The sequence below is a fragment of the Hippopotamus amphibius genome, chromosome 3 (assembly GCF_030028045.1).
Source record: "Hippopotamus amphibius kiboko isolate mHipAmp2 chromosome 3, mHipAmp2.hap2, whole genome shotgun sequence".
Classification (NCBI taxonomy): domain Eukaryota; kingdom Metazoa; phylum Chordata; class Mammalia; order Artiodactyla; family Hippopotamidae; genus Hippopotamus; species Hippopotamus amphibius.
The window spans coordinates 53,806,619-53,924,861 of record NC_080188.1 but is presented as its reverse complement, the minus strand read 5'-3'; the positions used below and the strand labels follow the sequence as shown (position 1 = coordinate 53,924,861).

At 38.2% G+C, this 118,243-nt stretch overlaps 4 protein-coding genes across 19 annotated transcripts; 3 read left to right on the top strand and 1 right to left on the bottom strand.

Moving 5' to 3' along the window:
- Window positions 1-19,280: 19,280 nt before the first annotated feature.
- Window positions 19,281-51,386, bottom strand: MRPS18C (mitochondrial ribosomal protein S18C). 9 transcript variants are annotated; one of them, XR_009052872.1, is made up of 6 exons: window positions 51,183-51,375; window positions 50,364-50,416; window positions 48,954-49,037; window positions 47,255-47,314; window positions 25,563-25,675; window positions 19,281-20,579 (listed from the first exon to the last, which is right to left on the bottom strand). XR_009052872.1 is itself a non-coding variant. In XM_057729870.1 (6 exons), the coding sequence occupies exons 1-6, from the start codon at window positions 51,280-51,282 to the stop codon at window positions 45,034-45,036; spliced, it is 369 nt and encodes a 122-aa protein (XP_057585853.1). In that variant the 5' UTR covers window positions 51,283-51,372; the 3' UTR covers window positions 45,016-45,033. The 9 variants fall into 9 exon arrangements, 8 of the variants coding, with proteins under 8 accessions (XP_057585856.1, XP_057585855.1, XP_057585859.1 ...); XM_057729870.1 differs by lacking the exons at window positions 19,281-20,579; window positions 25,563-25,675 and adding exons at window positions 45,016-45,047; window positions 47,849-47,906 and having other exon boundaries at window positions 51,183-51,372; XM_057729869.1 differs by lacking the exons at window positions 19,281-20,579; window positions 25,563-25,675 and adding exons at window positions 47,052-47,170; window positions 47,849-47,906 and having other exon boundaries at window positions 50,385-50,416; window positions 51,183-51,378.
- Window positions 28,036-45,473, top strand: ABRAXAS1 (abraxas 1, BRCA1 A complex subunit). The gene is made up of 9 exons (XM_057729867.1): window positions 28,036-28,140; window positions 30,141-30,231; window positions 34,667-34,703; window positions 37,451-37,517; window positions 38,822-39,015; window positions 39,772-39,891; window positions 41,439-41,523; window positions 44,264-44,375; window positions 44,758-45,473. Exons 1-9 carry the CDS (start codon window positions 28,054-28,056, stop codon window positions 45,192-45,194), a joined length of 1,230 nt encoding a protein of 409 aa, XP_057585850.1. The 5' UTR covers window positions 28,036-28,053; the 3' UTR covers window positions 45,195-45,473.
- A 181-nt stretch (window positions 51,387-51,567) lies between the features above and the next one.
- On the top strand, window positions 51,568-103,649 carry HELQ (helicase, POLQ like). Of its 8 annotated transcripts, XM_057729857.1 has the most exons (18): window positions 51,568-51,897; window positions 52,921-53,638; window positions 57,728-57,906; window positions 58,468-58,668; window positions 59,092-59,164; window positions 61,107-61,204; window positions 62,295-62,393; window positions 63,675-63,820; window positions 69,104-69,343; window positions 79,327-79,468; window positions 79,821-79,925; window positions 86,477-86,735; window positions 87,628-87,785; window positions 88,839-88,937; window positions 91,704-91,877; window positions 95,705-95,818; window positions 96,812-96,946; window positions 99,907-103,649. In XM_057729857.1, exons 1-18 carry the CDS (start codon window positions 51,715-51,717, stop codon window positions 100,012-100,014), a joined length of 3,231 nt encoding a protein of 1,076 aa, XP_057585840.1. In that variant the 5' UTR covers window positions 51,568-51,714; the 3' UTR covers window positions 100,015-103,649. The 8 variants fall into 8 exon arrangements, 7 of the variants coding, with proteins under 7 accessions (XP_057585840.1, XP_057585841.1, XP_057585842.1 ...); XM_057729858.1 differs by lacking the exon at window positions 57,728-57,906 and having other exon boundaries at window positions 51,590-51,897; window positions 52,921-53,592; XM_057729861.1 differs by lacking the exons at window positions 51,568-51,897; window positions 52,921-53,638; window positions 57,728-57,906; window positions 58,468-58,668; window positions 61,107-61,204 and having other exon boundaries at window positions 59,150-59,164.
- On the top strand, window positions 92,255-93,695 carry LOC130847970 (protein kish-A-like). Its single transcript, XM_057725746.1, has 2 exons — window positions 92,255-92,281; window positions 93,402-93,695. Exons 1-2 carry the CDS (start codon window positions 92,255-92,257, stop codon window positions 93,627-93,629), a joined length of 255 nt encoding a protein of 84 aa, XP_057581729.1. The 3' UTR covers window positions 93,630-93,695.
- Window positions 103,650-118,243: the final 14,594 nt, after the last annotated feature.

Genomic DNA, 118,243 nt, shown 5'->3' with positions numbered 1-118,243 from the left:
GCTGGAATCCATCTTGGCTGAGTGATGTGTGCGCCACCAGAAAGGACCCTGAGTCAGAATGATTGGCCAGACACAACCTGGAAACTAATCCCATCCCCATAAAACCCGAGACTGCGAGCTGCGTGGCAGAGCAGTCCTCCTGGGTTCCCTCACCCTTCTGCTCTCCACCCGGGTGCCCCTTCCCAATAAAGTCTCTTGCTTTGTCAGCACGTGTGTCTCCTCGGACAATTCATTTCCGAGCGTTAGACGAGAGCCCGCTCTTGGACCCTGGAAGGGGTCCCCCTCCCTGCAACAAATCTGTCCTTGCTTCTTCCAGCTTCCTGGCGGGCTCCCAGCGTTCCTTGGCTTGTAGCAGCACACTCACTGCCTCATTCTTCACATGGCCTTCTTTTATAAAGACACATCACCCTGGATTTAGGGCCCACTCTAATGCAGGATGATTTCACCTTGAGATTCTTCACTTAATTATATTTAATCTGCAAAGAACTTTTTTTTCCAAATGAGGTCACAGTCACATCTTTTGGGAGGCTGCAGTTCAACCCACTACTCTTGCCATATCTGTAAACTGGGGATAATAACTCCTACCTGGAGAGGTTGTTATTGGGATTTGAGATTATACATTTAAACGTTAGCTGATAGTAAATACTCAGTAATGAGGTTGTTCAGGACAGTCCTCTTTTTCACCTGTTGTCCTGACATATTTTCAATGACATTTCCTTTCACTCTCAAAAATGTCCTGGTTTGAGTGATAAATCACATGGTTCCCTTATTCTTACATAATTTCTAAGATCCCTTCCAGTCCTAAAATATTAGACTTTTTGATGAAACTGTCAAGTCCATGCATGAAGTTGTGCAGGAGAATGAAGAAAAGGGATTAGCAACTAATCCAGAGCTTCTCAAACTTTAAAGTGGGTAGGAATCTCTGGGGTTTCCAGGACTGAAGATTCTTTCTCAGGCTGGGATGAGGCCTGAGATTCTGCATTTCTAGGACCTCCCAGGTGATGCTGATGTTGTTGGTGTACAGACACCCTTGAGTAGCAAGCCCTTAGAGTGTGGACAGAGAGGGGAGTTTTGTATTTAACTGACGAGAAAAGGCCATGGAGAAAGCAAACATGCAGTTACCAAAGGGGAATGGTGGAAGGAGGGATAAATTAGGAGTTTGGGATTAACAGATACACACTACTATATATAAAATAGATAAACAACAAGGCTTATTGTATACTACAGGGAACTATATTCAATATCGTATAATAACCTATAACAGAGAAGAATCTGAAAAGAATATGTATATACATATATATGTATAGTGAAATCACTTTGCTCTACACCTGAAACTAACACATTGTTAGTTACTTCATAAATAATACTAAACAAATTAATTAATTAAAATAAAACAGGAGAAGGCCATGGGAGTCCAGGTAAGTCTCCAGGCGCCAACACAAGAAGAATTGATTCTGAAGAGCTCCTCCTTACCTGAGGACTTGTATTAGCTGCATCTTTTTCATACCCCTGCTTTGACAGCAATTGTGGGCAATTGTGAACAGAGGAGTTTAGGCTAAAAAGCTTTGGGCAAATGTCAATCCTCTCCTGAATAGACGGCTATGGCAAATAAGATGTCATAGTTGGAGCCAAATGGCAAATATTGATTTAATTTAAGAGAAAGGAATCCACGCTGGCAAAGGAGAAATCTGGAGGTGTAGCAGATTGCCAAAGCATTTTATTAAACAGACAACTCTTGCATTTCTTGTCTCCAGTCTCCGTGTGAGACCTCTCTTTTCTCCAACTCCACACCTCTCTTGGGCCTTCCTCATGCCTCACCTTGATCTGTGTGCTTGCTCCATCATCCCACTGTAAATTGTGCAATACCAGGAAATGCGTCCTTTATCTGTAGCTTCCTCCCACTATTCCATCTCTTTCACCTGCACAGAATTTTACTTCATGCCACATTATTGTTCAAAGCCAGCAGTGACTCCCTAACGGTCACAAATTAAAGTCCAAATATATCGGATATCTTAGGCTAGGTCTTAAAACACTCCAACTTTAACTCCCTTACATTCCAACAAAACCTTTCTCACCTTCCCCTGGTTTCTGCAGAACTTCTTCTTCTCTGGGTGCTTGATCACATCACAATGCCCCCCCCCACTCTCATCCTCCCACCCCGCTGCCCTTTGCACACCACTCTCCTGACCGCTCATCCAAGTCTCTCACTCCACAAGTTAGGGATCCAACATGGGGATCCTGCCAGTTACTGAGTATATCTATTCCAATTATGCGTCCCAGAACTGGGGAAATAGCCACAGGATGGATTCGGGAACTCACTGGGCCCAGTGTTAGATGGACCTGAGCTAAAACCCCATTGCTCACCTGACATCCACAAGCTCCTATTTTCACTGATAGAGCAGAATGACATTTTGAGTCTCTAGGAGTTAGTGTCATTTCAGAAGTAGTGTCCAGTAGTCCCTGAAAAGTATGATTATTTCCCTCTCTTCAGTGAACAGTCACCCTGATAAATGGCCATAGGTCCCTGTGCAGAAGGCTGGGAAACAGAATAACAGTATAAAACTTTGGCAATTTTCAAGGGGACCTGGCCTGCCCTTCTTTCAAGGGGTTCTGGGTCTGTAAACTGGCTAAAGGGTTTGGGAATTAATCGAGAGATTGTGATTGTTCTGTGACTCGAGTTAGACATCTGTTGACTAACCTAGAACTTTTCCACTTACACAACTGAGAATTTAGTTGACTGCCCATCTACTTCTTTTGATCAATTATTCAACGCCACAGGTTTCTTCGAGTTAGACTATCCTGATCACTATATACTTTGACTCTGCTCTCCGTTACAATCATTGTCCTCATTTTGTCTTTGGTAATTAAATGCAGCCTCTGGGCACCTGGCTTCCTAGAGTCCCGTTATCTTCATGGCGTTCAGGGATCCTAGTTGAATGGCAGCAGTTCCCACTGTAAATTCTGATCTACAGAGAAGAGAACCACAGAGCTCTTCAAAGATTCTGGAGCTCCTCTCACAAATCTGTGTTTCACAGCTGAGGTAAAAGGTATGCCTTTGGACCTTCCCAGCGTGTATGATCAGGTCTTATATGATAAATCCGCTCTAACATTCCATCTCCCTAAGCCTTTGGATGCTTTCCTCTACAGTGTACCAACGCAGTTCGGGCATTTGAACTTATTCGGTGTAGACCACCTATGGATTTGTTTCAGACAACAAATCAAACTGTTAGAGTTCTTTCTAACTCCTTGAGCCAAGATACGAAATCTAGAATTTCTGCTTAGTGGGCCCCTCTGAATAAATTCCACCTGATTCAACTTTCTGTTCCTTCCACCATGCTCTCACACCCTTAATATCCATTCCCGAGATTTCTGCCTGTATAATGCATATTCCCGAGATTTCTGCCTGTATACATTGGAAAAATCATGCAGTTCTTTTGGAGCACAGCCCATCTTCTCATGGAGGTACCTCACACTTCGTACCTCGCCTTTCGGGGCCTGCCGGGACGGGAGTTAGTTCTAGTACTAGAAGCAAAGAGTGACGGAGGCAGGTCCTGAGGAGGGTCAGCAGTGTCTTGCAGGGGAGGCCATTACAGGTTCTTTGGACAGAGGCAGAAAGCTGCTTCTACTGGCAAAGATGACTCAGCAGAACTTAGGGGTTCAGTGTTCCTAGCTTTGTCAAGATCTGCCCATAGGGACGTCCCTGGTGGTCCGGTGGTAAACAATCCACCTTCCAATGCAGGGGATACGGGTTCGATCCCTGGTTGAGGAACAGAGATCCCACGTGCTGTGGGGCAACTAAGCCTGCAAGCCGCAACTACTGAGCCTGCACGCTAGTGAGACTGCGTGCTGCAAAGTACAGAGTCCATGCACTTTGGAGCCCATACGTCACAACTAGAGAGAGAAAATCCCCATGCCACGACTAGAGAGAAGCCCGCAAGCCACAACTAGAGAGAAGTGCTCGCACTGCAAAGAAGATCCCGCGTGCCACACCTAAAACTTGACGCAGCCAAAAAAAAAAAAAAAACTTCCCATCTATGTCCCCATGCGAATTTTCAGGATCCTATTTCTTCCCAATGTCCTTACTTTTGTGTTGTAGTTCAGCCACTGAAGGATGAGACTCTAGGTTTGGTTTTCAGAAATCTTGGCCCATAGCTATAGGATATAAGGATTTCCCTCTGGGCAGATATAAAAGCCTTCAGACCATTTAGGTAATGCTTTACCTGAGAATTTGAAGCCTTTTTCTTTTCCCTACTGCTGGAGGGCAGTTAGGAGCAACTAGCCAATTTCATTATATTCCTCAATTTGACTAAAATGTTCTAAAATAGCAAATACATGGTCACCCAGAATCTTGCCTTCTCCTGCTACTGATTAGAAGTATCCAATGGCCATATTTTGGGTATCTCTGACATATTATGAAATGGACTACCAGTGCCTTCTCTGGCACTGAAAACAGAGGCATTAGTGTCTTTAAGTCTAGTTGAATTAGAAAACCAACTCCAGAAAACTCATCCTTAAGATTCTGTTCTTCTTTAACCATTTCTGCTACCAAAATCTCTGCCAAGGTTAAACCACAGAAGCAGAATAGAGAGAGAGATATATTAAGAGATTTACTGCAAGGAATTACTTAACACAATTATGAGGGTTTGCTAGGCAAATCTGAAACCCATAGGACAGGCTATCAGGAAGGGCAGGCTAAAATCCTCAGATGCAAGAAGCTGCAGTCCACAGGTGGAATTTCTTCTTCAGAGAAGCCTCAGTTCTGCTTTTAAGGCTTTTGGACTGATTGACTCAGGCCCACACAGGTTATCTAGGATAAACTCCCCTACTTAAAGTCAAATATGTACTTTAATCACTTACACAAAATAACATCACAGCAGCACCTGGATTAGTGTTTGATTGAGTAACAAGGAGCCTGGCCAGGTGTACACGTAAAAAAGACCATCAATCACATGTGTGAGAAAATGAGTTAAAAAAGGAAAATAACCTCTAAATATTACTGTAAAAGCAGTTGTGACTTCATGCACCCCCTGAAAGGGCTTCAGGGACTTCCAGGAGTCCCTGGGCTATCCTTTGAGAACTACTGACCTACGTAAAAGTATTTTTCCAACGAAAACATGATAGTTCACGGAGACACGTTACTTACAGTGGAGCTGCCTAATACCTCGTGCCGTACTTCATGTCTCATTTAATTTATTTGAACGAAATTCTATGAATAAAATAATGAAAGGAGCCAAAATTGAATAGCAGGTAGCGTGTTCAGGTGAGAAACAGCAATCTGGTTTTCCTTCTGAAGGTCTCAGTTCCTGGGAGGTCTCTCAAAGTGTGACTATTTCCTGCACTGAATGTGATTCTGGTGTTTAATGCTAGAGTGCACGTTTTTAAGAGCTTAGCCCTGAAAGTCAGGCAGCTAGTTCATCTGCGCTCATCCAGAAAACAATGAATCTATTCCAATACTGAAGGGAAAGCTGGCATGGTGGTAGAGTCTATCACTCTCCATGATGGAGCATTCCCAGGGAACTAAGGATAATTTTGACACACCCAACTTTTTCTTTATGGATGGGCTTTGAACCTAATTCTTGGATCCAGGATGTGACCCCCTAAATTCTAATATACAGTCTGACTGGGAACCACTATGACAGGACGTGATATCTGAACCTACTATATCAAGTCTCCAAAGTAGTAGTAAGAACTAATGATGAAAAATTTTCATCCCAGGGTACACTGTTATGACATAGTGCACACTTCAATGCACACTTGCTAAATTGAATGGAATGCCCCAAACGGGCAAGAATGCAGCTTCAAGGATTATGTACATTGCGTGGAAAATGTCTCTGACCAGAAAGCCCAGCTCTCCTCTTCCCAATCCATTTATTCACTGGTTGTATATAAATCAGCAGTCAGAAACCAGAGGGCCTTTACAACGATCTATACAATGCTTTTTAGAAAATTTGAGTTGATTGCCTACATATTAAAATATTCACACGAAGAATAGAATTTCTGGATTCTCTTAGAATCAGGAAGCACTGAGCTCCCATTCCTATAGGACATAACCTCTCCTGTGTACTCTATGTCCATTCCCCTCATGGTCCTTTGTCATCATCATGGCATTGATGTATTTCTTACAGTAGAATAGACTTAAGGAGAAAATGACATGTACTTTGTACTTAAGTACTTGTCAAAATTTTTCTTAACCCCAGGCTACTTCCTCATTTTCATTACCTACCCAGCTTCTTTCAGAAGGTATTTGAATTTGAATATAGATAAATTTCAAGTAGTCCTGGTTAGTCAGAATTTCTTCCACCAGGAATTCTATTACCCCATCACTACCAAAGCTTTAGATTCCATTATTCAGATTTCAGTATCATCATTACTTAGATTTCTTTTTTTTTCTTTTCTCTTCTTTCTTCCTTTCTTTCTAATTTTATTTTTTGTTAGAAAGATTAGAGAATGAGTCTGATGGCCAAGTGTCCTGTGTCTACAGAACAATGTTAAGACGGAAGACCCCCCCATAGAGTTTGGCACCTCTGGGGAAGGGGAGAGAGATGATAACAAAAGAAAATAAAATTGGAGGGTAATAAGAATGTTGGCAAAAGTTTCCATTAAGAAATGGCTCACTTAGGGAGGGTCTTCTTCCTCAGGAAGTTGTAATTATTTTTATCCCCAATAGTATCTATAACTTATCAATCTTCCCAAAATATCTCTCTGATTTTGAAAGAATCATTACATTATTATAATAATCACTAAAACCTTTAACAGATTTTTTTTTAACAGGGTTATAGTCTTTTACAATGTTGTGTTAGTTTCTACTGTACAGCAAATTGAAGCCCCCTGTGCTATACAGGAGGTTCTCATTAGTTATCTGTTTTATACATATTAGTGTATATATGTCAATCCCAATCTCCCAATTCATCCCACCCCAACCCCCTTTTCCCCCTTCGTGTCTATACGTTTGTTCTTTTTTTTTTTCCTTTACAATGTGGTGGGGTTTTTTTTAATAAATTTATGTATGCGTGTATGTATGTATGTATTGGCTGTGTTGGGTGGTGTTGCTGCACACAGGCTTTCTCTAGTTGCAGAGAGTGGGGCTACTCTTCGTTGCAGCGTGCGGGTTTCTCATTGCAGTGGCTTCTCTTGTTGTAAAGCATGGGCTCTAGGTGCTTGGGCTTCCGTAGCCACAGCACACAGGCTCAATTGTTGTGGCTCACAGGCTCTAGAGCTCAGGCTCAATTGTTGTGGCGCACAGGCTTTGTTGCTCTGTGGCATGTGGGATCTTCCTGGAGCAGGGATTGAACCCATGTCACCTGCATTGGCAGGCAGATTCTTAACCACTGTGCCACCTAGGAAGTCCCAGGAAGCTTTCCTTTAATTAACGGATTGCTGTCACCACCCTGTAATATATAGTGCTAAAGTTCACTTTTGCATTTTGAGCAGAGAGCAATTGGCTGACAACAACAATTAAAAAGAAAACAACCTGCTGACTAATTAATAGCTTCAGTGCACTCTGGCCTCTGTTAAAAATAAAATCTCTTCAACTACCATGATGACTGTTATAAAACAGTCTGATTATTTATAATGCTTCACCCATTAATCTTTATTTGTCCCCTCCCTGGAGACCTGAGGAAAAACACCCCCCTTATCAAAGCAGAGTTCAGTTGAGCCAAGTTTGAAAGAAATAATGGTGCCAAACACTTCCTGACTGATTTCTAGGCTTCAATTATTTCCACGATTCTTATCGTTATTTTAACAAAAACTTTTTTTTTCAAAATTCTAATATTTTATTTGAGTTAGTACAGGGGTAGCTCTAAGTACATTATGATAAGTAAATAATTTATATTATAATACTCAGAGCGAACTATAAAAATAATGCAAAGAGCTATAGCTGAAAAGCCAATGGAATAAATAAAGTTTGGGATAAACTCCACCAAAAAGCAAAAAAAGGATAAATAGAACAAAAATTGATTATACAAATGGAAAAAAAACTCTATAATTATTGATTTAAATCAAATCATATCATTAATTACATTAACTATAAATATAATAAACACTACAATTAAAAGGCAGAGAACAAACTTTTTTTAAAATTTACATTTTAGTCCATCACGTATTGTTCTTGTTAAAAGAGTAACAACATATTGGGCAGAACCTCAATCTAAATGTAAAGAAAACTAGTAATCCAACCTTGTCCATGAGTAAACAATCAGGTGAAAACCATCGTCTCCCCAGTGCTTCTCAAAATGGAGTCCCTGGAACCCACAGGGGACACAGACATATTCTTGGGGGTCTGTAAGTCCTCTGGGAGTAAGTAGTGGCTATCCACTCTTCTGTTCAATATTTCTTAAGTTAGCATAAGCAAACATGTTAGAGATTGGAGAATTCTCTGGTTTGAGTACCCCAGGAAGATGGTGATATTGTTCTGAATCTGACGAACCTAAAGCCAGAGAAAGAATTCTTTGGAACCAGGGAAAGCCCAGCCTATGAATCTGTCACTAAAGACCTAAAAAAGCACATGGTTTATCTACATGTGTGTTCAATGAATTAAAGAGAACGTCAGATTGCTGACGGTTGACTGAAGCTTCAGCCTCTTAGATTTTCCTATTGACCCACCTCTACAAAAGTGCATCTGGGGAACATTTTTTTCCATGACTCCTACCTGGAAAATACCATGACCCAGTCTCCCCAGCCCTCCTAAAGCAAAAGCCACACCAATGACTCCACAGCAGAGATTCTGCAAGAGTGTCTGGGAATGAGCTACCCTGAGGAGGCAGGTTCCTCCCATAGGACTCCAGTGGGGTTTGAGAGGATGAGACAGAATATCAAAAATGGGGACCCACCACCACCTTAGTGTGATCATCTCCTTTTGAGATAGATAAAATGGCCCTTGGTTGTAAAGTCAAGAGCTTGACTTGGTCAGGCTTTTGTGGTCAGTTCATAATAATCAAATTCACAGGAGACTAAGCTATGAATCAGAATGCCATGTGCCATATATGGTCCTGTGTATATTTTTCTAGTAGCCAGAACATTTTCAAAATATGGTGCCTCTTCCTTCACTGTGTCAAAGGGATGGAAGGCCAAACTCACAAGAAAAAGAAAGAAAGAAAGAAAGAAAAAGAAAGAAAGAAAGAAAGGAAGGAAGGAAGGAAGGAAGGAAGGAAGGAAGGAAGGAAGGAAGAAGGAAAGAAAGAAAAATGAGAGCAAGACAGCAGTATAATGTAGTCCCTCCTCTGGTCAAGCTATGTGATGACACCCAAGTCATCCTCTCTGGTTTCTTTCCTTTTCCTGATTCCACCTGGACTCCCTGCCTTCCTTCTTTAAACAGGTTTCTCAATAGTCAGTGAGGTCACAGGTTCCTTTCACATTAGTCGTTTTCTGGTCATTCTTCCAGGAAATTTATTCTAGTCACCTTCATGGATGTTCCTCACATCTTGTTGGCAATACACTGACCAGTTTGTTTTGTTTTATTTTGTTTTCTGATTGTTTTTTCACCACCAATGACTCATTATGCATAATTTCATTCATCCCCTCAAATCATTTTTGGAAAAAAGTGAGAATAAGTAATCAAGGAAAAAAATGATGACCAAAGAAATGTGTGTGTGTATATATATATATATATATATATATATACACACATACTATTTTCATTCTCGAAGAATGTTCTTGTTTCCAAATTCTGGTGATCTGAGGATGTCTTACTCCATACTCTACATAATGACTTTTAAAATAATCTTCTAATGAAAAAGTCCATTCATTCAATAAGCAACTTTGAAGGGCATACTATATCTATGCCAGGTATTATGATAAACCTGGAAGTCTGAAGAGGAATAACATGGTCCAGTGCATGTGAAGAAATTAATTAAAAAGATCCATAAATACAAAATGATCCAGAATGAATCCACTTTGCCCCTCCCCATCCATTTTCCACTCTGCTATTGGAGCAGTCATTTTGAAAGCATGCATCAGCATACTTGGTGTTATGCAGTCTTAGAGTCATGTGTAGGGTATCAACATTCCAGCATAGATTGGGTTGTGCCAAGTCCAATCCTATTCCTCATTACTTCCTCTTCTGGCATAAGGTGATGACTCTGGCTCCTTGGCCCTGGAGCAAAAGCTCTGAATCTCCTGCAAGCAATTCTTGAATAAGCCCACACCTACCTTCCCAAGGGTAAGCACCCTTTGCTGTAACCATGAACTCCAGGTATAAATAAAATCAAGAAACATTTCTCACCACAGAAGCAAGTGAGTCTCAGTATGAAGTAATGATTCAATTATCTACAACTATTTAGGGTCCAAGCACTGATTAAGATATATCTGAAATATCTATGTCCTTGTTTTTCTTTTTTCTTTTTCTTTTTTTTATTGGTTGTGATAGAATGTAGTTTATTTGATGCCATGGGCTGAGAGTATGGGGTTTCTCTTTCAGGTGATGAAAATATTCTGAAATTCGATAGTGATGATGCTTGCACAACTCTGTACATCCTTGTTTTTCTTTCAGTTTTCTCCTAAAAACAAAGGGTAAGTACTTGCTTTACATCTGTGTAATCAAAGAGTTCATTCAGGTGATTTCCCAGAATAAACATTTCACAGTTGAGTCAAAATAAGTTTCCAAAATACATATTAGTTTTCTCTCTCAGCTCAGGTAACCCTTTCCCCCGGTTTTGTTCAGGGCTTCCACCCCTGATATTCCTTTGCCTGGGCACTGATTCTTTCCCTGCCCCCTTTCCTCCCATTTGGGTCCTTGAGAAGAATTTTCCTGATCCCAGCGCTAGGGGGGAGTAGGTACCTTAGCTATCCTTGCTTCTAGCTTTCCATATTTTTCCTACAAAGTGTTGATCAGAATTGTAATTACGTCATCATGTAAGAGATTATGTCTTTAATGTTTCTGACTCCAAGTAGATTATAAATTCCATTGGAGCAGACACTCTCTTTTATTATTCAATGTACCTTAAGTAGCTAGCATGGTGCCTGATTTAGAGCAGGTATTCAATAGGAGTGAGTTCATGAATACAAGGAAAGTATAAGGCAAGAGTCTTGCCCTCCAAGAACTTAGAATCTTACTGAGGGAAGAAAGAAAAAAATCCAAGAAATATCTAATTAGCCCAACAGTCAATAACTAAGAACCAAAATGTATTCATTCCACAAATATTTATTCAGTGTCAGCATCTATTCTAGGGATTGAAAGTTAAGTGGAGGTTTGGGGGAGAGAGAATCTCTATTTCTATGACGCTCACATTTTAGCAAAATGGTTGATATTGATTTAAAAAAATTGTACAGGACCAAAAATAACTTTCTACAATAGAGAAAGAGTCAAGGAGAAACTAGAACTCTAATAGGCGGATTGTCGGTTTGTAGAAAAGAGAGGAGACATGAAAAGGATTGCTGTGGTCTGAATGTTTGTGTGTGCGCCCCTCCCCCCCATTCATATTTTCAGTCCTAATCCCCTGGAAGGGGTAGTAAGAGATACCTGGGAGCTGACTGAGTCAGGAGAGCAGAACCCTCAAGACTGAGATTAGTGCCCTTACAAAAGAGACCCCAGAGGGACTTCCATGGTGGTGCAGTGGTTAAGAATCCGCCTGCCAATGCAGGGGACACGGGTTCAATCCCTGGTCTGGGAATATCCCACATGCCACGGAGCAACTAAGCCTGTGAGCCACAGCTACTGAAGCCCTCGAGCCTAGAGCCCATGCTCTGCAACAAGAGAAGCCACAGCAATGAGAAGCCCATGTACCACAAAGAAGAGTAGTCCCTGCTCATCACAACCAGAGAAAGCCCTGCATAGCAACAAAGACCCAACGCAGTCAAAAATAAATAAATAAATAAATAAAAGAGACCCCAGAAAGCCAGCTCATCTCTTCTGCCATGTGACGTTACTGTGAGAAGCCCTCGGCAACCACCAAATCTGCCGGCACTATGATCTTGGACTTTCCAGCCTCCAGAACTGTGAGAAATAAATGTTTATTGTTAAAAACCACCTAGCTTATGGTATTTTTGTCATAGCAGCCTGAACAGACTAAAGCTGGGATATAAGAAAATAAAATTTCATAGAGAAAGAGCCTGATCTTGGTGGAGAGTAGAGAAAAGATTGTGGTTTAGGGAAGTAGAAGATTAGGTGGATGACACAGTGAGGCTTTTAAACAGCAGAGTAATCTTCTGCTTTAGGAGATGTATTAGTATGCTGGGACTGCCTTAACAGATTACCTCAAACCAGTAGGTTTAAATAACAGAAACTCATTGTCTCACTGTTCGGGAGGCTAAAAGTGCAAACTCAGTGGGGCAGGGCTGGTTCCTTCTGAAAGCCAGGAGGGAGAACTTGTTCTGTGCCTCTTGCCTAGTTTCTGGTTGTTTGCCTGCGATCTGACATTCTTTGGCTTGTGTTCGCATCACCCCATTCCTGCCTTCATGATCACATGGCATTCTACCCATGTGCCTATCTGTCTCTTTACATGGCATTCTTTTGACAAGAACACCAGTCCTACTTGAAGTAGGGTCCCACTCTCTGAGGTAACTTCAGTTTCCTTCTCTCTAAAATTTGGATGATAAAAGCACTTATAATCTCCTGTAAAACAGCGGTTTACCAACTTGAAGACAATCAGAACCACCTTTTCAAAAATGCCAATGCCTGGGCCTCATCTCTGATGATTTTGACTCATTAGCTCTGTCCTGAGACCTAGGAACCAATTTCTAAAAGATGCTCAAGGGATGCAGGGGGTCTTGGGAATACAGAAATGGTAAGAAGACGTATCACTGCATACCTACATGGTCAAATTTATATCAAATGGTGGTATTCATTTTTTAAAGTAACAAACTCTAAATGAAATACATATAAATCTTAGGTGATTCTTAAGTGATTTCAAAACGACTGATGTGGGAACCTGTTAGCAGTATGCCTCACACATAAGTGCTTTAAAACATCTTCTGTGGTTATGAATTACATATTGTATTTAGTTAATTCATGTTTATATTATTTATCTATTTATTTATGTATTTATTGGCTGCTTTGGGTTTTCGTCACTGTGCACAGGCTTTCTCTAGTTGTGGTGAGTGGGGGCTCCTCTTGATTGCTGTGCGTGAGCTTCTCACGGCAGTGGCTTCTCTTGTGGTGGAGCACAGGCTTGAGGCGTGTGGGCTTCAGTAGTTGTGGCATGTGGGCTCAGTGGTTGTGGCACACGGGCTCAGTTGCTCCATGGCTTGTGGGATCTTCCCGGACCAGGATTGAACCCGTGTCCCCTGCACTGGCGGGCAGAGACTTAACTACTGTACCACCTGGGAAGTCCCTTAATTCATGTTTATAAAAGCAAAGATTTGCATTTGTTTTCTCCCTACTTCATTTCTTCATCGGTTCTGATATATTTGTAGTATAAAACAGGTTCCCAGGAATGAAATTCCAATTTACGACATTGCATCTCTAGGAAATAAGAACTTGGTTGACTAAAACCTTTGAGACCTGCAAAAACTCTTGGCCTGAACATTCCACTCAAACCCCTGAAGTAGGAAACTCCACTAAACATTTACACAGCTTCTAGCAACCTAAACCCACTCCCTGATGTAATCCAGCCCCCATGAGTTATTGTCTAAAAAAGTTCAAGGCTGCCAAAAGATTTACTGTTTGTTCCAACACCTGATGATAGACCTCTGACCTCCCTTTCTTAGCGCAATTACTGAAAATGGTTTTCAATTGTAAATCTTTCCTCTGTCCCTTTGATATGTATTTGTATTTCCTACAACTCAAGTATGTCTTCCTCTAGGACCTAAAAGCCATTCCTTTGAAATGTAATTACCAGGAGGGATAAAACTATCTCCTAGTCTCTGTGGAAAGGTAGAATCCAACTTCAGATAATTCCAAGCTAACAGACACAGCTTGCCTAATCACATTAACACTGACTAATCCTTCATAATTTTTCACTTTCCTGACTCTACTTGAGCCTCCTGGTCACTACCCCCTGTACTCTCTTGTTCTCCTTTTAAAACGCCCAGTTGAAACCAAGCAGGACCCTTCAGATGCCTTCCAGGAGACAGACTCCTCCTCCCTCCTTCTCCCCTGCCTCGTTTGCAGAAAAGCTATAGTCTCCTATACCTACACCTTCCCCAAATCCAAAGAGCAAATTTAATCAGAGAAATGAGAAAATGCAGAAGCAAAGGAAAGTAGTCAAGCAATACAAAATAATAATAGTTTAGCCACAAAAAAAAGTCAAGGGACTTTAGTTCTTCCGCAAGGGCGATAGATGATATCCTGAGCCGTATCCTTGAGTTGTTCTGCAGATACTAAAATCCCCACCAGGTGGAGGAAGTCGACTGCATGCTGACCACCAGCACATAGAACCCAGACAGGTTGGGGCCAGAAAATTGATCACTGAGATTCCGGTAATACCACCCTGTTACCTCAGAAGAACGTCCATGAGCTGATCACACACCCTACAACCAGCGCCCTTAATGTTGCCTTTAAAAACTCTTCCCTAAAAACCATCAGGGAGCTCAGGTCTTTAGAGCATGGGCTGCGCATTCTCCTCGCTTGGCGCTGCAAACAAACGCTGTCATTTCCTTCATCGCAACCCGGTGTTAGCAGGTTGGCTTTGCTACTCAACAGACAAACGGACTCAGATTTGGCCCAGTTATTACAGTCACTTCTAAGCAAGTCAGAATGGAGCTCAGCTCTTACTCTCAATCGTTACTGAATAAAATCTGTTTTCTCTGCTTTAATTAATGTCTGGCTTTGTTTATCTCGGACAGTTTGACTATGAAGTACTACCTAAGTCAGAAGTCAAAGATCATCAGTAAATGAAGAATTAAAAGAACTAGTGTTACTAATGTAAAATACGATAGATTCTCACTAAAGCCTGATTCATCCCTACCTACTTAGGCTACCCAGGATTACACTTGAGGTCCAAATTCCCGGGGTAGATCTCTGTTCTGACAAGCCTTCCTAGCATTTCAAAGGAGTTCCTTTCAAAGCCTAGTGGCATCCATGAAATAAAAATGTTTTCTGATTTCACCTTTTAGATATTTTATAACTATTTTTATATTGTATTCTATGTAGTTACCTTAAGAATGACTTCATTTTTTAAAAAATGTGGTACATATACAATGGAATACGATTCAGCCATAAAAAGCAGGAAATCCTGCCATTTCCAACAATATGGATGAAACTTGAGGGCATTATGTTAAGTGAACTAAGACAGAGAGGGACAAATACAGTATCATTTCACTAATATGTAGAATCTAAAAAAGTTGAACTCAGAGAAGCAGTAGAATGGTGGTTTTCAAGGGTTGAGGGGTGGGGGAAATGGGGAGATGTTTGTCAAAGGGTACAAATTTTGAGTTATAAGATGAATAAGTGTGAGGATCTAATGTACAACACGGTAAATATAGCTAATGATATTGTATACTTGAAATTGCTAGGAGAGAAAACCTTACAGTTTCTCACCACATACACACACACAAAATGACAACTATGTGAGGTGACAGATATGTTAAATAACTTCATTGTGGTAATCATTTCACAATATATATGTATATGAAATACTCATATTGTACACCTTAAATGTATACAATTTTATTTTTAAATTACACCTCAATAAAGCTGGAGGAAAAAAGCCGAATGACTTTGTTTTGAGCTGTATAACAACGATCAGCGTGAATCTTCATGTTGAATCAATGACTGGAGATTTTTTTAAAGATTGGCACAAATTTGAAGCTTGATCTTTATGGTTCAGAAAGACCTTCATAGGTAAATGAAAACACAGGCAGTCTGTCCACGTGGGTCCCTCCACTGAGAAGCAGATACAAATATAGGATTAAATGTGCAAGAGACACATCAGGGAAAATGCCTGTGAAAGATAGACGGAGAGAGAGTGAGAGTAAGCCGGCAGAGGCTTCTGAATGCCACACGCTCTGACACCTGGGAAAGAAAAAGGGAAGGAAGGAGGACAGTGGAGGAGGAGTCTCAGACTGCAGGGCAAGCGAAGAAAATCTCCACCAGGCTGATGGGGAGTCCTTGAGCCACAATCCCCTGTTGAAGGACGGGTATCTCATAAGAACGGGCCTGCCTGCATTAGTTCCTCCAACATCTCATGGATTGATTGGAAGCAGCCAGGATGGGGGGCGGGGGCAGTATGGCCACAGCATCCACAGGGGCTGCAGGTGGAGGCTTTCCACCAACCGTGCTCCCCCAGTGGGTTCTCTTGAAGGAGACCTGACTGGAGCACATGTATGCCCGTCACACATTCCATTCATTTTGAAGAAAGTATATAAATAATGATATGCTGTTAAGATAACTTATTTTTTCATTTATGATATTTATTCTTACGCAGATTTGTTCAAAATTTGATGCAATAAGTGCAATCATTGCTTTCCATATTCCTGCTATGATCCTTTTTATGAGAAAAATAGATATCTAAAAATGCAAATAGAAAGGTAAAAAATGCAGTTTTTCCTTGAAATGGTTTGAGTTTGCATTAACTCATCTATTTAAAATGCCAGAAATATTTAACAGAGGTGAATATTATTGGATCCCAATTCAAGCAAGCAACAACATGCCTCTGAAGCATCAAATCTATAACTAACATGATTCTAATAACGCAGCTAAAGTGTCTCCCTATTTTTATTTTATTTTTAATTTTTAAAAATTTTTTTTAAAAATTTATTTATTGGCTGTATTGGGTCTTAGTTGCTGCACACGGGCTTTCTCTAGTTGCAGTGAGCAGGAGCCAGTCTGCTTTGTGGTACGTGGGCTTCTCATTGCTGTGGCCTCTCCTGTTGTGGAGCACAGGCTCTAGGCACTCAGGCTTCAGTAGCTGTGGCACGTGGACTCAGTAGTTGTGGCTCTTGGGCTCTAGAGCACAGGATCAGTAGTTGTGGTGCACCAGCTTAGTTGCTCCACGGCATGTGGGATCTTCCCGGAGCAGGGCTCGAACCCATGTCCCCCGCACTGGCAAGCGGATTCTTAACCACTGCACCACCAGGGAAGCCCCTCCCTATTTTTATTGTTATTCTTTATTCTGGCTTTATTTGACTGCTAGGTCAATAACGTATTATTCCTAAAATTGTTCTATTGTAGTGAGCATAAATCCTTTTCTCTTATTCAGGTAAGACACCTACTGGCTTTCACAGGAATTCCAAACAGAATGAGATTATACCTCATTACTTATGTCCCTGGTGGAAAACTATAATGCTACTACTGTTGGTTACTACATATCTACAATGTGTAGAGATGAGTTTCTCCCATTTCCAAAAAAAAAAATACATCAATGGAATTAAAAATATTAATCTATTATGTTTGTCTTTTCCTATACTCTAATATTTATTTCATTTTTAATTTGATATTTATTTACTTATTTTTCCTGGCATAATTATACATACAGTTCAATTAAAAAAGAAGTTTCAATGTCTGCATTTCTTTTCTGGCCTTTATAATTATTTATTTCATTTTGTGATTATTACTGAAAATAATTTTATTGTATAGAGGAAGAAATGTTAAAAAAACAACATACTTGCTCCAGGTGTCAATTACGCTAGACTCACCGTTAGAAGCTTGCGTGCTGTGTTATATCATTAGACTGGCAATGCCAGTTTTGCTCCCGCAGGCTCAAAATGGTAATTTCAGAAAAATTAATAAATAATTGGCTTTTGTTGGGACTAATTCAGAGACTTTTCACTTAGGTAGCACATTAGGAGTTTACTCTTGGTTACATTTAAACAAAGGTAAAAGAGAATATATAAAGGAGGAGACAAGATGGGAGGAAAAAAGAATAGTCTAGGAATAGTGGGCTCTATTTTCTTTCCCTTAAGTCATCTGATTTACTGGAAAGCATCCCTGAGGGCCTACCCAGGAGCCCACCCTGGGTCATGTTGACTGAGTCCTGAGGGAAAACAATTTCAGTTACCTGTACATTGTCTTTAATAACAGTTCTCTGATGTTAGTGCAGGCACTTGGAGAGATTGTTAAGATACTGTGTGCTGTGCTTCACCACCTGAATTTCTGATTTCTTAGGTTTGGGGTGGGGCTGGAAAGTTTGCACACCTAGCAGCTTCCCAGATGCTGCTGCTCCAGGAACCACGTTTGGAGAACCATTGCTCTGAAAAGCCATAAGAGCTTCATCTGTAGTGTGTAATGTCTGCCTTTGTTCTGTTGGCACCTCAGTTAAACCAGGATTGTACCCCTTTCCTCATCAGAAATTCTCAGTTCCACCCTTTCGTTCAATGTCAGCTCCTAAAGGAACCAAGTTATCCATAAGGGCTGCTTTTTGACACAGTATTTTTAGTTGGAGTTGCCTTGGGATAATGACTCTGTCGACTTAAAAAAAAGTTGCACAACATGAGAGTTGCGAGTTGAGTTTATTTGGGGCAAAACTGCAGCCCAGGAGACAGCATCCCAGAAAGCTCTGAGAGACTGTTCCAAAGAGGCACAGGGGAAGATTAGTATTTGTGTATTCTTGGTAAAGGAAGAGTACGTGCAATCAAACACATATCTTTGTAGGGGGTTTCAGCTAGTCATGAGGAGCAGACGTCACCATGTAGGGATTCAGTGCTTTTCTAGATACGAGGAGATGCAAGGGTTGGGCTCACAAAATCAGCTCCTGAAAACATCTATCTGAAGACCTGTTTTGCCCATCCTCCACAACGCAGAGTGCCTCACTCCTGGTCTCCACCCTGAATGCCCTCCAGGGGATGTGGAAGGTCAGCAGCAGTAGCAGCACGATGTGATTTAGTCCTTGTGCAGGCAGATGGCGAGTTCCAGTTTATAGTTGACAACTTCATAGCAACATTAAGTGCCTGTATGTCAGACAATGGAGAAAGACAAAAAGTACAAAGACAATCACAAATATAAGGAATATCTTGAACCTATTTTTACATCCAATTCTTTAGTCAGCCTAGGACTAGCCAATTTGGATCGTAGTCAGGGTTGAATTATGTATCACAGATTTTTGTTCAAGAACTTGCAGTCAGGTCAAAAACACTTGCACAAACCAGTGACATGCAGTGTCTCTCTTGGTAATTTATCATCTTAATAAAATGCAAGCTACTGATGGGTTTGTTTTAAATATTTGGAAAATCTAACTGACCACCGATGCATGTTGTGTTCTTTAAAAGCCACACTGAGATGGAATTTTGCCTGTAGGGCATTTATTAGAGGCCAATGAAACGGAGCATGACCCTGCAGGGTCTTCTTGAGTACAAAAGCCCCTCTGTGTCCTCTGCTTCTTATTTGTAGGAAACATGTAGCCTCCTAGGCCTTCCCCAAGTTCCAAAGAGCAGATTCAACCAGTTAATAATTAGAGAAGCCAGGAAATACAGAAACAGAAGAAAAGCAGTCAAGAAACAACAGTTCAGTCATAAGGCAGAGTCACAGGACTCCCAGCTCCTCCTGGAGGGATATAGATAATAATCTAAGGCATATCTTTGAATTGTTCTGCAGAGACTAAGACCCCCCTCCGTGGAGGATGGTGATTACAAGCTAACCACAAGCATGTAGACCCCAGACTGATTGAAAGCAGAAGACTCATGATTGAGATCCCCCTGGGACTTCCGTGGTGGCACAGTGGTTAAGAATCTGCCTGCCATTGCAGGGGACACGGGTTCGATCCCTGGTCTGGGAAGATCCCACAGGCTGCAGAGCAACTAACTCCGTGCACCACAACTACTGGGCCTGCGCTCCAGAGCCTACAAGCCACAACTACTGAAGCCTAGAGCCTGTGCTCTGCAATAAGAGAAGCCACCTCAATGAGAAGCCAGCACACCACAAAGAAGAGTAGCCCCCACTCTCCGCAACTAGAGAAAGCCCATGCCAGAGAAAGCCCACGCACAGCAATGAAGACCCAAAGTAACCAACAAATAAATTAATTTAAAAAAACAAAGTTTCCCAAAACATCACCCTGTTACTTCATCACCAATTAATCAGAAGAATGCCCACAAGCTGATCAGATACCCTGTGACCCTCACCCCTAGAAATCCTTTAAAAATTGTTACCGTTAAAAATCCTTTCCTTGAGTCTTTTGAACCCTAGCTTTTCAATTATCTCTGCTTGGTGTCCTGCAAAAAATGCTGCACTTTCTTTCACCACAACCCACTGCCAGTAGGTTGACTTTGCTGCATGTTAGATGAGTGGACCCAAGTTTGGTTCAGTGACACCAACACCTGGGAGGCTGAGGGGTGGTGTGGGGGAGTAAGATTAGGCAGAAGGTGCAATCCAACAGCCATGCAAGCCTGGCAAAGCCTCAGCCAAACCAAATCTACAGGGAGCCCTGGGGCATTTATGACCCACAAGAGTTGTCCCTCATTGGGCCAAAATGGCCAGGCCTTTATAGCCGTGCCCGATCAGTTAGATGTCAACCACCCTAGAAAGGTGGCTTCCTGGAGCCAAGAGAAACCTTGGCAGCTGAAACAGTAAGTCTTTCGTTTTTTGTTTTATTTTGTTTTGTCTTGTTATGTTTTGCTTTTGCCTGTGAAGGGTGGCAGAATATGCCACTCCAAAATATGCCATCTTGGCATACGGATTATTCTGAGTTAAAAGGACGTGAAAAATATCAGATCCTGTTCCCTTCTTTTCCATAAAAGCAGGAGATGAAATTCTCATGTGAATGATGTTCTCTCTGTAATAGAAGAAAAGTAACATTCTTATCATCAAGGACAAGAAGAAGAGACCCAGAGAATTCTACACAAATAAACCTTCTATAATAATTCTTATCTTCCTTTAGCCTCTGCACATAATTCAGTTACTTCTCCATAACTGTCTCTTTTTGTTTAGCCAACTATAAAAAAACATGTAGATTTTGCCTTTCTTTGAGTCTTCATTCCTTATGAGGGTTCCTGTGTAACATAAAATTTATGTACATTTGTATACAGTTAGTTGTCCCTCAGTATCGGAGGGGAATTTGTTCCAGAACCCCCCTCAGATTCCAAAATCCAGGGATGCTCAAGTCCCTTGTACAAGATGGTGCAGTGCAGTTGGCCCTCCATATCTGGGGCTTCTGTCTCCATTGATATGGAGGGCCATCTCTACTATTCTCTGGTTAATCAGTTTACATCAGTTTACTTTTCAGGCCCATGAAACAGTAAGTCTTGTTCACCAGAATCATGTCTAAATTACAAGTTGCAATGCAATGAGGTAATTGCAGGAAGAAATGCCCCAGAGAGTCTCACTAAGGAGACAAAAATGTACAGTTTAAGATATCAGTTGCAGTCTGAAGTTAGTTGGTCTGATTGTGGAGGACAAATGACCTGAATGGTGTTAAATGTTGATAAATCACATAATGGTTTCTATATGACTTTATGAGAAAATAATTAGATAATAGCTTCCCTTATTAGTCCCTTGTCTCTTTCTATTCTTGATGTCTCTTTGATTTCTTTAAGGCTGTGGAAGATAACAGTAACAGCAGCTGATTATTGGAGGCCTAGAGCACACTTGAGCATGTAGATGTGTTGCAGTTGATAATATTCCAGAGGGTTCCAGCATCAGTTAATCCAATAGTTGCAAAATTCAATCATTAGAAAGATTTGCAGTCATTTTGATTGTCTGAGAATGACATTTAGGGATTTTAAAGTCCATTGTCGGATCATGGATCTTGATCCAAAGGTTGTGGGAGAAAGATGTTTATACTGTACTGAGAACGGCAAAAACTCTTAGCACAAAAGACTCCATCCAAACGCCTGCACTAAGAGACTTGATCAAACTGTATGGCTTCTAGCACGTTAAGGTCATGTCCCTGGGATGACCCTGCTGCCCACCGAATTTCTGTCTTGAAAACCTGAAGACTGCCAAAAGAATTTGTTGTTTGTTCCAGCCAATACCTGATGATATGCCCCGGACCGCCCTTTCTTAGAGCATTTACTAAAAAGGGCTTACAATTATAAATCCTTCCTTTGTCCCTTTAGATGTATTTGTATCTCCTACAATCCAAGAGTGTTTTTCTCAAGGACCTGAAAACTTTCCTTTGAAACATCATCAGGAAGGAGAGGGTCTCTGTCTCCGTCTCTTTGGAAGGGTAAAAATATATATATATTTGGCTGCATCGGGTTTTAGTTGCGACATGCGGGATCTTTCATTGTGGCATGTGGGATCTTTCATTGCGGCGAATGGGCTTCTCCTTAGTTGTGGCACTGGGGCTCTAGGGCGCATGGGCTCAGTAGTTGTGGCATGAGGGTTTAGTTGCTCCACGGCATGTGGGATCTTAGTTCCCCGACTAGGGTTCCCGGACCAGGGATGGAACCTGTGTCCATTGCATTGGAAGGCAGATTCTTTACCACTGGACCACTAGGGGAGTCCCCAACTTTGTTTATCTTTGACAATACCCAATGCCATCTTCTTGATACATAAAGTGTTTGGCATGTAGACCTGAAACAAATAGAGTGCCAGGTATTTCTCCAGCAAAGATGGGTTTATTTGGGATCAGCAGAGAATTACAATTCGGGGTCTGCAGCCATGGCAAGCCACATGCAAGTTCCAACACGGCGAGGGAAGAACACTTTTATAGAGAGGAAATGGCAGTTGGGAGGGCAATAGTAAACAAAGCATCCATGACTTTTCATTTGCTGAGTCCTTGCCGGGAAAGAAGAGGAGTCTTTCTTCTTGTTGGGCTCTGCTATTGTCGAAGGGTGTGAGAGCTCCCCCTTCTGGTCTCCCAACTTTATTTGAGGTTTCTGCTTACTAATTTTTTTTTTAAAGATTTATTTTATTATTTATTTATTTTATTTTTGGCTCACTGGGTCTTCGTTGCTGCGCGTGGGCTTTCTCTAGTTGTGGAGTGGGGGCTACTCTTTGTTGTGGTGCACAGGTTTCTCATTGTGGTGGCTTCTCTTGTTGTGGAGCACAGGCTCTAGGTGCATGGGCTTCAGTAGCTGCAGTGCATGGGCTCAGCAGTTGTGGCACACGGCTTATAAAGCTTGGCATGACTCTGACTCTGATTGACTCCTCCTAGGTACATTCCAATCTTATCAAGTATTTTCAAAGTATTGTTTCCACAGTGTATGTCCAACAGGTACAAGATAAGTTTCCAAAAAGAGCATTACCAGATATACCCTTCCTTCATGTACCACCAGGAGATATAAGAAAAGACACCAACAGAAGTCAGCCTTAGAACATACATGTTTTTTATAGTTGGCTAAACAAAGAGGCAATTATGGAGAAGTAACTGAATTATGTGTGGAGTCTAAAGGAAGATAAGAATTATTATAGAAGGTTTATTTGTGTGGAATTCTCTGGGTCTCATCTTCTTATCCTTGATGATAAGAATGTTACTTTTCTTCTATTACAGAGAGAACATCATTCACATGAGAATTTCATCTCCTGCTTTTAAGAAAAAGAAGGGAACAGGATTTGATATTTTTCAAGTCCTTTTAACTCAAAATAACCCTTATGCCAAGATGGCATACGGGCTTTGTTGCTCCTCGGCATGTGGGGCCTTCCTGGCCCAGGGCTGAAACCCGTGTCCCTGCATGGCAAGCGGATTCTTAACCACTGCACCACCAGGGAAGCCCTGTTTACTAATTTGTTACAGGAGAAAGCTTTCTACTTCTGGAAGTCATCTGCTTATGGAGACCATTTAATAAGCCTCAGGATCAGATCTTCAGTGGACTAGATATCTGGGATTCTAAATGCACCAGGCTGGTGGTATGGAATGAAATATGTCCCCCCAAATGTTTACGTTGAAGCCCAAACCAACAGTACCTCAAATTATGACTATATTTGGAGGTAGAGTCTTTAAAGTAATGATTGAGTTAAAATGAGTTCATTATGGTGGGCCCTCATCTAAATGATGATGTCCTTACAAGAAAAAGTTTGGATACACAAAAGACACCAGGGATGATCATGTACAGAAGGACCATGAGAAGACACAGCAAGAAGGCCTCCATCTGGAAGCTAAGGAGAGAGACTTCAGAAAAAAAAATCCCACTGACACCTTGATCTTGTACTTCTAGCCTCCAGAACTGGAAATAATTTCTGTTGTTTAAGCCACCAAGTCTGTGGTATTTTGTTGCGGTTGCCCTAGCAAACTAATACAGCTGGGAAGCATATTCCCACAAGAGTATACGTTGGTGCTGGGAAACATAATTAGGATCTAAAATGTTCTTTTTTAGTATGATCTAGGGCTGACTTCTGTTGGTGTCTTTTCTTATATCTCCTGGTGGTACATCAAGGAAGGGTATGTCTGGTAATGTTCTTTTTGGAAACATATCTTGTACCTGTTGGACATACACTGTGGAAACAATACTTTGAAAATACTTGATAAGATTGGAATGTACCTAGGAGGAGTCAATCAGAGTCAGAGTCATGCCAAGCTTTATGAGCCTTTCTATAAGAATTTCATATGGTGGGACTTTATGGGGATTTTGAGGCAAAGACTGTATTATCATTATGCTGGGGTAAAATTTAAGCTAAAGGAAGATTATGCTTTCTAGAAACTTTAAACTCTTCTGATTTTATAATAGATTATCTCACCTTATCAGGTGATGACTCAGAATGATATGGATAATGACATTTCTGATTCATGAAAGTATCTTGTATAGTTCTTTAAGTATTTCACCTGTAAAATGAGGTTTCTTTTAAATTAACAGAATATATTAAAGGAATCCCCAGAATGGAAAAATAAAATCCATGCTTTTTTTGTTTGTTTTTTAAGCAAAATTTCGAGTCTGGCAGGGAAAGTTTCAATCCCACCAGAAAATTTACAAACTATTATTCAAACATATTCAAAGCTAAGCAATTTGGGTAACTGGAGGAAATCTATTTGTAAATTTTAAAAATAGTTCTTGAAGTGGAGATTTCAGAGTTGCTTTATTACTCAGGTTTTCCTGAGTTAATCATATGCTAATTATAGAGAAGACAAAATAAAATGAGATAAAATTCTTTTCACCAATAATTCAATATTGTTTGAACCAATTTGTCCCTGTCATTTTGGGTTATTCCTTGCAGTATTTGGTTGCCCGTTTCTTTGGTTTTCTTTAATCTAGAACATTTTCTCAGTCTTTGTGTTTCATGCCATTGACATTTAAAAAGAGTACAGGTCAGTTATTTTATAAAAATGTCCTTCAATTTGAGTTTGATGATTCCTTATGAGAAAATTCACTTTTAGCAAAAATATGGCCAAACTGATGTTGTCTTCTCAGAGCTTCATACCAAGGAGGCATCTGATGTTGATTTGCCTCTTTACTGGTGCTGTTAACTTTCATTATTCGATTCTGGTGGTGTTTGTAAAGTTATTTTTCCTCCTGTTATTCATAAATATCTTTTGCGGAAATACTTGGACACTACATAAATAGTCCATCACTCAAAACTTTACCCTTTAGTTTTAGTACCTGTTGCCTGTATCAATTATGATGATGATGATGGTTGACAAAAGGGATTTTCTAATTTTGTGATTCCTTCAACATTTATTAATTGGTATTCAACTGTAAGGAAGAGCTTTCTCTTACCCCATTTATTTATTCATCCACTCATTTGTATCAGTATGGACTCAAAGATTCTTATTTTATTCAATGGGAAAATTTATTACTGTTATTTATTTTAATATTTTGCCTCAGATTTGATCAGTATCAGTCCTTTCCACCTGACTCCTATGTCAGGTTGACCTGTTTACCTCATTCTTTGAGTCCATCTTTATTTTCCAGCACCAAATAAATGTTTCAGCCTCATCTTGTATTTTCTCTTGCTCCAGCTTTCGAAATCAGCCTTTTCTCTGAGTACTGGTTCCTTTCAGGGAAGAAAGAAACAAATTACTGTTAAAAAAACATCCTTTTAAAGCAATTCTATTGTTTGTATGGATCCAGTGTTTAGACTTTCGGTAAATGATCTCTGTTAGGGTTCCATTCCCCAAATGGCATTAGTCATAATTAGTAATTGCCTCTTATTCAAGAATAATGGTTAGGACTTCCCTGGTGGTGCAGTGGACCTACAGACTGTCACACAGAGTGAAGTGAGTCAGAAAGAGAAAAACAAATATTGTATATTAACACATATATGTGGACTATAGAAAAATGGTACAAATCAACAGGTTTGCAAGGCAGAAATAGAGACAGAGATGTAGAGGACAAACATATGGACACCAAGTGGGGAAAGCGGGGAGGGTTGGGGGAGGGAATGAATTGGGAGATTGGGATACCAAATTGTACACTCTAAATATATGCAGTTTATTGTAAAAAAAGAAAAGAAATTACATGGGATACAGTTGTAGACAGGGAAAAAAAAAAAAAAAGAATCCACCTGCCAATTCAGAGGACATGGGTTCGAGCCCTGGTCTGGGAAGATCCCACGTGCCACGGAGAAACTAAGCCCATGCACCACAATTACTGAGCCCATGCTCCACAACTACCGAAGCCAGTGTGCCTAGAGCCTGTGCTCCGCCACAAGAGAACACCACAATGAGAAGCCCACGCACCACATTGAAAAGGAGCCCCTGCTCACCACAACTAGAGAAAGCCCATCAACAGCAACAAAGACACAATGCAGCCAAAAATAAATAAATAAATAAATAAATAAAAATTTAAAAACAATAATGGTTATTAATCATAAGACAGAGAAGTCGTCCCAAACACGATATCTTAGAAAGATTAAGGGCACAAATAAAAGCTTTAAATATAAAATTTTAAAGCTTTTGTATTAAAAGCAATTTACCTTAAATGCAGGTAAAAGCTAAAAGCTACCTGGGGAAAAAAATTTCACACTTTGACAGACCTAAGGTCAATACATTTAATATATAAGCACTTTTAAATCAATAAGATATAAACAAGATATCAACTCTTCCATTTGTATCCAGTATTCTCTCAACGTAGTTGTAGCCCATGTTGTCAAAAATGGCAAGATTTCACCTTTTTTATGAGTAATATTCCATTGTAAAATTTGTCTATTTTTTTCTTTGTCTTTGCCTTGGGTGTCACATGCAAGAAATCACTGCCAAATCCAATGTCATGAAGTTTTCCCCCATGTTTTCTGCTAAGAATGTTACAGTTTTAGGTCTTACATTTAGATCTTTCCTCCATTTTGAGCTGATCGTTGTATATGGCATAAGATAAGGCTCTGACCTCATTCTTTTGCATTTGTTGAAAAGCCTGTCCTTCCCCCAATGAATTGTCTTGGCATCCATGTCAAAAATCATTTGACCTTATATGTGAGGGTTTACTTCCACTCTCTTGGAGTAAAGGTTTTTTTTTATCCGTTAGGTGTTACTATCCATAAAACACGTTACATGAAAATCTTTTCGTATTAACAGTGATTTTGCTGAAACAACGGCAAGAAACAATTTTAGGGAACACATAATTTTTAACTCTATACACCTACCTTCAATGCGTTAGTCAAATATGGCTGCTACACAACAAAATCCAGAAATACGCAATACTAACTGAATTCAGTAGTCTGATATTTTGCTGGCTTTCATTTAAAAACTATAGCTTTACATAGTGCGTGTGGAAAACTAGCAAGCCCTGGTCTTCCTACTCCCTTTACTTTTATACCAAACCATCCATCACAGTTTGTTTATACCTATCATTAAACTGTCAGAACAATGTTAAAAAGTCTGTATATTCTTTGAACTGAGTCCTCAATTTTCTAAAAGCAAGCAGACACTCAAAGAAACCCAGTCCCTTCCCCCCACTCCATGGGATGCAACATCGCTGGAGAGTCCTAGAAAAGACATTCTCTGAACCGGTCAATAGTATTCTAGAAATTTCAATGGGTAAAGGGCAGCATCTGACATTTTGAAAACCCCAAACGTGGCATTTCCTTTGTGATATTATGTCCCTAGTCAATGCTGCTATTCTGTCAGAAGCGTCCATTTATTACAGCTTTGTATATATGCCTGGGTCCATCAGCAGCAGGAAGCCACCGAAGCGCTGTCCGTGGCGCTCTGCAGAGGTGTCCAACACCGAGACGGACGGACGCCGAGCGCTCGCCACAGCCGCCTCGCCGCGCCCTCCCACCAGAGGGCGCCCGCGACTTTCCCTCCCGCCCCTCGGTGGACGGCGCCGCGGCCAGTGCGCCGGCGCAGACCCCGCCTCCTCGTTCGGTCCCGCCTCTCCGCCGCTCCGCCCAGGATTCGGCCCGGCGCGCCCCGCCCCCTCCCCGACGCCGGAAGCATGGAGGGCGAGAGCAGTTCGGCGGTCCTCTCTGGCTTTGTGCTGGGCGCGCTCGCCTTCCAGCACCTCAACACCGACTCGGACACGGTGAGCCGCGCGGGCCGGGGCGGGATCTAGCGTGGCTTCGGGAAAGGACCCGCGCGCGCGCGCGTGGGCCCCCTCCCGGCCGCCGCTGCCCCGGCCCCGCCCGCGGGCTCCCGACGCCGCCTCGCCGGCTGTCTGCCGTCAAGGCTGCCTTCTCCCGCTCCCGGGCGGTCCCGGAGGTGCCTCCGGGTGCTGAGCCTTTTCCAGGATCAGCCCTCCCTCTCTCAACCCGCGTTTATTCCCGCGCCCGCCCGGAGTGTCCCGCACGCCCCACTCCTCTTTCAGCAGTCGCCCTTTCTGGTTAAACTTGGCTCTGAAGGCATAGGAGGCTCACAGAGCGCTCTCCACTACAGCTGGGAAGGTTGCCGGTTAACTTTCTCCCGTCTGCCGACAGTGGTTTTGGCAGACAACTCGATTTTCCCCTGCAGAGCAGCTACTGTGCACGTCTGTTGAAATGGAAGGGTTTGGGGGGCAATCTTGGTAGACGAAAAAGATTAATTTCATATATTGGATATCTGACTTTTGTTTGCATTGGTATCAAATTTATTAAGTTGTAAATTCTGAGCTAGTTCCTTGTCGGATGCTTTCGGCTAGGTTTAAACATTTAAGTTTATCTTCAAATGGTAGATACTTAAATGCTTATTTCACACTTTTGCCTAGCTTCACAACGTCTAGGTGAAGTTAAGTAGTTTTTAAAGTACAGTGCCTATTTTTAAAACTTTTATTTTTATGAAATTAAAAAACACTGTAGAATTTTGAGCCTGAGTAGTAGTGCCCTAGAGTAAGTGCTTAGTAACTTGCTAATACAGTTTAGCGAATATCATGTTGAACAAAGTCTAGTGATTTCTGCTAAATTTTGTGCCCTTCATTTTATGATAAAGGTTTGCCTTATCCAGAATAGTTTTTTGGTGCAGTCCTAATAAGGTTGGAATTGGTATCTTTCATGTATGCAATTTTAAATACCTTTGTAGATTAACACCTTGCAAAGAGCAAATGTATGACGATTTAAAATGTGTGTGGCTGTGGAAATTGTTTTGGAATATTTTAGTGTAAGTATAAACAGATTGGCAAAGTCCTCTGTAGCTTAGAGGATTAGTGCTTTCAGAGTACCATAGTGTTAGGTCTTTGTTTCTTAGATCTTTCTCCTAAAATCTTTAAAAGGTGATTTTCTAGATAGTTGTACTTGCTTTGTCTCTTTTCCAGGGGTTTGTCTGGAACACTACAGTGTGGAGTTCTGGATTGTTCCCCTTTGATTCCAGGAAAGACTCACATTGTGGAAGCATTGCTTTTGTGTTCTTTTAATGAAAAAAAAATTTTTTAAGCATTTTTAACTAATTATAAAGAACATTAAAAATTCATCATCCAGCACATTGGGTCTCTAAATGTGCCAAGAGAAATAATTGAATTCTCTGAAATTCAAAGAAATCACTGCTGTTGTGGCAAAATGCCTGCATTTTAAAAAGAACCAGGGCTCACAGCTCTTTTGTAAAGCAGACTTTATTATTGAATTTGAAATCTTTAATATTGTGCACATTTTTAATCTGAAAGCCCATCCTGTGTCATTTCATAGCTCAGAAGCCTCCACTGACTCCCAGAAGCATGTGCCATTAATCCGGAGTGCTTGGCCAGTCATTCAGGATGGCCCATTATTGGTGCTATTCGTATCTACCTATGGTTTCCTTACACATGGGAGGCTTCTATTCTAAGGCTAACTGCTCTGCTCCTCCTCCCTTGAACTTTGTGTTCTCATTTCTGATTTTAAGCCTTTTATACTTCCAAGAGTGCTGAAGTCGCAGTGGTATGTACAGTCTCTTCTTCTGTTTTTTGAACTGGTTATGTTTCCCAGGTAAACTGGAACGCACCCGGTCTTTCTTTTGTGTGTGCTCCAGCTGGTGGCACACACTTGTCCCTGTAAAATTCTTGGGAAATACTGGTTAGTTAAGTAACGGAAATTGGTAATTCTATCAGTGTATTCCATATACTGCTTATTTTTATTCTCATAGGAAGGTTTTCTCCTTGGGGAAGTGAAAGGTGAAGCAAAGAACAGCATAACTGATTCCCAAATGGATGATGTTGAAGTTATTTATACAACTGGTGAGTCACTTATTTCTGTGTCTCCTGTTTTGATCGTTTATGCTGAAAGGGATCAGTATAAATTACTTTTTTAAAAAAATATTATTTTTTATTTTTTTATTTTTGGCTGCTTGGGTCTTACTGCGAGAGGGCCTTCTCTAGTTGTGGAGAGCAGGGCTACTCTTTGTTGTGGTTGGTGTGTGGGCTCCTCATTGTGGTAGCTTCTCTTGTTGCAGAGCATGGGCTCTAGGCATGCGGGCTTCAGTAGTTGTGGCGCACGGGCTTAGTTGCTCCATGGCATGTGGCATCTTTCCAGACCAGGGGTCAAACCCATGTCCCCTGCATCAGTGCGCGGATTCTGAACCATTGTGCCACCAGGGAAGTCCCATAAATTACTTTTTAAATTGTTAAGAAATAGATATTGGGACTTCTCTGGCAGTCCAGTGGTTAAGACTCCACACTTACACTGCAGGGGGTACAGGTTTGATCCCTGCTCAGAGAACTAAGATCCTGCATGATGTATGATGTGGCCAAAAAGTAAAAAACAAAACAAAACAACAACAAAAACAGAAATAGATATGAATTTTTAAAAGCAAATTTTAAAAGACTGTATTGCACTTGTATCTCAGTTAAAGTTATGGCTATACCCTAGTTTAAAGCAAGAAACAATAAGAGACATAGGAAGCGGATTAAGATTACTGTGGGGAAACAAGGATGAAATGTAGCTCCTGTGTATATTTAAGTGGCAGGAAGATGGTTCAGCAAAAGGAGGAACCGATAAGCAAGACCAAGAAAAAAGATAAAACAGGTCAGACAAAAATGAAAATGCTGCAGAAAAGTTGGAAGACAAGAACTGGAAAAAGTCAGTGATTAAATAATTGGAAACCTTACATAATTTCAGAAGTGTAATGAGGAAAAGGCCAGACTCCAGAGGATTTGAGGAGTGGGTGGTGAAGCAGCTTTAGCTGGTGGCAGCTGTTCTTTCAGGAAAAAAGGGAAATGGAGCTGTAAAATACACACGGAGTTTTCTGATTCCCTAATGTATGCACTTTTTTTCTAAGCATACAAAATTGGTGGTATACTTTATAAAAAATTTGGCGTCAAGACCATTTTCTCGTAGTAAATAATCTATTATTTTTTATAACTGTTATATTCTCTGTGGCCTTACTCTTAACGACTATATGTGATTTCAGTTCTCCTTTAAGTAAATTATAATTAGAGTTGTTTTCAGTTTTTCATTATCATAGCTTATACTATAGGAAACATCTTGGTACATAAATATTTTTCTGTACCTATTATAGGTAGATTCCAGGGAATGGTGTTACAGTGTCAAAGGCTATGAACATTTTTAAGGTTCTTGATCTGTAGTAGCAAATTGCTTTCCAGAAAGATTATATCAGTTTATACTCATACTGTACTTTTTGTTCGCCACTTTAAAAAGGTAAATATGGAAGTATATATGTAAATTTATGTATGTATATAAATTTATATACTTATGTATGTAAATGTAGTATATGTAAACATATAAATTTAAACTCTCTCATTTAAAGTCACCTCTATGGCCATGACTATTGGTTTCATGAGTATTTTTTTCACTCATTAACACTACACATAATACACACATGTATGTGTGTTTTTATTTTTATAAATGGGGTCATACTATATACATGGATAAATATCTCCAAGATGTCATTAGTGCAGAGTAGTATGAATGTGTATAGTTTGTCATTCTTTCTGATGTCTTCAAATGCCCATTGTATGACTGTACCTTATTTAACCAGCTATGAAAGACTTTCTGTTTTTTTATTAATACAAAACAGTGTAACAATGAACATTTTATGGTGCATATATCTTTGTGCCTTTAAGTATATCTGAAAGCAAAATTCCTAGAGGTAGACCATTGCCTTTTGGAAGAGTCATGTCATCTTAGACTCCTCCACAATATATGAAAGTGCCAGGGTCCCCCTAGCCTTGTCATCATTAGGTATTATCAAATCTTTTAATCTTTGCCAATTTGACAAGGGAAAAAAAAAACCATTTTAATTTGCATTTCTTTTTTTTTGAAGTGTAGTTGATTTACAGTATTCTATTAGTTTCAAGTATACAACATGGTAATTCAATATTTTTATAGATTATACTTTATTTAAAGTTATAAAATATTGACTATATTCCCTGTGCTGTACAATATATCCTTGTAGCTTATTTATTTTATATATAGTAGTTTCTACATTTTAATTCCCTGCCCCATCTTGCCCCTCCCCCTTTCCAGTTTGCATTTTAAAAATAAATTTATTTATTTATTTATTTATTGGCTGCATTGGGTCTTTGTTGCTGCACACGGGCTTTCTCTAGTTGCGGCCAGCAGGGGCTACTCTTCATTGTGGTGCGAGGGCTCCTCGTTGCCATGACTTCGCTTGTTATGGAGCACAGGCTCTAAGCGCGTGGGCTTCAGCCGTTGTGGCTCACGGGCTCTAGAGCACAGGCTCAGTAGTCGTGACGCATGGGTTTAGTTGCTCCACAGCATCTTCCTGGAGCAGGGATTGAACCCGTGTCCCCTGGATTGGCAGGTGAATTCTTAACCACTGGGCCACCTAGGAAGTCCCTGATTTGCATTTTTAATTACAAATGAGATTGGTTTTGTGTTTGACTTTTGGGGAGACCTTTTTATTTGAAAAGAACAGAGCTGTTCCATGCTTTGATTGTATTTCTGCTGGGGTATTTTGCTTTTTCTTATTGATTTGTAATGCCATATCATGACTTCAGGAAATTGGCCTTTTGTCATGTGTTACATGTTTATACTCTTTGTAATTTTATTTTATTAATGTTTTTCTTTCTGCTCAGGATGAGCTTTAAAAGAAAGCCCTTAGGAAGTCTTTTTTCCCTAATCATAATTGGCGTGCTGCCCAAAGTATCTAACATATTTTAGGAGTTTAATTAAGCAACCATTTATTGAGCAACTCCATAATGCTAGGAGCAGTGCTAAGCTTCAAGATATCTGGCAAGTGCTGTAGTTGCACTTAAGTATTTGCTTAAATTATTTTATTTTATTTTATTTTATTTTTTTTAAATTATTTTAAAATGTTGGCTTACTTTAAAACAAGTAGCAAGATCTACAAATTACTACATGGCTTTGGTTAATGAGATTTTCATCATTTTTATACTTTGCCTTATCTATACCAGAGTATGTTTGGACAGTTATCAGTTAAAGACTGTTTCTGTTCAGTGTTTTTTCAGACAGAGGGATTTATCTGAGGGTAACATATATTTGCTAGAAGAAAAATATCTAAAGAGGATGACCACTTCCAATTTTTTTAATAGACTGAATTACTTTTATAATAGTATAATATCAATAACTTTATACATATCAAGTTATTAAAATGGTGACTTCATGTAGTTTTCTCCTTAAAGATGGCCTTTCCAGGTACAAAGATGCAAAGATGTCTACAGCCTTTGGATGTTTACTTGAAAAGATTCTTCAACAGCATTTTTTTTTTCTTTTTTTTTCAACAGCATTTTGATATTGGGTTTCCTCATCTAGATAAAGATTCACAAATCCTCCATAATCAAACTGATGTCTTTGATTTAGGTGACAAATGAAATTTCTAGTAGTCTGGGTAGATCTCCCCAAGGAAGAGACACATCACAGTCACAGGAACTGTCTGAAATAGGCGATTACTGTTACATGGATCCTGTAAATGCTATCTGACAAAATATGATTCTTGACACAAGGGACACATAAAGATGGGATGCCTAGAAGAACTTGTATTGTTTTGATGACTTTCTGTGTGATCATATGTGTGTCTCTGCTGAATCTTGAGAGATCTAAAAGTTTGAAATGATAGAAGAAACATCATATTCCTCTTGATAATTACATGATTCGTAATGATGTCTCATGACAGAATTTAATCTGTTTGCACAGCATGTGCAGCTACCAGAATTTAGATGTATTTAGATGTAGTATTTCTATTGACAGGAGAATAACTCACCTCTTAAGAGATGTTGGACTTTTTTTCTTTAGTCTACAATTAACACTGACAAATCCTTTATGAAACAACCAGTTGGAATAACAAAAGATAATTCCTTTAGCAGCTATTTTTTAATCAGTAGGGTAAAATTAGAGAATAATCATTTCAGAACTCAATGACTATAGCAACTGTGACTTTATGTTTTGTGTGGCCATTATTAAACCTATTTAGAAGGCGTACAGCATTCTGTCAATAGTTACGAGTGAGGCTCTGGGTTTGAATTTTGGCTTCACCACTGGCTTGGGTGAGCCACTTAACCTCTCTGCCTATTACCTCACCTGTAAAATGGAAGGAATGATAACATCTGTCATATAGGTTTCTTGTGAGGAGTAAATGAGATAATGGTAAAGTCTATCCTGGCACAAAGTGCTCCATGTGTGTTATTCAAATGATAATTAATGTAATCGTAACTAAAAATTCTTTTTTTCCAGACATTCAGAAGTATATTCCTTGCTATCAGCTTTTTAGGTGAGTAGTAAGAGCAAGTAAATGATCCATTGTGAAAATTATTCTCTGCAAGTGGATTTTTGAAACTAACAAAGTATCTTAGTTATAAGTTATACCTGGTGGTACAGATTAAAATGAAAAAACTTTTTTTAAATGCCTGAAAATTCACCTGTTCATTTCAACCCTGTCTAATAGTTCTTTCTCTGTATTTATCTGCTTTCTTTAGCTGGTCTTCACTGCCTCTCCCAGGTACCAGTTTACCTTGAGGATTGCTTTTCCTTCTCCCACCCAGTCACCTCATCACATATTATAAACTCAGCGACACGTTCTTATACATCAACAACAGCCCTTTTTTCTATCTTTTTATTCCAGTTTATCATCTGTTTCCTCACTTATATTTTTTAATGTTATCTTTTGTCTATTAACTGATTAAGTTCTTTATCTAATCTGCTTCCTGTTGCTTTTTCAGGGTAGAAACTTGCACTCTTAGTCCTACAGATAGTAGTAGTAGTAGTATTAGCCCCGATAGGCTATAATATAGTTAAAAACTTTTGAGGTGTTTGCACAGAAAAGTACACATCAGTGATCTTTCATAAAGCAAACAACTGTAAGCATAAACAAAATGGTGTAGTTTTGGTGAAATACTTCTATAATTTATATAAACCATACATGAAAAATCAGCATTACTGTCTTACAGTCACACTGTGTGTACCATTTCTACGGTTGTATAAGAGTTGCAGTGGAGCATAGTGTTAAGGTGAGAAACACCATTGGCAGGCGTGACAGAAGGCTTAGTGTGGTCTTAAACTACTGTACCAGAAAAAGGCACAACTTCTATATTGCCTGATAGACAGTGGGTATAAAAAACATCTGTTGAATGAGGGATTCTTGGTGGAGACTCATAAAAAGTACTTTCTTGAGGGACTCTAGGCCAGCAATGGATTAAGGAGGGAAAGTAAAAAAAAAAAAAGTGATTCAATACCTTCTAGAGACTACCTAAAATAATTAGACCAACTTAATAGAGTCTTAGAGCTGAGGGAGCCATCTGATCCAGAGAAACCCACGCCTCAGCCTTGTAGCTTTACAAAATTGAGGGACGAGGGGAAGAACTGGTTAGTGGTAGGGCAAAACTAGAAGAATCCAGATTTCTTGAGTTCTAATCCAACAGCATACTATGCTGCTTCTTTCTTGTTTAAATGACATAGGTGAACTTGTTAAAGACAGAGTCTTCTGATACTGTACTTCATGGGGTCTGAGCTGGATAAGCTTTAATACCCAGTTTTATGTTTCTAATACACAGGGTAGCAAAGTACAGCCCCATGGCCTGTTTTTATGTGACCCTCTATGAATAGTTAATATATTTTTTAAGAGTTAAAAAAAAAAAAGAACAGTGGAGGAATATGTAACAGACTGTCTGGCAAAGCCAAAGATATTTGCTCTCTGGCCCTTTACAGAAAAAGTTTGTCAAGGCTGCTCTGATACATTGTTTTCAAAGTTATCCACTGAAATACACTGATTCCCTTACCTCAGAAATCTGGGGGGAATCTGGAAAACAGCCCATTGAAGCCTAAAACTTAAAGTTGCTTAAAAAAAAGTATGCAATTTAACATGAATTCTACTGCACAGTATATCTATTTCTACAAAAAAAAAAAAAAAAAAACCTTCCTTTCCAGAAACTTCACATAAAAATCAGTGCTTGCACAGAAAATGTACATTTATCCTATTGTTTCTTATACACCCTGGTGTATTGCCTTATGCCCCAGTTTGAGAAGCTCAGAAGTGGCCATGCTAGAGAAACACAGATAAACTTTTGTATTTAGATTTTTCATGTTGGAATAAATAGGTAAGATGGAAGGATCTGTTCGATGAGTTGAATTATCCCCCTTTGGTAGGGGGAACACTTTGTTTTGTCTATTTTGTAAGTTAAAAAGAAAAAATGTATTGCCTATTAGGATATATTTTTTTCAGTTTTATGTATCTAAATTTTTTCAGTGTGTAGATTAGAATTAACAGTAAAAGCCTATTACAATGAATAGTATTTGTCAAAGATTTTGCATAATGGATATTTCATCATAGAAAAGAATATTGTTGATCTTGATGAATGTTAAAAAGAGGAAAATATTATTTGCAGTCCCAGGAGGGGGAAGAAAACTGAGAGTAAATGCTTTAGAATCTCTTAGAATTATTTTTCAATACTCCCTACATCTTGGACATTCCAACCACAGAACAGAGGTAACTAAACTAAACCAATACCTATCTTCTAGCCCCATCCCCCTCAAAAAACCCCCAAAAAACAACCAGCTCCTAAAGCATTTCTCTTAATTTAAGAATAGCTTTTGGAATTAGCAATGAATAAATTGTCTTTTTGTTATTGTGCTTCATTACATTACACATTTTGTATGTATCATTGTAAAAAAAAAGTTTTAATAAGTAAATTGTGAACTAGCTATGTGAACTTACACATACCTGTATTTAATGGATAGTTTTTTTTATTTTAGGTTAAAAAAAAAAAGTGGTACCCAAACTTATCCTTTGAAGTTCCTCCACTCCTTTTCCTTTTTCATTGCTTATGGACTATATATTTCTACCTCTTTAAGTCTGTTAGTTTGAGATCCTTCTCTCCTATTTTAGAATTTCATCTAAAAGGCAAGTTAAGTATATGGATTTTAGTTGGGTAGTTGGGCTCAGTGTAACTACATTTAGAGATGCTAATAAAATCATTCATAGTTTTAGCTTATTTGAAATGCCTTTAATTTTGGCTTTTACAGCTTTTATAATTCTTCTGGTGAAGTACATGAGCAAGCACTGAAGAAAATATTATCAAGCGTCAAAAAGGTATTCCCTGATTTACCTTTCTTTTTTTGTATTATATGTATTATTTTCAGCTCCTAAAAATGTGTAATACTTTGACAGAACTTTTAAGCAGCATTTGTCTTCAGTGTCCCGTGTAAAGCAGGTGAGGAAAGGCTTGTTCTTTCCAGAGATTCAAAGGGGTTTTCCTGAAAGCAATGCTAGTCATTAAAAATCTTCATCTTGTTCTCACCCTCTTGACTATTCTGATTTATATTGATCTTGTCATCTTCTACCTTCTCACCATAACCCTTCCCAGTACCACTTACTTTAGGACTTAATTCATTGCTATTATTTTACATAGCTACAGTTACTATTTTTTCTAGTGCAGGGATGATTTCCTATACAGCACCTAATTTGGATCCATCTAATTTGGTATTCAATTAAAACTTGATAAATGATCAAAATAGATTTTTTTTTCCAAATACATTTTTTCTTGGTACTTTTCTTCTCTTAAAGCTTTTTGATCTCTTAGTTGAGAATAAAAGTGGATTTAGTAAAAAGAAGTTTCTCTTAAAAAACATCCTTTGTTGACAATATTTGGGCTTTTCCTCCAATTTTATTTGGGTATTTTAAAATGTACCTGTAAAAATGTTTTTGTCTTGAAGAGAAGTAATTTTAATTTCCTCAATTTAAATATGCAGATATAAAAGTTGCTGGAACTGTTAGAGATCTCTAAACAAAGTGGTTGTTTCTGTTACAATTAGTACTAAGTTTTCAGTAAATGAGATTTATTTTGCCAGTTTAAAAAAGAAGGTTTAGTAATATTAACAACACATTTGTTTAGCATGTTATAGTTTATTTTCATATGATCTTAATCTTGCCACCAACTCTCTGGGGTACGTGATAACATTCCCATATAAATTTCAATTAAAAGTCATTGGGTTCAGTTTACTTACTTAGCAAACCAAGTATCCATACAGAAAGTTAACTAGTTTTCATTGACATTTTCTTCATTTAAATTTTGACAAAAGATTAAAATGTTAAGATAGTAAATGCCATAACAGAAATTAGAAGTTAAAATATTTTTTTCTTTAATCTATACTGAGTAAAATTGTAGCCCTGTAACTGAATGGAAAGTAATTTAACTGCAAGTCAGTTTGCATACTTTATAAAAGGTAAAGTGTATTCTTAAGTGTATGTTTTGTTTATAGAAGCCCCAAATCCTGCTAAATATTAAAGAAGCCATTTTTAAGGTTGCCAGCTTTATTGCTTGGTTATGACAGTAAGACACATAATTATTGTAACCATTAAGGTATACACTTGACATTTTCTATATTTTCTTTCAGGATGTGGTTGGTTGGTATAAATTCCGACGTCATTCAGACCAGATCATGACATTTAGAGAGAGACTGCTTCACAAAAACTTACAGCAGCATCTTTCAAGCCGGGAACTTGTTTTTCTGTTATTAACACCGAGTATAATAACAGAAAGCTGTTCTACTCATCGGTTGGAGCATGCCTTATATAAACCTCAGAAAGGGTAAATGTTGGCCAGTCACTGGCTATTTTCAGCTAATAGAAAAATGTACTCAATATTTTTATTGTACTTTTTATGGCTAAACAGCTATTTTTGTATATCGTTATGTTAGATTGTCACAGTAATCCTGCTTAGCCTGTTTTACCATCAGTTCTTTATATGGGAAAATGAAGATCCAATAAGGAAATTAGAAGCCCAGTATGCAATGATGACTTGTGTTTCTGGCACTGAGGATTTGCTCTTATTTACCATAAGGTGTAAAAAAATATGCATGTTTTAGATATCGGTTGCTAAGGAATATACTGTAGAATTCAAACCTGCGTACCTGGGCAGCTTTTTTCTAACCTCTGCCAGGAAGCAGGGTGGTTCTTGATGATCCACCAAAATGAGTTAATAGGACTCCCCACAGGTTACATAGATAACATTTTCATGGAGTATGAGAATGAAGTTAAAAGAGTACCAACAAAGAGTAATTTTATCATTTGTGGAAGATAGGATGAATCGCAACAATACTGCCTTATTTTTACATGAGGTGATCAGTTAAAACAGCCATTAAAGTATTTTTCCACACAATTATACTATGCACATTTCACAATTTTTAAAAGCTGTTTGCCTCAAGTCAGTAAATTTTGTCATGGATAAGCAGTAAGGAATGGGGTTTTTGTTCTTTAATCTTGTAGGGGAGAAGTAGTCTGCACTAATTAGATGCTAATCTTTCACTTTATTTTAAATTTATTTTTAAAAATTCTATTTCTTCAGACTTTTTCATAGGATACCTTTGGTGGTGGCCAATCTGGGCATGTCTGAACAACTGGGTTATAAAACTGTATCTGATTCCTGTATGTCCGCTGGTTTTAGTCGAGCAGTAAAAACACACAGGTGAGATTCCTCAACTGCTTCCCCACTAAACTTAACTCGTATTCATTTTTTAAAATTCATCAATTAATTTATTTATTGGCTGCATTGGGTCTTAATTGCTGTGCGAGGGCTTTCTGTCGTTTTGACAAGCGGGGGCTACTCTTTACTGCAGAGCACGAGCTCTAGGTATACGACCTTCAGTAGTTGTGGCACGTAGGCTCAATAGTTGTGGTTTGTGGGCTCTAGAGTACAGGCTCAGAAGTTGTGGCACACAGGCTTAGTTGCTCCGCAGCATGTGGGGACTTCTTGGACCAAGGATTGAACCCATGTCCCTGCACTGGCAGGCAGATTCTTAACCACTGCCAATGGTTTTGGAAGTCCCCTATTTATTTTTTGAAGTTAATGTTTTTTATTACATGAGACTAAAAATGAAAGGAAAACTGACTAATGACCACATTACTCAAATAAACCAGACTTTTACTTTCTCTGTATTTCCTTCTAGCACCTGTCCATTTATAAAATACAAAAGAGAAGGGTGTTGTTGTATAGCCTACATTTTTTTTTATTGGAATATAATTTCTTTACACTCCTGTACCAGTTTTTGAGGTACACCAAAGTCAATCAGCTGTATTTATACACATATCCCCATATAGCCTACATATTTTAACATGTTTATTCTAAGAATAAGGAGCTAGCCTCAAAGTAATAATTTCTAAGGCAGCAGTTCAGATTAAGGTAAGAAATTAGATTGGATATTAAATAAAGACAGAAAATGAGGCTTTAGCCGAGACGCACTCACACTGTAGACTGCTGAGCTATAACTTTTTTGTGGGCAATAAGGAAGTAATTAATGTCAGAAATAACAACACTGGTACTACAGGATACTTGCTAAGTGCAAACTTTATGAGAATAATGGACTAGACTTTTTTTTAATTTAATTTTTTTAATTTTATGTTTTTTTAGAACTTTATTGAGATACAGTTAACATACAATAAACTGCACATAGAGTGTACAATTTGGTATCCTAATCTCCCAGATCATTCCCCGCCATGGACTAGACTTTATTTTTGTGTTCCCACAGTGCTTAACAGTGTCTTATAGAAACTGAATACCACATTTCATTGATTCTAAGATGCACAGTTTTACATTTATCTCAAATTAGGATTTTTACAAAACATGCCTTAGAACTGTTTTTCTTTTTCTTCATGGTATGTAAAATAATGTTGCCTATTTCAATCAATGATGACTTAAACTCACTAAAATAACTGACTGATCCTGTTGCCAAGAAAGAACCACCCCCCCCCCCCCTTTAGCCTTTATCTGTTTTCACTTAACCTCTTTTTTGAGTCCTAGAAATAGTACTTACGAGGCTAAAATATTTGCTGAGGTGAAGACAGATGAACTAGGTTTTCTGGTTGGTTTTGCTGTATACAAGGTTGAAAAAATTATGGTCCCTACAAAGCCAATAAAAAGAATCTTCTGTTGTTCCTCAACTACAAATAAATTTTTCATTGTATCATTAAAATGAATTCTGTACATTTGCCTGAGGAAATGGTAATTTTTTACAGCTCTGAATTTTTTCAAGATGATGGATCTTTAAAGGATGTACATAAGATAAATGAAATGTATGCTTCTTTACAAAAGGAATTAAAGGTAAGTTAACAAATATTTAAAGAGGGGCAAAGGGGAAGTTGGGATGAGGTGAGAAAGTAGCATAGACATATTTACACTACCAGCTGTAAAACAGATAGCTAGTGGGAAGTTGCTGTATAACAAAAGGAGATCAACTGCATGGGAGATGCCTTGGAGGGCCAGGACGGGGAGGGGCGGGGGGGAGTCGCGGGAGGGAAGGGATATGGGGATATATGTGTAGATGCAGCTGATTCACTTTGGTGTACCTCAGAGACAGGTACAAGAGTATAAAGCAAATATATTCCAATAAAGAGTTTAAAAAAAAAAAGATCAGACTGTAGAGTTCATATCACATTGATCAATGAATGAATATATGTTTAGGGATAACCTGACAGTTGATTAGACGTAAATTTGTATTAGTTTAGCTTCAGTAACAAAGACCTCCACCTCAGTGGCCTACAAAAGCAAAAGTTTTGTCTCACTCACATTATATCTTGGCTGCAGCTCTGCTCCTCTTCTAAATGTCATCCTCCTCTAGGAGCCAGCTCTTATGTGGGACACGCTCTTCTCATGATAAAGGGAAAAGAGCAAGAAAGCTGGTGGAAATTCACAACAGCTTTTAGAACTTCTGCTCAGAGCTGGCATGTCACTTCCACTGACATTTCATTGCCCAGAGGATGTCATGGCAATAGGCAGGGATATATAACCCTTTTACAGGGTAAAAAAGGGAGCAAGTATTTGGGAACAAAACAGTCTACCACAGTACTAAGTTCTGCCTCATTGTGTCCATTCGGGTCCCTTGAGAAATAGATATCAAGATGGTATTAGACATGCAAGAGGTTTGTTAGGCCTGTGAAGAATAAAGGGGAGGGAGCAAGAGTGGCGGGGAGACTTGCAGTGCAGGTCTGACACCTGAAGAAGCAGATGGAAAGGAGGATGATTGGGTAGGAAGAGCTTTAGACTGCAAGGCCAGAAAAATTTCAGCCAGGCTGATGGGGAGTCTTTCAGCAAAGGCATCCTATAGGAGTAGACCTATACTAGTATTCCCACTGTGCTCAGTCAGTGGTTAAGAGCAGCCTAGAGGAAGCATGACCTAAACACACAGTGGTGGACCCAAAAAGATGGCAGCTGGAGCTGTCTGTCAACTCTGCTTCCTGCAAATGGAGATCTGAGTAGTATATTGCATGGCCACCATACTCATCAATAGAGCACACTAAGAGCAATGGGGTTAATACATTTACACAGTAATAATATTGCACATTATTTTTTAATATGATAATACAGGAATTTTAGAAAATCCAAAAACATCCAGAATCCTACCATTGTAACTTGTTTTCACTTTGCCATTTTCTCTAGTTTTCCCCTAATGTATACACACATGCTTTTACATTGTTGACAGTGATGGGGACATAGAACTTTGTCATAATTTTTATTTGACATATCATTAAACATTTTCTATATTTTAGTTTTTTTTAATAGCAGTATATTTCTTAGGGCAGTATATTAAAACTCTTAACGTTAAAAAAGTGTACCAACTTGGGCTAAATTAGGGAATGTAGAGGTATGTGAGAGGACTGCAGGCAGAAGGCCACTGAGCTCTAGGAAGGAATTACAACCAAGAGCTTGAATGCCATTGGAACTTGCTCTCCCAGGAGTTCCCTGGTGGTCTGGTGGTTAAAATTGGCACTTTCACTATCGTGGCCTGAGTTCTCTCCCTGGTTAGGGAACTGAGATCCCACAAGCTGCTGGTGTGGCCAAAAAAACAAACTTTTGTGTGTGCACATTGGTTTCCTTCACAGTATCTACAGACCTGGCTGTTTATTCACCCACTGGCTGACCAAAGAGCAGCTAGCCTATAGCTTCTGCATTTAGATCTCGTCTTATTCAAGGGATTAGGATTTGCCAATTGGCTATTGTAATATCTCTGCTTGGGTCAGCTCAGGTGAAGGTTGGTTACTGGTGAGCTCTTACGGCAGGATGGACAAGTTCATGAGAAATAGGCTGGGCAGACGTGCCATAAAGCATCCACTGAGACTGGCTCTAACAACCCATTACGCTATAATGGGAAATAAGTTACTTTTGATTTGATACTATTCTAAGAAACATCATCTTATATAATAATTTTTGTTATTTATTTAAGATACATTCCCAAAATAAAGTCACTGAGTCAAAGGGTATTAATACTTAAAAACTGATGATGCATAAGGCCATTCTGCTTTTAAGTACTGGGTTGGCCAGAAAGTTTGTTTGGTTATTGAACACATTCAATAAAGTTCTTTGTGAAAGTGAAAAATATCGTCCTTTATTTTTACTTAAAACCAAAGTAACTTCTTGACCAACCCAACAGTTTTACAGGAATTAAAATTTTCAGTAGTTTTCTTTTGTAATAGTGAAACAAAGTCACTTTTCTTTTTTATTGGCAATTTCTTAATGTTAAATGTTTGCAGTAACTACGCATCTCAAAATAGCATAGTATTTTTTGTTTCACAGTAAGTTAAATATTTTTTATTTCTGTGTATTATCTAGGTAATAACTTGAATGATAAAGATTTGTGTAAATGGAAAGTTAATACATCTGGAAAGCATTTTATAACCTATAAAACACCATAGAAATGCTTGTTGTTGATTTCCTCCAGAAAATAGCAAAACAAAATTTTTATAAAAGAAAATATTTGATACTATATACCATGAAGAATTTTATATTATTTGTGAACCTAGACAGTAGTACACAATTTGGGGCTTTAAATTATTTTATTTTCCAGAGTATATGCAAAAAAGTAGAACAAAGCGAGAGAGCAGTAGAGAAACTACTAATGGATGTAAACAGATTAAAACAAGAAATTAAAAAAAAACAAGCACAGATTCAAGCAACACGTAAGTAAAACGTTCACATATCACTATTCTCTGTGCTTTGAAGAAAAATTCTCACTGTTGGGATTATGGATGCACTGGTTGCACTAACTGATCAATTTGTTCACCTCAGAATTAAAAATAACTGTTTTATTAATAGTTTTAAATCCCACTGAACAAAGAACATGGTACTACTGTAGCTATACTATCTTGACATTAAAAAATATAACAACTTTAAAATTTTCTCTTAGGATATTGTGGCATATAAATTGATGATCACTTTTCTTAATTTAGATAATTTGATATATTATTCTTTAAAGTCTCTTTGACTTTACTAACAAATAGATAACTATAAAAGCTTTGTAGTATAAATACTATATGTTGAACTGTTTGTTTGTTTGTTTAGGAGAGAAGAATGTCCAGAAAGACCCTCAGGAGAACATTTTTCTTTGTCAAGCTTTACGGACTTTTTTTCCAGACTGTGAATTTCTTCATTCATGTGTTATCTCCTTGAAGAATAGGCATATTTCTAAAAGTAGTTGTAATACCACCCACCATCTCAATGTGGCAGACAACCTGACCCTGATGGTGGAATACACTGACATTCCAGAAGGTAGTCCAGCTGGTAGTGCGCTGCAAATGATTAAGCGTAAAGCTTCAGATACAGATGATGGATGGCAATTCAAGAAGTCACGGCTGTTAGAGATACAGAACAAACCATCTAAAACAGATACTGATAGTAGTAACCAAGAAAAAGCATCCACAGTGAGCAGCCCAGAAACAGATGAAGAGATTGAGAAAATGAAGGGTTCTGGTGAATACCCACAGTCTCCTACCTTTTGATTCTTTTAGGCCAAAAGGAGATTTTTGACCAGCTGAAGGGTAAAGCCAAACATATGTATTGTTTTTACTATGTTCAGCTTTTTACAGTAACACATAGGTACATTCTAGTGCATTTATTTTATAAAGTACTTTAAACTGAGTCAGTTCAGAATGCGAGTACAGAAGCCAGGTAATGCAGCATGTTTGGGATCAGCAGTTGGTCAGTTAAGTGGGACTCAGATGATACATATATACATACATGTACGGTGTCTATTACAGAGATTTCATTTTAACATAAAACAGAAGTGTATATTCATTTGTCTAACTTTTGTTGTAGGGCCAGGGACTTTTTTACAAATGTATTAGAGTTCCTATGTAAATCAAACCCATTACTTACCCTGTATAATTCCCAATTTTAGTTTCTTTAAAGAAATTTGCAAAGCAACCTAAGTACAAAATGCTACTAGGTTTTCATTTCCCATTCCCAATCTTATTTAATTGTTCTAACCACACCTAATTTGACAACTATTTTTTTTTAAAGCTAGTTATCTTTATCAAATCTTCTCAAAGCATGTACTTGGTTTTCATTGCTACAGTAACTTTCTTTTTAATGCTCATATTCATCAATACAAAAATACAGCTGACACAGGTCTGGGAACAAAATAGCTGACTCTTGGTGATATAGAACTCAACAGGTTAAGAGTCATGTGATTTTTAAGAAGATGTAAAGCCCCTGTTTAATCTAGTGAGTTGGTTAAGTGGAGGCTGGTTAAGAGAGCTTTTACTGTTTTGTTTTTTCTATTTGTCTTTTCTATAACAGAATTTCCCATGAAGCATACACATCACATGAAGCCTTCATGTTTTACTCACTGGGTGAAATGCTAAACCCACACATTGACCACTGCTCTTCTATCTGTTACTTCCTAAATAGTAGAGCAAATCCATAGCTGCTATTAAAAACTATCATTTTTTATCTATGTGTTAACATGCATTAGTTACCATGGGGTGCTTATGAAGCCCACATAATACCAGGGATGATTTGTGCAAATAATGAGTTGCTGTTGGGATTGCTTTACTAGTTACATAAGAAGCACAGGGCAGGCAAGGAAATGGGGTTCAGTCTGAACCCTAATTTTAAAATAATTAAGTTTGATGTCCCAACTTTCAGGGTGTTCAATGAAAAGGAGGAAATGAATCCTTGTAGGACATTTTTTCTGTTATTCTCCATCTTTTGGCAATCACTGGAGTAAGAGAAATATGATACAACAGATAGCCTATGGATCGGTTTATTTATAGGACACTACAAGTTCATGATAGACTAGTCCAGGAGTAAATATTAGGTCCTATTACAGATAGCACCACTGATAATCCCCATGTAACATCTCTACAGAGGGAAGACTCACAGTCCTAGCCAGGCATAATTATTGACTTGTTAGACAATCTTCCTTAGCAATTTCAAATCCACACCCTGTCATGTGGGATTTGTACATTATGTCAGCATTCCACTTTCCTGCACCCATATCCCTACAATCCTATTTACAACAAAGAATCTGGGCCTAAAGTAAAATTCCCATATAAGTTATCCCTTCCATGTTTAACATCTCATTATCAGTGGTATGCTGTGTCAGCTATTTGGGGGCCAGAAATAGCTCAGTGCCTTTTTTTTTTAATTCATGTGTAACAAGTATCAACATTTTAAATAATGTGATTCACTGATACAGAGCTGAAGTCACTCCTGAAACACTTTTTCCTCATATAACTTCAAATTATTAAGAATTAAAAGCTTAATACTTTATAGTTTAAGATTTAGCCTATTAGTTTTCTACTCAAAGGTTATTAAATCTTACAGTTTAAGCCAGTATTACCAACATACAACCATTTATTGTAAAATAAATTTATTGATTGGTAACTTTATATAATTTACTCCCTGTATTTGATGTTACAGACTTTAGGGTCTTTGAGATATGCTGGGTCCTTGTATGTGACTGGCATAAACCCTGTAAAGAGACAGTGAAAGTTCTTCACAAAAGGTAATGAGTAAAATTTTGGTTAGCATAATTCAGGTTTTCAGATGCTCTTACCCATTATTTGAGCTCTCTTAATTGCTTTTGTGATTTCTTTTTGTTTCTTCCCACAGAGACCTATAAAAGAAAATGCTTTCTTATTCATAAAAAATGTCAGTTTTCAGAATGCATAACCATTGTCTATGTCATGGAAGGATTGGAAAACCTGTAAAGAGCCAAACAGTAAATATCTTAAGCTTTGTGGGCCATACAGTCTCTGTTGTCATTACTCAGTTCTGCTGTTGTAGCTCAGACACTATGGAAACTAAGCTCTTTACAAAAACAAGTGGCAGATCCCATTTGGCCTATAGGCAATAGGCCCCTGGTTCAAATAATAGCCTAGGGATGATTATAGTATACTCCCAAACAGCAAAACAATTTTTTTTAAGCCCAAGTTTTCTATGTGTTGTCAGCCTATAGTTGAGTGAGTATAAGAAGACATGTAAAATAATTACCCTTTGGCCCAAGGACAGGTTTTCTCAAAGTACCCATAGTGTCTGGTGTAACAGTAATTTGTAGCAGTATATGAAAATCTGCCAGTTTCCTTAAATAACATAAGCAGATTTATATGTCTTATCTACATTTAAGTTGCTATAATAGAAAACAAAATACCTGTTATGTGCCTTCCATAAATGCATCCAGTAAATGGAGAAACAAACTGGGATAAAAGCTGTTTTGAGTTATATTTGGGAAGGAAAAAAATTTATATTAATTTTTTATTCAATCTTGTGTGAATTTCAAAAAACAAACCTTATGCCATACCTTCAAATTATATTTATTAACACATTTCAGACAAACTTCAAAAATATGAATAAAAACACTGAATTATGTTCCTTCTATGACTAGGTCATCTTTTAAAATAACTAATCACTATAAAGTTGACATCTCTTATCCACTGTGTCAAAAAAGTCTATTCAACAGATTAATAAGCATATTCTTTCAGTGCTAAAGCTGTTTTCTTGACTTTTCCACAGATAACTTTTCTAAAATACTGTTGCTTTTAACTAGGTACAAAACATTTCATCTATCATGATAGGCTATCACATAATATCAGTCGACAGTGAGGTCTTCAAGATGTACAGGTATATTTGCAGGTACATCAGGCCATTTGCTGTTATTTATGTTTTATTAATTTAAACTCTTTAGCACTTTTAGGTACCAGGCATCATTCTAGGCGCTGTGCATAATCCTAATACGTTGCATTTTAAAATCTCTTGGGTCTTCTCCCACCAAGGCAGCTATCACTTGATACTGTTGTCAATATACTTAACTCCAGAACCATTCTCTCCCCCAAATTTGCCACTTTTAATTTGCTGAGTGTTGACAAAAGACAAAATTATATTTGAAATAGTGAGTGATAATGGTGGTGAGGTATAGAGGTCAGCTTCACCACAGGATCTTTTACCAAACTACTGAACTCCGCCAACTGAGAATCACTGCTACAGCGAGCTACTGTTAAGACATTTTGGGCAAAGAAAAAAGAGGAACACTGAGCTGAATTAACAGTAAATGAAGGACAGCCAAGGGGCTCTTATCTGAATAAAACAGAAGCCTTATATTGATACATAAAAGTATAACCAGATTTGAAACTATGAAGTTGCTAAAAGTCACAACTACACAAAGCCTATTATAAAAACTGACTTGCTCCTCTATTGTAAGTATTAATAAAGAAGCAAAATCCCAAAATCAAGTATCATAGTGTAAAACCAGATCTCACCTGTACATTCTTATAATCTACACGTTTTCCACACAAGATACATTTTTTCAGAGGCTCCTTATAAGGATTTTCCATTGGAACAGGCTAGGATAAAGGAAAAAAAAAATCTGATAATATAGTTTGTGTTAACTTTGAATCAAAACTACTTAAATCTTAGGTTACCACATTTAAATCTCTCCAAGGGATTAGTTGTACCTTTCTTACTGTGAAAAAAAATAAATACAACATTTGGCTTGTAAGAGAAAAATCAAATATTTCTGAAAAAGATTCACCATTTTAAAGGTTTCAGTGTACTCAAACATATTTTGTACAAGTATCTTGTTTAAGTTTGGCTAAGGAGGGATTAAGTCATTGGAAGAGGATTCTGGGATAAAATACAATCTTTAGAGAAAAAGTCTTATGGGAGGAAAAAAAATTCAAATCCTTGATAAGTGATTCTCTCCTCAAACGCTTGCCCAGATTGTAGGTGACTAAAAATTCTCAGATTTAAATTAAGAAAAACTTACAGCACAACAGATATCATATGCAATTCTTAAATTATTATAATCCCTAAAGCCATCCCCTTATTTCTCTAGATGTTTTAACCACTATTTTTGTTACAAGAAGCCAATGCCCCCATGGCTTACTGTAATACTATCAGGTTCTCTGACTACAATTTTATGGCCCCACACTGTTTTGTAAGTTTGTGTTAGCCTTTTTGGTTTGTTTTTGGTCACTACTGCCTCTAATGCTTCCATCACAAGGCCTCCCTCCTAAAATCAGTTTAGGTGTCTCCAGTATACAGATTCTTAATCTAGAAATGGCTTTGAAGTCCTTGAACCCCTGTAGTTGTATGCAAAACTTAAAATAAGTGGCACTGTGTGCCTTTTTCTAGGAGAGCCCATAGCTTTCACTAGAGTCTCAGTGGGGTTTAATGACCTGAGAGGAGCTCTAGTAATTTCCTTTACTCTCTCCACTAAGGAATGAATTAGATAACCAAGATGGACGCTCAAAGTGTTGTTCTGTTTTTTTTTTTCCAACTCCTCAAATGTTCTTTTTTTCTCCCCCTCAAAGGTTCTTAATCCAATTTACATTCAGCTCACATGTAATGACTGTGTTCCTTCTCTACATTGTGCTAAGTGCTTTATATGGTCTGATTATTGTCAAATTATCTTTGCATGTAGCAAGAAAGCACATATCTAGGAAGCAAAATACGGTGTTACAGAAGCCATGTTTCTTGCTAGGAATCGAGATTCTCTTTAAAGTTCACTTAAGTGACTATTCATCAATAAATTATAATTTTCCAACTCAGACTAATGATTATCATCTCAATTGTTTTCATCCTTCAGCTGAACTGTATTCAAATAGCTAAGACATAAGAACTTGGTCGTATTTGCAAATGCCTTATTAAAAGGAAGAAAAAATTCTTACCAGGTCCTCATTGCTGGTTACCTGTTTATATTGTGAACAACTTCTCCACAGCACTGAAATTAAACAAACAACAACGAATAATTATTTCTGTTAGCTGAGCAGCTAAGGAAAGATTTTACTTCTATGGAGGCAAGATGAATTAAGAAACACAACAGAAAAGAAAGGTTTTATATTCATTATACCGACAAGGTTAAATGAAGGTTAAAAGCCTTTAGATTTGAGGCAGAATTAGACTTAGATAAATGTGCTTTCTGGGGCTTTGGGAAAAGGGCATGTATATCCCCACACGTACAACCTCTCACCTATTCCTGAAGTTTATCTCCCCTTCTCTCCATGGGTAAGAGACAGATTTTAATGCAAACTGAAAGGCACTGTCATACCAAAAGGGAAATGAAAAGACTCTTTACAGAGAAGCACAAAGTAGATAAAAGTGCAAAAATGATAGGATTCCAGGGCCCACGTCACAATTTCGCCCTGGTCTGGGCCCTCGGACACTGGAATTTGCTGCTAGGTGACTCAAAATGCTCCTTCCTTACCAAGTCTACCCGAAGATCTTGGGCAAGTCCCTGCCTTTTTTTGAGAATCACCCCATCACTCTCCTCGTACGTTAAAAAAAAAAAAAAGTACAGACAATATCTCACGCTCTCTCTCTTGTGCTTTAAAATACTAGTCACAGGCCGTTAGAGAGTCCCACTTATCTCGGAGAAAACTGCCTAAACATCGGAGTCCTGCAGCTAACAGTGACGACTCCACCGACCGAATTAGGGCTAAGCTAACGGCTGCAGTGATACAAAGGAGCCTAGAATATGGAGACTTTACCTGAATGAGTTCCAGAATCTGTGAGGCAGACAGCAGCCGTCACGAAGTGCTTCAACTTTCTCCTCCCTAGACCACCACAAAAAGCTACCATAGCTGCCATGGTTCATTGCTCCGCCTCTTCCTTTCCTCTTTCCAAATCGTCCTGACAAGTCCCTTCCGGTGTGCTTCCCCGTTGGCCCCAGTACTCGGTTCAAAGGTTCCGCAAGCGAACGCTGGGAACCCAAGAAAAGAAGCACGTGGGGTTCTCAATGCGCCTGCGCAGCACCGTCCCGTTCTCCTCCTCCCCCGCTTGCGGCGCCGCAAGCCGGGGACACTTACGATTGGACGAGGAGAGGGCGGGGTCCTACGCTTGTGCCTCCGCTTCCGGTCCCAAAGCCCAGACTAGTGGTTTGTGGTCCTTCCCAAAGGTGGATGGAGAAGCAAGCGCGGTTTCCACCTGTTGCTACCCTTCCCCTGTTGCTGCACTCACCCCGCCACTGGGGTTTGACGGCTGGGTCACGGGGAACGACGGGCAGGGACCTCAACCCCTGCCATGGATGAAGGTGGCTCCCGCATCCGCCGGCGGGTGTTGGTCCGCAAAAGGAACCGTCCTAGCCTAGAGAATGTTGTAGCCACCCCCACCGCGGCCGAGCTTAAGCCCAGCGATGAGGGGGAGGACGAGGAGATGGTGGCTGGGAGCCGGCGGCGGAAAACTGTGGACGTGCAGCCGGTCGAGGTACAGCCCCGTCACCTCTCTCCTTCCCCTGAGTTCCATGTTCCATTTCCCACCTTTGGGGGGCGGTGGGCGGGTGCTGCGTTAAATCCAGGTCTCCCACTGCGCATGCTCCCTGAAAGACGCGTGGAGACCAGCTGCAGAAGGCGTGGAGCTTGAAACTCCAATGTCAGGCCGTTCCCTTCTCAGGTGCAAACAATTGACCAATTACTAGCCTTCATGTGCTTACCTCGTCTTTGTTATCGCTGTTAATCCTCACCTGTGCCCCATTTTATAGCGACATGAAACATAGACCCCGAGACATGCAGGTTGTACACGCAGCAAGTGAGTGGCACGACCAAGACCCAAACCTAGACTTGCAAGTTTCTGCTGCGCCTTATACTAAAAATCTACCATTTACTGCAGACCTGTTATGTGCTGGTTACTTTGTTAAACTGTTCACGTTATCTAGATTTTACAACAGAAATCAGGCCCTGAGAAGATAAACTACACTTTCTACTCCAAGTCTTGTGTTCATAATCACTTCACTATATTGCTACCTCCTAATTACATCTCCTCTGTTTATAGACCATCCCAGGTCAGACTCTGCCTTTCAATTCCAGATTTCTAACAACAGCCTCTTTGGAGTGTCCAGTGGTACAAGCATGATTTTACAACAGGCCAGTCTCTGCAGATTGGAGTGGGGGGAGGAGGGAGGGGACGGTACTGCCGTTATCAGAAACTTCTAGTGAGATGATATCCCTCCCTGTAGAATGGCTGTTGGTCTTGCTACCATTTTAAGGATTTAGTAGTAGCTTAAGAATTAGAATCTCATCATCACTAGGAGTACAGTTTATGCCAGTCACTTAACCTCTCTGGGCCTCCATTTCTTCATGTGTAAAATGGGATGATAGTATCTATTTTACAGGATGATTTACATTTAGGTCTGTGATCCGTAAGTGACCTTATATACCTGATAGACCCCTCTGCTGAAACTTTTATTCTTAATGAAGCTAGAATTGACCATAAATCTTTTTTTCTTTCCAGAATATTGACAGTGAAGAGGACATGTTTGGTGACCATGATAGCTTTGCTGAAAACTCTTTTTTAGCTCAAGTTGATGACCTGGAACAAAAATATTTGCAACTTCCTGAACATAGGAAACATGCTACAGACCATGCCACTGAGGATCTTTGTTCAGAAAGCATTACACCCAACACACTCAGCATTGCTACTGTAGGCGGCTGTACTGAATTAAAAATAGATGAGCACACAAAGAACCAGAGCGGGCATGAAGATGTCCCTATTGAACCTGAAGCTGATATTTTGTACAGTGTACCTTCTTCACAAGTTTTATTCTTTAAAAATTTACACAGCTCTTCAGATGATTTGGTTGATCCATCTACTGAAGAGAGGAATGGGAACTCATCCTCTCACGAGACTGTGAATCAGGAATTGCCCATTAATAGCATAGAGCAACCCCAGCAAACTGATAAATCCTCTTCTAAAGTCAGAACTAGTTCAGGTGTGAACAGAAGAAAAAGTCTTAAAGATCATCTAAAAAGTGCCATGACTGGAAATGCCAAGGCCCAAACACCAATATTTTCTAGGACTAAACAGCTCAAAGAGACTCTCTTATCTGAAGAAATTAATGTTGCTAAGAAAACAATTGAGTCATCATCAGATGACATTGGTCCTTTTTATTCATTACCCAGCAAAGTGAGAGACCTTTATGTTCAGTTCAAGGGAATTGAAAAATTATATGGTAATGTTTTTTGCTGGAATGAAAACAATTTACCATCATTGCCATAATATTGATGCAAATCCATAGAAGACTGATGCTTCCATGCTCATATTTCTCACCTTAAAACAAATCAAAACATAAATTCTCCCTGAGCCTTCCATCCCTATCCTGCTACTATTGAACTTCTTTTCTTCCCTTCATGGTCACACGTCTCTAATGTGTTATCCTTGCTGCCTCCCTATTCTCACTTGGGATAATTCCCAGCCCACTGCAACTCTGGGTTCTGTGCTGTCACTTAAGATATAATGACTGGGGGCGGGGAGGTGTCTCATTGTTACTTTTAGTTCTTACCTTTGACGGTTGCTTGCCTGATGAAATTGACCAGACCCTTCTTTTTTTTTTTTTAATATTTATTTAAGTTTTGGCTGTATCAGGTCTTAATTGCAGCATGTCGGCTCTCTAGTTGTGGCTCATGTGCTCAGTCTCAGTAGTTGCAGCACACGGGCTTAGTTGCCTGACCAGGGATTAAACCCTGTCCCCCACATTGGAAGGTGGATTCTCAACCACTGGACCACCAGAGAAGCCCCCGACCAGACCCAAGCCCTCTTGAAACACCGATTTCTCCCCCCCCCTCGGCTGCATCGGGTCTTAGTTGTGGCATGCAGGATCTTCGCTGAATCATGCAGATCTTTCATTTTGGCATGCAGGCTTCTCTCTAGTTGTGGCGTGCAGGCTCCAGGGAGAGTGGGCTCTGTAGTTTGTGGCATGCAGGCTCTCTAGTTGAGGTGTGCGAGCTCAGTAGTTGTGGTTCATGGGCTTAGTTGCGCCAGGGGATGTGGGATCTAAGTTGCCCGACCAGGGATTGAACCCACCTCCCCTGAGTTGCAAGGTGGGTTCTTTACCGCCGGACCACTAGGGAACTCCGGAAACACCGATTTCTTGACTTTTTGATGTTCCACTCCTGGCTTTTTTCTCTGATTGTCTGGCTGCTCCTCGGTTTTCTTAGCTAATGCTTCCTTGGCTGGCTCTTCCTTTACTACCAAAACTTAGTTGCTGAAATTCCATTGACTACTCCTATATCTTGAGTGAAAGAAAGTAGTATTTGTAATACCATTGGTTAAAACTAAACATTTTTAAGGACAGCTAACAGGATTGAAGTGCAAAGAAATAGTGTTAATAATAATTCATTTCTAACATTTTTCAAAAATCCTGGGTCCTTGCATATAGTTCACGTATGTGTCATTTTAGACAGAGAAGGGATACTTGCTGCCATCGCTGAAGAGTAGCCTATCATCAAATTACTTCATAATTATTTCTGAAATTCCTAAGTATCTTATGAACTACATGAAAACGTGGGTTCTCATCTCAGGAGAAGACAGGTTGGAGAAATAGGACTACAGAAAACAAAGTCAATATAAGGCTCTGCAAGAGTCTAACAAATTCTAAATTGTGCGGTTTGCATTTTAAGAGCTACAGGTTTATATTGCCCTTGAAGTAGATGTTGACTTTCTTCTCTCTGCTTTTCTCCTAGCACCTTGTTCTTTTGTTTTAATCTGCAACTCCTGCCAGGATGAGTACTGAGGACAGGGCTCTAACTCCTCTTTTTCTTATGTAACTAGCACTGGTAGGTTCTCAACTGCTGGGGTTTGTCAGCCTAGTTATGAATTCTGGCCATGTCACTTAAACACAAGTTTTACCTTAGTTCCTGATCTATTGAAAAGGAATAATAATAATAATAGTTGTTTTGCCAGTTATGTTCTGTGTCGACATGCCAAAGTAGACTTTGGAAATGACTATCGGTAATTATATTGATTGCTTCTAAGCAAGAACTTCAGTAAATAACTTTAAAATCTCTTTTTATTTGTAAATCTGGCTTAATGACATGACCAGTTTAAAGCATAAGTATGTGTGCTGCTTTTCACTGAGCTAAAGCAGTGCTTCTCAAAGTGCAGTTCCCTAACTGCACCATCAGCATCACCTGGAAATTTGTTGAAGTGGGCACTCTCAGGCTCCACCCCAGCACTCCTGAATCAGAACCTTGGGGTGGGACCTGGCAGTCTGCTTTAGTAAGCCCTCCAGGTGATTCTGATGTGTGGAAAGTTTGAGAGCCACTGAGCTAGAGAACTTCAACCTTATACTGTTATTTTTGCCTTTTAAGCATAAAATTACATGCTTAATGTGTTTTATAGAAATGTTGGGAACTAAGTTAATGTAATTTTTTTTTCTTTGGTGTGTGAAGATGTTATTCCTAAATGTTCGTTATTTTGGTCATTTTATACTTTAAAACTCCAAGTTGGATAAAATGTAGATATGATCAAGTTGTATTTTTACACAGACATCTGCAGTTTGATAATTAATGGGTGATACTAGTCTGAAGTATTTTTTAATATTTAAGAATTAAATATTCAATTTATTTAAATATTTTTGAAAAAAATTTATTGAAGCATAGTTGATTTACAATACTAGTTTCAAGTGTACAACATAGTAATTCAGTATTTTTATAGATTATACTTCATTTAAAGTTATTACAGGGGATTTCCTTGTCAGTCCAGTGGTTAGGACTTCACACTTCCACTGCAGGGGCCACAAGTTTGATCCCTGGTTAGGGAACTAAGATCAGTACAGCCAAAAGATAAAAACTAAAGTTATTACAAAATAATGTCTGTATTTTCCTTTGCTGTAAAATATTGAAATACTTTTAAAGTAATACATAGTCATTTGCAAATATTTCAGGCTGCAAAGAATTACACTGTATGATTGTGCAATAATTCATTCTTTACCCCTTGATGGCTCTTTCTCATATATAAACAATGCTATGGTGAACATCTTACACATAACCTATTTATATGCCCTTGCTGTAGAGTTCTTGGTGTGGAGTTCTACAAGCAATACTGCTAAATCAAAGACTGTGTGCAGTTTTATTTTTTATTTTTAGTTTTTGGCTTCGTTGGGTCTTCATTGCTGCACACAGGCTCTCTCTAGTTGTGGCGAGCAGGGGCTACTCTTCATTGCGTTGCACGGGCTTCTCATTTTGGTGGTTTGCAGAGCACAGGCTCTAGGCGTGAGGGCTTCAGTAGTTGCAGCACATGGGCTCAGTAGTTGTGGCGCGCGGGCTTAGTTGCTCTGAGGGATGTAGGATCTTCCCGTACCAGGGCTCGAACCCGTGTCCCCTGCATTGGCAGGCGGATTCTTAACCACCGCACCACCAGGGAAATCCCTGCAATTTTATTTCTGGTGCTGCTAGATTGCTTTCCAAAAAGATTGTAGCAGTTTATGCTTTCATCAACCACACACAAAAATGCCTGGTTGTGCCCACTCCAGTCAACTGTATTTTATGTGTGGGGGGCTTTTTTTTTGGTAGTTGTTTAATATTTTTTATTTGTTTGTTTATTTTGCCAACCTAATAGGTAACAGTAGAGCATCTTTTCATGTATTTATTAGCCATTTGCATTTCTTCCTGCTGTGAAATGTCATATCTTTTGCCTGTTTTTCTAGGGATGAAAATGATGTATATTTTGAAGACTTTTGATGATCCACATTGTCAAATTTTCCTACAGAGTAATTATACTAGTTTTCACATTATTTTTTGGATCTGATGTGATCCTTTTCATGAATTCCACCTTGCTAAGTTGTGGAAATCCTAGATGTCCTAGTTAACAATGCTGGTCTTTATGGTTTAAACAGTCTCATCAGTTTAAAATGGTATTCAGGCCATTCAAACTTCAGCTCCCCATGAGAGCTGGTTGAATGGTCTTTCTTAGTTTGTATAAAACCTCATACATTTTTTTCCTCCTTCCCCTATTTCTCTCTAAGATGGTGTTTGGGTGAATGCGGAAGGGAAGCTTGCACAGTGTCCTTGCAGAACATAAAGAGGAAGGCCTTAGAATTCACACAGATCTTTGAAGTGTTTGTTAACCCTTCTGATGTCCCAAGTGATACCTCTTGTCCAGCAGGCACTGCCTGCCCTGTAGAATCTTAGACCTCAGTCTGCAGCTGGCAAATAGGTGGGCTAGTTGCCCACCCCAGGCCTTGATTTTTTTCTTCTTAGAAAACTTTGAGATTTTAGAAGGAGGAAATGAGCCTTTTTTTCTTTTTCCCTCAATTTCACAGAATGGCAACATACTTGCTTAACATTGAATTCTATGCAAGAAAGAAAAAACTTAATATATTCCTTGCCAACAAGTGGTGGTAAAACCCTCGTGGCTGAGATTTTAATGCTACAAGAACTGCTTTGCCGGCGAAAAGATGTTTTAATGATCCTACCATATGTGGCAATTGTTCAAGAAAAGGTGTGATTTTTTTTAATAAGTGGTATTTGCTAATGTTATTTTAACATTCAGATATAGAAACTAACAGAAATATAACAACTTTTTACTGACTGAGAAGACATACATCTTTAATGATGGGGAATTACTATTTTTAGGATGTGCAAATGAAGTGTGGAGTACTTAACCGAAAATCTCTTCTAATACTAATTATCTGTTTCAAGAAGGGGTTTTATTTTTTTCTAAACTTGTGGATTAAAGTTCATTTTACATGTTGTATTGATAATTTAGCCTGCTTTTTTAAGCAGAAACTAACCAATTATTTTATCAAAATGAGTTCTGATGTTTTTTAACATCAGAGGAGACAGTTAAAATTGATTTTTACATTTATTATGTAATTTAAAAGTGGCGTTAATTTGCAAAGATCAATACATTAATTATGACATTTCATATATATGTATTATCTGTGACCTTGTTACCATTGATTGGTATTAAACACTATTTTAGATTTTTTAAATCCCTGTGAACACTTAATAGAGTTCTTATTTATCTGATTTTTTTTGTTTATTTTAACTAATATTCTAGATTTCAGGTTTGTCAAGTTTTGGTATAGAACTGGGATTCTTTGTTGAAGAATACGCTGGAAGCAAAGGAAAATTTCCTCCAATTAAAAGAAGGGAGAAGAAATCACTATATATTGCCACAATTGAAAAAGGACATAGTCTGGTGAACTCCTTGATTGAAACTGGAAGGATTAGCAGTCTCGGTCTGGTTGTTGTAGATGAGGTTGGTTACTACATTTGTTAATTTATCAACATTTTTATTATACTAACATTTATTATTATGTGGCTCTGCTTGATATCTTTATGAGAATATGTACTTTATTTTAATATACAGATAATATAAATGAATACATTTCATGCTTGGTAATCTTAAATTCAGTTTTGCATCAAGTATTTCTTGAAGAGTGAATATATGTATATATGTTTGGTTTTATAATAGTACTTATGAATTCCAGATGCCAGGATGTTGTCCTGGGGACAAACTTAAAATACCAGTGAAATAATGTATGTGTAGTCTAGTTGCCGTAACTAAAATGCCTGAGTTATAAAGCAAAGATTGCTTCTTCATTTTATCAAATATATGCTTATTTTATATAGGTATTATATGCAGATTTACTCCCCCCCCCCTTTTTTTTAATTCTCAAAGTTGCACATGATTGGTGAAGGAAGCCGTGGGGCTATACTGGAAATGACTCTAGCAAAAATCCTCTACACTAGCAGTAAGTATTTTTTCAAATGTGGCCACTAATTGATTTATAATCAGGAGACCTATAAAAGACTTAATTCTATCACTAGATTATGTAATCTAGAGTAAGGTACTTAAGCTTTCTGCCTTAGTTTTTTATTTCTAAAGTAAGCTTATAAATTTTAATTGGAGGAACAGATGAGTGAGTAGAATTGTGAAGATAAATGAAGTTAACATTTGAGGACATCTCTCTCGGTATCCTCCACTTACTAGCTATGTGTGCTTAGGCATGTGACTCAACCTCTCTTTTTTTATCTGTCAAATGGGGATAATAATGCTACCAACTGGATGGGGTTGTTGTGAGGATTATATGGCTTAACACTTGACGGACGCATTCAGCCACACCTAGCATGTAGCACAGTAAGGGTTTCCTGCTGCTGCCACCAATGATCTGATGATCATACCAATAAAACATGGTATGGAAATAGACACTTTAAGGAGCTATTTTGCAACATCAGATAGTCTTTAAATGTATATGAAATATTCTAAATATCTTCTCTATTATTTTTTGGTATACTGTTGCAGTAGCTTATTAGTTATATATTGTAATAGTTTGTATATGGAAAATTATTAGTCATAAAGGTCAAATCTTAAGAATTATTTAAAAAATGTTGACGACAATGATATTTAGTCAGGTTTTAGCACTTTATAAGCATTTATTAAAAATATTTTTGTTTTGAGTACCCACTGCACGTCAGGCCCTATTTTAAGTCCTAGGGTTACAGCAGTGAATAAAACAGTCCCTGCCTTTACCAAATCTATATTTTAGTGAAAGTGAACAGATAATAAGCAGATAATTGAGGAAACATATGGTGTGTCAGATGGTGACAAATTCTATGGAGAAATATAAAGCAGAGGAAGAGGGGGAAATGGTTATCTACTTGTCAAATCCAGTGCACACTGACTGTCCTTGTCTTAATTTCTCTTCAGCATTTGATTATCTATCATTGTTTTTTCCTTTGGGTGCCGAGACACCATTCTATCGTAGTTTCCCCACTATCTCTCTGTAAGGCTGATCATGTGTTAGCAACGAGAGAGAGAGCATAACATAATGGCTAAGGGCAGTTTTTGGAGCTGGATTCAAATCCTGGCTCACTTGGGCAAGTTATAGTAACTGTGCCTCTTTTTCCTTATGCATCAAAAATGGATGATAGTAACAGAACCTTCCTCACTGAACTGCTGTGAAGATGGCATGAGTCAGTCTTTGTAAAGCATCTCACATAGTACCTGCACATAGTGGACATGTGTTTGCTACTGCTATATACTTATTTGTCTTTCTGTCACCAGTGCTCTATACTTAATAAATATTTGAATGAAAGGAATCTCTTTAGTTTCTCCTTTTGTTCTCCTTTGTGACACTGCGTTCTACGTGTATTCATCGTGTGCATTGGTGTGACCACAGATTCATCTTAGACTGTTCTCGTTTCCGACTTCATACATTTCTGCTATTTCTCATCCATACTCGTGATTTCAAGGGCTTCTTGTGTTCTGAAAGCTCCCAATCTGTGTTACCAGTTTATACCTCTCTTCTGAGTAATATCATCTGCCAGATTAATACTCTGGTATTGTACAGTTGACCATTGAACAACACCTTGGGTCCACTTCTAGGTGGATTTTTTTCAAGAGTAAGTACCATAGCACCACATGATCTGTGGTTGGTTGAATCCAGGGATGCAGAATTGAGGATATGGAGGACAGACTATAAGTTTTACATGAATTTTCGACTGCAAAGAGGGTTGGTGCCCCTAACCCTCGTGTTGTTCAAGGGTCAACTGTGTTTGTATTTTTCTTACTTTCCCCCTTTTTCCCAGATCACTCGGGGAGAATTAAGAACACTAAAAGGTTGCTAAAATTACTGTTATGATATACTAAACAACACATTTTCCTCAATACTTTGGATTTTTTTTTTTTTTTAGAAACAACTCAAATTATTGGTATGAGTGCAACATTAAATAATGTTGAAGACCTGCAAGAGTTCCTGCAAGCAGAATATTATACCAGTCAATTTAGACCAGTATGTACCTAAGGTTTGATTTGTTATGTATCATCTTCTATTTAGGAAGAAAGGTAGCAAATGTACTGTATAAAAATTCTAAGAGTAATGAAGGAACATAATGCCACTCACCGTGGCTAAATGATAACAAGTTTGTGTGTAGAGAATGTAAACTCTCTGGGGTCAGGGATCTTGGCATGGGTCAGTACTGTATGTGCAGCACCTGGAGCAGTACCTGGACCATGGGCCTTCAGTGAATATTTGTTGAATGAAATTTTTCAGACCCATTCTGCTTTTCCACTTTATATTCTATCAGGTAAATTTTTTCATTCAGTGAAAATATTTTCAAATAGTTATGCTTTGGTAGTTTTAAATGCTTTTTTAAGTAAGTTAAGACCTCACATGGATCTAAATTTAAACTCCCCGATAACAGTATTCCCAAAAGACTTGAAGAAAGTAAATAAATGTAATTCATGGTTATTTGAAAGTAGCTTATAACATACCTATACTCTGTTTGCAGTTTCTGTCTAAATAGGTTTTCAGAAAATAATATTTTAGAATCACCAAATTTTAATTTGAAATTTGGTGTTTTTACATTTGCACCAAGTGTGAGAATTTTCAAGAGGGATTTTCTGACCTCAATTGTCAAAATAGATGCTGTTCTTTTAAAAATTCAGTGAGCTCTATTTACAGACTTTTGTCTGCAAATACTTAAATTAATAACTTGATTGTTTTTAGATTAAAACTGATGACTAATAAAGCTTTAAATCTTGAGGAATACCACAAATAACTCCTTAATAAAAGATAGAGTGTGAATACTTGACTCATTTGTACTCCCTGTTGTTACAAGTACAAATATATGATTTTCTTTTAGATACGTGGCTATTCAATTCAAAAATATTTCTTCAAGGATATTAATTCCTGTTTAGATTTAAAGGGAAAAAGAAACTTAAATGGGAAAGAACTTTTAAGTTGAAGCATTATACATACCTTAGAAAAGCTAGTATTTTTGTATATCTTTCCTTTTTTTACAACATATTTTAAAAAATTTGAAACTCTGGAAAAAGGAATTTATATGTGATATTAATTGCAAATGTCCTTTTAATTCAAGGTTGAATTAAAAGAATATCTGAAAATAAACAATGCAATATATGAGGTTGACAGCAAAGCTGAGAATGGCATGACTTTTTCACGTCTCCTTAATTATAAGGTAACCTTGATAATCCCTGAAGGTAAGGTTCCCAGACTTGGTGCCGAGTTTTCCTGGGGCACCACAAAACAGTCGCATGGGTACCACGGGGTAGTTTAGATGTTTCAGAGAAACAGCTGATGTTTGACATCTCTTGGACACGATACAAACTACTGGTTCAAGATAGGCAGTTTCCAATGTCAACATTAGATCACACTACATTCCTTTCTATGACATTGTGTCTTTGTGAAGTTGGGGGTTGTTTTTGTACTTAACTGTAAGTAAATACCATGTGAAAATCAATGTGGAACAGGAAATGAGGATTTCCAAGGTTTGAAAGACTGCAGGGCCCAGTTGTGTGCACATCCCATTAGTGGGCTCTGATGGTTATTTCAGAATGAAATAAAAATTTTTTAATTCAGTTGATGTGTATTATTTATTTAGATGGCTACTAATTTGTGAAGAAGTGCATACTTATTAAGTTGTTTGGACCTAACTACCTAATGACCAAGACTGTTAGGTATTTCTTTTGACCTTGGGGCTCCAGGAACCAAGAAAGTTTGGAGACCTCGCCTGTAAATGTTTATTGATTCAGCAACCACAGCAAAACAAGAAGAAATATTTGTGGGCTGTATAGCTGAGATATTGGTGTACGAAAATGTTAATGTATAACATGTTAATGTTCTATGATTTATATGAAGGACATTAAAAAGAGGAGAAAGGGATTTTACAACAGTTTTAGATTTCTGTAAAGGTATAGTATTCTAAATTTGTATCTTCGTTTTCAGTAAAGTCAAAAGAAGTGAGGAAATTTTAAATAACTTCACATTTTTCTTCATGTTCTTTGAGTTCTTTGTGTCTGCTTGATAAATATGTTTTTTATTTCTGAAAATATGTCTTATAGTATGATTAAACCTATGTTTTTGAAAACTGTTAGTAATAGCAAGAGGTTTAGCTTATTTGTGCAGTTCTTTGACTATTATTAGGGTCAATCTTTGCTTCTCTCTGTGGACTTTTTCTGCTTTGGTGGAGATGGGCTTGCAGTGGGGTTATTAATAACATTAACTATTTTTACTTCCTTTATTTAAAATTAAATACACCTAACGGAATCCTAATAACCGAAGAGAAAAATGGGACTTAACATTTTGCTGTTTAATATAGGTTGTATCTTTTCTTTTAAATGATCATATTTATTAAATGAGAAGTTCAAAATTATGGTTGGTTTACTTACCTTTCGAAGCACACTGGTAAGGTGAAAGGCTTTCGTGGTTGCTAACTACCTTGTTCCTACATCTTGTGCAGTATTCTGATTCTCTGAGAAAGATGGATCCTGATCACTTGGTAGCACTGGTGACAGAAGTTATTCCCAATTATTCCTGCTTAGTTTTTTGTCCCACTAAGAAGAACTGTGAAAACGTAGCAGAAATGATATGCAAACTTTTAAGCAAGTATGTTACTCTTTTAAAAATATTCTGTTTTATTTTTATTATGATTTACATGCCATGTGTTCTGTTTATTCAACAAGCACTAATTACGTCTTGCAGAACATTATACGTTGTTATACTCATGCTAAAGTCCCTGACCTTGAAGAAAGTTAAGCTGTGATATTCACATATGTGAAATGGCCAGAGAAAAATTCTAAGGCGCATGTAAGAGAATGCTGACTCACATAATGGCTTGGCTGCATAGTGAATCATTTTGGGGTCTTTTAAAAATCTCAGTGTCCAAGCTACATCCAAGACAAATCAGAATGTATTTGGGTGGGACCCAGGCACCAGTATTTTGTAAAGCTCCCAAGCAAAGTCCAACTACAGCCAAGGTCAACTACTGGCCTACATGATCAGAGGACTAATCACTGTGGGGATGAATCATATCTTCAGCTTAACTTTCTCTTTAATTAAATACTGTTGCCTCTGTTTTCTTAGTAAACTTCACACTTAGGCTGTGTGGACATTTGAATTGAATTTCCTAAATAATTAAGAAATGTATTGGTTTGTAATTTTATACCATAAAATTTTATTATTGGCTCTGTTATGTCATAGAGAGAAATATAAAGTGATCTTAAGTATGAACAGTTTAGTTTTTTTCTGTACCTTTTTGTCCCATGTATAGTTTTATCATATTTTTCAGACTTCTTTTTGGCCTCTGAGTCTCTGCTATGTCGGTATTCACATGCCAGTACTATGGATTCTAATCTAGCCATCCTCCACCTCCCCTCCCAATCCTGTTGTCATGGATTGATCTAATATAGAGTTAAATTCATTGACTAGCACAAAGATGCAGATGTTTGGGATAAAGTCAAGGGTTTCCCATTTCAGTAGTAGAGTCTGCCTTTACAGTGATGATGTAGGTTACAAAAACCTAAGGAATTAAATTATCATTGAGATATTCTCAGTAAATCATTTGTTTTCTTAGAATAAGGTAATGTAGTACTAACTGAGTGATGGGGAAATTTAGAGATAAATATTTGGGAGATGTGAGGTTTATTATTAGTCAAGTTATATCCTTATAGACTTATTTTGCTTTTGGGTGATAATAGTTTGTGTTGATAACATTTTTATTTGTTTGTCTGTTTGTTCTTTTGTTTTTGTGTTGATAACATTTTTGTTTGTTTGTTTGTTCTTTTGTTTTTGTGTTTTGAATACTGTTGTTCTCCATGCTTTATTAGTGTTCTTCAAAATTAATTGGAGAAATAATAGAACAGTTTTCTAACACAGTTCAGTTATAAGATAGACCAGTCTTGTCAAATAAAGTTTTCTCTGACGATGGAAATTTCCAGTATGGTAAGTGCTAGCCACAGGTGGCCATAAAATTTGTATACGTTTATATTTACATGTAAATACACAGATGGACTAGTAGCTACATTTTATACAGTGCTATCCTATTGTGATTTGTCCTAAAAATAAATGTTCCTCTTCCTTCTAAAACTAGGGAGATCATGAACGCTAAGAATCAATAGAATAACAAATCTGTACCATTTCCATTCTAGATGATATCCTTTGTATTTCATTAAATTAAAAATTAATAGTATTAAACTTATTTCCCTGTGGTCTAAGATCTCATGCCTAAATTTTTTTTTATGTGACAAAAAATTAGGCTAAATTTCACTAGATGATACACGAAATGAAATTGATTTTATTTCCATAGTGGGTAATAGATGCAGGCTTTTATCTTTATCATATTGCCTGACTGCAGGGTTAGGACTGTCAGCATTTACTGTCTGCAACTTGAGATCATAGCAAACAGCAGTTTGAGTTCACACCAGTGATTACTTGGGGAGGGGGATAGTGGGGAGTGAAGGTAGAGCATGGGGCACAGGCCCCAGTAAAATGCTGCTTCTAAATTCGCCACAACCTCCTCCTTTTTTTTTTTTTTAAATATATTTATTTATTTATTTAATTGGCTGTGTTGGGTCTTTTTTGCTGTGTGCGGGCTTTCCTTTAGTTGCAATGAGTGGGGGCTCCTCTTCGCTGTGGTGCGCGGGCTCCTCATAGCCGTGGCTCCTCTTGTTGTGGAGCACGGGCTCTAGGTGCGTGGGCTTCAGTCACTGCAGCACATGGGCTCAATAGTTGTGACGCACGGGCTCTAAAGCACAGGCTCAATAGTTGTGGCACACAGGCTTAGTTGCTCCGTGGCATGTGGGATCTTCCTGGAGCAGGGATCAAACCCATGTCCCCTGCACTGGCAGGCGGATTCTTAACCACTGTGCAACCTAGGAAGCCCACAACCTCCTTCTTCAGTCACTCCCTGCTCTGCTCCTCAGATCCTAAAAATGCTCAGACATCTGAGGGAGGTGCTGAGCGTATGACAGTGATGAAGATGGTGGTGATGGTAACAACTGTGGAACTAGAGGTAGCTGCCAAGCCGAGTTCTCACTGTGTGGCAGGCGCTGGCTGAGGACTTTCCATGTTAACTAACCCTCAGTGGTCTTGGGTCACAAGTGTATTTTGCCTTCCTCTGGGTTACTGAGCTTCCAGAATCAATGAGTATTTTCTTTACACCTAAACAGATGAGGAACCAGGATATTCAAATAGGACATGCTCAGTGGTCCAGGGCAGCAAAGACCAAATATTCTCCTGGGTGAAACAAAAAGGGACAGTGTAATATGTGAAAACCAAAATAAAACGGTGACTGTCACCTGTTTCTTCTAGTAAGTCACAAACAAGAACATTTCATCTGATGTGGGAAATTAAGAGAAGCCCCCACCTCCTTAAGCTAGTACTTTTTGGGTTTTGTCAGCACTTAAAGCAGAAAACTATCCTAAAGACCTGAGCATATTGGATTTACTTTCTTTTTTATTTATTCATTTATTGGCTGCGTTGGGTCTTCATTGCTGCGTGGACTTTCTCTAGTTGTGGCGAGCGGGGGCTACTCTTTGTTGTGCGAGGGCTTCTCATTGTGGTGGCTTCTTTTGTTGTGGAGCACGGGCTCTAGGCCCTAGTCTGTTCGCTACCAGGATGAGAAGCTCATGCGCGTGGCCATCTTGGCTACGCCCCCTTGCACCTCGATAATATTTTTAAATGTTTAATATTGAGATGCTTAAAAATTTGGATCTCCAGAACCCTTAGTTAATGAATTATAATGGACACTTGATACTTTCTTAAAGAGGTGGGACTCTTTCTGAAGCAAAATGTCCTCTAAAATACGTTTTCAGTATTACTTGCTGCTTTCATAGGGTGAATGTTCTGAGTATGGTTTAGCCCCCTCTTTTGGTGGCTGTTGACTAAAATGTCATATTTAGAGCATACTTTTTTGTATTATTCTGTAATTTACATAATAGACAAAGTAAAGTCTGGGGCTAAATGGTTTCTGATCTTAGCAGTGCCTTTACAGCACAATTTATTATTTTTTTTAATTTTGTTTTAAAATGAATTTATTTATTTATTGACTGTGTTGGGTCTTTGTTGCTGTGCTTGGGCTTTCTCAAGTTGCGGAGAGTGAGGGCTGCTCTTCGTTGTGGTATGCGGGCTTCTCATTGCAGTGGCTTCTCTTGTTGCAGAGCACAGGCTCTAGGCGCACAGGCTTCAGTAGTTGCAGCTCAGGGGCTCTAGAGCACAGGCTCAGTAGTTGTGGCTCACAGGCTTAGTTGCTCCTCGGCATATGTGATCCTCCCAGACCAGAAATTGAACCGGTGCCCCCTGCATTGGCAGGTGGGTTCTTAACCGCTGCGCCACCAGGGAACTCCTAAAACAATTTCTTGGGAGTCCTGGAATATCAGCTTACATCTTAATTATTTGCTTCCTAATCTTAAATCTCAAGGGAAGAAGCTACAATAAAATCACCTAGAATATGATTGTATGTCTGTTCAAGTGCAAAGACTGAAGAAAATTTTTCCAAAGTGATTGTCTCAATCTCAAGGAAAATTATCTTTTTATAGTTGTTACTACTTTTGACTTCTAAGTCAAGAATGTCTTTTAAACACTATATGCTGACAACTGCCAAAGTTCTGGTCATATCACTTTCCCTAAAAATCTCCCTAAAAATGATACCACAGTGCTTCTTAGCCTAGAATTCAAGCTACGATCTGACTCAACTTTCTTTTCCATCCTTATTTCTTCTGCTCCGTATCCACCCTGCACTTCATCCAGACTGAACTACTTGTCTTCTTTGTTTATGCTCTGAACTTCCCATTTCCATGCTTTACCCTCTGCCGACAGTGCACTTTCCTGCCCCCTCATTGCCGCCTCTCTAACACCTGTTCTTCAAGGCTCAGCTCTCAATTTCTCCCACATAACCCTTCTACATATAACCATGTCTGATCAGTTACAAATAATGTCTCCCTTCTCTAAAATTGTAGGGTGGTTATCTGTAAGACTTCATTCCTTTTTGGTCCTCAGACATTGGCTGGAAAGTAGTAACATATAGTCTGCCACTCAGCTACTCAGCTGTCACTTCTAGTTCTTGCACTGATGACTCTTGAACACTTTCTTCCCAATTCTTCATTGTCTCCTTGCCTCCTGTTTCTCAGCTTCTTATGAAATTACTGACCTTCTGCAGTAGCACCAGCCAGAGCTCTCTATGCTTTCCATGAAACGTGCTAATACAACACAGCGCTATGTGTATTATATTTATATCTTAGACACTATTTGTTGCCCATTGGTATTCAGAAGTTGTTGCTATATAGTCAGTTAGTAGTTAGTCATACTTAGTCTTTTCTTTCCTTTCGTTTCTAGAAGGGAATTTAAAATAATAGGTGCTTCTAGGTAAGGAGACGTAGGATGTTACTGAGGCTTCTAAAATGCTGGTGTTTAGACTGTTTTACATATAATTCATATGATTTAATAATATATATGTTTTCATCTTCAGAGAAGAAAATTTAAGACTTTAAAACAGATCATGTTAAAGATGTATGTTCTTGTGAAAAAAAATTGTAACATCTGGAGCAGGTGTCTAACCTGCTGTTCACTGATTCATAGGAAGTACAGGATTGAATTTCAGGAGGTATAATACATGAACCCTCTGAAATTATACGCAGAGTGTTGTGTTTATGTGAGTGTTTGCTTTTCCCCTTAGCGTTAAGCAGATTTTCACAGGGCTCTGTGATCCACAAAAAGGTTGAGAGAAACTGCGTCTTAATGAAATCAGAATCAAAATTCTAAGAACATTTTATGTACTTACGTCAGTAAGTAATATGATTTTTAAAAGAGAATGTTTACGTGCATCTACTAAAATTAAAATTTTAGGCACTTTGTCACTGTAAGATCAGGGATTCTAACCGATCTTTTCCCTAGGGAATATCTGAAATACAAAGAGAAAGAAAAACTCGAGGTGATTAAGAACTTGAAGAATATCAGCGGTGGCAACCTGTGTCCTGTTTTAAAGCACACCATCCCATTTGGAGTAGCTTATCACCATAGTGGTTTAACGAGCGATGAAAGGAAGCTCTTGGAGGAGGCCTACTCCACAGGAGTTCTCTGCCTTTTTACCTGCACATCCACCCTAGCAGCAGGTGTTAACCTACCAGCTCGAAGGTAAGATGCAAGTCATTGTTGGCCAGGCTCAAAACTTTCCAGTTCCTAGCTTGCCAACAGTTTTTTGTTTTGTTTTGTTTTGTTTTATTCTTTCTCAGTAGTGGGTGAGAATTTATCAAAAAATTTTTCAGCATTTGCTGAGTTGGTTGGTTGGTTTATTTCTTTTAATATCTTTGTGAAAAATACCATTAGTAGATTTCTTGATATTAGAATTCCTTCTTTTTTTGGTCTTCTTCCTATCTGGTTTTGCCGTTAGGGTTTATTATCCTAGTTGTGTAGAAACAGTTGGCAAGCTTTCAACCATTCTTTTTTTATCTGAAAGAGTTTATTTAACATAGGGATTTCCTTGAAACCTTAGAGAACTCATCCATAAAGACTTTCGAGTCCAGAATCTTTTTTTTAAGAGTAAATCCTTTTTTACCTTTTCACTTATTACCAAAGCTGTGGGCCTGTACAATTGATTTCCAATCTTTGTTATTTGTGACTTTAAAATTTGTGACTTTTTTTCAAATAAATGGTCAATTTTTATAAATCATCCAAGAGATTTAAAAAAATATGTATTTTCTGTTGGGTAGGCTGTTTTATATATCTCAGATCACAGTTATTAGTCATGTTATCAGCTCCTCTGTTTCCTTTGTGATTCTTTTATCTGTCAGTTTCAGAGAGGTATGTTAGTCTCCAACTATAATTATGGAGTTGTCAACTTCTCCTTTTTACACTTTTAAAAGTTTTTGCTTTGTATTTCAAAACTTTAGGTATATAAACGTTTACTCCAAATATCTTATTGCTGAATTATACCTTTTATCAATAGAATAGGTCCTTGTTTTCCTCATTTAGTGATTTTATTTTGAATACTAGCACTACATTTTTTTTGTCATGTATTATATATCTTTTTCTATTTTGTTTTCAACTCTGTCACTGTTAAGTTTTCCATTTTTTCAGACAATTGTTGAAATAAAGAAAAGGAAGTTATATATTCTATTTCTCTTATTCCAGTGGATACTCTTAAAATTTTAACAGTTGTAATCAAATGTGTTTTTCTGTTGTTTTAGAATTAATCAGTAAGTATATCCTCTGCTGAACATTACAAGAGTCTTAGCATTTGTATATTTTTCTATACTACTTCATATATTGTTGCAGTTACCTAAAATTTTAGTTCTAGATTTTTAATTTTCTTTCGTCTTATAATCAATAATTATTTAAACTTAACTATAAATTATACTTTTTTTTTTTGCCTACCACTGCCTCTTATGTCTCATATCTTCCTTCTATGATCCATTTTTTATTTTTCCATCCTTGGGTAATTATTTTTTAAATGCTGCATTGGGGATAAAAATTTTTGAATCTCTACATAGCTGAAGATGTCTTTATTTTAACTTCACACTTGAACACCTTCCTAGGAATAGAATTCTGGGTTCAGTTTTTTTTCCTTTGGAGCCTTTGTAGTATTCTTCCATGTCTTTTAGGAACTAGTATTGGTCATTTTTGTTTTTGCATAGGTTTGCTGTTTTTCCCTCTCCAGAAGCTTGTAGACTTTTCTCTTTAACCTCAACATTGTGTCATAGTGTATAATGATAATTGCAGCTATTACACTCTCTCCCTCATGTCATAACAGCTTCATATACATTGACTTAGTAGAGCCTCACAACAGCTCTGTGAGGAAGGTCATATTTCATTATCCACATTTTATAAAAGGGAAAACTGAGGCACTGAGTCATTAAGTAACTTCCCCAACTTCACGCCCAAAAAATGAGTTTCAAAGCCAAGATTTGAACCCAGGAAATCTAATTCTACAATCCTAATTATCCCAATTTAGCTACTTCTTATTCGTAGGGCTTAACCCTTGGGTACATCCTTTCATTGTAAAGTTCTATGCCTTCTTCACCTTAAAGTAATTTTTTTCAGTTATTTCTTGTATTATTTCTTTCTTTCCATTATCTCTGTTCTCTGCTTTTGTAAGTTTAGTTAGACATTTGGAGCCTCTTAAATTGAGCTTTCATCTCTCTTAACTTTTCTTACACATTTTTCAATATATACACGCTATGTAATTTCTTCACCTTTACTTTCTATATAACAAAATCAATTTTTAACTGTATCCCATTAACTGTTTTCCTTCATTATTTAGTTCTTCTCTTGAATTGTTGAATTAATTTTTTTTTTAATTTCTAGGGACTCTCTTCTTTTATTGCTCTTTCTTTATAAGACACTGTTCTCTTATCGTGAATATAATACCCTCCAGAATTTTCTGTGGATACTAATTAGAATTTTTTAAAGTTCTTTTTTGTTCCCTGTATTATCTGCTTCTGTCAGACATTTATTCTATATGTTCTCATTGTTTTTCTTTTATGTCATTAGTTTTCTTCAGGTATTTGGTAATCTTGCCTGTCCATTGAGATTTATAAATAAAGGAATTGGTTGAATAGTTTAGGTAAATGACATAAGTTATCTTTCACCTTTGAATGGGAAGTTGGCTATAGACTTCTTTTCTTTTCTTTTTTTTTTAATTTTTTTTGATGTGGACCATTTTTAACGTCTTTATTGAATTTGTTAAAATATTGCTTCTGTCATCCAGCTCAATATCAAAAAAACAAACAACCCAATCAAAAATTGGGCAGAAGAACTAGGTAGGCATTTCTCCAAGGAAGACATACGGATGGCCAAGAGGCACATGAAAAGCTGCTCAATATCACTCATTATTAGAGAAATGCAAATCAAAACTACAATGAGGTATCACCTCACACTGGTTAGAATGAGCATCATCAGAAAATCTACAAACAGTAAATGCTGGAGAGGGTGTGGAGAAAAGGGAACCCTCTTGCACTGTTGGTGAGGATGTAAATTGATACAGCCACTATGGAGAACAGTATGGAGGTTTCTTGCAAAACTAAAAATAGAGTTACCATATGACCCAGCAATCCCACTGCTGGACATATACCCAGAGAACACCATAATTCAAAAAGACACATGCACTCCAGTGTTCGTTGCAGCACTATTTACAATAGCCAGGACATCGAAGCAACCTAAATGTCCATCCACAGATGAATGGATAAGAAAGATGTGGTACATATATACAATGGAATATTACTCAGCTGTAAAAAGCAATGAAACTGGGACATTTGTAGAGACATGGATGGACCTAGAGACTGTCATACAGAGTGAAGTGAGTAAAAAAGAGAAAAACAAATATTGTATATTAACACATACATGCAGACTATAGAAAAATGGTACAAATCAACCAGTTTGCAAGGCAGAAATAGAGACACAGATGTAGAGAACAAACATATAGACACCAGGTGGGGAAAGTGGGGAGGGTTGGGGGGGGGAGTAAATTGGGAGATTGGGATGCCAAATTGTACACTCTAAATATGTGCAGTTTATTGTCTGTTAAATATATATATATGTGTGTGTGTGTGTGTGTGTGTGTATATATATATATATATATATATATAGCTTCTATTTTATGTTTTGGATTTTTTGGTTGTGACGCACGTGAGATCTTAGCTCCCCAACCAGGGATCGAACCCACAGCCCCTGCATTGCAAGGCAAAATCCTAACCACTGGACCACCAGGGAAGTCCCCTAGACTTCTATATCTGTAAGCAGGATTGAAACCACCACATTTGTAGGTCAGAAACAATTGAAATCTGCAATTTTATATAGTTGACAATAGTATAAATTCATAAATAAATACACATATGTTGGTGGCCCATGGTCAGATTTTTCACTTATGGAGTATATCAAAGTGAAAATATTTTCAGGTTATTGCTGTAGTGGATTGATCATAAGCTTTGCAGATAAGCAGACTTAAGTTTGAATTATGATTCTGGTAATTACTAATTTTGTGAATTTCGATAAGCCACTTGTCTATGCTTTGTAAGGAAAATAAAATAAATAAATAAAACTGTTATCACCAAGAGTTTTGTAAGATTACAGAAATTGTACATAAAGAGCCTAGGACGTCACAGATTACTGGTAAATAGTAGTTACCTATTATTATGAGTTAATATGTCACTAAATTGAATATCACATATCAAATGAAGAGATAGAATCAAGATGGTGGAGTAGGAGGATTTGTGCTCACTCCCTCTTGCAAGAGCACTGGAATTACAACTAACTGCTGAACAACCATTGACAGAAAGACACTGGAACTCACCAAAAAAAAACCACATCCAGAGACAAAGGAGAAGCCGCAATGAGATGGTAGGAGGGGCGCAATCGCGTTAAAATCAAATCCCATGAATGCTGGGTGGGTGACTCACAAACTGGAGAGCAGTTATACTGCAGAAGTCCTGAGGGTTCTGAGCCCCACGTCAGGCTTCCTAACCTGGGGGTCCAGCAACGGGAGGAGGAATCCCCAGAGAATCAGATTTGAAAGCCAGTGGGATTTGATTGCAGGACCTCCACAGGACTGGGGGAAATGGAGACTCCATTCTTGGAGGGCACACAAAAAAGTGTGCTCACCAGGACCCGCGGGAAGGAGCAGTGACCCCATAGGAGACTGAAGCAGACCTACCTGCTGGTGTTGGAGGGTTGCCTGCAGAGGTGGGGGGCAGCTGTGGCTCACCGAGGAGACAGGGGCACTGGCAGCAGGGGTTCTGAGAAGTGCTTATTGGTGTGAGCCCTTCCACAGTCCACCATTAGCTACACCAAAGAGCCTGTAAGCTCCAGTGCTGGGTCGCCTCAGGCCAAACGACCACCAGGGTGGGAACACAGCCCCACTCATTGGCAAACAAGCAGATTAATGTGTCACTGAGCTCCACCCACCAAATCGGATTAAAGTTTTACTGAGCTCTGCCCACCCAGCCCAGCCCACCATCAGTCCCTCCCATCAGGAAGCACCCACGAGCCTCCTAGACAGCTTCCTCCACAAGAGGGCAGACAGCAGAATCAAGCAGTATCAGCAGTATTTCATCTTGTGGAACTGAAAATCACAGCCACAGAAAGACAAAGAAAATGAAAAGGCAAAAGACTTTGTACCAGATGAAGGGACAAGATAAAACACCAGAAAAACAACTAAATGAAGAGGAGATAGGCACTCTTCCAGAAAAATAATTCAGAATAATGATGGTGAAGATGATCCAGGACTTTGAAAAAAGATTGGATGCAAAGATCAAAAAGTTGCAAGAAAAGTTTACCAAAGACCTAGAAGAATTAAAGAACAAACAAACAGAGATATGCAACATAATAACTGAAATGAAAAATACGCGAGAAGGAACCAACAGCAGATTACCTGAGGCAGAAGGACGAATAAGTGACCTGGAAGAGAGAATGGTGATAATCACTGATGCAGAAAAGAATAAAGAGAAAAGAATGAAAAGAACTGAAGACAGCCCAAGAGACCTCTGGGACAACGTTAAACGCACCAATATTCGCATTATAGGGGTCCCAGAAGGAGAAGAGGGAGAGAGAAAGGACCCGAGAAAATATTGGAAGAGATTATAGTTGAAAACTTCCCCAACATGGGAAAGGAAATAGCTACCCAAGTCCAGGAAGCACAGAGAGTCCCAGGCAGGATAAACCCAAGGAGAAACACACCAAGACATATAGTAGTCAAATTGACAAAGATTAAAGACTGAGAAAAGTTATTAAAAGCAACAAGGGGAAAACGACAAATAACATACAAGGGAACTCCCATAAGGTTAACAGCTGATTTCTCAGCAGAAACTCTGCAAGCCAGAAATAAGTGGCATGATATATTTCAAGTGATGAAAGGGAAGAACCTACAACCAAGAATACTCTGCCCAGCAAGGATCTCATTCAGATTCAACAGAGAAATCAAAAGCTTTCCAGACAAGCAACAGCTAAGAGAATTCAGCACCACCAAACCAGCCCTACAGCAAATGCTAAAGGAACTTCTCTAAGTGGGAAACACAAGAGAAGAAAAGGACCTATGGAAACAAAAACAAAACAATTAAGAAAATGGCAATAGGAACATACATATCGATAATTACCTTGAATGTAAATGGACTAAATGCACCAACCGAAAGACACAGACTGGCTGAATGGATACAAAAACAAGACCCATATATATGCTGTCTACGAGAGACCCACTTCAGACCTGGGGACACATACAGACTGAAAGTGAGGGGATAGAAAAAGATATTCCATGCAAATGGAAATCAAAAGAAAGCTAGAGTAGCGATACTCATATCAGATAAAATAGACTTTAAAATAAAAAATGTTACAAGAGACAAGAAAGGACACTATATAAAGATCAAGGGATCAATCCAAGAGGAAGAGATAACAATTATAAATATATGTGCACCCAATATAGGAGCACCTCAATACATAAGGCAAATGCTAACAAGTATGAAAGAGGAAATCGACAGGAACACAATCATAGTGGGGGACTTTAACACCCCACTTACACCAATGGACTGGTCATCCACACAGAAAATTAATAAGGAAACACAAGCTTTAAATGACACAATAAATCAGCTTGATTTAATAGATATCTATAGGACATTACATCCAAAAACAGCAGATTACACGTTCTTCTCAAGTGCACATGGAACATTTTCCAGGATAGATCACATTTTAGGTCATAAATCAAGCCTTGGTAAATTCAAGAAAATTGAAATTGTATCAGGCATCTTTTCTGACCACATTGCTATGAGATTAGAAATCAATTACAGGAAAAAAACTGTAAAAAACACAAGCACGTGGGGGCTAAACAATACGCTACTAAATAACCAAGAGATTACTGAAGAAATCAAAGAGGAAATCAAAAAGTACCTAGAGACAAATGGCAATGAAAACACAATGATCCAAAACCTATGGGATGCAGCAAAGGCAGTTCTAAGAGGGAAGTTTGTAACAATACAATCCTACCTCAAGAAACGAGAAACATCCCAAATAAACAATCTAACCTTACCCCTAAAGAAGCTAGAGAAAGATGAGCAAACAAAACCCAAAGTTAGTAGACAGAGAGAAATCATAAAGATCAGAGCAGAAATAAATGAAATAGAGACAAAGAAAACAATAGCAAAAATCAATAAAACTAAAAGCTGGTTCTTTGAGAAGATAAATAAAATCGATAAACCTCTACCAAGACTCAACAAGAAAAAGAGGGAGAGGACTCAAATCAATAAAATTAGAAATGAAACAGGAGAAGTTACAGTGGGCACTGCAGAAGTAAAAAGCACCATAAGAGATTACTACAGGCAAATATGCCAATAAAATGGACAACCTGGATGAAATGGACAGATTCTTAGACAGGTATAACCTTCCAAGACTGAATCAGGAAGACATAGAAAATATGAACAAACCAATCACAAATAATGAAATTGAAACTGTGATTAAAAAGCTCCCAACAAACAAAAGCCCAGGACCAGATGGATTCACAGGTGAATTTTATCAAACATTTAGAGAAGAGCTAACACCCATCCTTCTCAAACTCTTCCAAAAATTGCAGAGGAAGGAACACTCCCAAACTCATTTTATGAAGTCACCATCAGCCTGATACCAAAACCAGACAAAGATATTACAAAAAAAGAAAATTACAGACCAATATCACTGATGAATTTAGATGCAAAAATCCTCAACAAAATACTAGCCAACAGAATCCAACAACACATTAAAAGGGTCATACACCATGATCTAGTGGGCTTTATTCCTGGAATGCAAGAATTCTTCAATATATGCAAATCAATCAGTGTGATACACCATATTAACAAATTGAAGGATAAAAACCACATGATCATCTCGATGCAGAAAAAGCTTTTGACAAAATTCAACAGCCATTGATGATAAAAACTCTCCAGAAGGTGGGCTTAGAGGGAACCTCCCTCAACATAATAAAGGCCATATATGACAAACCCACAGCAAACATCATTCTCAATGGTGAAAAACTGAAAGCATTCCCTCTAAGATCAGGAACAAGACAAGGATGTCCACTGTTGCCACTACTAGTCAACATAGTTTTGGAAGTCCTTGCCACAGCAATCAGAGAAGAAAAAGAAATCAAAGGAATCCAAATTGGAAAAGAAGTAAAACTGTCACTGTTCGCAGATGACATGATACTATACATAGAAAATCCTAAAGATGCCACCAGAAAACTACTTGAGCTAATCAATGAATTTGGTCAAGTTGCAGGATACAAAATTAACACACAGAAATCTCCTGCATTTCTATACACTAACAATGAAAGATCAGAAAGAGAAATTAAGGAAACAATCCCATTCACCATTGCAATAAAAAGAATAAAATACCTGGGAATAAACCTAACCAAGGAGGTAAAAGACCTGTACTCAGAATACTACAAGACACTAACGAAAGAAATCAAAGATGACACAGACAGGTGGAGGGACATACCATGTTCCTGGATTGGAAGAATCAACATTGTGAAAATGACTATATTACTGAAAGCAATTTACGGATTCAATGCAATCCCAATCAAATTACCAATGGCATTTTTCACAGAACTAGAACAAGAAATTTTACAATTTGTATGGAAACGCAAAAGATCCTGAATAGCCAAAGCAATCTTGAGAAGGAAAGTCTGAGTTGGTGGAATCAGGCTTCCTGACTTCAGGCTATACTACAAGGCTACAGTGATCAAGACAGTATGCTACTGGCACAAAAACAGAAATATAGATCAATGGAACAGGATAGAAAGCCCAGAGATAAACTACGGTCAAGTAATCTATGACAAAGGAGGCAAGGATACAATGGAGAAAAGGCAGCCTCTTCAGTAAGTGGTGCTGGGAAAACTGGACAGCTAATGTAAAAGAATGAAATTAGAACACTTCCTAACACCATACACAAAAATAAACTCAAAATGGATTAAAGACCTAAATGTAAGGCCAGACACTATAAAACTCCTAGAGGAAAACATAGGAAGAATACTCTTCGACGTAAATAAGAGCAAGATCTTTTTTGATCTACCCCCTAGAGTAATGGAAATAAAAACAAAAATAAATAAGTGGGACCTAATGAAACTTCAAAGCTTCTGCACAGCAAAGGAAACTATAAGCAAGACGAAAAGACAACCCTCAGAGTGGGAGAAAATATTTGCAAACGAATCAACAGACAAAGGATTAATCTCCAAAATATATAAACAGTTCATCCAGCTCAATATCAAAAAAACAAACAACCCAATCAAAAATTGGGCAGAAGAACTAGGTAGGCATTTCTCCAAAGAAGACATACGATGGCCAAGAGGCACATGAAAAGCTGCTCAACATCACTCATTATTAGAGAAATGCAAATCAAAACTACAATGAGGTATCACCTCACACTGGTTAGAATGAGCATCATCAGAAAATCTACAAACAGTAAATGCTGGAGAGGGTGTGGAGAAAACAGAACGCTCTTGCTCTGCTGGTAGGAATGTAAATTGATACAGCCATTATGGAGAATAGTATGGAGGTTCCTTGAAAAACTAAAAATAGAACTACCATATGACCCAGCAATCCCACTGTTGGGCATATAGCCAGAGAACACCGTAATTCAAAAAGACACATGCACTCCAGTGTTCGTTGCAGCACTATTTACAATAGCCAGGACATGGAAGCAACTTAAATGTCCATCCACAGATGAATGGATAAGAAAGATGTGGTACATATATACAGTGGAATATTACTCAGGTGTAAAAAGCAATGAAACTGGGACATTTGTAGAGACGTGGATGGACCTAGAGACTGTCATACAGAGTGAAGTGAGTCAGAAAGAGAAAAACAAATATCGTATATTAACATATATATGTGGACTATAGAAAAATGGTACAAATCAACCAGTTTGCAAGGCAGAAATAGAGACACAGATGTAGAGAACAAACATATGGACACCAGGTGGGGAAAGCAGGGAGGGTTGGGGGGGAATGAACTGCGAGATTGGGATGCCAAATTGTACACTCTAAATATATGCAGTTTATTGTAAAAAATAAAAAAATTAAAAATTAAAAAAACAAATGAAGAATTTAAATAATAGATGCTAATGCTATAAATGGAGTATCACTTTAATTAATTTTATCAATTCCATAGAGTTATTTTAAGAGCCCCCTATGTTGCTAAGGAATTTTTGAAGAGGAATCAATATAAACAGATGATTGGCAGAGCTGGCCGTGCTGGAATAGATTCTATTGGGGAGAGTATCCTTATATTGCAAGAAAAAGACAAGCAACAGGTAATAATCTGGTTGGTTGGTTGGTTCATTATCTTTTCTTGGTTTTTGATTTAGCCCTTTTATGAGATCATCTTTTAAAAATTAATTATTAATATTGCTTTAAATAATGTTTCCTTCTCCCCTATGATTAAGAATTAGAAAGAGTAGTTTGAATAATTCTGTATTTCAATATAAACTATTTTCCCTATCTTCTTGCATTTTCATGAGGACACCTGCTAAATTCTTATTTTTTTGTCTCTGTGTTTTTATCTCACCCAGCCTCCACAAGATCTATGCAAAATATAAAAGTTATATGGGGCACCATTTATTTTTTATAATAACACAAAACATAATATTGCTTTAACTCTTGTAGGTATTGGAGTTAATAAGCAGACCATTGGAAAACTGTTATAGCCATCTTGTTCAGGAATTCACCAAGGGAATCCAAACTTTGCTTCTCTCTTTGATTGGTTTGAAGGTATTTTTTAACATTTTTATATCTTATTACTGGTATCTGAGACATTAGATGTTAAAAAGTTTTGAAAACTATAAAGAAAATGAAAAAAATGTTCACTTCTAATCTAATGTGGGAAAGAACAGTCTGTGATGGGATAAATCTGAATCTGCGTTTTTAATTCTTTGAGTTGTATGGAACAAATCATAACAGGGCATCCATTACAAGTAAGACTTTAGTGGATACTGTGGGGGATACAAGTTGCTGTAAAGACATGGGTGCAGTATCTCTGCCCTTTGATATCACCCATACTTGTGTCCCGGTCACTGCCCTGTCTCTTGTTACCCTGTGTAAATTACTCTCTCTTAAACCTCACTCAGTTGCCTTATCTGTAAAATGGGAATAATAGTATGTAGAAGTGTTACAAGGCTAGTTTGGAAGCAATTGTAGTAATCAATGTATAATGTAATAAAGACCTGCAATTGGAGGATTGCCAAGGAATTGATAAAGGAGGGAAAGAGATCATGAAGATCATTGAGTCTTTTACATTTATATATTGAATACAGTAACAGACTCGAGAATTCGTGATTAGTTTAAGGTCATTCAATGTGTTGTGTTTAGATGGGATTATAATTCAGGTTCCTGCCTTGCTGACTGTGCTCTTTCCAGTTTGCCATTGTGTATGTGCAACATTCACTAATGCACTTGAAAACTCACCAAGGTAGACCATATTCTGGGCCATAAAACAAGTCTCAATAAATTTAGAGGCTTGAAATCATATAAAGAATGGTATCTAATGACAACAAGATTATAGTTTACATCAGTAACAGAGGGTATCAGGAAAATACCCAAATATTTGAAAATTAGACAGCATACTTTTATAGTCAAAGTGGAAATCACAAGGTAAATTAGAAAATGTTTTGAATGGAATGAAAATGCAAACAGATATATCAAAATAAGTGGCAGCTGGCTAAAGAAGTGCTTAAGGGGACATTTATAGCTTTAAATGCTTGTTAGAGTTCAAGAAAGATCCAAAGTCAATGATCTAAGTTTCACCTTAGGAAGCTAAAACAAACAAAAAGCCCCAAAGTAAGTAGAAGGAAGGAAATGATACAGATAAAAGCAGAAATCAATGGCATAAAAAATAGACAGATGAGAAAAAATTAGTGAAACCATAAGCTAGTTCTTTGAAAAGGTCAGTAAGATTATTGACTGAATTGATCAGGAGGAAAAGAGAGAACACATAAATTACCAATATCAGGAATGAAAGGAAAGTCATCACTGGATATCCCAGAGACAGTAAAGGCAGTAAGGGATTATCCTTGAATAGCTGTATCCTTGAATACTGAAAAGTGAATTCAATGACTTGGATGAAATGGGGGAAATTCTTGAAACACATAATTCCCAAAATCGACTGAAGAAATATAAAATCTAAATAGTCCTATATCTATTAAATAAATGGAATTTATAATTTAAAACTTTCCCACAAAGAAAACTCCAGGCCCAACTGACTTTGCTGGTGAGTTCTAACAAACATTTAAGGAAGAAATAATATCAGTTATACACATATTCTTCCAGAAAGTAGAGGAAGAAGGAACACTGCTCATCTCATGAGACCAGCATTACTCTGACCAAAACCAGACAAAGATATTACAGGAAGAAAAAACTACAAGCCAGTGTCTCTGGTAAACATGCATATTAAAGCCCATATCAAAGTATTAGTAATCCAGCAGTACATTATAAGAGCAATCAATATACCATGATCAATCAGAATTTATTCCAATAATGCAAAGTTGGTTTAACATTCAGAGTTCATCAATATATTCATAATTATCCATTTGACAGAACTCAGCACTTATTCATGATAAAAACTCAGCATACTAGGAGAAAAGAACTTCTTCAATCTGATAAAGGTTGTTTATTAAAACAACAACAACAAAACTACAGGTAACATCACACTTAATTGTGAAAAACTAAATGTTTTTTCCCCTAAGATCAGAAAAAGAAATCTACTCTCCCCCGCTAATCAATATGTATCAGAACTTGTAGCCAATACAATAAGACAGGAAGAAAAATAAAGTATGCAGATTAGAAAGGAAGAAGTAAAACTATCTTATTTGCTCATGGCATTGAGTTCAAGAAGAATCCGAAGGGGTGTACAAAAAACAACTAGAGTATAATTAGTGGTGTCACAGGATACAAGGTCAATGTACAAAACTCAATTGTATTTCTATATACTCACTACAAATAATTGGAAAAACAATTGCATTTACAATAGCATCAAAAAACCATGAAATAGCCATAAATTTAATGTGTCAGACCTATACACTGAAAACTATAAAACACTGCTGAGAGAAATGAAAGAAGACCTAAATAAACGGAGATACCATGTTCATGAATTAAAACACTCACTTTTGTTCAAATGTTGCTTCTTTCCAAATTGGTCTGTGTATTCAGTGCAATCCTGATCAAAATCTCAACAGGTTTTTTGTAGAAATTGCAGACTGATACTAGAATTTATTTGGAAATGCAAAGGAGTAGAATAGCCAAAAATAGTTTTGTAAAAGAATTTGGCTTCAAGACTTCGATAAATTGGTGAGTCCAGAATTAGACCTATGTATGATCATTTCATTTTCAGCAAAGGTGCAAGATATTTAAATGGAGAAAGGTTTTTTTTTTTTCTATAAATGATGCTGGAACAACTAGATATCCATATGAAACACCCACAAAAAAATTAACCCCTACTCTTACCTCGCACTGTCCAAAAAATTAACTCAAAGTGGATCATAGACCTAAACCTAAAAGATAAAATAAAACTTGTAGAAGAAAATCTAGGAGAAAAATTTTTGTTACCTTGGGGTAGGCAAAGATTTCTTACATGGGAAACAAAAACCATAAACTGTGAAAGGAAAAAATCAATTTAATAGGCTTCATCATAATTTTAAAGTTCTCTTCAAAAGACCCTGCTTAAAAAATGAAAAGACAGGGGGAAAATTATACATCTGACAAATATGTGTATGTTATGAGTGAGGTCTCCACAAAAGGCAGTGGAATTAGGAGGGAACTGGGACTTTGCTTGAGACCAGTGCACTCAGGTACAGGAATCCTGGGGGAACTGACTTGGCTACAAAGGTCTGGTTTTATCAGCCTGACAATACAAGATCCACAGGACACAACAGTTTCAAATTCTGTTTTAGCTGTTGAAGTACAGCAGCAAGAATTCCAGGCAGAGTCGGCTCAGAAGATTAACCTATAGGCAACTGTTGTTTCAAGCCTGCCCATAAAAGGCTACTGGGCCCTGTCCTGAGGCCATCAGGGTTCCTACTGCTCCTGGGGTAGGGCTTCACAACAGGGCTGTAGCTGTGGAAGGATGCTGGAATTACAGATAGGGTGGAAAAGTGGGAACATCTTTAGAGTTAGAACTGAAGCAGAAGTCAAGTCCTCTGGACAGGAGCAACCAGGTGGGATGGGGTGAAAGGCAAGAAGGGCAGTGTGAGGTCAGGAGGCAGGGGGTAGAGGTGGGCATCCCTGGAGAGACTAGGTGCAGGGTTTGGTGGAAGAGATGGAAACTCCAGGAATTAATAAGAGATCATGACAGTTGTTGGGCCATGGGATACAGGGAGCCTCCAATTATCGTTTCTCACAACTATGTTTCGGACGCCCTGCTAGACATTTTATATGTTTTATCTCTGATCTTTGCATACCTTTGAATAAGTTAATATAACTCTGCTTTCACAAAAAAAGAATCCAAGGCAAAAGAGGTAGGTTGACCCATGAAAAGATGCTCAACATCACTAATCATCAGAGAAATGCAAGTCAAAGCCACAATGAGGTATCACCTCACACCGATCAGAATGGCCATCATCACAAAATCTGGAAACAACAAATGTTGGAGAGGGTGTGGAGAAAAGGGAACTCTCCTGCACTGTTGGTGGGAATGTAAGTTGGTACAGCCACTATGGAAAACAATTTGGAAGTTCCTTAAAAAACTACAAATAGAACTACCATATGATCCAGTAATCCCACTCCTGGGCATATATCCAAAGAAAACCATAATCCCAAAAGAAACTTGTACCATAATGTTTATTGCAGCACTCTTTACAATAGCCAGGACATGGAAGCAACCGAAATGCCCATCAACAAATGAATGGATACAGAAGATGTGGCATATATATACAATGGAATATTACTCAGCTCTAAAAAGGGATGAGATGGAGCTATATGTAATGAGGTGGATAGAACTACAATCTGTCATACAGAGTGAAGTAAGTCAGAAAGAGAAGGACAAATATTGTATGCTAACTCACATATACGGAATCTAAAAATGGTACTGATGAACTCAGTGACAAGAACAAGGATGCAGATAGAGAATGGACTGGAGAACTCGAGGTATGGGAGGGGGCGGGGGGTGAAGGGGAAGCTGAGACGAAGCGAGAGAGTAGCACAGACATATATATACTACCAACTGTAAAATAGTCAGTGGGAAGTTGCTGTATAACAAAGGGAGTCCAACTCGAGGATGGAAGATGCCTTAGAGGACTGGGGCAGGGAGGGTGGTGGGGACTCGAGGTGGGGGAGTCAAGGAAGGGAGGGAATATGGGGATATGTGTATAAAAACAGATGATTGAACCTGGTGTACCCCCCCAAAAAAAAAATTAAATTAAATTAAAAAAAAAAAAAAGAGGTAGGTTGCGTAGGCTGCTTTCACACTCTGGTCCATGCTACTGCAGTCTTGCCTGGATCACTGTGATGGTCTCCCAGTTTGTCTCCTTGCATTTACTCTGCCCTGCCTTCCACATCCCCTCCAAGTATGTCTTCAGTAGATTGATCTTCGCAAAATATAAAGTCCAAATGTGTCTTCCCCTTCTGCTTAAAATTTGTCACTGGTTATTTCCCACTGTTGAGCCCAAATTCCTTATCATGGTCTACTGTGGTAGATTTGGCCTCTGCCTATCTCTCCATCCTCATCTCTCTAGCCTTCTTATACTCTACTCCAGACGTACTGGCCTTCTGTTACATTTCTCAAACATTCTGTACTCCCTCCAACTGCAGCAGTGCTCCATAAGCCTGGGACCGCCCATCTTACCTTCCCATCTCCAGTTCCACCCTCACCCACTCCCACTCAGCCATCAGACTTTCCCTTCACCACCACTTCCTCAGGGAAGCCTTCCTTTGCCGCTGAGTCCAGTCAGTCTATTGTACACTTTAATAGCACCTATCAGTTTGTAGTTGTATTCTTGTTAGTTAGTGCTATTATTTGGCTGATAACTTTACCGCACTGGAATGAAACCCGGTAACAGGTCCACATTTACTCTCATTTGTCACTGAATCCCGATGACTAGCACAGTGCCTGGCATGTGGTTGGCACTCTGTAAACACTTGAATTAATGAATGGGTTGACTTTGGAGCTAGTCATGGCTGAACTTGCAGGCTGGGGCAACAGGGGAGAACCCAGCTTTGAGAAGCTGCGACAGAGGCTATCCCAGTGGGTTTAAACCACTATATTTTCACAGAGGGATAGAGAGAGAACATGATGGTAACCAGAAGGATCAAGTAAAGGGTTTAGTTTGTTTGTTTACCCCCAGTGTTAACTGTAATCAGCCAACTAAAAAACAATATAGAAACTAAGTATGGTGATAATTTACAAACTGAGTAGCCTAAAAGTATAATTTTAGCCTGAATGAATACTGTATTGAGAATAATTTTTATTAAAAGAAGCAATAGGAAATATCTGCGCTCCATAATATTTTTTGTTATGCCTTATATTGGTTTAATATGAAATTACTACTTAAGCTTTCCAGTAGAAATATCATCAGAATTGTGAGAGAGAGAAATATGCTTATTGATTGACTATATTTTAGTATAACATGCTGATTTCATTGAAATTGGCTAATTCATTCTAATTCAGAGGCAGCTCTATATCTGAATACCAAGTGGTAAGTTAAGTAGTATTTATGATTGCCATTATACATTTTAAATAGTGAGTAAGAGGGGAGAAAAAAAAGGAAGCAAAAGAACAGGAAAAGGAGATGGGAATGAGAGGGAGAAAAAGCAATAGAAAACTGCTATTTATTTTTAGGTAATATTTCAGGGAAAATATTGCCTGATCCTGCTTTCAGTGGAGGCTTTCAGTTGTGTTTTCTGTTTTTTGTTTTTTTTTTTTAATTCAATTTTTAAAGCTAAAGAATGTTTTCACAGGTGGCTGGAAAGGGGTGGAGGAAGGATTTCTGAAGGAGGCTGAGTGGAAATTAGTGATAATTGAGGAGTAAACAGAGAGCACAGCTTTGGAGATATTGTGAAAAATTATTCAAGAACCTAAGGGGTTTTTGAAAGAGGAATGTGTAGGTGTTTTCATTAAAAGTATGACTATAACTATCTTCTCCTTTAAATTGTTTCTTTCTTATGATTTTAAAATGTTCTAAAATTACCTTTATGCAACTACGTAGATTTTATAATAATTTTTTATTTAAATAGCTTTGAGGTATGGAAATGAGTTATCTCCTTGATTAATTATTCATTCAAAATGAGGCCTTGAATTAGGGAGGATGCTCTAATGATGTCCTGAATTGTTTCAGATTGCAACAAATCTTGGTGACATATATCACTTTATGAGTGGTACATTTTTTGGTGTTCAGCAAAAGATTTTGTTGAAAGAAAAAAGTCTCTGGGAAATAACTGTCGAATCACTTAGATACTTGACAGAAAAAGGACTCCTACAAAAAGACACGATTTTGACAGAAAAAAGACTTCTACGAAAAGATACTATCTATGGGTCTGAAGAAGCGTTCCAATATAGTTTCCATATTACAAAGTTGGGACGAGCTTCTTTTAAGGGTAAGAGTTTACCTAAATCTCATTACTAATCTGAGGAAATGCATTGGAAAAAAGAGAAATTATTCTGTAACAGTAAATTGGACTTATAATTTCATGTTAATAATATTAATCTTATCTTACAAACTGTTACTCTTCTTCAACTTTAAAAAGTTGGAAAATGTTTTGAAACAAGTAATTTAGAATACTGTAGAAGTATATGGAGAAAAAGATGGTCACCCCTCCTTCATGCTCCCCTCTCCTAGCAATCATACAAATCATAGTGTCTTACCAAGAATAAGTTTGGTGTATATCTTTCCAGACATCGTCTGTAAATTTCATAACAATTTCATATATATATTCTTCCAAATATTTTTGTGTGTGTGTATATATATGTGTGTATGTGTATGTGTATACATATATACATATGTGTATACACACACACACATATTTGCAGAGTATAAGTATTTGGGGGCAGCTTGGTTTTCTCACTCATAATATATCATGAGCATCTTCACACGTCAGTCCCTTTCAATCTACCTCATTTTTCTTTCAGTACAATAGTCATCCATATGGATGATATATGGATACCATAATTTATTTAACCATTCCTCTATTGATGGACATTTACACTGTTCCTGATTTTTCTCTATTATAAACAAGGCTGCATGGGCATCTCTGTTCATGTATTTTTAGATATGTGCGTAAATGTTTCTCTGGGTTAGATTCCCAAGAATAGAGTCAGAAGGTATGTACTTATTAAATGTTGATGGATTCTCTCAAAATGACCTCCAAAATAGTTGTGCTAAGTTTTTAAAGACTTTTATAGTTAACTCCTAAACTAGACTTTCTTTAAAATCACCTCCTTCCCCCTTTGGTGATTACAAAAGATGAACTATTTACGTCTCTCTTTTAGGAACTATAGATTTGGCTTATTGTGATATTCTCTACAGAGACTTGAAGAAAGGTCTCGAAGGACTTGTGCTTGAAAGCCTTCTTCATCTAATTTACCTAACAACTCCCTATGATATGGCTTCTCAGTGTGACCCTAATTGGATGATATACTTCCAGCAGGTGAGAAGATAAGATTCTGCAATGCAGGCTACAGTAATGAATCATGATATGATTTTCACCAAGTGATTGTTCACTTTTTTTCTTTAGTAACATATATTTGAAATTGGGCCTTTTGTCTTTCAGTTTTTAAAGTAGTAATATGGCAATAGCATTTTTTGTTTGTTTCACTTAAGTATTTTCTGTTAAATATAAACACATTCATTATTAAAAAAATAAAGGTGCAGAAAAGAAAAAAGGATCATCCCTGGTCCCATTTTCCCAAAGATAGTTACTCTTATGATTTGGTGACCACTACATTTTATAATGCCTGGAATCTAAAAAAACCATCCCTGATGTTTGAGAGTTGAATTACGTGAAAGCTGTATCAGAGTCACACATGGTGTCACATCATGTCACACCGAACCCAGTGACATTGATACCTGAGAAGGAATATCATCCTTATCACTAGTAGCAAGGTGGAGTTCGCCATACTTGTTACAAAACCAAGTGGTAGAGTACAATCTACTATGATTTTACTGTGAACAGGCTAGATGCATGAACACATATCAGGCAGAGCAATATGCAGCTTTTAATTGTAGGAAATTAACTTTCTTTTTAATGTCATATTTTAAAATTGTTACTCTAAGTTTTTCTAAGTGGTAGTATACATTGCAGTTGTTTTCAAAAGCTTTTCCCCTTCTCCCTCCCCATAGACATCTCCCATATTAAACATAAGCACATAGTGCATGGAAACCGTAGCTCATGGTTACAGTACTTATGGCCATGTCTTTAAGTCATTCTGCTAAAGTTCATTACATTGGGTTGGCCAAAAAGTTCATTTGGGTTTTTCTGTAACAGCTTACAAAAAACGTGAATGAATTTTTTGGCCAACCCAAATATTTTAATAGTATATCTTTCAAGCTTACAATATTTGTAAATAAAATTTGTGGGTTTTTTTCATATTTTTTATAATAATGAAAGTGTCTATGACTAAATACTGGATTTGGTTAGTGGCAGACTTTTTAAAGTTAAAATTTAATTTTTCTATATATTTATTACTCTTTTTCTCTGTAGTTTAACCATCTCAGTCCAGCAGAACAAAATGTGGCTGCTGTGGTTGGAGTCTCTGAGAACTTTATTGGGAAGAAAGCATCAGGTCAAGCCATCAGGAAGGTACCGTAGTCTTTTTTTCCTTCCTAAATAACTAAGTTCGTATAACAAAATTAATGCTGTTGTATCATCTCCTTTGTTGACTTGATCTTTTTGGTTCATTTTTTTTCTCTTTAATATAATTGCCATTTTACTATTTAAAACATCTGAGGACCAGAAATTTAGGTCTTTTTTTTAAAAATAGTATTTCTGGGTGGTGTGATGGCCCTTTTTTTGTGTACCTTTGTATTTCTGACAGTCATGCACATGTATATCTTTATCATAGGAAAAGGTAAACTTAATTCATCTATTTTATTTAGGATGCTAATTATGGTTTAAATTACAGACATTGTAAAATATTTGTAAAATGTTTTCACAATATCATGGAATCCTGTAATAAGTTTGATTCAAGGGAGAAAAAAGTCTCGTAGAAACTTTTTATTAAGCATTCTAGTTGGTATCAGGGATTCTAAGATAGGACGAGTTGGGATTTTTGTTTTTGTTGTTGCTTTTTGTTGTCCCAAAGAACTCCCAATGTACCTGAAGTACATAAAGCATTTTAGAAGGTTGAAGTGGAGAAGCCAATACTCTTGTGTGATATCTTACATTTTTGTGTTTTAAAGTTCAGTCAACAAACATGAAGCAAGTGTTGAATGCACACACTAACTTTAAGAGAAGTGGAAATAATTCTTTGGCAAATATGCATTCAAAATCCTTGTTAATATAATTTTCCACATAACACGCTTTTTTTCATTTTTTATTTTTCATTTTCTTGGGTAATCTAGTCTTCCTTGAAAGCTAATTATCCTACCTACCATTTTCCCTATATCTTTTAAATTTGTATAGATATTACTGATTACATTTTGAAAAATGGATGGTGGTGTTTACTTACATTTGAATTGAATGGTGCAACAGTCCCCTGTATTGATGTATTATAAAATTATAAATATATAGTACTTCAGTATTCATGCTGTCAATATTTAGATTGGGTGTTTTACCTCAGAAATGTCTATGTTGTTTAGACCTTCAAAATGTTGAATAAAAATATTTCTTAAACCTTTTGTATCAAACTATAAAATATAAAATAAAAACAAAATCATATTAATTTGGAACTCATTACCAAATAAGCATTTATAAAACCTTATTAGAATAGTGTATCTTTAAAAACTTGAATCAAAATTAATTTTTGTTACATTTTATGAAAATAGTCAATAAATGTTCAATTGATAATTAAATATTTAAAATAGTATGGGCATGGATTTGTCTTAATTACAAATGGATTACTTACTAGTTCAATGCTTTAGAAAGTATCTTTTTAAAAATACTTCTACAGAACATGATATTTACTTAAGAGCTAATTGATTTCTCCACATTGAAAAAGACCTTTTTTTAAAAGATGTTTTGTAAAAGATTTTGATATTGACATAATGTGGCTTATCTTGCCATGTGATATAATTATATCATTCTTCTTGGCTCAGAAAATACATTCTAAGCAAAATCTACATTGACTCACTTTATAGTTAATAATGAAGATGCACTAAAATTGGGAAATTAAAAAGTGATCTTTTCCTACCTGTTATTCAACTATCATGTTTTTTCAGCTTAATGCTTTTTAAAAAGGTGATGCAGTATCAATACGCAGAATCTGTAATTCTTACATCCTTCAACGTGCTACCCTAAGTTCTCATCTTAAACATTCTTTACTATAGTAAAGGATATAATTTTATGTTTTTAAACTACTTTTTCTCTTTAAAGTTCATCCTTTTTTTCCTTTGATTTTAAGCAATGAGTTAAGTTTCTGAGTTAGCTTGATATTAGCTATGAAATGCTTTATACAAAAAATAATCACTAGGCACCACAGGCAAAAGCAGATGTATAGAATAGAAATTGTCAACTACAGCAAGCATTTTTCTTCCAGTGTTTTAACTTTGAAAACATTTATCATGACCATGTGGAAGTCATAGAATCTAGTATTTACTCTGTAAACTTATTAACATATTTATCTAAACAAATGCATTTGTCTAATTTATAATCACAGCCACGCATATATATAAACAACCTATAAATACTACAGTAAATGTAAAGGTTTCCCCAAACTCCTTTCCTTCCTGTATTCTTTCCTAAGACTACCGTAACAAATTAGCACAAACCAGATGTCTTAAAACAACTGAAATTTATTCTATTACAGTTCAGGAGGCCAGAGGTCTGAAATCAAGATGCTGGCAGGGCTGTTCCTTCTGGAGGCTCTGAGAAAGAAACCATCTTTCCTCTCTCCTACCTTTTGGTGGTTGCAGGCAATCCTTGTAGACGCATCCCTCCAAAGTCTGCCTCCATCTTCACATAGCCTTCTCTGTGTCATTCTGTATCATCTCTCTTATAAGGATACCAATCATTGAATAATGGGCCCTTAAGGCCCCATGTACATCCAGGATGATTTCATCTCAAGATCCTTAACTAATTACATCTGCAGAGATCCTATTTCCAAATAAGGTCCCATTCAGAGGTATCAGGGGTTAGGATTTGTGCATATCTTTGCAATTCAACTCACTACACTCCCTATAGAAGGAAATTTAAATTGGAAACAATTTGGCATATCTCTTTTTTTATACTTGGAAAAAAACAGTAATTTGAACTAAAGTGCATTTGTTAGAACTTAGATTTATTTCTGTGGAACCATTCTATCCTTGCTCTCTTGTGGTGCAACTGCATTCACTTAACCTTTAGTCCAGTTTAAATGTAATGTACATTTTTTAGCAGGTCCAGTACATAAATTTATTTGTTTCTTTCTAGAAGGTGGATAAGAACATTGTCAACAGACTATACCTGTCTTTTGTTCTTTATACCTTACTCAAAGAGACCAACATTTGGAGTGTGTCTGAAAAATTTAATATGCCTCGAGGATATATACAAAGCCTTCTCTCTGGAGCTGCCGCGTTCTCCTCTTGTGTGTTACATTTCTGTGAGGTAATTCCATTAAATAGATGATATATGCTGTGTGCATCTTCTGTTTTAACTGTTAACTAAACACAAAAACCAGTTAGTATGTTCTCTTGTTTCTTCTGTCATTACAAAGCACTCAAAATTTATTTAAAATATATCTTTGTTTTTATTCACTTAAAAAAATACTATATACATATATGTAATAAAGATACAAAAATGACAGAATCAACTAAAACATATAATGAACAAGTAGAAAGTACCTAGTTATCCCTACTCTTAGAACTACCATTAATAGTTTCAGGTATTTGGAATCAACTCTTAAAATAACATTTCTCCATTGATGTAGATTCTGTGTGAGTGTCTTTCTCCTGAGTGATAACTGTGTTAAGTGTTTGATTAGTATGTTACCAATATCCAGCAGCTACCTGGTGACTACTCAGTACCATGTTTTTTGATTACCACAGTAATTTCCCAATTTTGCTTCCAGTGTCAGGCAGCTACTTTAGTTTTTACATCAAATATGTGTTTTAGAATATAAGAAGAGAACTTAATTTTGGCCATATGCATTTGGGATGGATTTGTTTAAGACTTTACTAAAAGAAGCTTTCAGAATTTCCTTAAATGATACAACAAAGCCTACCAGAGTTTTCTACCCAGTTTTTTTGATGAGTTTATAATATAAGCCATTTTTTGCTGCTTTGAAATTTCTTTTTGGGTGGCATAGTAATATTTGTTTCTGTACTCAATTTTTTGAAACTCTTTTCCACAATGAACTCTACTCTTAACATCTACTTCAATTGCCCTATCTTAAGCCTGCATTTTCTTTGTGTGTACATGGCAATTAGTTCTATCATATGTGCTAATAAAGGGAGTAAATAATCCAAAACTAGCTGGCTTTGGATTGAATGATAGTTATTTTAGCAAATTTACCTTTCCAAATACCTTTTATTTATGCAGAGTTTTGAATTTTAGCTTATATTCCTTAATTACATGCTAGCTAATCAACAGACAAAAAGTATGGATAATAAGGAGAAGCCAGCCTTTAAAATGTATTTTATTAAGTTTACTGTGCTGATTCTTCATATTTAAAGAGGCGTTCCCTGATATTCTGTCCCTTTGTTTTACTTAGGACTGTAAGGACATGAGCCTTACAAAATTGTTCAAGTGAAAGGATCTGTAGGTTGAGCTTGAAAAGCAATTATAATTTGATGGTTGATCCTAGGGTCCATCTACCTGATAACTCTCATGAATGTATCTTCAATATTTTAAAGCATTTTTTTCTTTATAAAAAGTTACGTAAGGGGACTATCCTGGCAGTCCAGTGGTTAAGACTTCACCTTCCAATGTAGGGGGTGTAGGTTCAATCCCTGGTCGGGGAGCTAAGATCCCACATGCCTCACAGCCAAAAAACCACAACATAAAAACAGAAGCAATATTGTAACAAATTCAAGAAAGACTTTAAAAATGGTCCACGTCAAAAAAAAAATCTTAAAAAAAATTATGTAAGTGGGTAAAATAGTACACCAATCATATTAAAGATGCTTTTAGGGCTTCACTGTGTCTGCCATTTTCAATTTCCAGAGTCTGTTGACTGTAATCTTGCTGTTTGTATGTACCTGTGCTTATATCCGATCCTTGGCACCCAGCCTCCTGGACAGAAATAAAACTGGGTTGTTGGGTCTATTTTGGAAGTGTGTCAGAATTGGTGAACGGAAGAGTCCTTATGTGGCAATGTGCTGTATTGTGATGGCCTTCAGCATCCTCTTCATACAGTAGCTTGGAAAAATGCCAGAATTCAGTTGCCATCAGATTTAAATACCAAAAAAAAAAAAGGACTTATCTGCAGAAAATAATGGAGTGGTTAACCCATTTATCTCTGAACATTGAATGAGATAAATTTTCAGCTGCTGTTCTCTATTTTTGTTATTGGACCTATGTTCTATATAAATAATCAGGATGTAACAATTTAATACTCAGAGTTTAAATATGTCTGTAACAATCAACCTCAGTACTGTCACTACAATATTACAGTCTGCATATGTCATTCTGTTGTGTCAGATACCAGTTTTTAGTGAGGTATGTTTAAGGCACATAGTAGAAAACAAAATTGGTAAATTTCTTAAGTTCCTTTCACTGTGATTTGGAAATGAAAATCTTTATAGAATGAGACCTTTTTTTTGGACTAACATTTTTATTGAAAAAAAAGGTTCAATTTCTGTTGGTAAGGATTGCATTCATATTTAATAATGCTTGCTTTTCCTCTGGCCACATCATTTTGAGCATTAACCAGAGTACCTCTACTCTTAGCAAACTGTAGTTTATTACAGGTGTGTAAACTATTTAAAACAAGCCTATGCAGTTCTTAAGGAAGAAGGTAAATGAGATGTGACTTAAGAGTAGCGTTGAGAAAATGCTCCTATTTAACATAAAAGAATTCAGAACACTGACTGCTGTTATCGTCTCTGAAACCTCTGGTTTAGTGTGGATAAATGTCTTAAGCATAAATTTGACCAGCTAACTGTCGTTCTCAGAATAAGACTAGACGCTTAGAGTAAAAAGAGCTAAACAGAACAATTACAGAATGATAATCAATTGTATGTGTTTTTCATTCTTTTTAGAGTTAGGTCTCTACATTTCAGTTACCCCAAAATGCAAACTGTGTTTTTTTTTTAAATACAGCACTTTAAATCTAGTTTATGTTTTGTCTATCAACTTGAACTGGAATCTTGTGTAACTTACTACGTGATGATAAACAGTTTTCAAATCTACTTACCATATGCCATGGCATAAATGTCTTTGAGCTTTGATGATAAAGGAGGACCTTCAGTAATTTCCATCGAGGCAAGAGTAACATTGGAAATGTGACTTATAAATTTTGTAGTAAAGCAGTTATTACACATTCGTGGTTAACAGTTCAAAATTCGGTTAAAGTTTCAAAGCTAAGCAGAACTTCTTAGCTTAAAATTGCCCATTATGGGTAGTATTAATTAGATATTGTTGTCAGCTATTAATTCCCCATAAAGATAAAAAGAATAAAAAATTTTTTAAAGAAAAAAAAGATGCTTTTAATTGCAGGTAACAGAAAAATTCCATATAACAATAAGGAAAAATGATTATCTTATGTAGCAGGAAAGCCAGAGCTAAGGCAGTTGGGATTGAGTGATTCAGTAGTTCTATTCCAGATTTTCTTTTCTTCTTTTTTTGCTGCCATATTTAGTGCATTGACTGGTTTCCTAGTGGTCCGAAAGTGGCTAGGTAATGTTGTTCCATGCATCACAGGTGCTCACGGTGATACCCACAGGTTAGAAAGGAAACTTTAAAAAAAAAAACAAACTATTATGGAAAATTTCAACCGTATATTTAAAAAGACAAGATAATATAATGAATACCCATTTACTCACCCAGCTTTAAGAATTACCAACTCATGGCTTCTAATATTATTTTCAGTATTGCTGCACTGAGCACCATCTTGCATTTGAATCCTTCCATGTTTAGCGCTTTGTCTTCAGGATGAATCTCCAGAGGAAGGAATTGCTTTCAGTCATTCAGGAAAGAAAAACTATTGGATTCATTTGCTGATGTTTTGATAAAAATGAATAGTACTCTTCTTATTGACTTATTTTTCAATTTTCAGTCTTTTTCCTCATTGTAAAACCATTCCATCAAATTCCTCAGTCTCTGCCATTGTTTCCTCATAATAATTTTGCTTGGAGTCATTGTTTACCTCTAGCTTAACCCAACTTCCAGAATTTACAGAAGGGGAAGGTCCTCTCTGAGGCCCCTACCCTGCAAACTAGATTTTGAAATAACTTATGAGATTTAAGTTCTGCATATTTCTTTGTATTCTGCAGGAACTTGAGGAGTTCTGGGTTTATAGAGCCCTTTTTGTAGAACTTACCAAGAAGTTGACTTACTGTGTAAAGGCAGAGCTAATCCCTCTCATGGAAGTGACTGGAGTTTTAGAGGTTAGTAGCTTCCCAGTTTTCCAGCTGAGATGATTTCAACTTACAGAAAAATCAGGTTTTACTCTCATGTCACAGGATAAGTGACAACAATAGCCTTTATTGCTCATTTATCATGGGAATCTTTTTTTTTTTTTTTTAATAAGTTGCTGCCAGTCTCCCTGTTAATCCAGAAGCAGTTCTGATGAAAAATCACATTTGTGGGGGTAAAAATAACAGTAGGGATATGGGTGACTCTCCCCAAGTATGTGTGCTACCCCTCATTCTTATTTTTTTTTCTTAAGAACTTTTATTGAGATACAGTTAACAGACAATAAACTGCATCTATTTAGAGTGTGCATTTTGGGATCCCCATCTCCCAATTCATTTCCCCCCTCATTCTTAACATTCCTGCCTTCCTCCGCTGCAGTGAAGTATCACCTTATGTCAGCTTAGACAGTGCAGGTTGAAGGTGATGGTGAGTAGGTGGCAATGAGGGTCATTTACATTTTCTAGAAGAGTGAGGAGAAAGTATCTTCAGCTGGTTTCTTAGCTTTCTGTTTTTGACCAACCCTTGATTTCAGTTTATTCTCTGATATTCTGTTCTTAAATCAGAGGCGTTCTACTTGAGAAAGCAGACACACACACCCACCCACCCAGAGGTCCCCTGAGTAGATGGTGAGAACATTTTAGGGATATTGGACTAAAACATTTGATTGGAGATCTGAAGTAATGCCCCTAGCCCAAGTGCCCTAATGGGTTTCTCATTTCTGATTGCAGCACACATCAGTTCACTTAAGCTGCACAGAAAGCTAGTTAATCTTGCAATCAGACTGGAACCACCCAAATGCAACTTTTAAAATTCCTCAGGATTCTGGTGTGTTGTCTCTTCATATTTACTTTAGTAACTTAGTTTGTTCCTGTCTCTTGCAAGTGAATTTTTTCCCTCAGTAAGGCACTTGATTAGTTTTTCCTAATCCCAATTCGGATCCTACTGATTTTTGTAATACCTTTCAGGGTCGAGCGAGACAGTTATACAATGCGGGATATAAAAGTCTAACGCATTTAGCTAATGCAAATCCTGAAGTGCTGATAAGGACAATTGATCATTTATCAAGACGCCAGGCCAAGCAAATTGTTTCATCAGCCAAGGTAAGCAAACAAACCAGTTTTTAATCTTTATCATATTTTGTAATATAATCTCCTTATACTTTAGACATAAAAGCAAAAACATTTAACTAATAGATGCAAAAGTTTATACTCACAGTATGTGGATAAAAGTAGTATATGTGTTAGGATACAGGGCTTGGTAAAAAAGAGGAAAAGGATCTCCTAAAAAATAAAGACACTTTTAAGAGTTCATTGAAGTACAAGGAACTCTGGAACTCATAGAATTCTGCCTCCTGCTACTCTTGTCACTGAAGTCCTTTCCTCAGCATCCCCAACATCTGGTCTTCTCACCTTTAAACACCTTCACTGACAGGGAACTTACAACCTCCAAAATTAAGTAGTTCTATTTTTGGACCCTTAGTGTTACAAAGAGCATCCCAATATAATGAGGCTGCCTTAAAATGTCTACCATGGCATTGCAGTATTACGCTGTGGAACTACCTTATTCCTTTGTTCATCTGGTAGCTTTTCACATACTTGAAAATGGCTCTTGTTGCCTCCAAGGGCTTCTCTTTTCTGTTTCTTTCAACTGTAGTAAATAATCTAGTTTTCGGCTGTTCACTATCCTGGTTACCCTTTGTTAGATGCAATCCAGTTTGTCATCACCCTCCTGTTCCATGTGGGTAAATCCCTTACACAGCAGTTTGGGATTATTTCCTTCTTGATTTCAACTATAGTTCTATCCTTGTGGTCTAAAATTGCATAGTTTGGGGGTTTTAGGGGGGTTTTTTGTTTTGTTTTAATTTCATTGTTATACTGTTATCAGATATAGATCAGAACTGGCTAAAAAGTAAATTTCCATCTTACTTTTTGGAATGGTGCTTACATTGTATTAATTTGATGATCTTTACAACAGTCCTCTAAGGCGGGCAGAATCAGTGTTATATTCAGTTTACAGGTGAGGATACTAAAACTTGTTCCATTAGATTAGGATTGCTTTGGGTTGATAGGGATGAAGTTATAGTTGTCTCCATTTCTGTAGCACCTAGCACAGTATTCAGCCTATAGTAGATGTTTAACAAATATTTGAATACATAAATAAATGAGATTTAAAGAAATTAAGTGATTTACCCAAGGAAACACAGCTAGTCAGTAAGTAGTAGAGCAGAGAGCAGGACTATAGATTAGACTATATATTATTAAGGATATAATGGGAGCTTGTGGTAACAATGGCCAAAATAAGTGACTTTATTTTTTATTATTTTTTAAAATATTTATCTAATTTTATTTATTTATTTATTTTTATTTTTGGCTGCGTTGGGTCTTTGTTGCAGCACCCAGGATCTTTTGTTGTGGCACGTAGGCTTCTCTCTACTTGTGGTATGAGGGTTTTCTCTTCTATAGTTGTAGTACATGTGGGCTCCAGAGTGCGTGGGCTCTGTAGTTGTGGCACACAGGCTCTCTAGTTGAGTCGTACAGGCTCAGTAGTTGTGGTGCTTAGGCTTAGTTGCACCATGGCATGTGGGATCTTAGTTCCCCAACCAGGGATCGAACCTGCGTCCCCTGCATTGGAAGGTGGATTCTTCACCACTGGACCACCAGGGAAGTCCCCAAAATAAGTGACTTTAAATGTTCAAAGTTTATTAGACAAGTTCAAGCACAAGCAGTTCATAGCTGATATGGGGAATTAATGGTGTGTCCAAGGACCCATACTTCTTCTGTCTTATTGCTCAGTTGTAATACATGGCTTCCATCTTATGGACTAAGGTATATGCTCTCCTTCCCTCCATCCCTTGCGCTTTCCAGCCAGCTGAAAGAGTAAAATGGGTATTCCTTGCAGGATTTTGAGTAGAAGAGTGGGTTAGAGGTTACAAGTAGGGGAGCAAGAATGGAAGTAAGGAAACCAGTTAGGATTTTATTGAGGTTAAACAGGTTTTTGCAGGAATGCCACAAAAGTGTTGTGTGTCTTTAGTACATCATATCAGGAGCACAGGATGCCACTTATCCCATTACTGCTAGTGACTTTGATCATTTGGTTAAGGAAGTGTCATCTGGCAAGTTTTTCCACTGTAAAGTTATTTTTCCCTTTTTATTAGTATTTTGGAAGGGCTGTGTATATTATGCTTTATATCACATTGGTAGAAAGTTTTTTTTTCTCCCTCTGTGTGATTCTGTTGAGCTTTTTATTATAAAAATGTTATAAGAGAAATAGTGCAAATATTTCACACCGATATACACGAAACGCAGCTGCAACAAATACCAACACTTCATTTCTGTTTATTTTATTTTATTTTTCTGTTTTTATTTTAAAAAAGGGGGAAAATCATTATTCAAATATTTACTGACATCTGCTATGTGCCAGGTTCAGAAATACTTTCTTTGTTCATTATGCTTCTTTTGAAATTAACCACATTAATTTTAGGAGCTTGAATAAAACTTTTCGTTGAAACACTGATAGGTTTTTAAAAGATAACATACTAAACTTTGAGGAATAATAAAATCCTTATATAAAAGATAACATTTTCAAGGACTAATTAAATTTTTGCAAAATTATCTTGAATTTTATAGATTAAAAGTTAATTTTTAGAAAAATAGATTCTTCTATTTTTCTACAAAACATCTATTTTTCTACAAAACTGGAAAAGTGAACCCGGTTCTAAAAGAATGTATGACAAAATAAAACATGTGAAGCAGTGGAAAAAAAAAAAAAGTTAATTTTTAAGTGGCTGAGTCTTCAATTAAACAAATCTTTTAGAGTATTATAGCTCCCTTATTTTTGGTATACCAACTGCAGTGATCACCTAAAATGGCTTTAACTGAATGCCTCAGCTTCATTTACTATAATCGCTTGTTCTTAAGTGGCCATTTTTCAGTCTCATTATTAGTTTTAATGTCTAGATTGCTGATATATAAGGATTCAGGTGTTGAATAGATGGTGGTAAAATGTTAGCAGTTCTCTAGCAAGACATATCTTTGTCTCATGTCTTGATGTTTTATTGTAGATGCTATTGCATGAGAAAGCAGAGGCTTTGCAAGAAGAAGTGGAAGAGTTATTGAGATTGCCTTCTGATTTCCCTGGTATTGTGGCCTCTTCTGTTGAAAAGGTGTGAAGCTATCTGATGAGCATTTTTAAGTATGAATTATTTATAGTACAGATGTTTTATTAAAGATACCCTATAATGTATAAGTGAAAAAAATATATTTTAATTATATATTAAAAACTGTGGATGATGTTTGAATATTCCTCTCACCCACAATTGCATAAATAATTATGCATTATTTCTCTGCTCAAAAATCTGGTGTCCACCACAAAATGAAATCAACTTTCTCAATATATCCCAGCATACCTTTGTAGCCAGATCTTTCATTATTGTCTTACCCATTTCTTTCATCAAATTGGACTATTTGAAATCCCAGAATTTTCACTGGGATTTCCAAACCCTCTGTTTCCTAACTGCCTTTTGCTATTCCCAGTGCATGGAAAATTATCTTTATTTTTTTGTTTGTTTTTAAAGATTTATTTTATTATTTATTTATTTATTTTTGGCTGTGTTGGGTCTTCATTGCTATGCCCAGGCTATCCCTAGTTGTAGTGAGAGGGGGCTACTCTCCATTGCGGTGTGCAGGCTTCTCATTGCAGTGGCTTCTCTTGTTGCAGAGCACGGGCTCTAGGCACTTGGGCTTCAGTAGTTGTGGCGTGTAGGCTCAGTAGTTGTGGCTTGCAGGCTCTAGAGCGCAGGCTCAGTAGTTGTGGAGCATGTGGGATCTTCCCAGACCAGGGATCGAACCTGTGCCCCCTGCATTGGCAGACAGATTCTATTTTTTTTGTTAAATATTAGTGCCTGACTTTTTTTTTTTTTTTTTTTTTTTTTGGCTTCATTGGGTCTTCCTTGCTGCGTGCGGAGAGCAGGGGCTACTCTTCGATGTGGTGTGCGGGCTGCTCATTGCAGTGGCTTCTCTTGTTGCAGAGCACAGGCTCTAGGCTCCCAGGCTTCAGTAGTTGTGGCACGCGGGCTTAGTAGCTCCGCGGCATGTGGCATATTCCCGGACCAGGGCTTGAACCTGTGTCCCGTGCATTGGCAGGTGGATTCTTAACCACTGCGCCTCCAGGGAAGCTCAGGAAATTATCTTTAAAATGTACCAAATAAGTTTCAACTAAAAATGCTCGAATACTGTCTTCTCTAAGGAATTGTCCAAGTTCAACCTCCTCCCTACCCCATACATGGGTTCTTTCCATTCCATAAGTATTGTGAGTCCCTCATTTATGCCCATGCCTTTTTTTAAAATTAATTAATTAATTTTTATTTATTAGCTGCATTGGGTCTTCATTGCTGCACATAGGCTTTCTCTAGTTGCCGCGAGTGGGGGCTACTCTTCGTTGTGGTGTGCAGGCTTCTCATTGTGGTGGCTTCTCTTGTTGTGGAGCACGGGCTCTAGGCGTGTGGGCTTCAGTAGTTGTGGTGCACGGGCTTAGTTGCTCTACAGCATGTGGGAATCTTCCTGGACCAGGGATCGAACCCATGTCCCCTGCATTGGCAGGCAGATTCTTTTTTTTTTTCTTTTTAAATCAGGCATTTATAAACAAGAAAGCATACATTAATTACATAAAAATAGTTTTTGAATAGTAGAGTAAGTCATCCTATTGTCATTAGCAGCAGCAAAGGAGAGAGGGGACGGCAATGCAGAAGCTCCTGGCGGGTACGAGGATGGAGCTGTGGTTTTTTTCCTTAATTGAAAAAAAAAGTGTTGTTTGTGACTCCTGGCAGGCGAATTCTTAACCACTGTGCCACCAGGGAAGTCCCTGCCCATGTCTTTTTTAATGTGACTAGTTTGAAATCTCCTGGAGGGCCAAGACTTTTGTTACCATCCTTGTATGCCACACAGCACCTACCACAGTTTACTACACAAAGTAAGAACCTCTGTGAAAAATGAATTCTACTCAAATTAATAATTTAAAGATTCTCTTTAAACACAACTTAAATATTGCCTCTCCCCACTCCCTTTTAAGATTAATAGCTCAAATGTAGATGACTAGTTAAACTGGAAAAGTAATAACTAGCAGTATTTATAAGTACTGAACTATTTAGTTAAAGTTTTCCTCACCTGTCTGAGAGACATCCATTGGAAACTTTGCAAATAGATCCACAGTCTAAGTTCTTTGTGCCTTAACATTTTAGACCATTATAATATGGGCACACCTTGGAAATACTGTAGGTTCAGTTCCAGACCACCACAAAAAACAATTATTGCAATAAAGCAAGTCACATGAATTTTTTGGTTTCCCCATGCATATAAAGCTATGTTTACACTATACTGTAGTCCCATTAAGTCTAAAATAAAATAATGTATATACCTTAATATAGCTTTATTGCTAAAAATGCTAACCATCACAGCTAGCTCATTTTCACTTTCTTGGTTTTTTTATAAATATATTTTTCAAATTTCTACAATGAATATATGAAACTTTTATAATCAAAAAAAAAAAAAATGCTAACCATCATCTTAGCCGTTAGTGAGTTGTATGTAGTCTTTTTGCAATAGTAACATCAAAGATCACTGATCATAGATCACCATAAAAAATGTAATAATGATGACAAAGTTTGAAATATTGTTAAAATTACCACAGTGTGACATAAAGACACAAAATGATCAAATGCTGTTGGAAAAACACTGCCAATAAAATTAGAGTAACTTGCCCAAGGTCATGTACTATTAGTTGCAGAGCAGGGATTCAGACCCAGGCAGTCCCAATCTAAAGTCTGTGCACTTACATGAAAAGCTGCTCAACATCACTCATTATTAGAGAAATGCAAATCAAAACTACAATGAGGTATCACCTCACACCGGTTAGAATGGGCATCATCAGAAAATCTACAAACAGTAAATGATGGAGAGGGTGTGCAGAAAAGGGAACGCTCTTGCACTGTTGGTGGGAATATAAATTGATACAGCCAGTATGGAAAACAGTATGGAGGTTCCTTGCAAAACTAAAAATAGAACTACCATATGACCCAGCAATCCCACTGCTGGGCATATACCCAGAGAACACCATAATTCAAAAAGACACATGCACTCCAGTGTTCATTGCAGCACTATTTACAATAGCCAGGACATGGAAGCAACCTAAATGTCCATCAACAGATGAATGGATAAAAAAGATGTGGTACATACATACAATGGAATATTACTCAGCTGTAAAAAGCAATGAAACTGGGACATTTGTAGAGACATGGATGGACCTAGAGACTGTCATACAGAGTGAAGTGAGTAAAAAAGAGAAAAACAAATATCGTATATTAACACATATATGTGGACTATAGAAAAATGGTACAAATCAACCGATTTGCAAGGCAGAAATAGAGACCCAGATGTAGAGAACAAACATATGGACACCAAGTGGGGAAAGTGGGGAGGATTGGTGGGGAATGAATTGGGAGACTGGGATACCAAATTGTACACTCTAAATATATGCAGTTTATTGTAAAAAATAAAAAATTAAAAATATATATATATAAAAAAAGTAGATACCCAACAAGGACCTACTATATAGCACAGGGAACTATATTTAATATCTTTCAATAGCTTATAATGCATAAGAATCTAAAAAAGAATATATATATATATGTTATATGTGTGTGTGTGTAACTGAATCACTTTGCTGTATACCTGAAACTAACAAAACATTGTAAATCAACTATACTTCAATAAAACTTAAAAAATAAAATAAAATAAAAGTCTGTGCACTTAACCACTATACAGTATTGTCTTGGTAGAATTTTCCCCATTTTGTCTTTCCTGAGTTCCCTTTCACCTGGCCTTGATTTTGTCTCCTGAGTTCCCTTTCACCTGGCCTTCATTTTGTCCCTAGCATAACATCACATTGTCACACCTCACCACTTCATATGAGGCATCCTGATGTCCTGGTGAAATCCTGGGCTGTACTGCACATATTCCATTTGTTGTAGCTAAAAAGATTGTAAAAGAGCAGGTGGCCCGCCTACCGGCTGCTTGGGCACAGCCACTGCAGTGTGCCTCAGTGGTCCATAATCCAGTCTTCAGTGTTTTAAAATCTAGAAACCCCAGTATTGTTAGTTTGACCAAGGGAATAAGGCTGTAAGTGAGCCCTGATTCTTGCTAACAAATTTATAAGAGAATGATTAATATTCCCAGTTTATTAATTTAAGATTCGAGATGGCAGGTTAGAGAGAGAACTTTACATGTCCAGCAGTTGCTAGAAGCTGATGAGAGAAGGGTAGGTGGGAGAGAGGAGGATATGAGCAACAACAGGAAGGGTGTCTTCTAGCCAAGCTATACAGAGTGAAGGCTGCAAGCCACCCCATCTGTGTGTTTGCGCTCTTAAAGCAATACTGAGAAACCAAAAAAGCAGCAGCAACTGGTTTGTGCTGAGCCATCTCTGTGTTCTCATCTGGTTCACCTTGTGATCAGTGAAAGACCCTGATGAAACAGCTGACAGAGGTGGACACGTGGTGACCACAATACGGACAGAGCCATATGGAGATCGGGTTCATAACCTTTGCCTTGTTAGCACTGTGATCTGTCTAGTCCTTGTTCCCGAGGGCAGATAGAGAATGTAGATCTGAGCTTTGTCAGAGATAAGCTGGACACTAGGTAAAGTGGTAAGGATAAAATTTACTCAGTACTAAGTGCAGAGGTGATGGGTGTTTTCCTGGGAGAATGAGGGAGCAGGAGGGGAATAAGCGGTGCTCCAGCAGAGGCTGGGTTTATTGACTGATGCTTATCCAGGGGAGGAGCAAGCTTCTCGTATCTTTATGCCAGGAGGTAGTGGTGCAAGTTAGAGCACACTGCCCGCAGCCTTCCAAAGTAACCGCTCAGACAGGGATGGGGGGTGTGCAGGGGCCTATCTGTCCATTGCCAGGTTTGGGCTGGAACAAACAGTAATCCCCCTGGCCATTTTCTCAGGCAGACACTGTAAGGGGGACTAGGGTCCTAGGGGTGCAGCCTTGAGATGCTAGGAGCTGTGTTAGTGTTTGTTCAAATCTTTTAGTGGGGACTTGGTGGGGGCGGGAACGGAATCATGTATGCTGAGAGTGCAGTTTTTCTAGGTCAGAGTTAAGGCCTCGTCAAAAAGAGAGCTCAGGTGAGCCCATCTAAAGTTTGGTCAAGAAGAGAATCTTTGTCACTTTTCAAGATTTGTTCAACATACACTGCTTAGTTCTCTTCAAAACATGCCATCGCTAAGATTGATATTTCCTTCAATCTATGTTATGAAACCTAGACCTTGGTCTTTAATTTTAGTTCTTGGTTCTTTTTCTCAGCATGATCACAGGGGAGTAGGAAGGGGGGTTTGCATGAGTTATTCCAACTCTTTACATAGCTCTTAAGTTCACCTTTCAAGACTCCTGCAGCAGAAGGAAGGCTTCAAAACCGAAACGACCTTGAAAATCGTCCTCTCCGCACCACTTGGGCCTGAGCAGGTGCAGTCCAGAATGACCTCAGGGGGACTCGAACTTTTATAGGCAACAGGCTGCATTTTAGTTGCTCCAGCCTGTGCAGACACACTAAATCAAAATTAAATGTTAATGATGGTGGTGTCTGTGCCACTCTGCTGGGGAAACTAAAATGCAGAGAAACGAGGCTCTAACAGCTGTCAGTAATTGGGTCACTGCCTTCCCCTGTGCCCGGACTTCCTGGATTTACGGCAGCACCTACTATCATTAATGGCCCTGCTGCCAAAAAGACTCGCCTTTGCCAGGATGTTGGCTGGAGGAACATGTGTTCTCGCAGAAGCTGAAGGTCCTTGAGAGAAGCACAAAAGGAGGACATGAATCCACATGTAGAAAAAGGTAAGCGTGTTGCGATACCTCACCAAATTGTCCCATACACAGAAGAACAAGCTCCACTGTGGCTGCGTCTGCCCTTCTGTTACCAAGGGCTGTGCGTACTTCCAGTGGACGCTGACTTGTGAGATGACCTTTTTGTTATCTTTTCCTGTGAAATGAACGGATTCTAGCAGATGCTGCCGAAACCTCTTCCTTGTCAATTCAGCAGAAAGAAAGCGTCTTTCCCATTATTTATTCCAAATGCATAATCAGCATGTTCCTGATTCATGAAGGCTAGTGGTTTCGTTCATACACAGTAGTCGATTGGGTTCCTATGTCTGATACAGGCCGCCAAGCAAGCTAGGATCAAGGCGCGCCATGCCAGATTTTCACTGAAGCAGTGAACTTCAGTCATCTCTGTTGAATGAGAAGCTTGAATTCTACTCCAGGAAACAGGTGCCCTGACTGGTCTCTGCTCAATTTGTAGGGAAATTGTTCCATAGGTAACTCAAATTGTTTTGAAGAGGATGAGCTCTATTCTTTTTTTTCTGGGGCCATTTGTCACATCCATATTGTGAGTTAAGAGGCTTCCAAGTGTTATTTGGGTATTTTATTTAAGCGCTTCAGTTTGGTGTTGCTTATAAACCAACATAAAGTTATATTGATAGTTTTCATGCATGTAGCTGTTTGGGACATGGTGGAGGTCTCTCAAATACAAGAAACATGGACTGGCTGGCAAAGAAAGTGACAGTTGAGCTGTTTGTCTGTCCATAACTATGAGTAAGGAAGACAGAGAAAAGAAAGATGAAGCCCAGGGGGCTAGCTTCCAGAATCTGAACACTGCTGAAAATTTCCCTCTAATATTACTGTGGAAACCAGAAGGGCATCAATTTAAGATACATGTCGATCACAGAGTTTGGTACCTGCTGAAGTTGCTTTACACAATCTGTACTTTCTATTGAGGGTCAGCTGTATGCTGCAGAGGTTGTAAAGGTGAATCCCATAGGATCTTGTCCTTAGGAAATATGTAGCTTATTAGCAGAGAGAAGGCATCCATAACAAAAATGATTAAGGAGAGGAACTTCAGAGCAGAGGTAGAAGCACAGTGCTGAGGTAGGTTAGAAGAGGATGTTACGACCCCAAGCTCTTCCACCTCCACCTCCCTGATCCATTTGGTTGAAAAGAGGAAAGTGTGGAAAGTCTGTGAGTGCTGTGTGCCACTTGCTTGCTGAATACCTAACATGGCTTTGATGGCTCACATGAACAAACAATTCAGAATATGGCTTCAGGCATGGCTAGATCCAGGATTCAAATTTTCTCCCCAAGATACTGTCTCCTTTTATCTTAATTAGGCTTCCCCCCGAATTGCTTCCATTCTCAATCAGGCTCATCCTCACAGCTAAGAAAAAGAATTCCTCTTTCACGCTTTTCACAGTGGCTAGAGGGATAAGCGATTGACTAGGCCTTAGATACAAGACAACCCCTAAAGCTACAATGGTTTGGGTCATAACGCCCCTCCCTGGACTGACTGAGAAAGATAATTAAGGTGTTGTTACTTTAAAAAAAAAAAAGAGGCTGGCTCTGGGTTGGTCAGAGATGTCTTCCACTAAGCTTTGAGAAGAGCAATGGTCAGCCCACGCATCAGTAAACATTACCGCAACATGCATTGGACAGGTGTCGCTCATGGAGTGAGAGCAGAAGCCTTATTGGCATCCCAGGCCAGTCTGTGCTCAACAATCTGTTTGGGCTGTGTGTCTTGGTAATTTGTCTAGGCCAGGGCTTTTCAATGAAGGGTGGTTCTCATCCCTACACCATTTGGGACATTTGCCACTGTCTGGAGACATTTTTAGTTGTCATAGGTTGGGGCAGAGGGGATGTCCTACTAGCATCTAGTGGGTAGAGGCCAGAGATGCTGCTAAACATTCTACAATGCACAGGAGAGTTCCTGCCACAAAGAATTACCTGGCCTCTCAAATGTTAATGGTGCCACACTTTAAAAACCCTTGTCTGAGCCTCTTCAATAAGTGGTGCTGGGAAAACTGGACAGCTACATGTAAAAGAATGAAACTAGAATACTTCCTAACACCATACACAAAAATAAACTCAAAATGGATTAAAGACCTAAATGTAAGGCCAGATGCTATAAAACTCTTAGAGGAAAACATAGGCAGAACGCTCTATGACACGTATCACAGCAAGATCCTTTTTAACCCACCTCCTAGAGTAATGGAAATAAAAAGAAAAACAAATGGGACCTAATGAAACTGAAAAGCTTTTCCACAGCAAAAGAAACCATAAACAAGATAAAAAGACAACCATCAGAATGGGAGAAAATATTTGCCAACAAAGAAACCAACAAAAGATTAATCTCCAAAATATATAAGCAGCTCATGCAGCTCAATATCAAAAAAACAAACAACCCAATCCAAAAATGAATGGAAGACCTAAATAGACATTTCTCCAAAGAAGACATGCAGATGGCCAGCAAACACATGAAAGGATGCTCAACATCACTAATCATTAGAGAAATGCAGGTCAAAGCCACAATGAGGTACCACCTCACACCTGTCAGAATGGCCATCATCAAAACATCTAGAAACAACAAATGTTGGAGAGGGTGTGGAAAAAAGGGAACCCTCCTGCACTGCTGGTAGGAATGTAAATTGATACAGCTACTATGGAGAACAGTATGGAGGTTCCTTAAAAAACTAAAAATAGAAACTAGCATATGACCCAGCAATCCCACTCCTGGGCATATACCCTGAGAAAACCATTATTCAAAAAGATATATGTACCACAATGTTCACTGCAGCACTATTTACAATAGCCAGGACATGGAAGCAACCTAAATGTCCATCAACAGAGGAAGGGATAAAGAAGAGGTGGCATATATATACAATGGAATATTACTCAGCCATAATAAGGGACAAAATTGAGTTATTTGTAGTGAAGTGTAAGGACCTAGAGTCTGTCATACAGAGTGAAGTAAGTCAGAAAGAGAAAAATAAATACCATACGCTAACGCATATATATGGAATCTAAAAAAATGGTACTGATGAATTCAGTGGCAGGGCAAGAATGAAGACACAGATACAGAGAATGGACTTGAGGACACAGGGGAGAAGGGGAAGCTGGGATGAAGTGAGAGTAGCATTGACATATATACACTAGCAAATGTAAAATAGACGGGTAGTGGGAAGCTGCTACATAGCACAGGGAGATCAACTTGATGCTTGGTGATGACCTAGAGGGGTGGGATAGGGAGGGTGGGAGGAACAAGAGGGAGGGGATATGGGGATATATGTATAAATATAGCTGATTCACTTTGTTGTACAGAGGAAACTGGCATGATACTTATAAAGCAATTATACTCCAATAAAGATCTGAAGAAGAAAAAAGATAGATAATGAATAAGAACCTCCTGTATAGCACAGGGAACTCCACTCAGTGCTCAGTGGTGACCTAAATGGGAAGGAAATCCAAAAAAAGAGGGGATATATGTATACATATGCTCTACAGAAACTAACACAACATTGTAAAGCAACTATACTCCAATAAAAATTAATTTAAAAACAAAAAACAAACAAAAAATACCTTGTCTGGGCAATCAGAAAAGAGTTTATTTCTGCTGTTTTGCCAAAAAAGGAAAAACTATAAACTTGACATTTGCTGAATTAATTTTTTTTTCTCACTATTTGACACAAATTGAGTTGGTAAGTTACCCCACAGTATGTGTGAGGGCAAATAAGAGTTTTAATTCTTGCTGGAAAGACCCCCCCCCCCCCCACTTTCTCCTTTTCTTTAAAAATTTCTTGCTTTGTATGTAAGTCTTTAATGGCTAGATAAGCCTGCTCTTGGTCTCACAACTCAGGAATAATTCCCAAGGACCTGGGAGCCATATCTAAGTTGCATCAAAGAAGGCATCACCCCGTCTCCCACTTTCCCAGAAGGAGGTGGGCCTAATGTCAGCTGTCCCCGACTGCAAATTGCAAAACCAGTCTAACACCGTGGGCTGCACCCTCTCTGCTGTGAGTGTGTGAGGTGGCTTTCTGTCTCTGCCATCTCTTAGTAGTTGGTCTGACATGCGCGTCACATTCTGACTTATGCTTATTCAGTAATACAACTGTTTTCTTTCTCTTCTTTGTAGAACGATTTTTTTGGCTATGAAGAGATTTTTTTTAAATTATATTTCCCCAACAAATGCCAATTGATTGGTAAGATTAAAGTGCAAACTCTTTAAAACTCAGAAATGTGGACACACATCTCCGTGGTTTTCTAATAAGGGTATTTCACACCAGTTCATTGTGATTTTCTTTTCATCTTGATTCAACTCAAGGTTAAGTTCTCTGTTGTTTAAATGTTCATATAAGCTGTCCTTACCCAAATTATAATAAATGTTAGTATTGTTTTCAAATAAGTTACATGTGATCTTAAAATCACCTTTTGTTTCAAAAGGAAGTTTTACTGTTTCGTATTCCTTTCCAAGAAATCATTCTATTCATTTCTTTTAAAATTTTCTCCTTTCCTTTATTAACAGGAGCTATGCTTAATAAAAAATAATTCCCATAGCTGAGCTCTAGAAAGAAGTAGTGATTAGCTGGCGTATTTTTTTGCAAAAATAAAAATAAAAAAAATAAAGTAAAATGAGTTTCAGGTTTGGGAGGCAAATGTTGAACCTCTGCATAGATGGCAAAATCCCAGAGGGAATGAGTTTATCTTCTGCTACTTATGTAACCATCCAGAGAGTGAGGAGTGCTGAATATGCAGTAAATGCTTAAAAAACAATATCAAATCTGGATAGAAGGTAAAACAAAACCAAAACCAAAACAAAACAACAACAACGAAACAGTAAATAGGGACTTCCCTGGTGGCGCAGTGGTTAAGAATCCGCCTGCCAATGCAAGGGACACGGGTTCGATTCCTGGTCCTGGAAGACCCCACATGCTACAGAGCAACTAAGCCTGTGTGCCACAACTACTGAGCCCGCGCTCTAGAGCCCTTGCATCTATGAAGAATACAACTATGACGAGTAGCCCCGGCTCGCCACAACTAGAGAAAGCCCTCTCACAGCAACAAAGACCTGACACAGCCAAAAAAAAAACCAGTAAATAAGAGTGATATAGAGGACATTGCCTATCTCATATGTTTAATCACTTACTTATGTTTTTATTTATTTATCTATTTTTAAAGTTTTACTATTATCATTTTTTGGCTGCACCATGCAGCATGTGAGGTCTTAGTTTCATAGCCAGGGATCCAACCCGTGCCCCCACACAGTGGAATTGTGGAGTCTTAACCACTGGACCAACAGGGAAGTTCCGATCACTTGCTTTTGTTTTTTAGATAATATTTATTGTGGAGAACATAGCTTTTTTTTAAAAATTATAATACTAATATTCACTGCTGAAAATTTAGAAAATAAAGAAAAGGCCAAAAAAGGAAACTTAAAAATGGTCTCATCCAGAAATAACTCATGCTGACACTTTGGTATGCATTTTTCTTCTCTCACAAGCATCTACATTTCAGCAGCGTTATTAACGAGCTGCCTACCTGTTAGTCCTGTGTAAGGGAGAGGGGTTGCTGTGGACATCTGCCATTCAGACATGGTCCAATAGTTGCTAGAAGCTGATGCCAGCAATACGGATCACACCTTTTTTGGGCAGAATCATCCTTCCTTGTTAAGATAATGTGCTGGGATGTTTGCATTTGTACATAGTCAAGCCACACAGCCACAAATGAAAAAATATCTCTTTTCCAAAGCCTTTATAGGGAAGGGAAACCTTTTTTTCGCTACCCTCTTATGTTTAGTTCCTGGGGCTTGTGAATTAAACGGACAAAAGATTAACAGGAGAAATAAGGTTTATTAATATACACACAGAAGCCAGTAAAAGAAGAGGCTGGCTAGTTAAATGGTTAAAGTTAGAGGCTTATATATCTAACAGCTTCTTTGAGAAGAACAAATATATTTCTTTAGGACAGACAAATGGATTTTTAGGAGAACAAGTGGGAGATAAGAAAGTTTGTGATAATATTTGTTTAAGCAGGTACAGTGGTCTTTTCTTCTTCTTCATGGCCATGAAACACCACTGGAGAGGGGATATATGGTAGATTTACTCTTGGTCTCTCTCCTAGGAGTAGAAGCCACCCCAAGGAGAGATTTTAGGGCAACCTCATTTCTCGCTTTTTGAATGGTGGCACTGGTCTGGGTTCTTTACTCACAGCAGTTCTACGAGGTTGGTTTTGCTTTATCCCATTTTACAAAATGGCAAACTAGAGGCTAAGAGAGGTTAAGTTATTGGCCCAATAATCTGAGCCAAACTGTAATATTTGAGGGTCTTAGAACCGTCCTTCTTTATTCAACAAACATTTGGTGAGTGAATCCTGTGTGGCAGGTTTTATACAGGTGCTGAGGATGCAAATAATAAATTCTTCCTGCCTTCAAGGCATTGCAGTGTAAGAGGAAATCCAAGCAGAGTGATGATTACTGAACAATGTACCAGGTGCTGTGCTAGAGACGGGTACCCTACGAACAGGTAGAGGCAGGTGCTATAGAAACATGGAAGAGGAAAATCTGCACCAGTCAGCTGGCTGACAGCCTTCTGGCTGAATCTGGACCTCATGTGCATCTTATTTGACCTATACAGTTGTTATGGGTTGAATTGTGTCCTCCAAAAAGATATGCTGAAGTCCTAACCGCAGTACCTCAGAATGTGACCTTACCTGGAAATAGGTTATTGCAGAAGTAACTAGTTAAGATGAGGTCATAGTGGAGGAGGCTGGGCCCCAAGTCCAGTATCACTGATGTCCTTGTAAGAAGATGATGTGATGACACGGGGAGAACGCTGTGACCGAGGCAGAGATTGGAGTGATGCGTCTGAAAGTCAAGGATTGCCCTGCTACACCTCGAGTTCAGACTTCTAGCCACCAGATTTGTGAGAGACTACATTTCTGTTGGTTTAAGCCTCTGGGGGACTTTGTTAAAGCAGCCCTAGGAAATGAACACAACAGTGTAATGTTTAAAAAATAACAGTTTGGGAATTCCCTGGCAGTCCTGCGGTTAGGGCTCCAAGCTTTCAGTGCCTCGGCCAGGGTTCAATGCCTGGTTGGGGAACTAAACTCCCGTAAACCGCGTGGCAAGGCCAAATAATAACAATAAATAAAAGTTTGATGATGGTGGTGGTGATGCTTCTTTCTCACATCTGGTCCCCTCTTCCCGTGGAAGGAGGGAGCACTGAAATGCTAACATTCCCGAACACTCCTGCCTTCTCCACCCCTTACTCACTCTTTCCCCTGCCGAGTTTGGCACAAGGAGCAGGGCTGGGATCCCAGGTCTGTCTTCTCTCAGTTTCCTCTTTGGAATGGCCCTGCCCGCAGGGAGCCTCCATCCTCTTCAGCTTCTCCAGGCTGTGAAAGCTATCGGGCTGACCTCCCTTTGGGGGTGGGTCTTTGGTTGGGCCTGAGATGTGAATTCACGTTTAATTGCTGCATCGGGGGAGCACGCTCAGGAGACGCAGAGTGAGGGCCGCAGCGCAGGAGAGGGGAACAAAGTGCGGCGAGCACGTGATCTCCGCTGGCGCCTAGTTCAGTCTAATCCCGCAGAGCAGCTCTGGAGCACAGATTGCAACACAGCATTAGCCGTTTTGAGGCCGTTTGTACCCTTCTTCATCAGCCAGTCGCTGGACCGCTCAGGGACGGGTGAGAGGATAGCAGAGCCCCGCGGGGACGGCCGAGGCACCACCTACGTGGCCGAGGGAAATTCTCTGGCAGAGACAGCAAGTGTGGGGTGTTATCAGCCCCCACTGCCCGCAACTGGGGGTGGGCGCACCTGATGGCAAGGCGGATCTGGGCCCCCCCCTCCCCCAGCCACCTCCACCACAGGGGGCCTGTTGCAGTCCCTGCTGCTTCGGTCTGAGTGAGCACATGTGTGTAACTGGGGGAAATAAAGTGGAAGAACCAGAACCAGGAGCAGCCCCTTCCTCCTTTGCATCCTTCCAGTGCCTTCTATTGACAAAGTCTAGCAATGTGCACTCTGTAAAGGGAGAGTGATGCAGGGTCTAGCCGGTGATCACAGAGCAGATAACAAACAGGAGCTTTTGAGCTGATGGGCAATAAATTCATAACTGACACACACCACTAAGATCATATTTAGACACTAAGCCTTCCTTGGCTTTTCTTCTTTTTCTCCATTCTTTTCAAGGGTTTACAATATTTACCCCCAAACTCACAAAAGAGCCTGTGTGACCTTGCTCCTTTGCTCAGGCCTGCAGTGCTGGGAGGATGGCCTAATGCCACAGTCTTCTCACTGCCAGGAAGCTCCAAGCCACTGCAGGAGCAGAAGTGGCACGATAAACAGGACAAGAAAACCCATGAAGCCCAGCCCTGAAAGCCAGGTCCTTTGGAGGTGCTGGGAAAAGTAGCATCAAAGCCAAACAGCCAAATTCTACCAGGCGTCTGTCTAGGCAGTGACAGCTGCTCCAACCGTATTGAGAAAAACGATGAAGTTAGGTTGCTGCGTTTGGTCTCAGAGGCTGTGCTGTTGATGGAGTCTGTCTTGAGGCTGTCAAAGTAACCAGTGTCTCTTTTGTCCTCAAAGGCCAAAGTCTGTAAATTTTGATGATGCAAACATGGTAGTAAGACATTGTCATAAAAATATGTTTATATTTTATATTAAAATAGATTTGAAAATAGACTTTCCCCAAAAATAGCAAAAGAAAATAGAATAACACTATATTCTCCAAATAATGTCTTTTTCATTGTCATAAAGAGAACCCAGTCTCATTATTATCCCCAGAAGTATAGAGGAGACCATGCAAATCACCAGATAAGGGTTTTTTAAAAAAAAAAAAAACATTCCCTTGTCTGTGTTGATTGACCTCCAAAGTCAATTTCAAATAATATGCTCAGTCTTAACTTATGACTTTAATGCTGAGTGAAACTGTCAGGTTCAGTGCTCATTTATACTCCTGAACCTTGCAAAAAAAAAAAATCCAAACTGCTCACTGGTATTATATACTTCCTATTTCTAGATATTAGGAGGTAGATTTATTTTACCTGTATAGCTAGCTTTTTTTAAGGTTTTAATTGTGCACTTACATGTATCAGAAAAGCTATTCATTCTTTGCAGGGATCGATAGAAAAATGTACTAAAAAATCAGCAAGTGGAGTGATTTTGGAAATTATTATTATTATATTCTTCCATTTCTGGGAACATTACTATTTAGAAGATTAATTGTAATTAGTGAAAACCATAATACAGTATATGTAATGAAAGATGTCACTGATGTTATTTATTTGTTTATGTCTACTTTTGTGAATGAAACAAATGCTTTAATATATTTGTCCATTTAAAAGAGTATATAAATATATATGTATAACTGAATCATTTTGCTGTACACTGGAAACATTGTAAGTCACCTATACTTCAATTAAAAAAATGTTTGTTGATTTGATGATATAGGTAAGTCTGGTGAGTAGATTGGGGAACACTGTGGAGTCTTTGAATACTTACTAGTGACATCTCTGTAGTTGCGTCCAATGGCCTGTTCTCAGTCCTCATTCTGTTTGATCTCTTTGAAATGCTTATGTCAGTCACTTCCATGGTCTTATTTATTCTCAGGCTTTGTAAAGATGCTGATTCTCTTCTCTGTGCACTACTCCATACCTTGTGTTTGTGCCGCTTTCCCCGCTGAGCCAGCGTATACTGGACAGACCTCACTCTCCTCCTCTTCACTATAATCATAGGATTACAATGAATCTTGCTGGTCCTCAGTTCCAAATTCCTGCCCCCAAAGGTTTCCATGAAAACCCAGTGAAACTCTCCTATCCATCTATAAGCCTGCAGCCAGGACTCTTAGACAGCTGGACCACAAATCAGAAAACCTGGACTCAAACCCCAGATTCACTCACTCCTGTGTGAACTCTAAGGTGTCACCTTGCCTCTCTGAACCTCAGCTTCCAAATCTGTGAAATGGGAATTTCTACCCTGCCTTGTGTGAAAGTCATATGAGATTATATACATGAAAACACTTTGTCTAAGAATGACTGTTCTTCATCAAGATCTTAGCAAAATGCAGGTATTTTTGAGGATATTTTACATTTATTGTTTCATTTGCTCTAACAACAACTCTGTAAGATATGTATTCTTATTTTACAAAATGAGAGAAATTGGGGCTTAGAATGCTTAAGTGTCTTGCTCAAGGCTGCAAAGCTAGTACTAGGGCTGAGATGAAAACCTGTGCTTAGTTCCAAAGCCCACCCCCAAGCAACAGCCAGGGTTCTTGGTTGCAGGTGACAGAAACTGACACTGACTATTATAACAGAAGGATAGCGGGGGTTTAAGTTATTGGCTTGAGGCCTAAGGACCAGACTTGGAAAATTAGCTGGAACCAAGGCAGCTCCAGGGAACAAAAAAGGAAGTATCTAAAGTCATCTTTTAACCATGACAGTTGGGAGGGACATGTTGGGAGGGACATGGTGACAAAACTGCCACCAGCTCAGCAGAACATCACTGCTGTTGCCAAGAACAACCACTTGTTCCAGATTCAAAGTCTCAGGTCAGCATCAGACGGAGGGAGCCTGAAACATATGACCCAGCCTTGGTTGCAAAGGGATGGGAGAGAGCTGGGCTCCCATTTCTACTTCCACTGTCAGAGGGAGGGCACTGTGTCATGTCAGGCAGGGACTCCTGCACACACACCCCTGCCCAACACACACACACACACACACACACACACACACTTTCCTTTCCTCCCTCCTCAGAGAGGGTGAAGTATTTTCTCTCTTGTCCACTGTCTCCATCTCTCCTCTGATTTCAACCTCTCCACGCCACTTGTTTTCCCCACACAAGGAATTCAAATCTCTCCAGTCTCTACTGAAGAGAGTCACAGGATGGACCTGCTGGTTCCCACTGTAAGTTCATGATCACCAGCCTCAAACGGGCTCAGCCCTGCCCAGAAATCAAACTACATTTCTCTGATCAACTCCCTCTTGCACTCAGCAGAATGGCTATTCCACACTCCATACCCATCAGATCTCTGAAGGTTGGAAGGATCCATTGCCCTCCCGGTTGAAGAGAAAAATCTATCTTACCTGACTCAGATGCCGAGAGCAAATGTTTCCACCAACGCCAACAACTAGGAGTGCAGCAAAGTGGAGTCTGGACCCTGGGGGACAGCAGAGGAGACCAGAGCAAGGAGGGAGGGAGGGCCATTTGCAAATGACCATCTTAAGCTGCCTCCAGACAGACTGAGGGATGTGCTAACTGAAAACATAAGAAATTTTTTGCCTTTCATTCTGGTAAAGGGCTGAACCTACATATAGGTCTTGGGTGCAAAGCAACAGAGTTACATAAAAATACAACTTTATTCATTCGTTATTCTTTATCTGCTATTATGTATTTAGCTATTATTACTCAAGTGAGTAAAGGCAGGCATATTTAGAAGGTGATGTTGAGATAATTAGTTAAAAATGTGGAGAAATAAAAACTATTTAGGTTCTCACTTGAATAATGTCAAAATAAGAGCAAGGTACTTTAAAGTTATATAAATAAACAGAACAAAAATAAGATGCTATCCGTGAAGAACTGGAGGAAAGATGGGCATATTTGACTACCTAAAATTTTTTATCTCTTACTTGTAAAAATAAAATTACACTTGGAAAAAATATATTCCGTATAAAAGTGTAGAGAACAACATAGTTTAGTTGGCAAAGGATTTGTTATGGACTCAATTGTCTCCCCCTAAACTCATATACTGAGCCCTAGCCCCCAACACCTCAGAATACGGCCGTATTTGCAGAGAGTCTTGTAATCATTATGTGAAGGTGGTCTGCTTGTTTTTAAAGAAAAACACTTCATATTTTGCCAAAAAATGAGTGAATCTGAAAACGTGAAACTTCAGGCTGTCATGTTGTATCAGTGAAATAAACACAAGCAACACACTAATTTAAGCCTTATTCAAACAGGAATGTGTGTCAGATACAATCTAGAAGCTGTCTGTATTGCTTTGATAGGGTTTTGTGGTGAGCTAATCTTAGGGTAACAGAAGACAAACAGATTAGGTGCATTCAATCTATTTGCACTGAATTACTATTTCTGCAGCATTGTTACCATGTTTTTCAGCTCTGGGTCTGCAGCTGCCTCGTGGGGATGGATGTGGTGGACAGCCACACAGCATATCCTGACTCCCTTAGAGTGTGACCTTGAAAGCTCCAGAGGTGGAAAAACCAAAAACCATGCTTTGCTTCCTCAACGTCTTTGCAGCTAGGGTAGACATGAAAGAGATTACACCATAAAATGCATACCCACCCACAGCAGCTACTACTACCTGTATGACCTGGAGATGCTTGCTCTCTCTACTTCAGCTTCCTTGTCTGTAAAACAGAGATAACAGCATCTACCTCTGTTATGAGAACTAGTAAATTCAATCCTGTAAATTGCTTAGCCTGGCACATTGTTAGTATCAATAAGTGTTAGCTCTCTTTGTTGTGGTGGTTCTTTGGGAAGGTGGAAGTGCGGTGCGAGCCACCTTCCTGCTATGTA

What these genes read in the sequence shown, in the direction of transcription:
- ABRAXAS1 (XM_057729867.1), top strand. Translation starts at nt 28,054, where the DNA reads ATGGAGGGCGAGAGCAGTTCGGCGGTCCTCTCTGGCTTTGTGCTGGGC. An exon ending in TATTATCAAGCGTCAAAAAG is followed by an intron (nt 37,518 to 38,821) that starts GTATTCCCTGAT and finishes ATTTTCTTTCAG; the next exon opens with GATGTGGTTGGTTGGTATAA. An exon ending in CTTTACAAAAGGAATTAAAG is followed by an intron (nt 41,524 to 44,263) that starts GTAAGTTAACAA and finishes TTTATTTTCCAG; the next exon opens with AGTATATGCAAAAAAGTAGA.
- MRPS18C (XM_057729868.1), bottom strand. Translation starts at nt 51,282, where the DNA reads ATGGCAGCTATGGTAGCTTTTTGTGGTGGTCTAGGGAGGAGAAAGTTG. An exon ending in TAGATTATAAGAATGTACAG is followed by an intron (nt 47,907 to 48,953) that starts GTGAGATCTGGT and finishes AACTCAAAACAG; the next exon opens with CTTTTATCCCAGTTTGTTTC. An exon ending in TTATGGAAGGCACATAACAG is followed by an intron (nt 47,315 to 47,848) that starts GTATTTTGTTTT and finishes TTTCTTTTATAG; the next exon opens with GTCTCTGTGGGAAGAAACAA.
- HELQ (XM_057729857.1), top strand. Translation starts at nt 51,715, where the DNA reads ATGGATGAAGGTGGCTCCCGCATCCGCCGGCGGGTGTTGGTCCGCAAA. An exon ending in AAGAAAAAGACAAGCAACAG is followed by an intron (nt 79,469 to 79,820) that starts GTAATAATCTGG and finishes TAACTCTTGTAG; the next exon opens with GTATTGGAGTTAATAAGCAG. An exon ending in CAGGTCAAGCCATCAGGAAG is followed by an intron (nt 88,938 to 91,703) that starts GTACCGTAGTCT and finishes GTTTCTTTCTAG; the next exon opens with AAGGTGGATAAGAACATTGT.
- LOC130847970 (XM_057725746.1), top strand. Translation starts at nt 92,255, where the DNA reads ATGTTACCAATATCCAGCAGCTACCTG. An exon ending in CAATATCCAGCAGCTACCTG is followed by an intron (nt 92,282 to 93,401) that starts GTGACTACTCAG and finishes AGATGCTTTTAG; the next exon opens with GGCTTCACTGTGTCTGCCAT.